The sequence below is a fragment of the Aethalodelphis obliquidens genome, unplaced genomic scaffold, assembly GCF_003676395.1.
Source record: "Aethalodelphis obliquidens isolate GAN/ISIS:26980383/991018 unplaced genomic scaffold, ASM367639v1 scaffold22, whole genome shotgun sequence".
Taxonomy (NCBI): domain Eukaryota; kingdom Metazoa; phylum Chordata; class Mammalia; order Artiodactyla; family Delphinidae; genus Aethalodelphis; species Aethalodelphis obliquidens.
In genome coordinates this window covers 25,455,568-25,599,746 of record NW_020837966.1, presented here as the reverse complement: position 1 = coordinate 25,599,746, position 144,179 = coordinate 25,455,568, and positions in this window count along the sequence as shown.

Genomic DNA, 144,179 nt, shown 5'->3' with positions numbered 1-144,179 from the left:
CAATCTGATATAATGTTTCACTTAAGGCCAGTGTTTCCTCATTGATTTTCTGTCTGGATGATCTATCCATTGATGAAAGTAGGGAATAAAATTTCCCTCCTATTATTGCATTGCTGTCATTTTATCCCTTTAGTTGTTTTAATATTTGCTTTATATATTTAGGTGCTCCTGTGTTGGGTGCATAAATATTTACAAATATTATATCTTGTTGTATTCATTCATTTATCATTATGTAATGCCCATCTTCATCTTTTATTAGAGTCTTTGTTTTAAAGTCTATTTTGTCTGATATATGTATAACTACCCCAGCTTTCTTTTGGCTTAGGTTGGTATGAAATATCTTTTTCCATTCCTTCACTTTTGGTCTGTGTGTGTCCTTACATCTGAGGTGAGTCTCTTATAGGCAGCATATACATGGGTTTTGTTTTTATCCATTTAGCTACTCTATGCCTTTTGATTGGTGACTTTAATGCATTTATATTTAAAGTAGTTATTTATAAGTATGTACTAATTGCCATTTTTATCATTGTTTTCTGGCTGTTTGTAGTCCTTCTCTCTTTCTTTCTTCTTCTCTTGCTTTCTTCTCTTGAGATTTGATGAATTTCTGTACTGTTATGCTTAGATTCCTTTCTCATTATCTTTTGTGTATCTATTATAGGTTTTTGCTTTGTAGTTACCATGAGGTGTATGCTATATATATATATATATATATATATATATATCAGTGTATTTTAAATTGATAGCAAGTTAAGTTTGAAAGCATTCTAAAACTCTGAATTTTTACTCCTGCCACCCCATGTTTTGTGTTTTTGATGTTATATTACATTTTACAGTTTTTTATCTTGCGTATCCCTTAACTAATTCTTGTAGTTGTAGTTATTTGAATTACTTTTGTCTTTTACCTTCATATTAGCCATATAAATGATTAATCCACTACCTTTACTATATATTTACCTTTACAGTGAGATTTTTACTTTCATATGTTTTCTTATTACTGATCAGTGACCTTTCTTTACAGCTTAAAGAAGTCCTTTAACATTTCTTGTAAGGCTGGTTTTGTGCTGATGAACTTCTTTAGATTTTGTTTGCCTGGATAAATATTTTTCTCTCCTTCAATTCTGAATGGTAACATTGCCAGGTAGAGTATACTTGGTTAGAAGGTTTTTCCTTTCAGCACTTTGAGTAGATCATGCTATTCCCTTTTGGCCTGCAAAGTTTCTGGTGAAAAATCTGATAGTCTTATGGGGGTTCCCTGGTATATAACAAGGGTTTGTTTTTATCTTGCTGCTTCTTAAAGATTCTTTCTTTATCTCTAATTTTGAAATTTTAATTATAACGCGTCTTACTGTGAATCTTTTTGGTGTTCATCTTGTTTGGAACTCTCTGGAGTTCAGGAATCTGGATGTCTGTTCTCTTCCCCAGGTTACCAGGTTAGGATAGTTTTCAGCCATTATTTCTTCAAATAAGTCTTCCCCATGCCACCCTCCCACCCCCACCCCGCCGTCCCCCTCTGGATCTCTTTAGTGCATATATTATTCTGCTTGGTGTTGTCCCATAAGTCCCTTAAGCTACTTATTTTCTTTCATTCTTTTTCCTTTTTGCTGCTCTGTTGGGGTGAGTTCCAGTGCCCTCTCTTTCAGATCACTGATTCTTTCTTCTGCTTTATCTGGTCTGCTGTTGAATCCCTCTAGTGTATTTTTCAGTTTGGTAATTGTATTCTTTAGCTCTGTGCATCTTTATATCCATTAGTTTGAACTCTATCACATAAATTACCTATCTCTTTTTTATTTAGGTTTTTTTTTTTTTTTGTGGTACGTGGGCCTCTCACTGTTGTGGCTTCTCCCGTGCGGAGCTCAGGTTCTGGCTGCGCAGGCTCAGCGACCATAGCTCATGGGCCCAGCTGCTCCGCGGCATGTGAGATCTTCCTGGACTGGGGCACGAACCCGTGTCTCCTGCATCGGCAGGCAGACTCTCAACCACTGCGCCACCAGGGAAACCCTTTATTTAGGTTTTATTCTGGGGTTTTATCTTGTTCTTTTGTTTGGCATGTATTCCCATGTCTCCTCATTTCGGTTGTCTCTTGAACTGTCTCTCCAATTATTCAGACCTGTGGTACCCAGAAACACAATCCTCCTGTGCACAAGAGCCTGGGACTCAAGGGGTGTCCCCTATGTAGGCTGTGAATGCCCACTGATTTTGTTGGGGCTGGGGGAATGGCGCAGCGGGCAGGGCATTCACTTGCCCATACTGGCAGGTTAGAGTAAGAATGTAAAAGTGGCACCCACCAGCTCTAGTGCTAGCAAGGTAGAGGGAGAATGTAAAAATGGTGCCTGCCAGAGCCTCTATCCCTGGAAGGAGTTCCAACAGGCTTCTGCTCCTCTGGAAGATGCTTTAAGGTTGGCAAATGAATCTCTTTCACATATGGTGTAGGCTCTTTGCAAATGGGTGCTTTTGAGCTGGGTTTTGGGCTGTGTCTGTGCACGAGCCCTTTAAGAGCAGAATCTGCATTCCCTATAGCCCTTTGGTTCTTTTGAATGTAGGTCCTGTTGGTTTTCAAAGCCAGTTTTTTAGGGGGCTTGTCTTTCCAGTGCATGTCCCAAGGATTGGGGTGCCTGATGTGAGGCACAAACATCTTGCACCTCAGAGAGATGCTTAGTATTTATGAGATCCCTCCTGCTTGCATGTTGCAGTGCAGTGGGTGAGCTTTTAGGTGAAACTGTGTCTCTGCCTTCCCTAGCTATCTCAATGTGTCACTTTTATTTTTTGTTGTTCAGCTAGCTCTCAGGTTCTTTTCAGAGGGAATTTTTCCATGTGTAGCTGTGGACTTACTGTGTCTGTAGGAGGAGGTGAGCTCAGGATCTTCCCATGACACCATCTTGAACTGCCTCCTCCTATGTGTGTTTTCTTTTCAAAGCCTCTGACAATCAATTCTCTGTTTCCCTATTGTTCTCCCTTTTTCCATACATACTTTTATTGGAAACAAAATAGGTCCTAATGGGAGGCAGCAAAAAGACCTAAAGGGGTGAACATAGTCCAGTGCACATTTAAGGTAAGAATAGAAACCTCCTGATCAATGAGAGGTCTTAGGCAGTGAAAGTCTCCTTGCTTGATACATTTACAAGGAGAGCAAGTAAAGCACTAGAAAATACCTGCCAAGCAAGACTGCCATTTTTGGCAGGAATATGGGTTAGATTCTTCTGTAGAGTTTCTCCATCTTGAAGTTCTTATAATTTGTAATACAAGACATTGGTTCATCATACCATGTGCTGAGAAAACTTTTGCTTATGTACAATGGCTAGATTTGAGTGACTGAAAAATGCAGCCAACAAACAGCTGCAAGACAATTGCTTATGCACAAAACCTCCTAACCTTGGCTGTACACACAGTGAGCCCCTTGCAAATGCAAGGCTTAGTTTTCTTCCATGTGGGATATTACCTGTGAATCTATTGAAATATGGATACACTCATCGCTTTCCTCGAAGAGTTGGGTTACACTGTAGAGAAGACACATGCAAGATTTGTCACCTGAACAATTCTTTGTCATTCACTCTCTACCATCTCCATTTCCTTTGCATGTAAAATACAAGTTGACCCTTCTCTGCAAAACTTATTTTTTTCTACTTGAGGAAAGGAATAATTATTAGAAGTGATTCAATGCATGCTTATGCACCATCCTCCCACAAAAGGATTGAAACCACTGAGTATCATGGAAAACACATTTTTTAAACCCTTTCAAATGTTTTGACTTGTAACACTATGTTTTCACCTCCTGCTTGATTATCCATTATCGTGTTGATGGGGAAAATGCGTTCTCTTTTGTGATCTTTGCTCTTAAAATGCATATGAAAAGTAAAGACCACCTGTTGCCATGTAGAAGTATAGTTTTTCTCTAAATCCACTTGACATTTCAAGGCTTCACATCTGCTACTTCGTGATAACATTTTCCTTTGTAGATCATGTGGTTTCTAAAATGCTGTCATGTGTGTCAAAATCTAGCCAGGAGGGCTTCCCTGGTGGCGCAGTGGTTGGGAGTCTGCCTGCCGATGCAGGGGACATGGGTTCGTGCCCTGGTCCGGGAAGATCCCACATGCCGCGGAGCGGCTAGGCCCGTGAGCCATGGCCGCTGGGCCTGCGCGTCTGGAGCCTGTGCTCCGCAGCGGGAGAGGCCACAGCGGTGAGAGGCCTGCGTACCGCAAAAAAAAAAAAAAAAAAATCTAGCCAGGAATGGTTTTTAAAATTACTAATCTTAAGGGTGTTTTAGGATTTCATGTCCTATAGGGGAAGGGGTTCATGGTGATTATACCACACTCTTATCTAAAATATATGAAACACATTTCTTCTCTTGTGCCCATTCTGATCAGTTGGATGTGAGTATGTGAACTACTGGGTTGAAATTGGGTATTTATGGTTGCCCAAGTAAAACAGTCCTCACTGATTTGGGTTGCCTGTTGTAGGTGACAGATTGGGCAGTGTCCTGTACTGGCCATCCCTTCTTTAGAACCTTCTTACAGGTGAGAGAAGGATGTCATTTCTGTCCCAGGTACACTTACATTCTGGCTGAGACAGCAGGGTGGCCAAGGGCATATGGCAACAAACTTCTACCTACCTGTCCTTCCCTTGCCCCTCCTCATTTAGCTTGACCAATATTCAATCCCTGTGAGTTTTCCTAACAAAGAGGAACAAGTCCTGGCCTTCCTTAAAAAGCCCAGGTGGTGTGATTTGTGCTCATCAAGATAAACATTTATCCTCAACCCTCCTCTCTGGGCCTCAGGGGGTTCTTAATCACCAGAGAGGTTCAGGTTGCAGCGGTATTTGCTCTTGATGCATTTTCAGAGGCTGGGGTAATTCCACAGCCTGCAAATGAAGATAAGAGGCGGGCTGCAGGCTGGGCAGCAGTTGCCGGTAGATAAGGGCATGTTATTCCATGCCAGAGGTTAATGGGAATTGTCAGTGTGGTGGTGATTTTCCCAATCCTTTGTCCCTACTATGACAGAGGACATGGCCTGAGACAAACACAGGATCCTATTTCCAAGGACACCTGTCGCTTCATGGATCAAGCATAAGAGATACCTTTTGGGAGATCCTTATATCCCATTACACCATGTCTCTCTGTCATATTCTGTCTACATTCCTGGCCTAAGCTTTCCCCCAGCTGCCTTCATTTGCCAAATGGCTAATCTTCTCTTTGCTGCATGTTGTTTTCTTTCAAAGGTTTAAAATTGTTTCTGTATTTTTTCTTTCTCTTCTGTTTCTGAGAAGGGTATATAAATAACAAAAATATATTTCAAGTGAACACTTAAATATCCCTGTCAGCTTTAGTAGAGGGCTCTGGGTAATAATAATCCACGAAGGAATCAAAGTTAAAGTTTATTTTTATATTTGTTTTTAGGATGCAATCAGTCAGACACATATAAATGTACCTGCTCAGTACCCAGGGCTCCTCTCTCTCCATGGCTGGTGTCTGCATGTGAGTCCAAATCTAGGGAAGTCCAGTCCCTGCAATTGTAAATGATTCAGACCCAGTGACTGAATGAATAGCGTTAGTTTTCAGTGAATTTTTTAACTTATGCTTATCTGAATAGCTGCAAATGTGTTCTATTCTTTAAAAAATAAAAATATTTGTGGACCAGTCCATAACATGACAAGTACCATTCACCAGCCTAAAGAAAGCAATTTACCGTAATCAGGTTATTTCACCTGAAAAAAGAAGGGGCATCTTGAGAAAACAAAAGGCCTTGTTGGCTCTGTTTTGAAGGCATTGTTGTGTTATTTGTTATCTATTATAATTAATAACATATTCCACTTATTGAGTGCTTACCATGAGCCAAGCATTGAGCTAATTTTGCATGCTTGCTCCCAGTTAATCCTTATGGAAACTTCCTGAGGTAGGTGTATATCTCTATCTGATGGATGAGGATACTGACCTAGAGTGATGGAGCAGCTCGCCTGGGGTCACACAGCTGAGAAGAGATTGAACTGGGTCTTTCTGCTTCCAATGCTCCTGTTCTTTCCTGCCTTTCAATAAAGCAACAGACTTGGTCTTCAAACCGACAGTGCCAAAGGATCTCTTTCCAGTTTCTGAATTTCTCAGGCCTCCTCATTTTTTCCACACTTGACTAAGGTGTTGAATGTAAGTGTCCATAACTAAAATGAACCTTTGTTGAGAGAGTAGTAACTGGAGTCCATGTCTCCTGGCTCCTAACCCAGAGCTCTTTCACAGTTTCACCACTCCCTTTCTTGAGGCTAGTGACCGGAAGTAAAGCAACGGCAAACCATTTTTATAAGCCCTTCCCTCACTGAACCCCACTTCTCCCTCCACTCCACAGCCCCTACTCTTTTGTTGCTCTACTCATTTTCAGAGACTGTGTCCCTCCTTGACATTTTATTAAATGTTTATTTGCTCTCTGTTTATCATGTGTCCCCATAATAGAACACCTGCCCTAGGAGAAGAGGGACTTTGCTTCATTCTCTGATGTCCTCAGGACGTAGAAGACTATCTGGCCCTAGTAAGCCCTAAATATATATCTGTGGGTTAAATAAAATGAAGACACAGGCTTAGCTAGATGATGTTATTTCCTTGAACTCACTGGTGTTTGAAATTGATCAAAACCCCCTCTCCTTCATGTGCTATATATGAAGAGCTGTGGACACTTTTTTAATGTACTCTAGAAGCAGTGTTTTTTTGTTTTATAAAAATGATTTAATACATCATTAATATAGTAATGTTTCATATTCAGGACACATCTATCCACAAGCTCTGGCCTTTTGAAAACTTAAGCCAATTTGAAATTATATACACTTCAGAAATATTGCTCTTATTTATCATGCCACATCATAGCACTCGAAAACATTTGATGTTTCTTTCTCCTTCACTCTCTCAATATACAACCCCCCTAAACAAACCCCAAACAAACAAAAACTGTTCTACTGCACTGCTTCAGCTTTGTGTAAAGCCTTTCAAATGTTCATTAAATTTAGGAAGAATGTGTACATGCTATCTCATGTTAATAGGTCCAGATTTTCCAACTCAGAAAGATGTAGAGAAAACTTAAGCTAACATGTTGCATTTTGGGAGAGAAAAGAAAACAAGTCCCAGGGTTCCACAACACATTTCTGGCTTTGGTTGTTCCCCATGCATTGTAGAGTGTTCAAGGATTGGAATACAGGCTACATAACAAACTTTCCTAGGAATTAATATTTACAAAGGTGTGAGTGTCAAAGTGTTAAGAAAGGCCATGGGAGCTGGGAGATGGAGGAAAACCTGGGAAGAAAATATTTTTACACTTCTAATGTTAATCTAAGGAATGATCTTTCTTGCACTTGGATAAGTGGGAAAAGCTTTCTCCTTATTTCATATGCAACTGCATAAGCAGTGATCTTCCTTGCATATGGAAATAACTCAGTCTCAAAGAGTTTTCTCAGCCAAGGTTATCAGCTTTTCTTGCTTTTCCTTCAGCACTACTAAAGACTCCTTTGCTTTCTCTTTTCTCACCTCCCCACAGTGAGCTTTTGCCACATAATTTCTTCTGAAAGATCCAAATTTCCATTGACTCTTTTTACTTTAAAGTGTTTACTTAACAGTGAATGATCAATGTTGAGCTAAATAGGGAAGAAATCATCTGTATAGTTACATTTCTTTATATCTCTCAGCAAATGTTCTCCTATTTTAAATGCTAACATGGCAAACTCTGTTGGATAAGCATTCTGGGGTGTCCATGTGTTCATTATTTTGCAACACAAAGTGCAGATACTCAATCCTTGAAAATTGCTTTCTGAGTTTGAATGCTGTACCGTACCTCCTAACTCACATTTGTCCTTAATAAAAGGTATTACGGGAGGAATATGTTTGTTCTTACTGGATCAACTCTTTACTATAAAAGTGGGTTAAGAAATAGTGACATTTATTCTTTTGGGAAAAGCTGCTCTGGCGTGTGTGTATGTGAGTGTGAGTGTGTGTGTGTGTGTGTGTTTAGTATGCAGCTATTTACCACGTAGATTAACTTTTTCAAAAAGGTAAGTCTCCTTTTTAAAAAAGTCAAGGGTTAAGGGTGTGGAACTCTAGAAGGGCAGATCTGGATTTGGGTTTTGACTTTAGTTTTCCAGCTTTGGGCAAGTATTTAATTCTTCTATGACTCAGCTTGATTCCTCATCTACTCAATGGAGGTAAGAGTATCAATCTTAAAATGGAATTAAGGGTTAAATAGTTGATCTGTGTAAAGCACTCACCACAAGCTGAGCACATGATACATCCTTAGTTTATGTTAACTACTGTTATCATTTATTCATTTGGCAAGTGAACATACAGTGAAGCAGACCAGGGTTTGGAAAGGGATGGTCAATGGCCTATGGGCCTTAATTAAGTAATGTATTGTCCTCAGGGAAATTTGCTTTGATTCCCTAAATTAGGGTAGGCAATCCCTGGTATAAACTTTTATAACATCCTTTACAACATTTAGCACAGTTTTATTTGCATGATTATCCATTTAGGGTCCAATAGGTGATGGAAGGGATCCTACTTATTTTGTTTACTGCTATCTACCCTATGTATATTCCATAGCCTAGAGCAAAGTGGGCACTCAAAACCACTTGGTGTGGGCTTCCCTGGTGGCGCAGTGGTTGGGGGTCCGCCTGCCGATGCGGGGGGCGCGGGTTCGTGCCCCGGTGCGGGAGGATCCCACGTGCAGCGGAGCGGCTGGGCCCGTGAGCCGTGGCCGCTGGGCCTGCGCGTCCGGAGCCTGTGCTCCGCAACGGGAGAGGCCACAACAGTGAGAGGCCCGCGTACAGCAAAAAAAAAAAAAAAAAAAAAAAAACCACTTGGTGAATGAATGATGAATTCAGGAAAGAGTTATAAGGTTCTCACGTACCTGGCAGAGCTCCTTTGTAAATGAATGAATGAATGGATAGATGAATGGATGGAAGAACTCTTCGAGTTTCATTTGACTACTTTGGCCGCTCTTTTTTGGGGTCCTTTGCTGGCTTTTTCCCATTTTCTCAGTGTCTAACTGTGTGTGTGTGTGTGTGTGTGTGTGTGTGTGTGTGTGTGTGTGTGTGTAATCTGCATATCCAATTCCATGTTAGGGGAACTTATTGCTTGGTTACATCACCATTCTAGAATCTGCAGCTTAGAACTGGGAAACGTGGTCCTTGAGGTCTTGAAATAAGTTCCATCTCTACATTGTGCCTGGTAATAACAAAATTCCCCTTTGATGATGGATTCTACATGCCTGCAGAGACTTGAAGGTCTTTGTGCAGTTGGTTGCAGTACATCAAGTCTGCTATGGAAATAGCACCTTGTATGCACCCAGGGGCAAATTGGACATGAGTGCCCCTTGCAGGTGTAGCCCTCACTATGTTCCTATTGATTTTTGTCACGTGAGAGCCCATCATTGCCAGATCTGCCATTTTTTTCAAGAGAAGCTAGAAATCTACATTTCTCTGAGACGTTCTTTTATTTTAAAATATTATCAACTAATTATTTCATTTTTAATAATATATTATGTGGTCCAAATCAATAGTTCTAATGACTTTTTTTTTTTTTTTTGCGGCACGCGGGCCTCTCACTGTTACGGCCTCTCCCGTTGCGGAGCACAGGCTCCGGATGCGCAGGCCCAGCGGCCATGGCTCACGGGCCCAGCCGCTCTTCGGCATGTGGGATCTTCCCGGACCGGGGCACGAACCCGTGTCCCCTGCATCGGCAGGCGGACTCTCAACCACTGCTCCACCAGGGAAGCCCTAAAGGTTTTTTTTTTTTTTTAGTTCTAATGACATTTAATTCAGCCCATGAGGAGGCTGTTTGGACAGTTGTGTCTGTACAAATCAAAATCATTTACTGTTAGGTAAAAAAAAAATTCCCTAGATAATATGAGAAAAGCCACTCCAAAAAATGTCTACAAAGGGTTGGTGGTGCAGTAGATACAAACACAGCCTTTAGATTCATACAGATCTAGGTTTGCAGTGTGACCTTGGACAAATTAACCTCTCTGAGATTGTTTCTCTTGCTACGTTTTTTTTATTTCCTGGGGGCTGATTTAACAGAGAGGAACATAAAGTTCTGTCTTTACTTTGTAAAATGCTCAATTTATTAAATGTGCATACCTAATGGACAAAACTTGACACATCAACTTGATCATTTAAAATTTATTACACATGCAATTAATTAAACTCTCATAGGAAGTGCAAATTACAATTAAAATTTTAGTGTGACTGAAACTTTTGGACACTATAAATACCTTAAAGGGTAGACAATTATAATTATAATGGTTACTAAACTTATTTCTGTAATTACACTTAAACTATTCAAAATCATCAATCTTCTGTTGTATTTCCTTGTTATTTCTCTATATATTCTTATATACCTTTGTAGGGTTACAACAGTACTTGTTTTAAGTTAATTTAGAAATTATAGTAGAGTCTATATTGACTTGTTTCCAAGATTACAAGGTCTTTACTGGTTCCCCCCCAGAAAATCCAAAACAAAACAACCCAAATACAAGCTGATTTTTGATCTGTGAGTGAGGCTGATTTCTGGTCCCAAATTAGCCACTGATTGTTTGGCATGGTCCTTTATAAAACTATACTTTATTTGTTATATTAATGGCATGGTTTTAGTCCTGTGTCTTCCCCAGAGGTGTAGATATTTGCAACTTGTGTCTTTTCCCCAGAGTGAGGTGTTCTTTAAGTTTTGCATGGCCAACACCGTATCATCGATTATCCTGCCAATAATAATACATTGCCCTGTCCCATATGTGTTATTAGCAGCTTATCTAAGCCTCATTAGTATTTTATTATAATTAGTAGGGCCATCTAACTCTCTGAGGACATCTGGCTAACCAATTCTCTGTTCAAAATTCTCTTTTGAACCCTCTATTTGGTCATTGAGTGTGACCATTGACTGAACCTCATTCTACCTGTACCTGCGGCCATAATCCATCTTTCCTATTTAGGGGTTTAGTTCCAAAATTCCTTGGCTGATTCATAATTCCTATGTCTACCCTTGTCTACATATATAGCAAGTACATATCTATACCTTATGAGCAGATGTACAGAAGAATAAATAGAAGAAACAACACACCTAAATATAGTTTCTCTTTTAATTATTATAACCAATTAAAAAGCAAGTATATACATTTATAGCCATTCTTATTTTTGCATTAGAACTACCCTGTAGTTCACTTTGTGTTAACTTTCCCATTTGTTATCAGGATGGAATCAGCCTTTCACAGACTGAAATTTCTTCCATTTAGCCGAAATTATTTTTCTCTTTTTGATGCTCGGATTGCCTTAACTTGGTTGGTAAGAGTCTCTTTAAGCTGGCCATTTGTCCTGATGGCCTCAAGAGCACCAACATTCTTTAGCGAATTCGGATGTTCCAGGCTCTCCTGATATTATTACTGAGTTCCAAGGCAGGGGATCAGTTACCCTCTGAGAATCCCAGGTTCCTTTTTAGGAGAAACTTACTAGAAACTAACATCTGGGCCCTAGAGATCCACATAAAGAGATGATGGGATCTAAGGGCTGCTGACGCTGTTGTGTCATTTTTAGAGAAAAAACAAACAGAGTTCATATTATTTTTTCCAATTTAGCTATTATGTCTATCAATCTTCCCTAAAATATTATTTTCTAAGTAATTCTCCATATTAAAAAAAAATCTATCTCCTCAACCGTACTGTAATTGTATAATCTCTGTTAACATTCCTTATATACTCCTACATTTCACTGATCAATAGTCAGTTTAGGAGTTCTTTCTCTCCTGAAATAATAAGATATATTTTTTGATCTCTTCCCCCTGTACCCGACAGAGTTTCTAAATCCCTTGGAATTTCCTAGGTGATAGGAGCATCTTTTACTGTAGTGAGGTGACTCTTGGTGGTCTCCTGTTGAGGGCTGGTCACCAGAAGGACTAAGCCATGATTAGAAGCGTGGAACTTTCAGTTTCATTTCCCATTCTACAGAGAGGTGAGAGGGGCTAGAAATAAATGGAGTTAATAACTGATGATACCTATGTGATGAAGTCTCCATAAAAATCCCCAAAGTATGGGGTCTGGAGAGCTTCGAGATTGGTGAACACATTCACATATAGGGATGGTGGTGGTGCGCCCCAATTCCACAGAGACAGAAGCTCTGCACTCGGGATCCTTCCAGACCTTGTTCTGTGTACTTCTTCATCTGACTGTTCATTTGTATCCTCTAAAATATCCTTTGTAATAAGTCAGCAGTAGTCAATAAACTTCTCCTGGATTCTGTGAACCACTCTGGCAGATGACTGAACTCGAGGGTAGGGGTTGTGGGAGCCTCTCATTTGTAGCCAAGTGGGACAGAATGTGAGTAACCTGGGGCCCCACTACTTAAGATTGGCCCCTGAAGTGGGGGCAGTCTTGTGGGAATGAGCCCATAACCTGTGGGATCTGCCTTAAGTCCAGGCAGTTAGTGTCAGAATTGCTTGGTACGGAAAGCCCACACACCTCCTCAGTAGGAGTCTAATAACATGGAGCTCTCAAGGTTATTGTGAGGAGTAAAGAAGTTCCCTCACAGTGCATAACACAGAGCTCACATTTGACACGTGGAAGCTGTCATGATTAAGCATGCATAACCCAGAGACACACTTACCCATGATGCAAGATACTGCTTGCTTAGAAAGTAGAATTCATGTGTAAGCTGTAGAAGCTCTATTTAAAATGTACAAGTGATACACAGAAAAAAAATTACTTTTCAAAAATAAATGCCTTCTATCTCTTTTGTATTGCCAATCCTCTATGTGAGATTCTGTAGCTCTTTTAAATAGTTTTGCATTAACATTGAAATTATCCATCTGGGTGCTTTCTGCATCTGCTTGGGTATTAACAGTTTGTTCTGATCCGTTTCCATTTATGGAGGAGCTGTTACATCATAAAGGATTGGATGGCTTGGCCTGAGACCATTAGGAGAAAACAGATCTAAAGGTTAGGTGACTCAGATGTATTTAGAGCAACCACAGCCATAACCACAGGCAATTTTTTTTGTAGTTGTTTTTTAAATTCGAAAATTATCCTGGATGGCATTATAAAAGATGAATCGCCACCCCACTTCTCTTGCATTACCGATAAAGCTGATTTTGAAAGAGGCCTCCCTTATTTTATTCATTAATCAGAAATCCATCAGTCTTTCCATAAATACCCACTAAATACCTACTATGTGATCAAAGCTATCTGAAACACATAGAGGCATATATATCAAGGGTCCTAGGTTTATTATGCTGTTATTAGAAACAGCACTAGTCTTAGAGTCAAAAGGCCTCATTTTAAACTCAGCTGTATCTTATTAACTGTGCAACCTCAGATGAATTGACTCCCTTTTCTGGGCCTCTGGGTCCACCTCTATACACAGGTGAAGAAAATACTAAGCTAATTGGATTATAGTGAGGCTTACATGTAATGAGGTAGGTTTGTCAAAATGCTTTATATACTGTAAATGTACACTCAAATGTGTTACTGATGAAAAGCAGACTGTAAGGCACATTGCTCTTATGACTTAGACAGACATACCTAATAAAATTGCTATCTGCAAAGTAATAAATTATCACTGTCAAAAAAGTATCATATTCATAAGTTGCCCTACCAGTTCTGAGGGGAAAGAGAGCATACTATAGATGTTGGGGTGATCAGGCAATGCTATATATAAGAGATAAGACTTAAATTAGGCTTTGAAGAATAGCTAATATGGGAAGAAAACAAAGGAGCCCCCAAACAGTTCAGGACACAGTGAATAGACCCATCTGGCTGTAACTGAAGGTTCCTGAGAAGGGGCAGAGATGTATAAATTCGGAAAAGTAAGATGGAGCTAAGTTTTGGAGAGTCTTGAATGCCTGGGTAAGGATTTCAGACTATCTGGTCAGCATTAGGGAAGCATTAATGGTCCACGTAGTGATCTTAAACTATAAGCCTCCTGCAAGAGATTTTGTCTGTTCTACCATTCACACATGGGTAACAGCTTTATTTGATGATGGAATAAGATTTACCTTGATGCTTTTTTCAGTAATTTTCAAATGATTCTTTCTGTGGCCCCTAAAGATGATTCTGGGAAATATTTTTCTTTTCCTTGTTACAAAGGCAAAATTTCTGGTTGAAATTCGAGGCCCATGTGCTGTTTCTCTAAGCTCATATCTTCATTTCCTCTTTCTTTTTTTTAGACAAGTATGTTGATCTGTTTCTCAAACCTGTTTGTTGACATCCGCATGCTGCCCCACATGCTGTCCTGTGTCTGGTAGCATTCCAGTGCTCCATGAGTGTAGAGACCTCTCTGTGTTAACTGCTCCATCCCCAGCCCCTGCCCCAGTACTAGGCACAGATGAAACTCTCAGGAGAAGTTTGTTGAACAGACGAGGAAGGAGGGAAGGATAAAAATGAAGAAAATGAAGGACAGCAAGCCTACCTAGAAAATGACAGGCAGCATCATTTGAACACAGTAAATTGAAACCTCATGCATTCGACCATTTATAAGCTCAGTTCTTTGTGATTGGGGTGCTAAAGACTGAAATCAATAAGAAAGATTTATCTCGCAAAATAACAGAATGTTTTGAGAAACATTTTGTAATAGAAGGCCAATAGGGAATTTCTAATGGACCGTATATTCCCGGCCATTTTTCCGAGCCATCGACTTGGTATGATGCGATTTAAAAGGGCTTGGCGAGCTTATAGCAGATTTAAAGGAACTCTGAGTGGTGACATGAAAAATAGGAGTGTCAGGTAATAGTTGCTGCATTGGTTGGTTGTGTTGCAGCTACATATCGACAAAACAAAGTCACAAGACTATTCTGTTCTCTACTGCCTTCCAACTTTTTTCTTCCATCAAAGAAGAGGCCTTAAATGTCTAAAATGTGGTGATATTTTTAGAAGAAAATGAGTACACAAGCACAAGTAATAAATAACACTAATCTATTATTTAGAGACATTAATAAGTTCTCCTGTGTATACGTGGCTTTGAATAGGGAAAAAACGGGGCGGAGGGCAGAAAATAGCATTGAGGACTAAATTGCAATGACCTTTGAAATGCCTTCAGTGTATTACCACTCTCCTATGGGACTAAGTTTATTTGGGGGCAGGTGTTTCATTTAGCCATAAAAAGGGGGAAGTCACCACTTTTTATTCTACCACTAATATCTTCTAGAACTGTAACATCTATTATGGTAGCCAAAGTCATGTGTGGCTATTTAAATTTAATTTAAATGAATTAAAATTACATAAAATTCAGTGCCTCAGTCACATTACACATTTCAAGAGCTCAAGAGACACACGTGGCTAGTGACAACAATGCTACACAGAGAAAATACAGAACTTTCCATTGTCTCAGAGCATTCTATTGCACAGTGCTGCTTTAGAACCAGCTTCATCTGTTTTCTTGAAAACAGCCAGGCTGTGGACATAACCATCAACAGTCTGGATCTCACAGTGTCTCTAAGTCTTTCAATTCAGATGGTTTTTTTTAAGCTGTTTTTATTTTTAACATATGCTAAACAGTGGAGATTGTACTGAGCCTTTGGAGAAAGTTTAAGATGGTTTGGTAGGGAGTAGCAAAGTAGAAGCTTCTACTAATCATGCTTAAGAATTTGTTCCTTGCTTCCTGAGAAGTTGAAAAATAAGGTTAACTAATTACATGTGTCTTTAAACTCCCAGTATAACATTTTCCAAAATGCACTGTTAAGGGTACTCCAGAGGAAGATCCTGAGACAAAGCAGGGCTCCCTGTCAACTAAGTGTGGGAAATGCTTCAGGCCATTTTCCACACAGCAGTCAAAATGAGCTTGTAAAATTGATAAGGATATTTCAGTTCCTCCTTAAACAAAACAAAAATGATCTTCAAATGCTTTCTTTTGCCTTTTAATATCGAAACTCCCTACTAGGGTGTCCAAGGCCATGCACGTAGAGCCCACTTACCATTGCAACTTTGTCTCCTGTCATTCTTCCCTAAACAGTGGCTTTTTTAGTCCTCTAAATAACCATATTCTTTGCAGACTTATGTTTTTGCACATGCTGTTCCTCTCCCCCGGAATGCTTTTCGCTTCCCTTGTCCTCTGACAAGCTTCTGCTAATAACTTAGTTCTGAACATCCCTTATTTGGGGAGGACTCATGTGACCACCTCCCCAGTTTCTAGTGCTTCTTTGTCTCACAGGTCTCTGTGTTTTCCCTTGGCCATCCCCTTTACAATTCAGCCTTACATATTGGTTTACTAACTTGTTTATTTTCTGTTGCCTCCATTAAACTGTAAGTTCTGCAAATGTAGATACTATGGCTGTTTTATTCATCACTGGTTAACACCCAGTCTGCTGAAGCCAGTTTGAACTGGCTGGAAAGGGCTGACTGTGTGCATTTGGTTCCTACTCTGAGTTCAGTGATGTCACATTGATAGCTTGAAATCAGCCATGTGGGAATCTATACATTAAAGAAATTGGAAAACACTTCAAGTTGGGGTGTTTGGTTTCTTTTTCCTTAGAGAGCTGGCTTTTAAACATCTGCCAGCACACCTCTGTTAGCATGTTGCCTGGCATATGTTAAATTCTTAATATTTGTTAAACAAATGACTTATTGTCTCTTGGACAATCAAAATACCCAGCAATAGGTTAATGCTCTGAGAAGTTCTGCAAATTGAATTCATACATAACCTGATATTCTGAAACATATCAGGGCAAGAGACACCTTTTCAACTAACTTTTTTGGATATCACTCAGAAGTAGTGTGGAACACATTTTGGAAAATGCTGCCCTAAAACATTAGGGAAGAGGAAATACACATGCCCTAATCTGGCTTTCCCACTGTATAAAGACTCCTAACACAGAAGATTCCATAGCATCTCTTCTAAGGAAACTGAATCTCATAATCGCCGGGCATTACTTTTGTGCCTACCACACAGAGCACAGTGTAGGCAGAAGCAGTAATCTTATTCAGTAGGGAGCTCTTAGAGGTGACTACTTATACAATCTATAAACATGAATTAGCTACTTATTGTGTGTAGAAATTGTATAGAAGCTAAGTAGCACTCAAAAGAAGTAACAACAAAAAACAAACAACAAAAAAAGAAGTAACAAAAATGTTTCCTGCCACTGAGAAATGACAGTCTCACTGAGAAGACAGAGTCATTGTCTGAAAAGATGTTGAGTGGCCATGCATTTGACCACATAACCATTTTAAAGACCATAACTGAGGCTGGAATGGAGAGGTAGCATGGTCTAGGTGAAAGTAGAAAGGTGGGAAATTGTACCACTTGATTGGTTGTTTCTGCAAGAGCACAGGGCTCACATCAAGAATTAATCGGAGACACATTTGAAAAGGAAAATCAAATTTTGAGGACCTTGTATGGCAAGCTGAAGGGTTTGGATTTGACTAATGGGAGAAAGGGCTATGAAAATTTGGGGATATAAGGGTAAAATTCATAATAGGGGAGTCTGCATCAGAAAGATTCTTTGTGGGCTATTAAAATACAGCCAAATCATCAGTCCAGCCTACAAAGACTTTACAGGGTCTGGCCCTGCCTATGTCAGTAGCATCACTACATGATGATTCTCCTGCGACTATCACTCTGTATTCCAGACACCCTGGCATTGGTTCAGATCCCTGAACCATGCTATGCGTCCTTCTCCTCCAGGACTTTTTCTCTGTTTGGAGTGCTTTTCCCCACCCCTACACCTTCATCTTACTAACCTCTACTTTTCCTTTTGGTCTCAGCTTGACCATCACTTCTCTAGGGAAGCCTTTCCTTACCACTTCCCTGCCTATATCCACATTAGATTACTTGGTTTTAATCACAAATACAATTGCATTTAAAAAATTTCAGGACAGTTATATCGGTTTGTAATTACACGTGTATTAATATGATCAGCTATAATCTGTTATTCCCACTACACCTTATGTTTCCTAAGAATAGAGACTTACGTCTGCTATGTATCCCCAGAGCCTGGCCCAGACACCATAATTGACACTTAATACATATTGGTTGAATGAATGAATGAGTGAATGAATGAAATAAAGGCAATTGATAAAAATCACAAATACCATAAAACAGGGTAGGAGAGCTGATACTTTGGATAGTAGATACAGTTTTCAAAGTTACCTTTACAGATTAATACTACAGGCCTAAATGTAACAGGATGAAATTTAAGATGGAAAATATGACGAAGAAGTGAGGAGGCACAGTACAGCAGATGGGAAAGGAGTGAGTTTTAATTAACTGTAGATTTAATGTGGTGTCAGAGTAGTGTGGTGGAAAAGCTGATGCAGCCTCCAACGGCAATAATTGGAAAGTACACACTCCACACGAGAGAAAATCGTTTCCCTCTCCACTACATTCATCTGATTACTCATGGAAGATTGTGCCCAAGTCTGAAGAAAAAATATTTAAAAAAGGAGCATGTCCAGAGGATGGCCAGAATAATGTGAGAGACTCAAAGTGATGTTGTAAGAACAAACTTCAAGTGTTAGCAGTGCTTGTCTAGGAGAGAGAAAAGTCTGTGAGGGGTCATATTGGTTGTCTGTGTCTATGATTGTTATGAATATTTTAAGAAAATAAATTGCAAAAGTGGATGAAAAAATAATAAAACAATTCTGTTTTTTTCCTTTAAACAATAGAAAAAATACTGAGATTTTTGATTAAAAAATACATTTGGAAATATACATGGATAGGAATGAGGACTATTTTGAGAGATGCAGAAAAGTCAGGCATTAGGAAGAACTGTTTAATAATAATTAGAGACATCCTGTAATGAAATGGTCTGCCGTACGAAAATGGCGAGTTACTTTTTATAGGAAGCAAGCAAAGTCAATCTGGTAGCCTTGTGGGTTTGTCTTTGAGGGGAATTCATGCATATGTTAAGAGTTTGGCTGGGTTGCCTCAGAAATTCAATGAGAAAATAAAGACAGCAATTGATCTCAGATAGCTACACTTTAAAATTGGAGATTAAAAATGAAATGTTGAATTTGGAGACAACCAAGATGTCCTTCAATGGATGAATGAATAAATAAACTGTGGTACCTCCAGATGATGGAATACTATTCAGCACTAAAAAGGAATGAGCTATCAAGTCATGAAAAGACGTGGAGTAAACTTAGATGCCTATTGCTAAGTGAAAGAAGTCAATGTGAAAAGGCTACATATTGTATGATTCCAACCATATGACATCCTGGAAAAGGCGAAACTATAAGAAGTAAAAAGATCATTAGTTGTCTGAGGGATGAAGGGTGGGAGGGATGAATAGGCAGAGCACAGAAGATTTTTAGTGCAGTGAAAATATTCTGTATGACACTATAATGGTGGATACATTTGTCAAAACCCATAGGATGTATGACACCAAGAGCGAATTCAAATGTAAACTTTGGGTGATAATCATGTGTCAGTGTAGGTTCATTGATTGTAACACATGTGGCACTCTGGTGGGGAATCAGTGAGGAAGACTATGCATGTGGCAGGGTTTGGAGTACCTGTGAACTCTGTACTTCCTGCTCAGTTTTGATGTGAACCTAAAACTGCTCTAAAAAATAAAGTCTTAAAAAAAATAAGTTGTTACACCAACTCATAGAATTGTGGATCTGGCATCTTTTGTTTTTCAATGTAAGGCTTAAAACTTTTATTTTCAAACTTTAACCATGTCTCCATTTTTACCAGAACAGTTTGTTGTAGTTTTACTGAAAGTGTAGGAATACTTTTCTTGAGTACTCTTACCAAAATCACTTAAAACTTTATCCTGAAGTGTCAGTTATACAAAAATCTAAACTTAGTCACAAAAATGTTTTAGATTTATCTGACAGTATATGCAAAATCTATTGTCCTGAATAATATAGTACTTTGCTATTCAGACAATGAAAAGGGGGGATAAATAGGAGAGTCTAAGCCTTCAACATGTTTTTCTCCCTTCTTTAATAAACTGAAATTGAAAATCAAATCCACAAGGAAAATGTTAGGACTTTGAGCAATGAAGACAGATGTTTGCTTCTCCCTGGTTACCAATATAATTCCAATTTGAGAACAGTGATTTGGAAACTCCAAAAGGATATTTGCTTTTGATTTTCATTGATTCTGAAATCCCTATTATCCTAAGTAACCTGTGGTCTGCATGTAGCAAATGGGACTGTTGGGTTCCAGAGGTGTGCCTTGACACGAGAACAGTGCATGTAGTCTGGCACATGGAACAAAACACTGCTTTGATTTTTATCAACTAAAGGATTTTAAAACCTAAGATATACATTTTTTTTTCTTAGAAACAGTAGTGAGAATTCTGAGGTCTTTACTATCAGATTTGAATTGAAGTCTTCCCTAGGTCAGCATTTTCATTTTCTATGCTTGTTTGATGTTGAGCAGGTGGCTGTTCATATAGGAAAGGAAAAATGATATCAAGAAGTTCCTCCCTTAGAGGCAGCATCTTGACTCAAACTCTAGAGAGCACCCCACACCCCACAGCCAAAGGAAAATTACTCAGGTGTTCACACTGGCCTACAGAGAAATGATGCCTGAATTTCCTAACATTTGGTAAGAAAATGGGATCATAAGTGAACGTTTTTATTAAATAGAACTGGGAAGTGAAATGTCCCAAGAATGGAAAGTCTTGAGTTGAGAGCGCCTGAAGGCACTGAGCTGAGGCTTGGGGATCAGGCCTGCTGGATGCCAAGTAAATCAACCCAGGACACCCAGCATCTGTACGCAGCTTGGTCCTTTGGAGCTGATGGAGTAGGTATTCCTCCTGGGCCCTTTCAGCACAGTACCTTTTGGTCAAATATTTCTGCCTCTCAGACGCCTATGAAGGACTCATGTTTGTTTTTTTTGCGGGGGAGCGGTTCGCGGGCCTCTCACTGTTGTGGCCTCTCCCGTTACGGAGCACAGGCTCCGGACGCGCAGGCTCAGTGGCCATGGCTCACGGGCCTAGCCGCTCCGCGGCATGTGGGATCTTCCTGGGCCGGGGCACGAACCCGCGTCCCCTGCATCGGCAGGCAGACTCTCAACCACTGCGCCACCAGGGAAGCCCCTGTTGTGATTTTTAATGGTTGCTTCCATTGAGGAGGTGAAACGTTCCTTGCTTTTTCTTTTTAGCCCTCTTCTTTCCTGTTTCTCCCTGCATACTCCATGGAATACAAGTAAACTATGGATTAAAGAATTCTTAGGTTCCATGGAAGTGTCATTTGGAGGTTCCCTAGGATGGATGAAAGGGGCCAGGCAAAGCCAGGGAAGGCAAACACAGGTGGCCCTACTCATGCACAAACTCTCCACGACCCAGCTCTTCAGCTTCATCTGTCCCATTTCTCTCTTTATATGTATGTTCTGTGGTCCCAACACACCAAGTTTTTCTCACATGTGCTCGTGTTTTGGACTTGTCCCCAAATCTTGACCCCATCACTGGCTTGCTAGCTCTCCTTTCTTTCCTTCAATAAACCGTCCCTGGCTCCCTCTCAGCCGGTTTGGCACTGCCATAATATTCTGTGCAGAATTCTCCTTGCATTTCCCACAGTTTTTAAGAATGACCTGTTGAAACATGTCTCTCATTCCAGACACTGAGCTCCTTCAGTGTAGAAACTGTGTGTGATTCCTGTTTTCATCCCTAGTGCTTAGAATTGCCTGGAATATAGTTGATGATAAGGAAATCATTCATTCTGAATGAATGAAATACTTCTTTTCCTGCTATGTCTTTCCAAGAGCTTGGGTCCCTTCTGGAATGTAATCATTTATACATATCTTTATTGAGTATGTGTTAAACTCTGGGGTTAGTGGAGGCATCAGACACTGATGCTTTCTTTCCCCTTCTATTATATCCATAAACTCTCTTCATGAAACAGGTGAAATACCTCCTCTAAGGTCCACTTAAACATTACTTACAATAAATGGTTGGGTGGATTGTAGGGCTTAGACTGGTAAAGCTCTAGCATTACTGATTAATTTCCAATTGAGTGCACTGAGAAGGCATCTACATTTCTTTATAGAGTACACAGCATTGATTTCCAAACTTGCCTGCTGGAGACCTAGGCATCTTCAGAGGGCTCAGGGGTAGGCCCAGAGAACAAGGAGGAAAGACCCAGACTGGGAGGTTTAGTCCCCGTCCATCCAGTACTCCATTTTCAGTTTCATTTTTTTTTACAATCATTTTCCCATAAAACTTCCTTTGAAGAATGAATTTGCTAACTAAAAAAATTTGCACGCCATTGGTATTGTTTGTGAGAAGTGAGGTCAAAGAAAGAAAATCGTGTGCCTATATTCTTTTTATTTTTTATTACTGTGGTAAAAAACACATAACAAAAAAATTTACCATCTTTACCATTTTTAAGTGCACAATAGAGTGGTGTTTATTGTATGTATGTTGTTGTGTAAAGATTTCTAGAACTTTTTCATCTTGCAAAGCTATATTCTTTTAAATACAGTAACATTGGAATAGTATAAGATTTTGCTATTAATTGCTCATTTCATCCTGTTTTTAAATCAATTTCCCTCCCTTTGGCCAATTTACTCTGCTAGCATTATAAAAGATACCTATTTCCCCTCTCCTATTTTTTGCATAAAGAGGACATTACTAAGCTATGACCCTTTGTTCTTAAGTACCATGTCTTGGCTTTATTTATGTAATGAAAGCTTCTAAGGACTGGGATGTAATATTGATCATCTAGTTCAACCCCCTCTTATTTGACAGATGAGAAAATAGGTTCAAAGAAGCTAAGTGACTTGCTCACAATCACAGAACTAGATAATAGCAGCACTTGGACCAGTTTTCTTATCACCTGACCAATGTCATCTATCTACTTAATTTAGCTTCATTTCAAAATAAAATGTTAGTGGATTATCTGCAGTCTTTTACCCTGAATCCCTTGCTATGTGCACACCCCAATTCTTTTTACAAGGATTGTTGGTAGGAAGGAAGGAGAGTATTAATGATGGGATGTGTCTATTGCTACCAGCTATATGCCAGATAGTAATTAGGGGCTTTACTTAGGACTTCTAACTTTTTTATAACTTTTGAAAATTTATTTTTAAAACTTATTTTAAAGATTGTAGTAAAATACACATAGCATAAAAATTACCATCTTAACTACTTTTTTAGTGTACCATTCAGTGGCATTAAGTATATTCACATTTTTGTGTAGTCATCATCACCATCCATCTCCAGAACTCTTTTCATCTTGAACAACTGGGACTGCGTTCCTATTAAACAATAACTCCCCAACCCCCTCTCCCCCAGCCCCTGGCAACCACCATTCTACTTCCTATCTTTATGAATTTGATTATTCATGTAGTATAATATAAGTGGAATCATACAGTATTTGTCTTTTTGTGACTGGCTTATCTCACTTAACACAACCTCCTCAAGTTTTATCCATGCTGTAGCACGTGTCAGAATGTCCTTCTTTTTTTAAAATTATTTATTTATTATTTATTTTTGGCTGTGTTGGGTCTTCGTTTCTGTGCGAGGGCTTTCTCTAGTTGTGGCAAGCAGGGGCCACTCTTCATCGCGGTGTGCGGGCCTCTCACTATCACGGCCTCTCTTGCTGGGAGCACAGGCTCCAGACACGTAGGCTCAGTAGTTGTGGCTCATGGGCCCAGTTGCTCTGCAGCATGTGGGATCCTCCCTGACCAGGGCTTGAACCCGTGTCCCCTGCATTGGCAGGCAGATTCTCAACCACTGCGCCACCAGGGAAGCCCTGTCCTTCTTTTTAAAGGCTGAATAATATTCCATTATACACATATACCACATTTTGTTTACCTTTTATCCGTCAATGGTTAGGCTATCTTACTTTTGAAGGAGCATCATTATCCTCATTTCATGGATGACGAAACCGAGAATGAAAAATGTTCAGTAACTTCCCCTTGGTCCCAGAGCCATAAGCAGTAGCATTACAAGCTAAGCCCAGATATACTTGAATCTAAAAGTTATGCTCTTTTCAGGATTGTGAGGTCATCTCCCAATATCTGCAATATATTTTACCTGTATCAGCATTGTTAGGGGGATGGAAGTCCTTAATTTTACATTTTAGAGCCTTTATTTCTCATATGTTAGCGATAATCTAGAAGATTTACTAACCTTTTTAAAATTGATTAGGGTTTTAACCTTTCAGGTTTATTTACTTGCTGGGAGTAAGGTAGTTATTCAAAGTGATTTTATCATAGTATGAATAGATGGCAATATTCAAATAAAAAGTAGATTTTTTCAAACACACAGTTCTTTCGTAAAATACAAGAAGTAAAAATCAACTCATACCGTTATGAAAAATCATTATGCCCTTAAGAGTTGGAGGAAAATATTATCAGCATGGGCTTCTCCTCTGTAAAGCAAAGTAAAGCAAACTGAGCTTTACGGATTTATATCCCCACGTTCACGATAATAATAGCTAGCATTTCCTGCCTTCCTGCTATATGCCAGGCATTATGCTAAACACTTTACGTACATTATCTTATTTCATCCTCTCAGCAGCCCTGTGAGGTCAGTACTCCTTGTATCCTCATTCTGTAAAGGGGAAGTGAGGGTAGGAGGGAGGTTTGGTAACTGTTATGGGTTGAAATATGTCCCCTTCCACCTCCACCAAAGATATGTTAAGATTAGTGGCTCAAAATGTGACCTTATTTGGAAATAGGGTCTTTGCAGAGGTAATCAAGTTAAAATGAGGTCATTAGGGAGGGCCCTAATCCAATACGACTAGTGTCCCTATAAAAAGGTGAAATTTGGACACAGATATCAACAAACACAGAACGAAGATGCCCACATGACTGGAGTGATGCATCTATAAACCACAGAATCCCAAGGATTACCAGCAAACACTAGCAGCTAGGAGAGGGCAGAAAGGATTCTCACCTAGAGCAGCAGGGGGATCATGGCCCTGAAGACACCTTGATTTCAGACTTCTAGCCTCTAGGACTGCAGACACTAAATTTCTATTTAAGCCACACAGTTTTGGTACTTTGTTAAAGCAGCTCTGGAAACTCATATAGTAACTTTTCTGGGTCAAACCAACAGCAAGTGATGGAGCTGGTATTTGGACATAGGGCCTACTAAGAGCTTAATAAATATTATCTGCTATTACTAGTTATAACATTAGCAATAATATTTAATGTTATTATTAATACTAAAACTTGGGGCTGTTGTTTCCCTTCTCCTAAGACTATACCGTTATCCATCCACTATGCTACAACTGGGGCTTGCTTGTCACAGATTCAGAAACCCATCAATCTCACTCAAAACTCAATATGAAATCAGTTATCTATACGCGAGCAGCTGGCCAAGTTCAGATACCAGTTAGTCCCCACTTAAAGGAAATGTGCCCTTAACAGTCTATGTGAGACACATGTGAAACTCTGTGAGAGAAAATTCATGAAAAGATCACTAACTATAGGCCTTGTACGTAATACCCACCCATACCTGAAACCCTACACCCTGAGCAAGTGAAGACAACAGATTGTTAAAGTCCTGTGTTTTGATGAGGATTTATCTGGAGAGGATTATTATAGCTCTCAACTCTGCACTAATGTCTAGCAACTGAACGTGCATCCACGGAAACACAATTCAACTTCTTAATTTTCCAGCCCTGCAGATAATTGGTTCCATAGAGACACAAAGACTCACGCTCTCAACATATGCGTCAGAGATGCTGCTTACCAGTAATCAGAGGATCAGCTTCCTCTGAAGTTCAAAAATGTGTGTGTGGAAGGCGTTTGGGGTAGGCAGAGAATCATTTCTGGGTTCTTTATCATAATTAAGGTGGATTATGATTTTTTTTTTTAGGGTGAAACAAATTTAGCAGAACCAGACCCAAATTTTTCATCCTCTCTGTGCTCTATCTCAGCTGAAGTCTCATGTGGTTTGCCATGCTAAAGAATACACTGGAATTTAGTGGAAAACAAAGCATGCAGTTTCTCTAGTTTCATAAATTATCCTCACCCTCATCTTTGGGGGAATTATGAATAGCTAAGTGGAGGCAGAGCTGGTTTTGTGGATAAAGTCATAGGCTGGACATTTGGAGATATGGTTTCTAATTTAGGTTCTGCTTCTGGCTTGCTTTGACCCTCTGGGAAGTCACATTGTTCCCATGACTTTGCTTGGGTTACTTGTGAATTCCAGAAAAACGTAGTCCAGAGTTGCAGCGCAAAGTTGCTGGGAGGCTTATTCTGATTGATTGGAAATATGGTGGTCTTCAAAAATGAAGGCCACTGTTATGGAACCCTGCCTCTATGTAGAATTTGTTTGCGTGACACAGTGAATTAAATTCTTAGAAAAGTCGGAGAGGAGTATCATGGCTAATAGCAGGCAATGATTTTTACCTCCTTTCTCACCTAGGCTTTTATCATAGCTTTGAAGTCAAAATAATCCCCAAAATTTTCATCACATTCCAGTTATGCTAAGTGACACTGGCTGTCTCCAAGGGTGAAAGAGACAGGGCCAGGAACTTAGAAGCAACCAGCCACAATCAGCTCAGACATGGGCTGTGTCTTTTAGAGTTGTGAGAGCCATTCCTTTAGTCTGACCTAAACTCCAGCTGTTTTCCCCTATAGTTCAGTTACTATGAATTTTAGATTATTTTGTTTTGCTCCCTCTTTGTTATTTTGTTTTGCTCCCTCTTGTTTTGGCATTTGATAATAGTTCCATTGCTCTATTATCTTGGAATTCCACCTCTAACATTTGCTCCTTCCTTGAGAAATTTAGATCCAAAAAAGCAGATCTCACAGTAGCTGTGAACAGTAGCTCTAGACGGCAGATCTATAATATAAACAAGGTTTCCAGTCTGTGGCCCATCTTGGTCTCAGCACTAGAGAAATTCAGAGAAGGCAGAGCAAAGGATTGATTTACTTGTTCCTGTTAGAGAACAGCTAAAACAATTTCCTTCTAAATCATGCACACTATATCCAGATTAAGCTTAAAGCCTCAGTTATACCCCCTTCCCACCTCCAAAAACCTTCAATGACTTCCCAATTATATCAGGTAGCTTTCACTGCAAGCCATTCCAAAACTTACTGGACTCAAACAATAAATATTTATACTTGTAGCAATTCGGTCGGTTGTTTTTCTGGTCTGGGTTGGCTCTGTTGGGCTGGAATGTCCAGGATGGCCTCATTCATATATCTGGAGGTGAGTAGACTGGTGGGTCTAGGAATCTTATCTGGCACGGCTTGTATGAAGTGCAGCTGTCTCTCATCCTTCAGTAGGTTAGCTTTGGCCTCTTCACATGTGATCTCAGGGTTCCTAAGAGCAGTAAGAAAGGGCAAACCCCAATGTCCCAGTGCTTCTTAAGACTTCGCTTGCACCACACTTGCTAATGTCCAACTGGTCAAGCCCAGAATCCAAACAGGGATCTAGGAAGCTGTGATTGTTGCAGGGGATCACTGCTACGACACCATTTAATAAGGTCCACACCCCTTATCAAGGTATTAATTCATTCTGAATGCAATCTAGCATCCCAACACTATGCCACACTGTACACCATTAGCACTTAGGCTCCAGCCAAACTGAAATTGCTGTTTCTAGTAGCTGCCACACTTTCTGGTCCCCATGTCATTATTCTTGCACTTGTCTCTATTAGAATGCCTTTCCTCCACTTGCCACACAGCCAAATTCATCAGAGAATAAAGTTTTTAAGCCCCTACACTGTGTAAGCAGTCTGCTAGGCTGGAGAAACAACCTTGAAGAAGCTCAGAGCTACCTATCCTGTATAGTTTTCTATAGTTTTCTGTAACAAAGTACCGTAGACTGGGTGGCATAAACAACAGAAATACTTTTTCTCACAGTTTTGGAAGCTAGAAGTCTGAGTTCAAAGTGCCAGCAGGATTGGTTCCTTCTGAAGTCCATGAGGGATGAATCTGTTCCGGGCCTCTCTCCTCGGCTTGTAGATGGCTGTCTTTTCCCTGTGTCTTCACGTGGTCTTATCTTCTGTAACTGTCTGTGTTTTAATTTCCTCTCTTTCTAAGGACTTCAGTCATAATAGATTAGAGCCCATTCTTACAGCCTCATTTTAACTTAATCACCTCTTTAAAGACCCTGTCAGTAAATACAGTCACACTCTGAGGTACTAGGCATTAGGACTTCACCATATGAATTTCTTGGGGGACACAATTCCGCCCATAACATATCCTTAAATACCCCCACTCAATTGCTATCTCTTCTTTAAAACCTTGATAATAACTCCTGGATAAAAATAAATTTTATCTCCTTTTAACCTCCCTTGCTAATTTAATTGCCTCTTTTATGATTCTGATCGCTTACTATCTTGTGTTATAGTTATCAATATCTGTGTCTCTTTTTCCTATTCATTCATTCAGTAGGTACTGGGCACCACCCAAGTATCAGGCATTGTACCAAAGGCCAGGAAACAGAGGTTTAGCAGACACTGCCAGTGCCCTGCCCACTTCCCTGCTGGCATCCACTGTTGCAGTACGTGCTGATGGCGTCTTGTGCAACCTCCACAACTCTCTGCCCCAGGGTTTTCTACCTGGAGCCCAGAGCAGGTGGCAGTGCCCGGGAGTTAATGCCCCTGGGAGCAGCCCAAAGGTTGTTGGTGGTTAAGCACCCCTGATTCCCACCCCCACATGGGACACAGAAGCATGATTTCCCAGAGGTTTCTAATAGGATGGAGCTTCATCTGCCCATGGAGGTCCTGGCTACATAATGCACATCCTCATGATTGGCTCCATCCTCCATTCTTGCCTTATTTTCCTACTTCCCTACCCATGCTTCATGGGATCAGCTTTAAATGGACTTCTTGCTCTCAAATACCTGTCTAGGGGATGACTTTCAGGACAAGTCAGCCTAAGTCAAGTGGTGAGCAGAGAGGTTGTGGTTTCTATTCTCACATAACTGATTTACTCACAGGGATGCAGACAAGAGAATAGGGAATCCCATTACAGTATGCTAACAGCTAACGTTTATTGTGTAGTCTCAAAAGCAGTTCTAATACAAATAAGAAATATTATTTTTCTCATTTTACATATAAGGAAACCAAGGCTTAGAGAGGTTGAGAAGTGTCCCAGGGGCAACAGAAACTGAGAGGTACTAGGGATTTAAACCCAGATTTGTAAGATTTCAGGCACAGAACTCTGCCGTTTAGTTAGCTGCCTCTCATTTAGTTGTTTCTTCTCCATTTGCAGATGGTTTCAGAAGGGTTTGATTTATTAAAAACAAACAAACAAACAAACAAAACAAACATGAAACCTAACAGGGATTGAGGTCATGGGCCATAAACATCGCCCAGGTGTCTAATTAATGGCTACAATCCATCACGTGGAAACCTGGCATGGAGTAGTGAGTCACAGGGGCCCAGACCTGCCCCAGGCCCTGAGACATGTTATGCCTCCAAGCCAGCTGGTTCCTTACAGCAAATCCACTCCCTGTATATGCCAGCAAGCCCTGGGAACACATGGATTTCTTCTTATAGCAGAGCTGATGGACCTGTCATCTTGGGTAGCAGCAGCTGCTAGGCTTGTCAGCTTCCAGGTGGTAAAGACCTCCTCTGGGCCCAGCCTCCCTCATGAGTGCTGTAGTATCAGGATGGGGGCAGGGCTGTTTGGCCTTCACTTACCAGGTCACTGATGACAGCATTTCATCCGGGGCAGCTAACTGCTCCATTCTCCAAGAGACCCTTTTGTCTGTTCCAGGTCACCGGGGCACCCTTTCCCACGGGAAGTCAGAGAGGCTGCTTCTTGCTTCGAGCTGGCCTGCTCGGGAGAGCGGCACCGGGTGCCTGGGGGGAGCCAGGGAGGCCGGCTCAGTGCTAATGAGCCACAGGGCTCTTCCATTTAGCAGGGATATCACAGCCAGGATACAGCACCTAGAAGGCCAGCAGCCTGTTTCGTTTTTCTTCTCCTGTTTCTCGGATTAAGAACGAGCAAACGATAACAAAAAGCAAAACAACGACAACCATAACTATAGTTGCTTATTCTATTCTGTGTTACCAATTGTTGTAATAGAAAACCTAGATTTGAACTTCTGTTCTACCCGTCCCTGGCCATGTGTCTCTGGGCAAGTGGCCTCCCCTCTCCCAGCCTCTGCTGCTCCTGCGGTCAAGCAGGGTAAGTACTTTATCTAAGGCCACATGGCTCATGTGGCATGGCTGGAATTCTATCCTGTGCCTCTGTTGGTATCAAAACACAGTGCTTCCTCTTAGAAAGGTGTTGGCACATAACATAGTAAAGGCTCAAAAGGTTCAGCCTCGGACACTGCACTGACACCAAGGCAGAGTTGTGCAGGAGACACAGTACGTGCTGATTGTTCTCAGTTTTACCCTTTCTGTCTTCCTAAATTTCAGGCACCCAGAATTCTTGACATCTCTGCCTATACCCACATTTCCCTTGCTTCTTAGAAAGAGTCTGGAATTTGGATTTTTCTGAAACCCTTAGACTTGGGTTCCAGCTCTGCCACTTACTGGCTGCATGACGGTGGACACGTTAATTCTATATTTTCATGTCTCAATTTCTCATTTTTAAAAAGGAAGGGGCTGGTCTGAATAACCTGCTAATTTAGTTTAAAATGATAGGTTTGGAGGCAGATGGTCGGGTTAAGGATCTCCAGGTGTGTGAACTTGGACAAGCCCTCACCTTCCCCAATTCTGAAGTTCCTCATTTTTAAAATGGGAAGAAGGGAAGCCCCTACCTCACAGGTAGTGGTGCAGAAGGGTCAGTGCAAACGAGGCATTTCTTAGGATAGTACCTGGCACGTACTGTTCGTAGTAGCAGCAGTAGCAGCCATATTCCTAATGTAAAATTCTCTGGTCTAGGATCAAGGTGGTCATTTCCACTGTAGCCTTTATTTCAATCACGGTGTTTCCTTTCTCTGGAGACAGTTGCTTTATAAAGACATGGTTAGCTGTTAAAGGGATTTCAGTCAAAAGGGAGTATTTGAGGGGCTTTCCAAGCTCCTTGGAAAGCATGCCACTTGGGCAGCGGCATACTCCGACAGTCTATACAACGTGTTTAATGTGGAACAACCAGGTAGGTGAGCTAGGAGGTCGGATTTTTTTCTTCAGAGGCTCTCCCCGGAATGGTAGAGCAAGTCTTCAGTTTGAGTGCATGTGGGTCTTACCGGAGGAAGGTGGAAGAGTGTGGCTGAAGATGCCAACCCAGCCCTGGTCTGACATATCATTGTTAGAATTTAAAGAGGCTTCCTTCCGCCTGTGCTCTCTCTTGGCCCTGCCGGCTGGCATTCTTATTCAAATCAGACCCCAATCAGAGGGGAGTACACATCAGTCAGTCAGACAGGCTTGCAAGCGTGGGCTTTAATTACCCTATGCCTTCTCATAGTTCACACCCAAAGGAAATCACTGCAGCAGAGGATCTGGACTTTATTCTCAAAGGAAGCATTCAGTGAATAGAAAGTGCAGAGCCTGTGAAATGTGATGGAAATTGGCATGCAAAAAGAGATGGAGACAGGCCACAGAAACTTCGTCAGGAAACTTCTCAGGACTCCTGAGACCTTTTCCCAGGAGTCTCTTGTTAAGTATTTTTGCTTGTGATCTGTAGGCTTCCACAGCAGAAGTCCTTCTAATCACAGAAGCATAGCTTCATGTGGTTCAAAAGGAGCTTAATGGGCATGTGGTCTAATTACCCATCTGACATCTGAATCCCCGCTACGCCATTTCTGCAAACAGGTCTGCTAATCTCTGCTGCAATGTCTGCAATGGTGGGATACTTATCTGGTCCAGTCCATTTTTGTTCAGGTATCTTAGAAAGTTCTTCCAGAGTGAAGTGTTCTCCCAGAAGCTTCCATCTTTTGCTTCTGGAACCTCTTTGGGCCACTCAGCACATATAATCTCAATGTTTCCCAAATTCTGTCATTCGTGCATCACCTTTACAATTGTTCTGTATCTGTGCTCTATCTGTAATACTATCAACTGGATGTTTTCCTTTTAACGGATTTTTTAAACTTAAATGCTTTAATTTTGTCCTAAACAAAATATCTGTGAAACTATGGGTTTAAAGGGGAAGTATTGTTTTTACGTTATGTATAAAAATAAATATACATACCAGGTAAAACCATCTGTGTACCATCAAGGGTGGCACACCATATGTCTGCTCTCTAAATAACAATGTTTTATCATATTTAAGTAAATGAAATAAGTTGGGGGGATGTTTATTTGTTTTTGTGGTACCCGGGCCTCTCACTGTTGCGGCCTCTCCCGTTGCGGAGCACAGGCTCCGGACGCGCAGGCTCAGCGGCCATGGCTCACGGGCTCAGCCGCACCGCGGCGTGTGGGATCTTCGCGGACCGGGGCACAAACCCGCGTCCCCTGCATCGGCAGGCGGACTCTCAACCACTGCGCCACCAGGGAAGCCCCGGGGGGATGTTTATTGAGTCGTTATTATATGCAGTTACACAGTAGGTGCTTCATATATGTTATCTCAGTGAATAGGTTAATGCTCACAGTAACGCTCTGAACTCAGTGTTATTTTTATACTTGTTTTACAGATAAAAAAGTAGAAGCTCAGAGAGGGGGAAATACTGACCTCAGGTTATACAATTAATGAATGAAGAGGTTAGGACTTGAATTCATGTCTTCTGGTTTCAAATGCCAAGCTTTGTCCACTGGTCCACAGAATGACCAGGAGTTCTATTGGCCCCAGAAAAAAGGTACTTCCAGTGGCTTGGTGCCTTTGCTTTATTTTTTCAGCCAGGGTGGAAGAAGATATCCTTGTCTCCAAACAGCTCACTGCTGATGAGAACAGTTGTTCATTCTTCAGTGAGTGCTCTTATGGGCTCTAAATAGACAGCTAAGTTGACAGACATAAGTGTGGCAGGTGTATCCTAGCCATAATTCCTTTCTTTTGAGAAATGTCTTGGTCTGTAATCAAGCCCAAGGCACACTAGACACAAATAACAGATAATGTAAAAGTGGGGTGGAGTGGAGGAAGGGACAAGAATAGTTCCTCCCCAGCATCTCCAGTCTAATCCTTTCAGCCCTTCATGTGCTACTTTGAATGTGTGCTGTGTACCATGTGGTGGGCTAGGAAGGTGGGAATGTAAGAAAAGTTAAGGACAAGTTACAAGAAAGCTGTTGGAGCTATTTGCTCACACAGGAATGAGGAATAACTCTGAAAACCAGCCAGATCCTCAGGCTAGGGGAATGATGTCCTCCACCCTTTCCTTCCTTTAGCACCAGGAGCTTAAAGTGCTCATGTGCAGGTTCCCTAAGCAGCTCTATACTGATGTTTTATAATATCTTAAAAAGAATTACATGAAAAAGGGCCTCATGAGCGAATACATTTGGGAAATGGTCCTTACTATGTTCTCTTCTTGTTAATTCTAAATGTATGTTACCCATTAAAGGCTCTGAGAAAAGATACCTGATAACTTTAACTCAGGGCAACTCAAGCTTATTTGATCACTGTCAGGAAAAGTTGAAAGGCTTTGAAATGGCCACAGGATTTCTGGGTGTCCTTTCAATTGAATGTGAGGCATTAACTACCTTAGCCTTTTGGATTATTTGATTTTATAGGGTCTTCGTCTCTTACTGTCTTTGACCAAACTATTTTATAGATCTGTAAATTGTAGACAACTAATAGTAATGTAAATGATTCTTGTTCTTGAAGTGCAAATGCATTTTTTTTTCTGGCGGAGTTGCATAGATGCATCTGCTAGCAATTTTATTTCTGCATTCCTGATTGCCTATATATGTGTCTGTTCTTTGAATTCTCCTTTGAACTCATTTTTTTACATCTTACTTGTTCCCTCATTATTTATGATAAATTTTAAATTTATCATAAATAAATTTTTGACCCATTTTTATTTTATATTTGTAGGAGAAGCATGATTTTTCTCTTTTCTAAAAATTACCCTTTTATACTCAGAACCTCATTTTGTTTCAAGTCTGTTATGAATTTGATCTCTTCGTATACCTGTGTATCTACCCCTGTGGGCTGCTGATTCTGGCCCCTGGCTTCTCTTTCTCTCCCAGCTCAGCAGCTTTAGTCTAAATCTTGCAGTAACCTATTACTTTCTGGTCTCGAACTCCCTCTTCTGCCATGCCTATGGGCCAAGTAGCTTAGGGAAGCACAGCATCTGACATGCTTTCTCTAATGGTCCTTCCGAGAACACACTTTTGAGAAGAAATTTTCCTGTCTTCACTTCTGGCATGACTCTCTGAGCTGCCATCCCGCAATTTTCACTTAACCAAATCCTTCTTATCTTCTCAGGCCCAACCTCTTCCTCCATGTATCCATTCTTGGTTATTCCAGCCTGAATTACTTTCTTCCTGCCCTGAAGTCCCTTAACATTTTGTATCACTCTTATGGCCTTCTTCACATACTTCCTGATGGCATTTATGAACATTTAAAAAATCTCAACAAATTCCAGAAGACGGCATAATTCTTTATACTTCTTGGTGGAAGAATCATGTGGTTGGTCCTGGTGCATGAATTTGTTCTCTTAGACTCAGTCAAATTATGAAAAGTAACATTTTGTGTGTATGTGTGTGTGTATGTGCATGTGTGTGTGTGTGTGTGTGTGTGTCTATGTGCATAAGTGATTTTTTATGACAAGGACCCAGGGTATGGGAGGAAGCCAGGCAAAAGTGAGATCTCATGCAGCATCTTTCAGAGGCTATGTGCAGCCTGACCACGTTGGGAACTCTGGGGCATGAACTGTGCCTTAGAGTTACCCTCACCAGGGAGTACCTGTGATTTGGATAAGGGCCACCCACTCACTCCCTGGGCAGCTGTGGGGAAAGAGTGGCTCAAATAGCCTGAGGGAAGTTCTCCAAGGATAAGCTATGGGTGCTGCTTTTTAGAATCAAAATTATACAGGAAAAGGGTGCACAAATATGTTAAACAGGGATCAAATGGGATCTAGGTGCACCACCAACATTGTCTATGACCTTGCTTCATAAGAAAGTTTTAAAAATTGTGATACCATACACATAACGTAAAGTTGACCATCTTATCCATTTATAAATGTACAGTTCAGTGGCCTTAAGTACAGTCACATTGTTGTGCATCACCACCACCCATCCACAGAACCCTTTTCATCTTGCAAAACTGAAACTCTGTACCTATGCAACAATAGCTCTCCATTCTTCCCTTTCCCTAGCTCTTGGCAACCACCTTTCTACTTTCTTTCTCTATGAATTTGGACTATTTTAGGTACCGAATAAAAGTGGAATCATACAGTATCTTTCCTTTTGGGGAACTGTAAAGTTTTTCAACAAGTGCCAATAATCCTTTAAGAAATAGTGCCCTGAAATGTTTACGTCACAGAAATGGCCTCCCCAGCCCTCTCTTATTCTTACAGGGTACTAGAGACCCCTCTCACTCTTGCCAATAATTTCAAATAATAGATCAAGACTAGGTCCATGAGGACTTTGATTTACCTGGAGCTGTATGACCCCTACTGCTGGTGATGAAATCAAGTCACTGTGGTACTTCTTAACATACAGATTCCAAGGTTCCTCCTCAGACCTATGACTCAGAATCTCCCACAATGGAATATATGTCCTGTTTATGAAAATTCTTTTCCACATGAATTTTGTGTAGCCAGAAAAGCATTTTCAGAACCACCAATCTCGAGCAATGGTTTTCAATCTTGTTTTTAAGCCACTGAATCCTTTCTTGAAATAACATTTCTCACCAGGCACCGTTTTCCAAGAGAAGAGCAGAGCTGTTCAATCTGATGGAGGAAAGAGGGGCTCAAGATCTGGTCACAGCTCACCTCCCTCTGCCATGCCAGCTATTCCATCTCAGGGCCACAAGGCTTCCTAGAAAAAGCTTGAAAATTAATGATCTAAAAAATTGTGTTGAGGGCTTCCCTGGTGGTGCAGTGGTTGAGAGCCCGCCTGCTGATGCAGGGGACACGGGTTTGTGCCCTGGTCCGGGAAGATCCCACATGCCGCGGAGCAGCTGAGCCCGTGAGCCATGGCCGCTGAGCCTGTGCGTCCGGAGCCTGTGCTCTGCAACGGGAGGAGAGGCCCGCGTACCGCAAAAAAAAAAAAAAAATTGTGTTGAAAGCTTCTTTTCTCTACTCATGTGTGATACATGAAAAGTGGGCCCTCCCCAACCAGAATATATCCACATCAAGTCCCTGGAACCGGTGAATGTTATCTTATTTGGAAAAAAGTGTCTTTGCAGGTGTGATTAAGTTAGGGATTTTGAGATGAGGACATTACAATAAATTCCTCCTGTTGGCCCTGAATGCCATCACAAGTGTCCTTACAAGAGGGAGGAGAGTGAGATTTTAGACAGAAGAGGAGAAGAAACAGTCACAGGATAAGGCAATACGAAGACAGAGGCAGAGATTGGAGTGATGTTATCACAAACCCCAGAAAGCTGGAGCACACACCAAGAGGTGGACGAGGCAAGGAACTGATCCTTGTCTAAAGCCCCCAGAGAGACCGCTGTCCTGTTAGATTTTGGACTTGTAGCCTTCAGAATTGTGAGAGAATTAATTTCTGTTATTTAAGCTAGTGGCAACTTGTTACAGCAGCCACAGGGAACTAATCTGCTGTGCAATTAAAAACCAGTTTTCAAAGGTGTAAAAAGATTTCTATAGCTACTCTACGAAAACAGTTGTTGATTATTGTTGTTACTTCCGTGGGCAGTAGATGGGCCCAATAGTAACATCTTGGATAAGCACCCGGATAGAATCAGAAAGCTTCCCGTGTCTTTCCTCCTTAGGGGAAATAATAAATCTCTGTCATGTCAGTTAGTTCGATTTTCAAGTGTCCCTCTATTTACTTAGGCGTTGGAGAAACTCTTGTGGATGAAAAGATTCAAACAGTTTCAGAGTACAAGCCCTTTTCCCAGTCAACTTTTCCCCTGCGAAGACTATATTTTGTTTCTGTGCTACTAATCCATTTACATAAGTTCTGTCTAGGGGAGAGGGAAATGTAAATGGCTTGGAAAAAAAGGACTCTGTCTGCAGTAAGAGATAATGCACCTTATTATTTTGTGGAAATTAAGCTCTTACTGAGTCCACATATTATAAATATTTAAGCCATTAAGTGGCATTTTATGCAAATCAATAAATGAGAAGGAAACACCACTTGCAGAAAAATAAATTCACTTTTATGGGTGTAGCATGGCCACTTCTTGACTGTTGTTATTATACAGAATAATCAGTAGGATGGCCGTGTGCTGTAAGTCTCAAAAAACAAACTCCATCAAGTATTTTAAGTCCTAATAATTCCTTGTGTTTGTGTAGTACTTTACAGTTCGCAAAATGCTTTTATATTCAATCTCTCTCACATCAACTTTGCAAGTAGGTAAAACAGGGATTACCAGTTGGTATGGGTTGAATTATGTCTCCCCTGCCCCTTCCCCAGCCTCACCCAATTCACATACTGAAGCCCTAACCTGCAGTACCTCAGAAGGTGACCTTATTTAGAAATAGTCACTGCAGATGTAATTAGTTAAGATGAGGTCATATTAGAGTAGGATGGGTCCCTAATCCAATATGACTGGTGTCTTTATAAAAAGGGAAAATTTTAACACGAACACACATAGAGGGAAGAGACACAGGGAGAAGATGGTCATCTACAAGCTAAGGAACATCTGAGGCCCTCAGAAACTAGAGAGACAACTGGAACAGATCTTTCCCTTATGACCCTCAGAAGAAACCAATCCTGCTGACACCTTAATCTTGGACTTGTAGCCTCTAGAACTGTAAGACAAGGAATTTGCATTTTTAAGCCACCCAAGTTGTGGCACTTTGTTAGGAGCCCTAGTGAACTAATACATCAGTGGAGTTTAGGAAGTGACTTCGAGATCCTATAAGAATGGATCCAGGACTAAAACCTGGATTTTCTGATTCCTAGTGCCGTGATGTGAAAATTTCAGATTCTACTGATTATAGGTGCCAGGGCTGCATAAGAGGACATGAACCATTCTCTGCAGCTGATGAGTATCAAGAGCAGGAGTTAAGTAGAATATCATCCTCTTCTCCAGTTGAGATGAGAGATGTGGAGGAACCTGGAGAGGTAGCATAGGCTCAGACACAGTGGAGAACTCTGAATCACAGCAAGCAGCTGGGTTGTGGGGTTTGCAGGCATGTGCTAAGAATAACACATAGCACTTGGTTCAAGGGTCAGATAGCTGTGGTTAATGACTGAAGAAGTCAAAGAACTGGTGAGTTGAAGTCAAGCCCACCCTTCCAGCTGCCCAAGAATTCACCGAGGATAGGGCAGGCGAGCCCTGCCGTCAAGGTCCAGGGATCTCTGTAGACCGAGGCAGCTTAGGTGATGATTCTCCCTGGGAACTGTTCCTTGGGACTAGAGGGAACACATTTCCAGAAGCACGGGTTCCACCAAGGATTGTATGACTCTTTCGCACTTAGTTCTTGTTTTCATATGGAGGCATGATAGGGAAATAGTGGTTTCAAGGAGGGTTGTATGCCACCTGACATCCTCTGCTGGAGCTCTGATTGGAGCCAGGTGTGTGCTCATAACTGAAGATGACTGCATGGTTCCCAGCTACCTTGCGAGGAAGAAGCGCAGGTACAGCCCACTGTTGCTTCCTGAAGGTCAGTTGTGTGAGTAAAGAGGACAAAATGCCCAGTGTGATGGGAAGCATGTGAGGTAGGTTCTTTTGGTAGTAGAGACACTCAGGTACCTTAAGGATCCAGAGGTTTATCATACTGATTCATGGATGGAGAGAGGAGACAAGAATATTGGCCATCCACTGGATCCTCTCAGAGGTTTGGATATGGTTTGAACACTGGAGGAATCCAGCACCTTTCTGTTGTCACACTGCCCATCAGCAGAGCAGATTCCTTGATTCTGACTCCTAACCTCTGCTCCTTCTTCTATGATTCCTGCCAGGAGAGGCTTCAGGAAGCAGAAAATCCAATATATGACAAAGATAGGCCCAGTGAAAGGTCTGAGGCAGGATAAAGAGCATCTCCCCATGGAATGGTATTGAGGGGTACACAGCCAGACAGTTGATTCTGAACAGTAGCCAGAAGATTTTGCACCAAGAATTTGAGGAAACAAAAGTGGACAAGCTATGGCAGCTTCAGATTCAGTTCACGTTTGCTAAGAACTTAACATAGTCTACACACTGTGCTCGATGCTTTTACCTATATTATTTCATTGTAAAGCCGAAAGTAGAATTCCTCTTAAGGAGAGGATTGTTTCTGTTTAGGGAAGTGCTTGGATTGGTAGCTTTTCTGGATGTATGTGAAGAAGTCTTCCCTGCATCTCATTTTTTTATGGGCAAAAGCAGGATATGGAAAGATCTTAAAGCTATTTGTGATGAAGCTGGAGAATGTCCAATTTCCAAAGTTGGCCCAGGAAGGAGGGGTTATAGAATCATATACTTTATTCTTCACAGTGAGTGTATGAGAGAGATACCATTGTTATCCTCATATAAAATAGAAGACAGTGCACAGTAAGGTTTAGTAACCTCCCCAGGGCCACACAGCTAACTACTGACAGAGGTGAGTTTGAATGCATTGTATTTGATGGCAAAACTTACACTTTTAACTGTTAGGCTATATCCTTAGAAACATTTGCCCTTTAGTAAGTACCTAATGCAATAAGATAAAATAAATCTTTAATATCTCCAGTTAAATTTCCACTTGGCTTAAAGAATCCAACTCCCTTTTGTATTTGTAAGTGGTTAGCGTGGTTTGTAGCAATATGACGAGCACAGTGAGCTAGCGGACGGTCATCGTGAGGGAGGCTAGAGCATCATCTCTACCTCCTTCAAGAGTGGATGTAACAGCGACAACAACAAAAATAGCATCTCAGCAGAGCTGCTTTCAGACAGGCTTATGTTTATGGCTTAGACTTGACATCGTAATATCTTATGACTGAGAGAAAGAGGCTGAAACTTATGCTGTTCTTGAGATAATGCGGTAACCTAGAATGCTTAAGTGATTTGCAGGAAAACTACCAACAAAAAGTAGGAATTAGATTCTGTTTAGAAAGCTTAAGCAAATATATCTTAAATTTGGACTGGATAGTCCATTGCTCATGTGGACTTGTTAGCTAATTTTAAGCTTCTTGACACATTTACATTCCTCAGGTCGGTGGTGGGGATGGATTGAGTGTCAAATTCGATTTGTGAAGGAGACCATGTGCTGGGCTCAGAAACTCGCAAAAATAGCTTTTAATTTGCTTCCCCTGTAAGCGGATTATATAGAGTGTGATTTTCATGTTTTTGGGATCTTACCTCTATTCCAGCCACTATTGCAAGAGCTGTCAGAGGAAGGGCTCGTGTTCTGCAAAGCCGAATAACCATGTTTCCTTTGAATTTTACAGCGGCACTTTCTCTAGATTTACTTTGCTTTAAATCCTGAAAAACCTAGAGATATTACACACCTACCTGACTCTGAAAGCAGAGGATTCCTGTGGGGTGTGTATTTCTATCATAATCACAAGATGAACTGATAGTGCCTGAGCTGGGATAGAGGAAACAAATAGACCATTTCCAAATGCTTTTGCAATGAATATAGCTGAACTGTCTTTAAAAAACAAAACTAGTCAAAATATGTGCGATTATTCTAAAAAGTAAGTCATCTTTATAGGCGAAGCAGTCTGGAAATGTAAGCTGTAGAAAGCAGAGTGTGTGTGTGTGTGTGTGTGTGTGCGCGTGCGTGCACGCGTGTGGTTGTTGTTTTTAGGTGTCTGTCTTCAAAGGCTGCAATCATCTGACAGTGCTTGCTCAAATTCTTCAGAGGATTTTTGACTGTAGTGTATATCAAATGAAGGAGGAGGATAAATCTAGCCAGCCATTGCACAGTTCAGGATGCAGTCTGTACACTGTGCCCAGGCTTCTTATGATGAAAAACATTAATTTCCCTTAGTTCCTAGAAGGGTTTTGGAATATAGGTGTTTATTCCTAGCCCTGTGGGAATGCATTTTTATTTATTTATTGTATTATTAAAAGCCACTTGGTCCCATTTAACCTCAGGATACCCTAATATCATTTAAAAATATCCAGAATTAATAACCATTTAAAAATCCCTTAGAAACCTAAGTTTTTCACTGTCTTTGTATCCTTCAAAAGGAAACATAGCCAGGAAGGCAGGATGGAAAGGAAGAAAGAGAAAATGAAGAACAGATCAAACTTAACTGGCCAGTACAGTAGCTTGAATGCCAAGTCTCTCTTCCCTTACTTCAGAAGTGACCTGTGTTGTGAGGCAATGTTTTTGAAACACAGTGGCTGGTCATTAAATATTTGACTTTCTTTGGAAATGTTGGAAGAAGAAACTTACAAATTTAGCAATAATGACCATAACATTAACTATTATTTATATATAGTACTTTAGAGATTTACAAGGCAAATATTATACAGTTACACCCTAGTGCCTGTGGGATTTGTTAGATAAGATGTGACCAGAGATTGGGGTGGGATGAAAAGACAGGGAGAGGAGAAGTGTGGTCCTTCACTTATAATAACTGCTTGTTTATTCCTTGGTTTCAATCATGGTTCTTTTACTATTGGTTGTTAACTTATAAAGTTAAGAATTTGAGAAATGAATAAAAGCTGTGAACCCATTCCTTAGAAAAGTAAATACACAAATAACCAAAACTCTATCTTTATTTTCAGGAGGTTAATGGATGCCTTGTAGGCCAGTTGTGGACCTGCCTTCGAGAATTTGGCTTCTTAGTACAAGCTTGACAAGGCAGAGCGGACAGCTAAGAGATCGTGGGCAGGGATCTTGCACTCATATCTACCACTGTATGCCTAATGCACAGCACTTTGGAAGGTATGTAGTAGGTGTTTAATAGATACATATTTAATGAATGAGGAAAATTAGACTTGGAATTTCTATAATGTGCCTTTCAACCAAGTATCTCAAAATATTAACTTGGTCATCTCTTGACTATTCAAGTTTATTTTTGGTTTGAGAACTATCAGTAGGAAATATTAATTTGGGGTCAGTTTTTTTTTTCTTCTGCTGTGCTGTCTTATTTCTAACCAAATGAGTACTTATGGAAAACAATTGGTTCTAACATCTATAAGTAGCTGTGTGAATTTGAGTGAATATTGTCTTTGCTAAAGTTGAGATTCTAATTTAATAACTTCTCTCCCGGTCACGCTGGGTTGTTAGAGAAAGAAAGTGACATGATATATGTATGAATTTTCTTTAAGAAGGACCAAGTATTTTCCAAAGCATTTAACTTATGGTTGATGTGCTTCCAGGGATAAGGGTCCCTTCTGTTGACCATAGTGAGAGAGATGTACCATATGCTATTAGGTACTTAGTGACCGAGGTTTGGCCTGCCACAAAAGGGATGTTTTAGGGCAATATTTTGTAATGAGATTTTCTCAGAGGGAACAATAAAAATATTAATAAATTGGAAGGGCTATCTTCTGCCTGATATTGAACACCCCCCACCCCTATACACACACTTCCTTCTCTTCTTATATCTTTATCCCCCACTATGTCATCATCATCATCCCAAACAGATTAGTCCAGATTTCCTCACCAGGAAAGTGATGTTGACCACTGTCTTTCCCAAGATACTCTAAAGACTTTTTGCATCATCCGTATTGCTGATTTGGAAGTTTAAGCTTCTTCCTGCCTTCAAGGATGCCATGTAAATAATTACAACTGTTGTTCTTAAAGTCACAACATGCTCCTGTAAATCACCACACCCATGAACACTCCCCTTCTCTCTTCCTTGTTTTGTCATGTGATTAAAGACCTTTGTCCCATTGTTAAGTCAGATTTGGGTTTAAATTCGAGTTCTTCTATTTACCAGCTGTATGTTCATAAGTTTTAAATCTCCTGATCCTCAGTGCTTTTGCTTGTGAGAGGGGGCAAATATAAGAGGATGCTGTATAGGGTTACTGTATGAAAATGTATGTACAGCGCTTAGTGTTGTAACTGATCATAGGAAAGAGCCTTATAGCTGTGTTAGTTGCCGCTGCTCTCGTCATTGATGTTGGTGATGTTTGTTTGTTGAAGAAGCTGTCCTGAGAGAGCTAGTCTGGCTCTGAGTTGAGAGCGAGCTGTGTGGCCTAATGCAAGGGGGTTTCCTCTTGGGGACTCTTGCTGGAGCTACAATCAAGAGGGAGGGAGGCTTCGCCATCTGCCAGTGCTCACAGTCTGATACTCAGGATGATTCAGGGCTTTCTTTCTCCCTGGGTCAGGATCGACAGAAGCTTCATTGGTGGGCTGAATATCTCAATATTGAAGGAGCTGTTGAAATAAACTGTTTCTTAAAGTAGAACTTACAAAGAGCTCCAGAGCTTTCTGCCTAACCTCTGATAGCAGATCCCAGGGCTGCAGCTCTACAACACGCCGCCTTTTGGTCCATTCCGATTCTGCTGGCCCCAGGGTGTCTCTTTGCTGAGAGCCTAGTGCTTCTCTGTTAGACAAAGTGATGCATCAGAAACTCTTAACCAATCTCCTTCTACCCATTCGATCAACCAGAGCTTTCTATCCCTTATAAAACATATTGCCTAAGGCCTGAAGAATGCGGGTTGCTCCCACCTAGTGGGCTGCTCTGTTTCATCCTGGTTCTTCTGTTCCCATCAGTGCAGTTGCACACTTGCCAAGAGTCAGCTGTGTTGCTGCCCATATCTGTTTATGCCAGTTCCGTTTGTTATGTAATTACATATTTCAATTAAATGTTTCACAACTGATTTAATGTAAGTGCAGAAAGAGAGTTGTCCACTCAGTGAATGTTTTGGAAACAGTAAGGTTGAGTTGCTAAAAGTGCTGTTGAATTAGATGTGGATGAGACAACTCTAAAAACTTGGGGGGTGGAGGGAATCATAAAAACCAGAAGAGTCTGCACTCAGATGGTTTCACAAAGGTCTTTGCTTTCTCAGTCTGCTTTATAGAAAGCAAACCTGGAAATCCTAGCAGATGATGTTTGAGTTATTTATGAAAGAGAGATGGTGTGAACTCTGATCACTGTACTGTACTGTCTTAAAGTCAACCACGACAACAAAACTTGTCCTACATCCAAAGCTTAGGAGTGAATCTATTTTATACATTTTAAGTTACAATGTAAATCTAAGGTACGTATGCATCATTTGTAAGGATTTCCCAGTTTAACCAATATTTTTTATGAATTGACACATTACCTGTCTGTTCGCAGTAGATGACAATAGAGGGTTTCTACTGTCCAAGGTACCCACCGTGATACCTGATACATCTGCTATCCACAGCGCAAGCTATTTCGGGAACAGCCAGTGATGGTGGTGGGTTGAGCAGGTGTTTTTGAGCTCACACTATGAAGCAGGCACCTAGGGCTGACATTGTATTCCATGGCCAAAGAAATTTGTGTGACTGCTTACCCATATGAACTAGCATTTGTTGGATAATTTTTCATACACTGCTTTATTCAACCTCCAAATAGCCCTTGGGAGGTAGGAATTATCCCTGTTTTCTAGTTGGGGCTGCTGAGGTTTAGAGAAGTTAGATGATTTGGGCCTAATCACACACCAAGTAGACGTGCCTAAGACAAGTCACAGGGTCTAAAACCCATTATTAACCCATTAAGACTGGTTTGCCTGTTGATCTGAGTGGCAGCATTAACTGATCCACTCAGTACTGAGATCCAGGTCCTGAACTTTAACCAGTTCCACCTAAATATGCTTCTCACATTCTTCAGAGTCTGGTCAGTTGGAGTAGTTTCAGGCAGTGAACTTGGTGCCGACCGTGCTCTGAGCTTCTAAGTCAGGGCTTTGTTGAAGCAACATGATTTCTGATGAGCCCCCAATAGCCCTCCATTCTCGTGCTGGCTATGCTGCACGTGTTCTGTGAGTGAGAGGACACACTACAACATTTGAAATGAGCCACCAGGACGAGAAGGGAAGGCTTTTGGCAACACAAGTTATTTGCATTGTTGCAACACCTGCTCCCTTTGGTGCAAGATAAGGGTCTGTCAGAATTTCCGTTATTCCCCCTATTCAATGGGAGGGTCATTTAGCTAACTCTTTTCCCTCTGGTCTACAATTTGGGACATGGTACGTCGGTTCAGCTAACATTGCTTTATTATTAAAATCGTTGTTGACCTTTTTGAGTTAGTATAGAACCAAATACATGTGTTTGTTTTTTGTTCTCCAGAATACTTGTGAAAAAGCACAGGAGAAAAAGCCTGGCTTTTGATAAAAGTCAGGCAAAAAAAAAACCATCTTAGATGTTTAAATCAATGTTCTGTAAAATTTTCTCTGTAATCCACAATTACTGGAATTACCAGAGGAATTTATTAATCACACACATTTCTGGACTTTGCTCCAGATCTACTCAATCAGATGCTGTAGAAGTATAACCTGGGATCAAAACTCCGAGAGCCACTGGTTTACATGAATTACATGGAGCAATAAACATCTGTATCAGTTTCTTAGGCTGCTGTAACAAAGTACCTCAAACTTGGTGGTGTTAAACAATAAAAATTTATTCTCATACAGTTCTGGAGGCCAGAAGATTGTGTCAGCAGGGCTGTACTCTCTCTACAGGCTCCAGGGGAGACTGTTCCATGCCTTTATCTTAGTTTCTGGTGTTGTAAGTAACACTTGAAGTTCTTGGACTTGTAAATGAATCACTCCAAGCTGCCTCCATCTTATCATGGCATTCTTTCTGTGTCTCTGTGTGTCCTCTCTTTTTGTAAGGATGCCAGTCATATTGCATTAGAGCCCACCCTATCGAGTGTGACCCCATCTTAATTTGATTACATCTGTAAAGACCCTATTTCCAAATAAGGTTACCTTCACAGGCACTGGGGGTTTGGGCTATATGTATCTTTTTAAGAGAAACCATTCAGTCCACGGCAACATCCTACACATTTGCTGACAGGACCGTTTTATTAATGGAAACAATACATGTTTTACATCCTAATGTGAAAAATGTAGCAGGACTTATGATTATGAGAAATAAGCATTCAACTCAAATTTTTTCTTCATGTTTCCTGAAGATATTTATTACCATCTAAACATATTTTCAACATGGAAAGACATGATTCCTAATTTCCCCAGGATCCATGTTTTCAAAGTCTCCCAGGGAACCCATCTTTCATGGAACCCTCTGAGGACTTGATCTCTGCAAAGAATAAACTAATTCAGACTCCGGTTTCCTCTTCCAGTTCCTGGGTTGACCTACAAACTCCATCTTACTATTTCCCTTAGGTCTCTGTTTCTTTTTGTTTGAGGTGACAGTTACATGCATGACCTGCCAATGAGCCCTACTGTCAGGCTATTGAGGGCTCTGTGGTTGCTGGCCGGGATTGCTTGTGGCTTCCCAGTCAGGCCTTCAGAAGAGCTGCAACTCACCACCAGTCTTTCGGTGCCTCCAGCTGGTTTCCCAGGAGACCTGGCCCCTCTTCTTTGGTCTCAAGGGCCTCTGGAGCCCAGAAGCTCCTGATGAATGTCCCAAGTGAGGAAGCAATAACAGGAAGTCCATGGATTCCCAAAGTTGTTGGGATAGACACTGGACACAGTAAGGCACCCAAGTCTCAAGTTCGCTAAATATGCTGAGGGGGGTAGGTGTGCCCTGAGACTGAAAGAACTTCAGAGAGGATTCCATCCTGAGAGTGTCACTTCAAACACTTGCCATCCTCAGTAGCTCAAATTTTTTATTTCATGACAGCTATTTGAAATTCTGAAAACTTACTTAATATGTGCCTTCAGTCATGAAACCTCCTTCCTGTAAAGAACTCTTGACTTTCTTATTTTTCTTTTAAATAATGATTTTTCTGCTAGCTGGAATATAGTAATGAATTTCTCTTTTTTGTAACTTATTCTAAAGAAAGATATTATTTTATTATCAGTTTTATCCACTTATTCATCCAAAAGTATGTTTAACACTATCTCCTATATTCCAGGTGCTGCTTTAGGCCCTGAACATACAGAAGCAAATGATACTTAAGCTTTTGTATTATAACATAAAAATATTATTTTTTCTTGTTAGAAATTTTATTTTTTCTCCATTGCCACTATGCATTTATTAATGTCAGATTTTCTGTTCACATGTTTTTTTTCTAGCTTTATCGATTGTAAGTTGAAGGTATACAAAGTATTGATTTGATACATATTGCAAAACGATTACCACCAGAGTATTAACCAACACCTCCATCATGTCACATAATTACCATTTCTTTTTTTGTTGAGAACATTTAACATCTACCCTCTTGGTAATTTCAAGTGTATAATACATTATTATTAACTATAATCAACATGCTGTACATCCGATTCTCAAAACTTATTCATCTTATAGCTGGAAGTTTGTAACCTTTGACCACCATCTCTTCATTTCTTCCACGCCCCAGCCTTCTGGAAACTACCACTCTGCTCTCTGTTCCTGTCAGTTTGCTTAAGCCTTCATCATTGAGGGCTTTGCATTCTACTGGTAGAGAGTGATAAGTGAATTAGACATTACATACAGAGTGGCATTACTATGGTCAAAGTAAAGAAAATTATGCGGCATGTGGCAGGTAGGAGAGGTAAGAAGATGGGCAAGGAAGGCTTCCTGGAGGAGCTAACTTTTGAGTAGATGTTTGAAGGAAGAGTAGAAATTTGTCTAGCAAAAAGGGTGGGAAGGGCAAAACAAAAGATGAATAAATCTGAAAAACCTACAGGAGTTTGTTAAGTGGACCAAAAGGAATGGTGAGCTGGTGCTGGGAGATAGAAAGGTTGATGGCATCAGCCCATTAAGAGCCTGCGTGTGACAGGGAGATCAGCTCAGTACTTTGTGACCACCTAGAGGGGTGGGATAAGGAGGATGGGAGGGAGACGCAAGAGGGAGGAGATATGGGGACATATGTATATGTATAACTGGCTCACTTTGTTATAAAGCAGAAACTAACACACCATTGTAAAGCAATTATACTCCAATAAAGATGTTTTATATATATATATATATGTATATATTTAAAAAAAAAAAAAGAACCTGCGTGTTTTGGGCACTTTACCTAAGTTTTTCTCTGGAACAGAGTTTGCTAAAGGTTGAACATTGTTTGACCTGAAAACCTATTTTTAAAAAAGAATGGTTTCTTTTTGGTAAAGTGCTTTCTAAAAACTACACATTACTGCATTATTCCTTTCTTATAGATTTACAACAATCTTTCACTAATAAAGGTTCTAAAATCCTGTAGAAAGGAAATCCATTTTACTTTAACTTAGCATTTCCCAAACTTCCTGATAATGAAACTTCATTACAGAACTGCGAATCTCAGTGTTTCCTGGGTCTGCATTGAAAGAGCCTAAGGGGATAGGGCTGGAGCAGTCCAAAGGAAGAGGTGTTAGTGATAACCTCGGGAGTAACTCTCCTAGAGTGGCTAAAAAGCAATCTCCTAATAGACTTGAGTGGGAAGCTTTATAAGGCTGCTTCTCCATGTTAAGAAACCAGACAGAAGCAAGAGAAATAACAAAGAAAATTGTATGAAGGGATGTAAAAGAACTTCAGGTTAAAGATGCTTTTATTTTTTTTGATAATGAAATTTTTAACTTAAAAACAAGTCATTATAAGGGTAATACATAGTCATTGATGAAAATGTTTAGAACAATACAGGAGCATATAAAGTAAAACATGAACATTTTAATTTATATATGATATATTTATTTAAAAGTTTAATTATGCTCTACTCTCTGTTTTCGAAGTTGCTTTTTCACTTAACCATGTACTGTAACTGTGTACACAGAGCATTATCACATTGTGTTGGCAAACCATAATAAATTTATCCAGATACTTAAAGATTTTAGAATTATTTCTTATATTGGATGTTTCAAATAGTGCTGTACTAACTATCTTTCATATCTTGACTTGGGCACTTAATAGCTTTGTGACTGTGACCCTGAGCTAGACTATATAACCTTTTAGAACCTCAGTTTCCTACTTTACAAAATGGGGTCAACAACAGTACCTCTGTGGGTTATTATAAGGAGTAAGTAAGATCATCTATGTAAAATACTTAGCACTGAACTTGGTATAAGACACTCAAAACTAATATTATTATTCAATAAGCAAATTGGGTGTCTGCTTTTATGAGCTATCATATGGGATACAAGTGTGGATGACCCAGTACATATAACCAAGTAGCTCAATAGACTAGTTGTGGGGAAAAGACATGGTTACACACACTGTAACCACCACAGTGAAGACAGCAGGAATCCCAAAAAAGAAAAGTCATAGGAATTAACGGATGGGAGAATTCCTTCTGTTAGGGGCATGTTGTGAAGAGAAGCATCTCAAGGCTTTGAACGGTGGGGGAAATTCCAACTGGCAGAAATATTAGAGGACTTCATTCTAAACCAACCAGGATGGCAGCAGAAAAATATTGGGACAGAAAGGCATGGGTTAGCTAGAGAGCCAGGTGGCTGAGGTACAAAGAACTTGCAAGGTAAACACAGAGAATTGTAGCAGAAAGATAAAGCCAGAGCCTAAAGGGCTCTCACTGAACCATTTGAATGGGTCCTTAAAGCACTGGGGAGTCATTGCAGGGCTTTAGAAGATAAGAGATGTGCTCTCTGAAAGTTAACTTGGCACTGGTGTGCAACATGGATTGGACAGACGTAAGACAGGTGGTGGGGTGTGGTAACTACAGCCCAGTGTTGTGTTGTCATAATGGGAATGAACAAGGATATATCCCTGCGTGGAACATCCATCTTTATATTTTTTTCTAATTACCATTTGGGGAAACCAAGAGGCAGAGCAGCCCTGTGTCTTCCAAAGTTGGTAAATGAGTTAGTAATGAATCCATTAGCCAGCTGCCTTTGATTCCTGCTTCTTATCCACAGAGCAAGTTTGTCTCTTAGCAACACATTTTGAACTTGGCAACACTCAAAGCTCTCTGTGAATGAATAAAGCAAAATGGAGGCAAATGTGAAAGTTACTTTGATGTGAGCAAGTGTGTCTGCTGGGCATGTGTGGGATCCCCAAATCAAGGGGAGCCAGTGAAAAGTACAGCAGGAGAGTCAGTGTTCGGTGAACAGAAATTTCCTTTCTGGCTGCGGTTGGAAATTGGACATGGTTTTAAAATACATAAATTAGGCACTTATGGAGGATCGCCTACTGTTTGTTACTAAAGAAAAGGGCATTCAGGTATTAAAGATAATTTTTCAAAGGATGCGAAGAATAGCTGTAAAGCTAAAATGAAAGCAGAATAACCACTACCACGGCCTCAGCTCACTTTCTGTACCTTGAGAGCCTGAACTGTGTCTTTTTAAGTAGATTGGTTTGTTGCGTATATACAGGATTGTATCATATACAAGTAACTTCTTAGGACTTTTTATATGCATTTAACATATTTATTGAAAACCTTTGTTTTTAGGCCTTCTAAGTGTTCTAAGCATGGGTTTGACATGGTGAGGTGGTGAGGTTTATTTTTCAGTTACCCTGCTGGCAGCGTCAGGCAGGATAAAGAGAGGAGAAAGAGTATGGACTGAAAGGCAATGAGGAGAGTCTTCTTGTACCTGCCCAGCTAAGACTGTTAGAACAGGTGTAGCTTTCTACAGTGCATAACAAATTATCATAGACTTAGTGGCTTACACTAACACATATCAATATCCCACAGTTTCTGTGTATTATCTCACTTTCCTGAGTCCAGGAATGGCTTAGCTGGATTCTCTCTCAGTTGGGTCACTCACAAATGATTGTATTGGTCAAGTTGTATTCTCTTCTGGAGGATTGACTGGAGAAGAATCTGCTTCTAAGCTCTCTCAGGTTATTGGCAGAATTTATGCATTTATTTATCTTTGCAGATGTAGTTCTGAGAGCCTCAGTATTTTGTCAGCTGTCAGCGAGAGGCTGCCCTTAGCTCCTAGAGGCCGCCCTCATTTCTGGGCCACACGGCCTTCTCCATATGCAGTTTACATCCTCTCGGTTCACTTCTCCAAGACCAGTAGTGCAGAGGGAGACTCCAGAGTGACCCCGCTAGGAGTCCAGAATGTGAAGTAATCACAGGGTGACCTATTTGCTGTAGCGTATTGGTTAGAAGCAAGTCACAGATCGACCCCTGCCCTCCAAAGCAAGGGGAGGAGATTAGAGAAAGGTGTGAAGAGCAAAAGGTCGGATTCAGGGGGGCCACCTTAGAGTCTGTCCTCCAGAGAGGGTTTTGGAAGACATATATTCAAGGGAGGCCCAGAATATGTCTTATTTAACTCTATCCTTATTGCCCGGTTCACAGTGACTAATGAAGGAAGTAAACTTGATTGGGCTTCTTTACCGATTGGATGTGAGGAGCGGTGGAGTAACTAAGGAGTAAGCTTCAAGGATGACCCCAAGGTTTCTAGCAAGGGTTATCTGAATGCGGCTGCTATTATATTAACCAAGACAGGGAAACAAGTGGAGGAAATGTTGAAGGTTAAGGGGACAATAGGTTACCTTGGAGACCCTACTTAGGTGAAGGAATCTTGTAGAGCAGATCTTAAACTTTAGTGGGGTGTGGATCATTTGGGAATCTTAGTAAAATGATTCTGATTCTTCAGGTCTGAGGTTGCGGCCTGCCATCTCTAGTTCTAATAAGGTCCCAGGTGATGCTGATGGAGTCCACGGGTCACACTTCCAGGAGCAGGGTTTAAGAGCAAAGGACTGCACATGTCTTTTTTTCTGAACCATCTAAAGCATTTTGAAAACCTACCTAGAGGAGTGGGATAGGGAGGGTGGGAGGGAGACACAAGAGGGAGGATATATGGGAATATATGTGTATGTATAGCTGATTCACTTTGTTATAAAGCAGAAACTAACACACCATTGTAAGGCAATTATACGCCAATAAAGATGTTAAAAACAACAACAAAAAAGAAAACCTACCTTCTAGCACATTTGTAATTTGACATCTAACATTTTTCATTGTGTTTAAAGAGTTAAAAAGGGTATGATTTCCAGTGTGTTGTCACTTCATACCTTAAAGTAAAATATTACATCTCTCTTTTAAATGTATCCCCAGGTCTATAAACCGTAGGGATCTGATCATCATCTATTTAACAATATACTTGAACAAGCTTTTCTTACATAGTCAAAAAATTATACGCTGTTCCTTTTTCTCATTGAACTCACGTTTCCATTCTACTTCCCCACAGAATTTTATCCTAAAGTGACACAATTTTCTGTTGGAATCTTTTATTGATCACTCTACTTAGCTACCACAAAAATGCATATAAATTGAAATATTTTAAAAATTAAAATTTCTTATGTCCATAAGGTTTGAATGTTTAAAATTTCTTCTGGAGTAAATTATTTGTTACATTTAGTTGACTACTGATCAAAATAACAAATAATACAAATTTCAGTAAACACTAAGTAGAATTGTACTGGAAATGCATCTTTTGATGAAATAAATGGGGCCAGTTTTCTTTTATACTTAGCTCCTGTGTTAAGGATAAAAATTACTTTTTGTTAGGATGAGACACTATACAACATCAATTCTCTGTCACTTCTCTGTTTATTTTTTTAAATAGCCATGTTACTCAATGCTATGAACACTTTTAAAGATATTTGCAAAAAAGTCACATAATAATCTATCATCAACTTATTTTTAATGATGTGTTAATGGATATGTTCATTTAATTCTCCTTCAGATGTGCTGAAAGCAAAGGATTGGAAACCATCCAATGTATCTTATGATAGTAAACATCAAGATAGGTGAGAGCTATTCCTTCTTTGTAAAAGAGAGAAAATGGGGGTGGGGGAGATGGATAGGAAATTGGCATAATGCTGACTAGAAACACTTTCTCAGTCAGGTAAGTTTTAGGGAAAAGGATACATGGAAACTGAAGGTCTGCAAATGTATTTCCATGAAACTATTCTTGCCCCCATAACCTTTGGAAAGTCTGTACACAGGAGGGCACAAGAATCCCAGTTTGAAGACTGCTACAGTGGAGAACTGGAAGTGTATGGAGTTCAGGAGAGAGGATGGGCTGAAGGTAAAATTAGGGACATACAGACAGAAATTCGTGCACATTAAAATCTGCATTGCACAGACCCCATAATTCACAATTTTAGGGGTAGAGTCTGGATTAAATGAGATTGTGTCTTGTATGTGGAAAGACAAAAAGTGGTTAGCAAACTCAGAGCTGAATAGGCTTATAGGGAGACTGACAAACACAGTACCTTCAAGGCCTTTAGGAAATCTTAAATCTGTGTGTACAGAAGTAATTGATACATGATTATCAACCACCCTTACCTGTGTTACAGCTGGTTTTCTGCTCAGCAACACATTGTCAGCTTAATTCTAGTTACTCAAGTGTATACAGTGTGCCTGAGCTAATGAAACCTTAATTAAAAAAAAAAGTAGGAAGGGAAGGAGAGAGGGAGGGAGGAAGGAAGGAAATCTGATGCTGTCCTTTTCCTCAATTTGCCTATTCTTCTTCTGCTACATCTGAAGTGGCTAAATCTAGGTGACTTTAGAAATTCCTTTCAACACCAAGAGGTTTTGATGCTATGAATCAGTTACATTTTTAAGATATATAAAATAGAATGAGTCACACTTTTCATTTTTACTATTATTTTGAATAGATCCTCGCAAAAGCTAGTTTAGAAATACTGAATTTATTTCCATAGGGAGGCCAGGTGAAAGAGAGTGAAAACTTCTACTACCAAGCCATTGCTGGGAATTTCTTATTCTCAGCTTTATCAAATAAGTGATAAGGAACTACTATAATCTAAGGCTGGGGAATGGCTACCTTAGCTGAACAAGCGAAAAGAAGACAACTAGAGGTTTGCAAGCCACATCCTAATGCTAAATCACCACTCCCAGAAAGAATGTATTATCTGTCTCTGTCATCCCCAGACCTATTTTGTGCCCACCTCTGTCATTTCTTTGTGCCCTTCTCTTTCTGGGCTGTATGTAGGCTTTTGCCTTCCCTGTTTGCATCTATGATCAAATACCTCGTGACATTTAAGCTTAAGCAGCAAGGTATTCCTGAGAACGACTGTAGTTCAGTATTTTCGTTAGAACTACTAATAATCTGCTGTCTAATAACTATGGAGAGCATCTGAGCCTTATTGAAAATGTGGAGGAGATTGAATTTTCTCAGTAGTGAATCACAGGACTAGAAGAGACCTTCCTTTGCTCCTATAAAACATCCAGGGGTTTTGTTTTGTTTTGTTTTGTTTCCCCCTATCAAGTGAGAAAGTTGAAGGAGAGGCATAATAAAAAGTTCTAGATTCTTAGCTACACATTTGCTACGTCTCCTCCCCTTACTTCTGTCCTGTTTCTCCACTTCTGACCTAATATACATTTATACACTTAGCAGTTCAATAGGTTAGAGGAGATGCTAATGCTCCAAAGCAGCAAATCAGCCGGGAGAATAATCTAGAATCAAAACTCCGCTTTGCTGCAAATCTTAAATGCAGAAAGGCAAAGCTGTTTTCACCTAATGCATCTTATATCTTTTCTTCATCTGTCAAAGCATGCTTGGCATCTAGTAGGGGCTTAATTCTTATCATTGGATGCAATATTTTGCATGTTAGTGACTTTTTCTCCATAGCTTTCATCAGAGCCTTGAAAAGATAAATTTCTCCCTAAAGGTAAAGAATCACCAGCATGATGAGCTGGTTTTTCTCCATGGCATTGAGTGACTCCTAATGTTGCCCTAGTGAAGTGTAGAATTCATGGTACCTCCCACCCTCAAATGTTTTGAAACTTGGACCCTTTAGCTAAATAAAGACCAAAGTTTGCCCTCTGGTGTGTGTTCTCTTAGAACAACTCTCTACTCTAGGCCCAAGCTCAGTTGCATTTTTCATCAAAAATTTAGCCGTGATCATGAGAATACTTTTTTAGTGTCTGCTATGTGAGTGGGAATTGCTGTTGATGTTGATAATAATTCACTAGTACTTAACTACCACCACCTACCCTAACATTTATTGGGTCCTCACGATGTGTCAGGCACCATGCTAAGCACTTCATGAGCATTATTTTATTTCATTTTTTGTCATAACCCGTTTAGGTAGGCATTATTGTTATTCCCATTTTGGATATTGCCATTATGGATAAGGAAACTATAGCACAGAGTGATAAGGACCTTGCTAATAGTCAAAAAGCTAATGAGTGAAATTCAAACACATACCGAGACAATGTGTTTATGGAACGTGACCTAGTTTATCAAACTGTTTCTGTCAATTAGGTGACATTAGGTAATGGTATGATCAATCTTTTAAACAAATGGGAAAACACAGAGAAGTAATCAGAAGGCTGGTATAGCAGAGGAAGCATTGGGTTGGGATTCTGGGAATCTATTTCTTTTTTTTTTGTTATCAACACCTTTTATTTTCTTTATTGTTTAACATCAAGCTTTAACTTTTCTTTTTCAACATCTTTATTGGAGTATAATTGCTTTACAATGGTGTGTTAGTTTCTGCTGTATAACAAAATGAATCAGCCACACATACACATACATCCCCATATCTCCTCCCTCCTGCATCTCTCTCCCTCCCACCATCCCTATCCCACCCCTCCAGGTGGCCACAAAGCACCGAGCTGATCTCCCTGTGCTATGTGGCTGCTTGGGAATCTATTTCTTAATATCTCCTTGGTCATCAGCTTCTGAAGTAATATTAAGACAGTTATTTAATATTTCTGTGCTGTTTCTTCTGAAAAATAGAAAATTATTTTTTTTAAATTTCATTATTGAAGTTAAAATAATAATAGATATCAAGGGTTTTAATAAAGGAAATAATTATGATGATAATAATAATAATGCATCTGTAGATTCAGATTAGAAGCCTGAAGGCACGAAGACCTCAGGTTTCCTTTGTGGAAAAGATCCCTTTGTTAGTATTATCTTGAACATGGTTCTTATTGTCAAGAAGTGAATTCTAATCTTTTCTCCAGGTTTCTCCCATTTCTCCCTCTCAGTCTTTCCCCCTTTCTTCCTTTCATTTCCCCTCATCCCTCTTCCTACACTGTCCTTCTCCCCTCTCTTCTCCTCTCCTGCTTCCCTGTCTTGGATTACAAAGACGGCACTGTGCCTGGGAGAGTGCTGAGGGTGCCGTGGGCGATGTGAACGAGGCCGAATCAGTTCTAACAAACTGTCTCTCTTTGCAGCTGCTGTTTGGAAAGCAGGCTTCCTGCCATTCTGGGCCTGAACCTGCCAAATGCCTTATCCTGGGCTGAGCCCCAGGGCCTCAGCCACAGACCACTGTCTATGGCATTTCCAAATGCAGTCCCTCAGCTGTGCTGCGGGCAATAAATATCTCTTTCTGTAACGGGGAAATGGGCCCATGAAATCTATCCGTTCATCCTTCAGAGCCTCTGCTTGGCTGCCTATTTATTTTCACCCAGATTGCGTTATTGCTCTTTAAGATAGAATCTGGAGACATTTATCAAGTGCTGGTGTGCCAAAGTTCTCACTATTAGAATAATTCTCAAATTCTCCAAGGGAGAGATCAATAGAAAATTGTAGCAGAGGACTGATTAGCAAGATAGTATGGAAGATATTTTTCTTTCCTAGAGACTATAGCCAGCTTAACTTACATCATTTAAATTTCTTAGCCCCCTGTTATTAAAGATAGTAACTCAAGGTTTTAAGATTAGAAATGTTATATTTATTTCCTTAACATTAAAGAATAGAACTAGGACTGCTACATAGAGCTACTTAAATGTGGCAGATGAACCAAATGATGATAATAATATCAATTATTATTATGTATTTATACATACGTTGTTGGCCAGACAATGCATGGGGTTTCTCTTTAAATATCATCTCATTTAATGTCCAAAACAACCTTGCAAAATAGATATTGCTAGCTGATGTTTAAAAATAAGGAAAGCAAAGCTGAGTGAGTTTGGCTGTAGGTCTTTCTTCTTAATATTATATGTCTTAAATTTACATCCTGAAAAATAGACATGCTCATACACTGTTGGTAAGAATGTAAATGTTGTAGTAGATAATTTTGCAAAGGAATCAAAATTAAATGCAAGCATAACATAACCTTTTTAAAAAATGAGAATGTCTATCCATCCATCTATCTATCTATACACACACACATTCACACACAATTATATTTATATCAATTTTTTTATTTGGGTAAAAGTTATGGAAGTATATACATGGTTATCTCTGTGGAATACCAGAGGATTGTGGAGTGAAAGAGAGCTTTTATTTATAACTTTATGCTCATCTGAACGTTTGATTTATTTATTTTTTTGCCAAGACCATATATTACCTTTATATTATAAAAAACTAGTTTAAAATGAAATGAAAATGAGCCTGGTCTTTGACTCTGAAATTATATTTTTAGTAATTTATCCTAAGGAAATAATTAAAGCAATTGTACACAAATATGTAAAGAAAGGTATGCATTATAGTGCCGTTAGAAACACCTAAATATCTATCAGTAGATCTTCAGTTAAATAAATTATGGTAAATTCATACAGTAGAATGCCATAAAATGATTTTTGAAAATAAATATATAGATATATGCATATTGACATCGAATTTCCTCCAGCTAATGCTCACCTGGAATACACATGTAGTTGAACAAGTTGGGATTTATTCCTTGTTACAAGGAGGGAGAACCACACCACAGAGAATGGTGGGTCATCTCAGAGGTGTTAGAAGGGACTTATAGGGGACTTGTCCTTGTGTCAGGTGGTTTGGGGGAGGGTTTAAGGAAGCAGGGCTTTGCTGTGGATTGGTTGCTGTCAAGCAGTGGATGTATATCTTAATCAATCTTTTCTGGAAGGAAGACAGAGTAGCGCAAAGCTAAAGCTGTAATTGGTAAAGAAGCAGCAATCACTGATATTAGTCAGGAAAGGCAAATGTCTGGTTATTTTTGTGGTGGCTTGGACAATGTTCACGTTTTGTCCATGTTCAGACCTGGTACAGGTTGTCTTGTTTTTGTCTTGATCCATCGTGGTCACAGAGTGGCCTTGTCTATTGTTGATGCTCTGTGAAGTTGTTTACGTTTAACAGAAGAACATCAAGTTCTAGCTGTAGTACTAGTCCAGATGTCAGATATCAGAGGCTGCTTCTCTCTTTCTCTGAAGACACCATGGTATATTCAGTAAAAAATAAAAGCAAGTCACAGAACATTACTTATGACCTAATCTCATTTCAAAAATAGCAACATATGTTTCGTTCAAACATAGAGAAAAGGTTGGAAGACTAGATTCCTCATTATCAACAATGACTCCATTAAAGAAGGTTAGATTGTGGGATATTTTTTTAACTTTCCACTTTTTGCTTCTCTGTTTTGTTTGAAAATTTTTAAAACAATAAGCACACATTATTTTTACAAGCAAAACAAGAAATTAAAATAATTCTAAATGGAAAATAGAAACTGGGATATCTGTCCAAGTAACCATGTGTTTGTTTCTCTCCATGCAGTGTCTACATGGTGAATGTATTCTCTTTTCCATACTGATTCTCTCCTATGGTAGAATTGGGAGATAAAGCCACATCTTTGATTTTTTAAACACATGGTGGCCACAATTTGAGTTGTACTTAATCGTTAGAGCAATAGGTATGGGAGAGGTGATTTGAGTTTCAATAAGCAAGATAGTTTTTAATGCTCTCCTCCACCCTTACTTTTTCATCCCTTAAGATAGAGAGCTGTATACCTGTATGAGCTATTATGAACACATTTCATGTGAGGGTCCCAGCCAGTGATCCAACTTAATTTTTGATAGCACTCTAGCTCTCAAAAGTATCCTGGTTTGGATATCAGGTTACATAGTCACTTCAGGAAAGTCTTCCCAGAGGAAAGATGATTGGGATGAGTGACTTGACAAATGTGGAGGGAGTGGTCTGGGAAGAAAGACAGACGGATGGGGCAGTGTGTGCAAAGGCCCATAGTGGGGGTCAGTAGGGAACACTTGAGGAACTGAAAGGCCCATGTGGCTGGAGCTCAGAAGGGGTTAGGGGGAACATGGTAAAAGATGAAGCTGGAAAGGGGACTTGGGAGCTGAGTATGAGGGGCTTGTTCATCTTGTTAAGGAGTCTGGACTTTAAGAACCATGGGCAGCCACTGAGTTTTTTTCAGCAAAGTATGGCATGACCAGGTCAATATTTTGAAATGAATCTTTTGTTGGTAGTGAGGAGAGGCACTGTAGGGCTAAGAAGAGTTGGTTCATGCAGGCTGTTTAGAAAGTTGTTGCCAAAAGCCAAGTGAGAAGTGATGGTGCCTTGCACTATAGTGATGTCAGTGAAGATGGTGATAAAGGGACTAGTTGGATAGATATATAGGAGTTAACACAGCATTCTTTGAAATATTTTAAACTGCATCCATTACTCCAAGTCCTAGACAGGAAATGAATACATAAGAGAGCCCAGGGGTAAATAATAAAAATGGCTTATGGTAAGCCCAACCTTAGTATCAGCAGAAGTTGACCGAGACTGATTGCACCGTCATCTTATCCAGCATATTATGCCATCCCCTAAACTGCCTCCTGCTGCCCCGCCTTTCTGCACCTATGGAAGACATGACTAATTTATCACAGCACTCTCCTTCTGAGCCCTGGCAGGGTCAAAGAACCATTTTCAAATCAACATTCGTAAATGAACTTTCCAAACAGTGTCTAAGAATTGTTCACGATTATTATGCTTGAAAAGGCCTATCTACCATCTTGCTTATTTAGGAGAGAACTTACTGCACGAATGCACTTGCTGATTAAGCAAGTCTTCTACCACTTTATCTTTCTCTCCTGTACCAGGCCATCTGAGCATCTGGAATGCAAAGCTGGAAGAGGTTAAAAAAAAGCTCTGTGGATACTCCACATTATTTGGATCCAGAAGGATCTACACATACATTATGAGATGAAAATGAGATAAGCCAAGGGAGAAATGAAGTATGTTCATTTGGATTGAGGACATGTTTGCCATTATAATGTATCTTCAGGTCTGGCATTGCTGTGCAGGGGTATTTGGTGGGCTTTTTTTTTTTTTTTCTCTTCCTCTCTGATTAAAAAGATATATTGACTAGGAGAAGAGAGGAATAGATGAAGCACCCTTACATTTGCAGTGTGCTGGTAAATGTCTTATATGCTAATTGGCAAAGTCGGTGGAATGGAATTGCTCTTAAATAAGTAAAAAACTTAAACAAGCCATTCAATTACCTTAAAAAATGGGCTTAATTTGGAGAGTTTCATTTAACATATTGTGGATAAAATCTCATTTTGTTTTTTTAAACTTTATTTTGCTAATGCAAGGCAAAAGAGTTCTATGCACTAAATAAATAGACTAAGGTCTTACTGGGGAGGGTCAGAGATCTGAGATTCTCATATTTTGGGGAAAGTGATTTAAGTTTCCTAGAATCTTTTTTTTTTTTTTTTTAATAGTAGGAGTGTCAGCCAGCCACAGCCATGGGGATGACCCAGTAGGGGTTCACAGAATTTTGCAAATGCTCAACTCTGCCCAAGAGGAAAAAAGACCCTTTCCTACCTGCCATACCCACCCAAAGAGACAACTATCTTAAGAGTCTTGCTTCTTTCAGAAATGGCTTTAAACCTTCCTTTTTTTTCAGACTCTCCATCTTTCCTTTGCTGTTTTATTTCTTCTGATTGTACCACTGCAGGGGAAACCCTTTGTGCAGTGGAGGGGCTAAGAGAAAGGACTCTGAAGTCCTTTGCTGGCCTCCCAGCAAATCTAGACACTACAATTTATGAACGGTATGATATTGACTACTTCACTGAATCCCTTTGAGTTTCCATTTTTTTCATGTAGAAAATGGGGATAGGAATAGTTCCTACTTAGAGTTGAGGATTAAATGAAATTGTGCAGGTGAAGTGGTAAGCACTAAATGGGTATTAGCAATTGTAGTTATTGTTGCTGTTACTATTATTTTAACCCGTAGGGGTTTGATTCAAGTTCAGGCTGTCATAATTTGCCAGGTTGTGTAGCTGTGCCAATAGTCCCACTGGGTTCTGAGGCAACGGTGTGTGGTGGTGGTGGAGGAGATGGTGGCGACTGAGAGGGAGAGAAGAGGGTTTGGGGGAAGCAGGCATGGTGCAGAGGAGGAGGCTGGATGAACACGTAGAATCAGGAAGCATCACACAGTCGAAACTATGAGTACCGAATCCACAAATCAGAAGGGTTTCTTATCCAAAATGCAATGTAAGTTTTGAGTAAAAAATAATAATGTGAAACTCTCTTGTAACGCCTAATCATGCTTGAAACGTAGTCTGACAAGGAGCTTCTGCCCTTGGCATTTATAATAGTTAAACGGTTTAATATCAAGAGCAACCATTTTGAATAATAGTGCTTGTACCACTTGAAAAGAAATGCTGCAAATAGCCTGTCCAGTCAGAATGAAAGAAGTGATTTCACTTAACCATTGAGAATGGTACCTCCCTGACCTGCCCATACAGCTGCTGGCATAGAACTTACCTCTATATGCCTGATTAGACAATTGTAGTTATTTGGTTTTTGTCAAATACACCTGGATTCTTAGTAAACACCCTGATTTATGTATATTGGGACTCAAAATAGAACCAACTGAAAATCAGGATAGAGCTCTTTAGGATCCTATGTGTATATAGAAAAATGGATCAATTTATTTAGGCCTGGAATCATCACAAAAAAACCCACTTTAAGTTCCTGTTTATCATGGGTTTACATGGAGTTATGTTTAATAGGCACAACGTCTAATTTCAAAGAAGTTATCATCTTCTTGCCAGTTGGAGTAGTTATTAGGAACCAGACAGCCAGCATTTAAGTCCTGGCTCTGCCATTTACTAACTTTGTTAGCTTGAGAAAATCACTTATCTCTCTGTGCCTCTCTGGCAATAATAAAGGTATCTACCTCTCAGGGATGTTTTGAAGATTAAATGAGTTAATATGTGTATATTGGTTTGCCCTAGATGCAGGCAAGAAGAAGAGGGATGCATTGTCCATGGAGAGTTTAGCAAGAATAAGGAAACCAACTGGAAGTCTGGAAGCTTTTTGCTATCCTCATGTGGTTGCACTTTCTAAACAATATCAGTCCTGGAGTGGACGGTTCCTTCCACCCTGACCCTTGATTACACCACTGGGACACAGTGTTGAGAGCAGTGCTTGGTACAGAAAGTTCTGAGTGTATTGTCACTCAGTGCATTGTCATTGTATTTATCTTTGAAGTTCCAGCTCTCATTACCTGCTCAAAATCTTTCAGTGGTTCCCTACTGCCTACAGAAAGGTGGTTCAGAGTCAGCCTGCCATTCAAGGCCCTCTCTATCTGATTTCAGCATATTGTTTTCCTAGTCACATACTCATTAGACGCTTTCTTTTAACTTACAGGAAAACCAAGAGAATTGTTTTCCCCTGAAACACCCGAGGCATATGCATATTGTGTATCCTTTCTCCTATCTCTTCTTGACCAAAGAGCCTGTGTTCTTTAAGACTTAACTCAAACCTATACAGAATTCCTCCATCAAAACTGTTGCTCTTGCTTAGAACTCTCCTAGCATTTCATCTCTTCTTTAAAGGACTCTCCTTTCCTTCTTTCCACCCAGTTATATCAGTACTTTCTCTCTCCCGCTGCACTCTAAGTTCCTTGGGACAGAATATAAGTCAGATTGGTCTTTGATTTCTCACAGTGCTTCGTATAGCACTTTACTTCTAGTGAATATTGATAAAGGCATGTTGAATGAATGAATTCCAGGAACTACTATGGAGTGAAATGCAAAGCCTGTCTTCTAAGGGAGGAGACTTACCTTGCCACCGTGATCATCACTCAGCAGAAACACAGTTAGTAGGCAATTAGCCACACCATATATTTTATTGAGCTCTTCCTAGAGATATAGAAATTGGCTAACATGACAGACCTAACTGATTGTATAATTTGATATATGAAAACTTAGTTAAAGATGATCATTAAAGTTACAAATATCGAGTGCCTGTTGTATGTATAGCAAAAATACACTAGAGATAGCTCTAGAAGTAGAAGACATTATTCTTGCCCCTAGGGAGATTACAGTTTCATTGGTGAGAAAAGAAAAAAGTTATGCTAGAAACTAAGCAACGCCTATTAAGCAATGTGTAAACATGTGTACAGGTCTCAACTTATGATGGGGTTATGTCCTGACAAACTCATCGTAAGTTGAAAATATCGTAAGTTGAAAATGCATTAATACACCTAACCTACAGAACATCATAGCTGAGCCTAGCCTACCTTACACGTGCTCAGAACACCTACATTAGCCTACAGTTGGGCGAAATTATCTAACACAAAGCCCATTTTATAATAAAGTATTGAATATCTCCTGTAATGTATTGAATACTGTGCTGAAAATGAAAAACAGAATGGTTGTATGGGTACAGAATGGTTGTAAGTGTATCAGTTGTTTATCCTGGGCTGACTTGGAGATACAACTCACTGCAGCTGCCCAGCATCATGAGAGAGGATGGTACCATTTATTGTTAGCCTAGGAAAAAGTCAAAATTCAAAATTCGAAGTTAGGTTTTTACTGAATGTGTGTGGCTTTCGTACCATCATTAAGTTGAAAAATTATAAGTCAAACCATTGTAGGTCAGGGAGTGTGTGCATATAGTATGTACATATTTGATGAAGAAACGTCCATATATTTGTGGAGAAAAGAAATTACCTGAAAGAACACAGTCATTCAAGGTCATTTTGAAAGGAGGAGGCAGTGATGCAGGGAACAAGTGTGCTGGTTGTTCTCTGTTCGCCCCACAGGATCTGCTCTCCACCCTTGTCACCCCACTCTGTGCCCCAGGGGCTCACCTTGGTGAAGAGCTTAGATCCTCCACCATGCTCTCACCTTCCTGTTGTGTTCAGCCAATAGAGGCACTGGCAGGAGCTTGAGGGACTTGACGGGCAGGGGAGAGTGAGGTTAGGGCCCCCATTTCCTTCCCTACTAGGATGCAGGTTGGCTGCTTCATTCTAAGGAGGGTCCCAGCTCCTATCAGGCAGGCCTCTTTCAATATCTATGGCTTCAGCAACTTTCTTAGGGCTTCTGCAACAGCCTTCTTCCCTTACCCCTTCAGGACTAGAAGGGGTAGTAACTCTTTGCTATTGTACCCGAGGGTGCTTCACCATCCAGTCATGGTGAACTTACCCTCACTCTGCCTAGACCTTGTAAGTAGCCCCTTTAGTCAAGTCTCCTCAATTATTCAGGGTGAGTGGGCCATCTGTTTCTAGCTGAGATCCTGACTAATACACATTTGGAGGTTAGTGTGGTAATTCAGTTCCAAAACACTTACTGAACGTCTTTACATGTCAGGCGTGGTTCTAAGTTCTGGGGATAAGACAAGATTAAAACAAAATATCTTCCATTGAAGAACTTCTAGTCTAGCAGGGAAGACAAACATGTAAGTTGGTTTAAATTGAGAATGGATGTTGGAAGAATGTCTTGTAACAGGGTGAGAAGGAGAGGGGAACTTATGAGCAAGATGAATAAAGCTAAAACCAAACCGTCTGACATTTTATCATAAAAATATGTTGAGGACTTTTAGAACCAGAAGGCATAATAGCTGTTTATCTGGATCAGTGCCTTCATTTTACAGAGGAGGAATTGCAGGGTCTGTTGAATTAAAATTTCCTGTCCCCACTACTGACTAGTGGAAAAATGGGTGTGAGACCTGAGTCTTCTCCCTTTTAGTCCACTGTCCTCTCTCCCTTTCCCTTTAGACTGTAGTCATTGCCAGTTCTAACTTCACCTATGTCCTCCCTGCCTCTGCCTTGGCTTCTTCCTCCTGAACCATTTTTCATTTCAAAGCACTTGCGTATTTGGAGCAAGGAGGGTGAACTTATTGATTTCAATATTCTCATTGTCATAGTCAGAGGGAAAGGTGAAGAGGGCTGAGAAAAATGGAGGTGAAGTGTGTGGTTAAGGACAGACCACCAATACTAATCCACCCGCCTCAGGAAGCAGTCTGGGTGTCTGCAGGCTTTGAAGTGTTTCCAAGCCTCCTCCCTGTGCTTGTGAGTTTTCTGGATGCTCCAGCCCTACTGGAGCCCTAATAAACATCCTGTGTGGGGCTGATTCATCCCTCCTTCCACCAGCGCCAGAGAGAGGCTGAAGTGCGGGGTAAATTTTCCCACATGGTACTTTAGGTGATACGAAAAGAAGTTTCTTTGTATAAAATGACTTTGAATGTTACAACTTAATTTGTTTAGGTCCTGAAAGACTAGGGTTATTCATACAAGTAACTGGATGACTTGGAGTTATATTAAATTTTAGGGTTTTAATAATCATAATAACTTCCATTTGTGGAGTGATTACTATGTGGCAGACACTGTCCTGAGGGCATCACATGCGTTGACTAATTTAATCCTATGAAGTAGACACTATTATGATTCTTATGATGATTAATATGAATATTTCCACATTATAGATGAGGAAACAGGGGCCTAGAGCAGAGGTAACTTGACCCAGTTCACATATCGTGTCAGTGGCAGAGCAGAGATACAACCCAGGTACCTGGCCCCAGAGCCAGTCTTGCACATGATACTAGGGTGTTTTTTACAGATCGTCATCCAAAAGCTAGTGTGCTCTTTTATTTACTTTTCTTTGATTCCCTTTTATTTTCTGGAGTTCTTCTATTTCCAAGCATGAGGGTAAGGGAATTTGGGGTAGGTAGGTAGACTCTGGGAGCAGTACCTCAACCCAGCATGTCATGAGGTTTTAAACTTCAGATCTTACCTCAACAAAAATTATAGAGCTGACTTAAGAAAGAAGTAACATGAGCTGTGTGTGGGGAATAGAATGTTGGTGTAATATGGAGTCTACAGGGATGCACAGAATTGATGTGATGATTCTTAGGTCTTCCATGAGCTACCTGGTTCAACAGAACTTCCCTTTATGTTAGGGTGGCTGACTGTCCCAGGACTGGTTTTCTGGGACATGGGACTGTCCATGCTAAAATGGGGAAGTTCTAGGTATACTGGGATGAGTTGATCACTCTGCTTTACTCATTGTTGGGGTCAGTTGAAACTCACTTCTTTCCCAGATCCTGGAATCAACCTTACCTTAATACAGAGGGGTTTTTGTCTTGTTTTTTATCACATAGAGCCCAGATCACCTGCATTTGAGTCACTTGGGACCCTTGTTAAAAATGCTGATTCCTCCGTTTCCCTACAAATTTACGGAAGTGTGATAGGTAAGCAGGGTACAGTTAGAACTTAGGGAATCTGAATATTTAAAAGAAGCCTGCCAAATGATTCTTCTATGCTCATAAATGTTTCCAAACTACTGACTTGGTCTAGAAGGAAATACAGAAATCATACTTTTATAGCTTAGGTGCTCTGGCTATCACTGTTGCTACTATTCTTGCTCTGACTTGGTGTCTCAGTTCTAGTCAGTAGGATCCTGCTTTGTTTCTCTGTCTCTATTTGGAGCACAATTTCAAGAACTGTGTTTCTGGTCTCTACCTCATACTCTACATTCTAGTACCTGCCATGAAAACTGATCCAGTTCCCCATTTTCTATGAGGCCAAGTTCCCACCCCGCCCTCTTCTGTTCTCCTGGAACTTACTCTCTCTACCTACAGAACTCCAGGGAGTCACACTCTAGTCTGTCTGCTTCCAGCTTCCTGATTCCACCCTCACATCTTCTGATCAAATCCAAGATTGAGAAGTAAAGCAGTTGTTTCTGTAATTCTCACAAGAAACTGCCTGTTACATGGTCAATAGCTCAAGATATCTACATTGGCTTTGAAAACTGGCTCCACTGGTGCCTGTATCTACCTAAGCCAAAGCACATGTGTATTTATCTCAGCAGTGAATTTGACCCTGGCTACTGCATAGGTGGGACTCCATGCTCCCTGGCCTCTCTGTAATCCGGTATTCCACTATATTTATTTGCGAGTAAGTAGCAGCCCTCCACATCACTCCACTACATTTTCCCAGAGAACACCTACTCAGCTTAGGCATCTGCTGTCGTTGAAGTCTTCCCTGATTCACCAGATAGGACTAATATTTTCCTCTTCTGGGTCCCTACTCCACAATGATAGATTTCTACAGCATCATGTGCAGCAGAGACTGCTAGTACTATACATTCCATACCCTCTGGGCTACTTCAGAGCCTACCTGCATCTGTGATGAATACTTTCCCCTGCATGGCAATGGCTTCCCACCTCAAGAAACTGCATTTTCTGCTTCTCTGTCTAAGGGTGTTTTCTAGCTGACAGCCTAGAAGTTCCAAAGACAAGCTTCAACCAATGAGGAAGTGTATAATGGAAAACTCAGTCTCTCTAACCCTCACTGGGTTGATTCTGAGGTATGCTGCACAGGGTTCCTCACAAGGACCCATGGAATTGAACCTCAGTTGCCCACATGGTAACCTGCTTATTTGTGATCCAAGGATCGTCTTCCAAATAAACTACATGTAGCCATGTATTTGTAACAGAGTCTGCTTTTGGGGAAATCCAAATTAAAACACCATATTTAACTTATCACTAGATATATACATTTTTGTCTGTCTCCTCCTATCAGACTAGAATCTTCTTTACAGAAGGGAACATGGATTAAATGTCTTTGTATTCCAACATGTAACCTGCCACCTAATAAGCAATCAATATTTGTTGTGTGAAAGAATGAGTTTATCTACATTTTAATGACATAATAATGTTTCTGAGGCACTGTAAAGTCTTAAAGTATGTCCTAAAGCAGCCATTGTACTTCCATAGGAATTTTAATGTAGTAAGTTCTTTAAAAAATCAAAACTCTACTAGGATTCTACAGGTTTCTTAATATTACATCTCTTATTTGATTAGCCAGAATTTTCTTAATATTACATCTCTTATTTGATTAGCCAGAATAACCCATTCCATTTATTGAACCACATAAGAGAGAATGTTTTATACTTTTTGAATTGTTTTATTACCTTTTCCCTAAACAAGGATAAAATCTGTGTCTCTTCTTCTGGGTCTATAATAAATATTAAGACTATATTGAAAATAAGTTTTTCATCTGGAAATGATGACAGTATGATAAGTGATAGGGAGAAATTGTTAATAAATTGAGGACTTCCTTTTTATTGCTTTACTTAAATGTCTTTTTTAAATAAATGTATTAGACTTTCAGAAGAATTCAAATTAGTTTATCCTCAAGGGACTACAATCTTTAAATACCTTCAACTGGAGAGAAAACTCACTGTGACAATTATATGTCATTTTCCAGAAGGCTGGCAGTTCTTAAGCAGTATTATTAAACAAATAATTTATTTTAATTTTCATCCAGAATCAGTAAGACATTTGTCATCAGTGAACTCTCCGTGTATCATTTAATTTTTTTCCTTCAAAGTTATGCACAGTCAGTAGCTTCACCAGTGAGAAAACACAAATCCTGCAGAATTATGACTAGGCCATTTGGCTTCTAGCAGAAGGACTAGAAAGAATTGAAAGGAAACAATAGGAGCTAAAATAAAGAAAGATGCACAGATTGACCAGGAACAAGTTCTAAGGAATATTTATAGTTAAAAATGTATTAATTTTCTATTTATCATCCTTGCTATACACCAAAATAAGCGATATTATATTCAAAGAGCAATGAGAAGGCTGAGTTTATAAGAGGGTTTTAAAATAGTTCATATCAGAAGCATTGTTGTCATGAGATATTATTTTTAATAAATCACTCTAATAATCACATATTATTGAGATTTTGGGCACCCTGCTTTTCATTAAAATATACGATGAGTCAAATATAGAAAAACTTGATAGGCTTACTACAGCTAAGAATCTAATCACAAAAGACTGTTTAAGGAAGAACATAAACGTTGATATGGGACTTTTCAACCAACACTAAAAAATAGCAAGAGAGCTTCCCCGGTGGCGCAGTGGTTGAGAGTCCTCCTGCCGATGCAGGGGACACGGGTTCGTGCCCCGGTCCGGGAGGATCCCACATGCCGCGGAGCGGCTGGGCCCGTGAGCCATGGCCGCTGAGCCTGCGCATCCGGAGCCTGTGCAGCGGGAGAGGCCACAACAGTGAGAGGCCCGCGTACGGCAAAAAAAAAAAAAAAAAAATAGCAAGAAACTCATTATTTCATATTACAAGGTCCAAAAAAAAAAGAGAAGGCTAGCATCACAGTAACATAACCAGTTAGATAAAATAAATAAATAAATTAGCTATTAAAATAAATAAATAAATTAGCTATTAAAGAATGTGATTGACCTTAATGTTGATCCTTATTGTATTTTAAGCTCCTCCAGAGTAAGATCTTTACACTGGTGAATGCACATGATAGAATTTCAATTATCCATTGAATGGATATTTTCCCTTTATTAAAAAATATATCTTAATAGGGACTGTGGAAATCCTTGTGAAAGGACAAAATAGAAACAGGACATTGTGATTTATTCCAACAACTCAAACAAACCATTTTCTTTCTTTCTTTCTTTCTTTCTTTCTTTCTTTCTTTCTTCCTTTCTTTCTTTCTTCCTTTCTTTCTTTCTTTCTTTCTTTCTTTCTTTCTTTCTTTCTTCCTTCCTTCCTTCCTTCCTTCCTTCCTTCCTTCCTTCCTTTCTTTCTTTCTTTCTTTCACAGAAAGTCATAAAAATTATAATCATCCTCATCAGGTCACTCGGTCCCCTGTAATTAATTTTTTTTTCTTGATTTTTTGTTAGCACTTTTATGAGTTCATCAGTTTTCCATTAGAGTTCTGAAAATGCTTTTTCATTCACTTCAGCAGTATAGTCAGTTACCAGAAATCTATACTCGTCAGAGTCTTTTCCATGAATTCCTTGAAGATGAAACCCTTTTATCGGAACATTTTTGCAAAAGCATCAGAGTACACCCAGAACTGTCTGTAAATGACAAAAGACTTAAAAATGACCACAGTTAAAGATTGATCAAAGTTCATAATAATGCAGTTGACAAGGAAATTTAGTTATTTCTGAGATATACATTTTAAAGTAATAACTAGAATTATGACTTATAACATTATGCCAGAACATATAAGATTTTTAGAAATTTCATGTAATGTCTGAAACATTTATATTAACATATTTCCATACAAATAACCCAAAGAAAGTTTATTAGTTGTTTTTTGTTTGTTTGTTTGTTTGTTTATACTGCAGGTTCTTATTAGTCACCAATTTTATACACATCAGTGTATACATGTCAATCCCAATCGCCCAGTTCAGCACACCACCATCCCCACCCCACTGCGGTTTCCTCCCTTGGTGTCCATACGTTTGTTCTCTACATCTGTCTCTCAACTTCTGCCTGCAAACCATTTCATCTGTACCATTTTTCTAGGTTCCACATACATGCGTTAATATACGATATTTGTTTTTCTCTTTCTGACTTACTTCACTCTGTATGACAGTCTCTAGGTCCATCCACGTCTCAACAAATGGCTTAATTTTATTCCTTTTTATGGCTGAGTAACATTCTGTTGTATATATGTACCACAACTTCTTTATCCATTCGTCTGTCGATGGGCATCTAGGTTGCTTCCATGACCTGCCTATTGTAAATAGTGCTGCAACGAACATTGGAGTACATGTGTCTTTTTGAATTATGGTTTTCTCTGGGTATATGCCCAGTAGTGGGATTGCTGGGTCATATGGTAGTTCTATTTTTAGTTTTTTAAGGAACCTCTATCTTGTTCTCCATAGTGGCTGTATCAATTTACATTCCCACCAACAGTGCAAGAGGGTTCCCTTTTCTCCACACCCTCTCCAGCATTTGTGGTTTGTAGATTTTCTGATGACGGCAATTCTAACTGTTGTGAGGTGATACCTCATTGTAGTTTTGATTTGCATTTCTCTAATAATTAGTGATGTTGAGCAGCTTTTCATGTGCTTCTTAGCCATCTGTATGTCTTCTTTGGAGAAATGTCTATTTAACTCTTCTGCCCATTTTTGGATTGGGTTGTTTGTTTCCTTAATATTGAGCTGCATGAGCTGTTTATATATTTTGGAGATTAATCCTTTGTCCATTAATTCCTTTGCAAATATTCTCTCCCATTCTGAGGGCTGTCTTTCATCTTGTTTGTAGTTTCCTTTACTGTGCAAAAGCTTTTAAGTTTCATTAGGTCCCATTTGTTTATTTTTGTTTTTATTTCCATTACTCTAGGAGGTGGATCAAAAAAGATCTTGCTGTGATTTATGTCAAAAAGTGTTCTTCCTATGTTTTCATCTAAGAGTTTGATAGTGTCCAGTCTTACATTTAGGTCTCAAATCCATTTTGAGTTTATTTTTGTGTATGGTGTTAGGGAGTGTTCTAATTTCATTCTTTTACATGTAGCTGTCCAGTTTTCCCAGCACCACTTATTGAAGAGACTGTCTTTTCTCCATTGTATACCTTTGCCTCCTTTGTCATACATTAGTTGACCATAGGTGCGTGGGTTTGTCTCTGGGCTTTCTATCTTGTCCCATTGATCTGTGTTTCTGTTTTTGTGTCAGTACCATATTGTCTTGATTACTGTAGCTTCGTAGTATAGTCTGAAGTCAGGCAGTCTGATTCTTCCAGCTCCGTTTTTTTCCCTCAAGACTGCTTTGGCTATTCGGGGTCTTTTGTGTCTCCACACAAATTTTGAGATGATTTGTTCTAGTTCCATAAAAAATGCCATTGGTAATTGATAGGGATTGCATTGAATCTGTAGATTGCTTTGGGTAATATAGTCATTTTCACAATATTGATTCTTCCAATCCAAGAACATGGTATATCTCTCCATCTGTTGTTATCCTCTTTAATTTCTTTCATCAGTGTCTTATAGTTTTCTGCATACAATCTTTTGTCTCCCTAGGTAGGTTTATTCATAGGTATTTTATTCTTTTTGTTGCAGTGGTAAATGGGAGTGTTTCTATAACTTCTCTTTCAGATTTTTCATCATTAGTGTATAGGAATGCAAGAGATTTCTGTGCATTAATTTTTTATACTGCAATTTTACCAAATTCATTGATTAGCTCTAGTAGTTTTCTGGTGGCATTTTTAGGATTCTCTATGTATAGTATCATGTCATCTGCAAACAGTGACAGTTTCACTTCTTCTTTTCCAATTTGGATTCCTTTTATTTCTTTTTCTTCTTTGATTGCCATGGCTCGGACTTCCAAAACTATGTTGCATAATAGTGGTGAGCGTGGACATCCTTATCTCGTTCCTGATCTCAGAGGAAATGCTTTCAGTTTTTCACCATTGAGAATGATGTTTACTGTGGGTTTGTCATATATGGCCTTTATTATGTTGAGGTAGGTTCCCTCTATGCCCACTTTCTGGAAAGTATTTTATCATAAATGGCTGTTGAATTTTGTCAAAAGCTTTTTCTGCATCTATTGAGATGATCATATGTTTTTTATTCTTCAATTTGTTAATATGGTGTATCACATTGATTTACATATATTGAAGAATCCTTGCATCCCTGGGATAAATCCCATTTGATCATGGTGTATCATCCTTTTAATGTGTTGTTGGATTCTGTTTGCTAGTATTTTTCTGAGGATTTTTGCATCTATATTCATCAGTGATATTGGTCTGTAATTTTTTTTTTTGTAGTATCTTTGTGTGGTTTTGGTATCAGGGTGATGGTGGCCTCATAGAATGAGTTTGGGAGTGTTCCTTCCTCTGCAATTTTTTGGAAGAGTTTGAGAAGGATGGGTGTTAGCTCTTCTCTAAATGTTTGATAGAATTCACCTGTGAAGCCATCTGGTCCTGGACTTTTGTTTGTTGGAAGATTTTTTTTAATTTATTTATTTTTATTACTTTTAAAATAAATTTACTTATTTATTTATTTTTGGCTGCGTGGCTGCATGTGAGCTTTCTCTTGTTGTGGTGAGTGGGGGCTACTTTTCGTTGTGATGCATGGGCTTCACGTTGCAATGGCTTCTCTTATTGCGGAGTATGGGCTCTAGGTGTGCGGGCTTCAGTAGTTGTGGCACACGGGCTCAGTAGTTTTGGCTCGTGGCTGTAGAGCGCAGGCTCAGTAGTTGTGGCACACGGACTTAATTGCTCCGTGGTATGTGGGATCTTCCTGGACCAGGGCTTGAACCCGTGTCTCCTGCATTGGCAGTTGGATTCTTAACCACTGTGCCACTAGGGAAGCCAAATATAAAAGGTTTTGATGTGCCATTAGTCCAAGTTGAAAACTATTTTTTTTTTACATCTTTATTGCTGTATAATTGCTTTACAATGGTGTGTTTGTTTCTGCTCTATAACAAAGTGAATCAGTTATACATATATATATGTTCCCATATCTCTTGTTGGAAGATTTTTAATCACAGTTTCAATTTCATTACTTGTGATTGGTCTGTTCATGTTTTCTATTCTTCCTGGTTCAGTCTTGGAAGGTTATACCTTTCTAAGAATTTGTCCATTTCTTCCAGGTTGTCCATTTCATTGGCATAGAGTTGCTTGTAGTAGTCCTTTAGGATGCTTTGTATTTCTGCGATGTCTGTTGTAACCTCTCCTTTTTGATTTCTAATTTTATTGATTTGAGTCCTCTCCCTCTTTTTCTTTTTCTTTTTTTTTTTAATTTATTTAGACTAGGGTCTTCGTTTGGGGTCTTCGTTTCTGTGCGAGGGCTTTCTCTAGTTGCGGCAAGTGGGGGCCACTCTTCATCACGGTGCGCGGGCCTCTCACTATCGCGGCCTCTCTTGTTGCGGAGCACAGGCTCCAGACGCGCAGGCTCAGTAGTTGTGGCTCATGGGACTCGTTGCTCTGCGGCATGTGGGATCTTCCCAGACCAGGCCTCGAACCCGTGTCCCTTGCATTGGCAGGCAGATTCTCAACCACTGCGCCACCAGGGAAGCCCTCTCCCTCTTTTTCTTGATGAGTCTGGCTAATGGTTTATCAGTTTTGTTTATCTTCTCAAAGAACCAGCTTTTAGTTTTATTGATCTTTGCTATTGTTTTCTTTGTTTCTATTTCATTTATTTCTGCTCTGATCTTTATGATTTCTTTCCTTCTGCTAACTTGGGGTTTTGTTTGTTCTTCTTTCTCTAGTTCCCTTAGGTTTAAGGTTAGATTGTTTACTTGAGATGTTTCCTGTTTCTTGAGGTAGGCTTGTATAGCTATAAACTTCCCTCTTAGAACTGCTTTTGCTACATCCCATAGGTTTTGGATCATCGTGTTTTCATTGTCATTTGTCTCTAGGTACTTTTTGATTTCCTCTTTGATTTCTTCAGTGATGTCTTGGTTATTTAGTAACATATTGTTTAGCATCCATGTGTTTGTATTTTTTACATTTTTTTCCCTGTAATTCATTTCTAATCTCATAGCATTGTGGTCAGAAAAGATGCTTGATATGCTTTCAATTTTCTTAAATTTACTGAGGCTTGATTTGTGACCCAAGGTGTGATCTATCATGGAGAATGTTCTGTGCGCACTTGAGAAGAAAGTGTAATCTGCTGTTTTTGGATGGAATGTCCTATAAATATCAGTTAAATCTATCTAGTCTATTGTGTCATTTAAAGCTTGTGTTTCCTTATTAATTTTCTGTTTGGGTGATCTGTCCATTGGTGTAAGTGAGGTGTCAAAGTCCCCCACTATTACTGTGTTACTGTCGATTTCCTCCTTTATAGCTGTTAGCGCTTGCCTTATGTATTGAGATACTCCTATGTTGGGTGCATATATATTTATAATTGTTATATCTTCTTCATGGATTGATCCCTTGATCATTATGTAGTGTCCTTCCCTGTCTCTTGTAACATTCTTTATTTTAAAGTCTATTTTATCTGATATGAGTATAGCTATTCCAGCTTTCTTTTGATTTCCATTTGCATGGAATATCTTTTTCCATCCCCTCACTTTCAGTCTATATGTGTCCCTAGGTCTGAAGTGGGTCTCTTGTAGACATCATATATATGGGTCTTGTTTTTGTATCCATTCAGCAAGCCTGTGTCTTTTGGTTGGAGCATTTAATCCATTCACGTTTAAGGTAATTATCGATATGTATGTTCCTATGACCACTTTCTTAATTGTTTTGGGTTTGTTTTTGTGGATCCTTTTCTTCTCTCGTGTTTCCCACTTAGAGAAGTTCCTTTAGCATTTGTATTAGAGCTGGTTTGGTGGTGTTGAATTCTCTTAGCTTTTGCTTGTCTGTAAAGCTTTTGATTTCTCCATCGAATCTGAATGAGATCCTTGCCGGGTAGAGTAATCTTATTTGTAGGTTCTCTCCCTTTCATCACTTGAACTATATCATGCCACTCCCTTGTGGCTTGTAGAGTTTCTGCTGAGAAATCAGCTGTTAACCTTATGGGAGTTCCCTTGTATGTTATTTGTCCTTTTTCCCTTGCTGCTTTCAATAATTCTTCTTTGTCTTAAATTTTTGCCAGTTTGATTACTGTGTGTCTCGGCCTGTTTCTCCTTGGGTTTATCCTGTATGGGACTCTCTGTGCTTCGTGGACCTGGGTGGCTATTTCCTTTTCCATGTTAGGGAAGTTTTCGACTATAATCTCTTCAAATATTTTCTCTGGTCCTTTCTCTCTCTCTTCTCCTTCTGGGACCCCTATAATGTGCACGTTGTTGCGTTTAATGTTGTCCCAGAGATCTCTGAGGCTGTCTTCATTTCTTTTCATTCTTTTTTCTTTATTCTGTTCCACAGCAGTGAATTCCACCATTCTGTCTTCCAGGGCACTTATCCGTTCTTCTGCCTCAGTTATTCTGCTATTGATTCCTTTTAGTGTAGTTTTCATTTCAGTTATTGTATTGTTCATCTCTGTTTGTTTGTTCTTTAATTCTTCTAGGTCTTTGGTAAACACTTCTTGCATCTTCTCGATCTTTGCCTCCATTGTTTTTCCGAGGTCCTGAATCATCTTCACTATCATTATTCTGAATTCTTTTTCTGGAAGGTTGCCTATCTCCACTTCAGTTAGTTGTTTTTCTGGGGTTTTATCTTGTTCCTTCATCTGGTACATAGTCCTCTGCCTTTTCATCTTGTCTATCTTTCTGTGAATGTGGTTTTTGTTCCACAGGCTGCAGGATTGTAGTTCTTCCTGCTTCTGCTCTCTGGTGGATGAGGCTATCTAAGAGGGTTGTGTAAGTTTCCTGTTGGGAGGGACTGGTGGTGGGTAGAGCTGACTGTTGCTCTGATGGGCAGAGCTCAGTATAACTTTAATCTGCCTGACTGTTGATGGGTGGGGCTGGGTTCCCTCCCTGTTGGTTGTTTTGCCTGAGGCAACCCAACACTGGAGCCTACCTGGGCTCTTTGGTGGGGCTAATGACAGACTTTGGTAGGGCTCATGTCAAGGAGTACTTCCCAGAACTTCTGCTGTCAGTGTCCTTGTCCCCATGGTGAGCCACAGCCCCCCACACCCCCCACCCCCGCCTCTGCAGGAGACCCTCCAACACTAGCAGGTAGGTCTGGTTCAGTCTCCCCGGGGGTCACTGCTCCTTCCCCTGGGTCCCGACGTGTACACTACTTTGTGTGTGCCCTCCAAGTGTGGAGTCTCTGTTTTCCCCAGTCCTGTTGAAGTCCTGCAATCAAATCCCACTAGGCTTCAAAGTCTGATTCTCTAGGAATTCCTCCTCCCGTTGCTGGACCCCCAGGTTGGGAAGCATGACGTGGGGCTCAGAACCTTCACTCCAGTGGGTGGACTTCTGTGGTATAAGTGTTCTCCAGTCTGTGAGTTACCCACCCAGCATTTACGGGATTTGATTTTACTGTGATTGCACCCCTCCTGACATCTCATTGTGGCTTCTCCTTTGTCTTTGGATATGGGGTATTTTTTTTGGTGAGTTCCAGTGTCTTCCTGATGATGATTTTCCAGCAGCTAGTTGTGATTCTGGTGTTCTCGCAAGAGGGAGTGAGAGCACGTCCTTCTACTCTGCCATCTTGATTGCTCCTCAAAATATCTTAGAGGCTGAGATTATGAGCCCAGGAATTTATGCTGCTGCCACCATCTCTATAGCTACCACTACAGCATCATTTCCATGGAGTTGAAAACTTGACACTGGAAAGTGGGGCCTGGTGTACTCACTTCAGGAGACAGTCATGTCTATCAGTTTTGCTTGCCATCTGTCGTATCTATAGAAGAATCCAAACCATCTCTAAAGCAAACATATGTCATAGATGTTTGGTTTCCCCCGAAGAAAAATAGATTATTCTATACTAGCAGATGGTAAAGCCTGAACAACTAAGGACAGCATATTCTAAATGTCTAGGTTTGTCAATTGTTCTAAAGGCCAAATAATAAAAATAATAAATTTTTCTTTATAAAAACCTATATTCGGGCTTCCCTGGTGGCGCCGATGCAGGGGACATGGGTTCGTGCCCCAGTCCAGGAAGATCCCACATGCCGCGGAGCGGCTAGGCCTGTGAGCCATGGCCGCTGGGCCTGCGCATCCGGAGCCTGTGCTCCGCAACGGGAGAGGCCACAACAGTGAGAGGCCCACGTACGGCAAAAAAAAAAAAAATGAAAAAAAAAAAAAATCTCCAAAAACCTATACTCTTCCTTTTGGTAAAGTTCCTGAAAAGTTTATTTCATGTAAAGTTTAATCTCCATGTTAATCTTCAATCAGTGTGCAATACCAAGAATTGCCCCTCTCATGATTATTCAATTACTCTACTCATAGGTGGATAGAAAGTCATCATGTACATTCAGTCCATGCCTTGAGATTCCTGCATCAGGAAGAAAAGTTAACCAGCTGTGAGGGAGACTGGTTTCTAAACCTATATAGCTAGGTAATATTTTGATAGTATTTTGAGGTTTTTAACTAGAGTTCCCTTAAAATGGGCCCTTTCATTGTCCATTCTCTTAAACAAATTGTTCTTGTCTTATTTACTAATAAGCATTCATTGCCCCAAGTAAGGGGGAGATATGGCAGAAAAGCAGAGAAATTACTTTTAAGTACCAAAAACTAAGGCATTTCCATCTCAAGAACCTGTGCTTAGCTTCAAAATTTGAAGTCCTGAAGGACTCAGGGTTTTATATTTATGCAATAAACAATAGATTAGATAAACTGAAATACAGGATACCCCCCAGCATACTGAGATTTAGGTTGGAATTACTATTGTTTGAGCTAGGCTCTCTGGGGTAACTGAATTTGAGTATAGTATTTGATAAAGTTTACATAATGCCCTTGAGAAAAATGTCTGCCAGATGGTAGTGATTTGAGGGGATTCATAAGTTGAATGGTATTATCAGCATCAACTTTGAGCCAGGTTACCAGTGGCATTCTGTGGGGCTCTGCTTTGTTCAACATTTTAATAGTTTAGATAACAAATAAAAAGTTTGCCAGTCAGAGTTTTGAGAGGTTTGAAATTAGGAGAGAGTAGACATTATGTTAGAAACCACATGAGAGATTTAAATAAAACCAGTCAGATAGGCAAATTGGGCCAGATTTAACAAGATAAAAAATATACAAGGATAAATGTAAAGACCTGGGTTTAGAATTTAAAAGAGTAAAACAAAACAAATGAGGGGCTGGGCAAGGCCTGCCTGAAAAAATATTTCTGTGAGCATGACCTGGGCATCTGAGTTAATTTCATACTCAAGCTGAATAGATGAGGTTTTTGCCAAAAAGATAATGTTTCATTGGGTTGTATTGTACTTTGGAGTGGTCAAACTGTACCTGGAAGAGTGTGCTCAATTCTGATTTTTAGCTTCTGGGTTGGATATCAATGAACTGTAGGATATCTAAGGTATGTTGCTAGGATTTTATATTCAGAAAAAAAATGTTTCTGAATTCCTCTTATCTGCTAGACAATGTCCTAGATACTAGGGATATAGTGGCAAACAGGAGTTAAACATGGTGAATCTGGAAAGGGGATGATTAATCTGGAGATGATATCAGGGTCCTTGGTAGCTGACATCCATTGAACAGCTGACATATGCAAAAAGAATTAGCCTGATACTGTGTGGCTCCAGGGAGACTAGGCAGAAGTTATAGGGGTGCAGATTTTGGTTACAGCATCTGTTCACAAGTGGAGAGTATGGCCTTGGGTTGAAGAATCCCTTGTCATTTTCCAGCAGAGGCAGAAGTGCATCTGTCAGGGTAAATGATATAATGCAGAAAACATTTAGCACAGTACATGGGGATGTCACAGGTGCTTAGTCAATGGAGCATAATAATTGTACAGGGTTTTCTTGTATCTTTTGGGAGTAATGATAGATGATTCTAGAATTCTAGAGAACAGAGACTCTTACCATATTTTTTCTCATGTGCCTACTACAGAATTTGGCATATGGTTGGTGGTCTAAGTGTCAAATAAATAAATGAGGGATCTGTATCATCTCTAAGACTGTACATTAATAATTGTGATGTTAAAGAAGTAGCAGAGTTCAGAAATCATTGTTTCCAGTTCCATTTTCAGTGACAATGTGATTCGACATTACATTTTTTCAGCATCCTTTTTTTTTGCATATTACTTAAAGAAAATCTCAGTCATTCTCAGGAGCACGTGGATCTTTTTGTCATTTCATAGAACATTCAGTGACTTGTAGATCTACTGAGAATTTACAGAGGATCAATAATTTCATTCTCCAAATCAAGTAGGGTCCTTTTAAAGCCCAGCTCATCCTGTTATAACCTGCATTATTCTGATCTGCACGATACATCCTTCTCCTCATTTATGAAATCCTCTTGCTTCCAGAAGATTCTCATTGTATGAATATATTCCCTTTATTCTCAAAATGAACATTATTAATTTTGACATTCTTTCTAATCACTCCTCTTCCCCTGAACTCACCTGGAAATAATTATTCCTAGTCCTCTCATGAGCTGGATAAATGTGTCCATGTTAACTATCCTAAGACTCTCTAACGTCTCTTGAGTGATTACCGTGTGCAGGGGGCCTGACGTATCTTATTTCCCTTAAAGGTCCTACCAAATTTATGGTGTTGGTGTTGTTATTCCCAGTTTACAGATTAGGAAGTGGAGGAGCTCTAGGATTTGAACTCAGTTCTTTGTCTTAACCTCTTAGTCCCTATGGACGCTTCATGTCAGTTAGAATTTTGGATTGAAACTGTAAACATGCTAAAAAGAGAAATGGAAAGTTGGGCTTTGTTTTGAATGGGGTTTATCTTTGTCAAATAAATTGCAAATCTCCTTAGTACAACTGACCATAAACAATGAGAGATTCAAAGGCTGATGATATCGCGCCAAGTGTCCCCATATTTCAGGGTTAGGTGAGTCCCTATCAATCAGACTAGAAAGTTTCTTCCAGAAGTTTCAGGCCAGCGTCCTGGTCTTAAGACAAGGAGTGAGGTGCTGACTTGCTCAAGGTCACCAAGCTGGTTAACAGTACAAAAAGGACCAAAGGCCGGGCTTCTAGGTTTCCAGATGATTTCCAAACTAGACTGCCAAAGTTCCTGGGGAACTTTGAGTGAAATCATGGACATTTTCCCCTGAAGAGAGACTACTCAAACATTAGACACAACAGAAGAATTTTGATAGATTCAAGCTAAAAAAAAAATCTTGATTTATGATCAAGCAAGTGTTTATAAAGCATTTCTGAACCCCTTAGACAAAGGTACTTTCTAAATGAAAGTTTCATTTGATCCTTTTGAAATGTTTATTTTAGGCAAGCATTCTTTTTTTTGTTTGTTTTGCGGTTCGCGGGCCTCTCACTGTTGTGGCCTCTCCCGCTGCGGAGCACAGGCTCCGGACGCGCAGGCTCAGCGGCCATGGCTCACGGGCCCAGCCGCTCCGCGGCATGTGGGATCCTCCCGGACCAGGGCACGAACCCGTGTCCCCTGCATCGGCAGGTGGACTCTCAACCACTGCGCCACCAGGGAAGCCCAGGCAAGCATTCTTTTCATAAAATATTTACACATGCTCTAAGAGCAAACATTCACATTAGTATGTGCTAAAGATCTGAAATTTACTTAACCAAAATTGTTTGCTTTTCTGGGTCCAACCAGCAGGATTTCCAGCAATCCAAAAGAGATAAAGGGATTTCCTTACAAAGCCTGTTAAAGAATCAGATAGGAATTTGGAAAGGGCAGTTCGAAAATAAGGCTCATTTAGAATAAGAACTTCCTTAAGATCTTGACTTGAAGAGTCTACACTAGCTCAAACCCCTGCAAAATGAGCAAATAAGGCATAATTTTCCCAAGACTTTAAGCCAAAAGCCAAAATCTTGCTAAATTCTTTTCACTGCCAAGGACTCAGTTAATGTTGCAAAGAATGAAGCACATAGGTTTTAGCAGTTTTTTCGGATTTCTAGAAGAGAGAATAAATTTGGGACTTGCCTGATTTATCAAAAGAAAATAATAGAGTAAACTTCTGCCTCTATTAGAGATAATTCTAAGATGTCAAAATATTCCTAATGTTGGTAGCAAGACTGGTGGTAGGTGTATTTTGAATGGAAAAGGACCCCACCTGTTTCTTTGAGCTTATTTTTGAATAAATCTCCTGGGAAATCACAAAGAACAAGCTCTTTCTGATAACAAAATCTCACTGCTAGAAGCTCCATGATGTAGCAGAAAGAGCATTGGGACAGGGTAGCAGAGTTTCTAGGTTCTTCTTCCAGCTTTGCTGCCTATCAGATATTGCCCTTAGGTAAATCACTTACCCTACCTGTGCCTCAGTTTCTCCCTCTGTAGAAGGAGGGCAACGGACCATTTCTAAGGCTTCACTAGTGTTTTTTCGTGTATGTCCTTTTCTGGTGAGTTAGCTATGGTTCTTTCCCAGGCTTCTCATGAATCCACCTCCCAGAGGCACTGTATCCTTATGAGGTACAGCTTCTCTCTACCCTTGAAATGATAATTATAAGGTAAGAGGCACACGTATCAATTCTTCATCTTTTAAATCACTTTTCCTACATGTAGAAAACTTGTAAAACTTTCTCTGTTGTAACCTTATCATAGTTTTTCTTTGTTCTCTTTCAGAAAAGAAAGTGGCAGTCACTTAAAACTATGCAAATCAGGTTTGTAAGGGGAATGTTTGATTTCCTTAAGAAAATTATCTCTTTAAGCGTTGCAGCCAGTTGTTCTCATGATGCGATAATGACACAATTAAATGGAGTAGGTTTTGGCAAGGGCTCACAGTCTGTTAGCCTTAGCTGGATTTATAAAACATGATTGAAAGTAATGAGGCCCATTTCTTTCAGAGGGGTTTTATGGTAGAGGCTTTTTACTCTGTTTGTGGCTATACACATAGAACTAATTAGGCCTTTGGATCCAAATTGGCCTATCAAATTGAGTAAGGGGGAAAAAACAATTAGTTACCTTTGGAAAAGTATAGTCTTCCAAAAAAGTTAATCTAGTTGTACATCTAAAATACCTTTCAGTCTGTGGATCAAGACAGATTGGCAGGTTTTGAGATCCGTGTATTTGCTCAGGGGCAGCCTTAAAAAAATAATACAGACTAGAAGATATCAGAGTATATCATAATAATGATTAGTATTGATTTGCGAAAATTAATTTTATTTATATACAGGGAACACATGTATATGCATATATGTTCCTGGTCACAATGTAAATTTTATTTCTCACTCTAGGTCTGGTTACAAAAAGGTCAAGTTCCTGGGGATAGATATTCTGAGGTGGAGATTTGTGTGCATTGGGTTTACTGGGAAGTGCAGTGCAGGAACAACATCTGAGAGAAGGAGAAGGAGGCAGGATTGGGGAGAAGAAGAAACTGAACAGAGATGCAGTCACAACAGAGGTCTCAGCTGATCCCTATGGGGAGCCTGGGGGCTTGGAAGACCTGCAGTTGTACTCAACCAAGGAAAGGGGCAGGGCCTTTTTACCCCCGCAGCTTGATACCGGTTGTAGGCTGCTCCCAGGGGAGGGGCGTTACCACGGGTGAGGTAGCTCCCTTCGTTGGCCAAGGGCAGTTCCAGCAGAGGAGCTCTGCTGTGAGCAGTCAGCAGCCTAGGCAGCTGGAAAAGTGAGGGCCTGGGTGCTGAAGGGGGCCATCTTGGAGGCACCCACAGCATCCACTCAGCCACTACCTAGATGGAGCCTGAGTCAGACCACCCCAGCTCCAGTGCAGGGGCTCTTAAAACCTCAGCATTACTGGAATTCAAGCCTGAAAAACCTTTTGTGTGGGGGCTGTCCTGTGTATTGCAGGATGTGATAAAGAAACTGACTCCATTTTTGATGATCACTGACAACTTTCAAACCCTGCCACTTCCCATTGCCTTTTTGCCCCACAGCTGAATAGTCCTAAGAAAGCTAGGATATTCCTTTCCTTGGCTCTAGCAGGGAAGTTCAAATCAGGCAACCCCGGGCCTGTGGGTGGGAACCCTTACCCTAGAATTACTTCCTAACCACAGTAAAAACCCAAGCCATTTTCAGGCTGGCTTGGGCACCTGCACTCTCCAGGAAGGCTTATTATGTGAGCGATAAACCTTTTCATACCCCCTTGGTGTTTGTGTGTGCATGTGATCATCAGTCTTGATATCTGAACCAAATTTCAGACACAGGACACTCCACCTCATCCCTGTCCTCTACCCAGCAGATGCCAGTAGTACCCAACATTCTCCAAGATGGGACAAACCAAATGTCCCCAAACATTGCTAGGTGCCTTTGGGGGGACAAAATCACCCTTGACTGAGAACTGCCGCTCCAGAGCATAAATGAACCTTTGCTAAGTAGGCAACTGGTAGCACATTTAAGTCCAGTGTGCTGTGTTCCAAGAATTTTTATATGATATCTGGAAAAGACCTGTGGTCATTCTAAATTCTTATGACTCAACGATATGGTTGAGTTGAAACCTATAGTTTCATAGGTTCTGTGTGATTAGATAGGATGTCTGGTTTCCTACAGTCTGGCTGTGAAGTCAGAGTGGGTGGTCTGGTGAGAAAGCAGGCTGGAGGCTTTACACTTTGATTGTTTTATTTATGGGCCATAATAACTCCTTCTTTGGAAGGCACATAAAATCATTTAGGCCCAGTAAAATGAGATAATGTGGTGGTTTGCATTTGCCTGCCATTTTAAAAGTCCATTTTATGAAGTGGGAGTGAAGCAGAATGGTATAGTTGGATTTTAATCACTAGAGTTTTGACTTCCCGTCTTGCGTGCTATTAAGCTGTTTCCCCGTCTTGCGTGCTATTAAGCTGTTTCAAAGATTAGAAACTGCAGAGAGGAGAAGAATAGAGGAGTTTAAACAAAAATCAACTCATTTGTATAGTACTTCAATATTGACACACACTGATGTAAGTTTCACTTTTGCATATTCTGGTTTGGTCAATTCAAGGCTAATTTTATTGAAGAGAAAGAAAGTGGTTTTTAATGGGTAATTACTGACTCATCTGTGAGGAAGTCATTGTCTCATTGCTGGGCTTGAGTGCCAAAGGCATGCTGGGCAGTGCCATCAAGTCTAAAGAAAGCATAAGAGCTGGGAAACACCATAGAAATCTGTGCAATGACTTCTTTTCTAGACAGGATTCTTTTGATTGCTAGGAACAAGGCCACTCAAGTTAGAGCAAGAAAATTGGACATTATTATAAGGATTCAGCAGGCTTCCTGGAATCCACGAATATGACACAGAGCATTGCTTGATCTCATGGGAACCAGGAAGCTGGCGGAAACTAGGTCCGCCTTTGCCACCGTTTCTCAACATTGTTTGCCTCTGCTTCAGGTTTGCTTCATTTTCTTGCCTTCGCTATGGGTTGTTTTCCTCTGGCATTCCTCAAATTATCAGCAATCCAACTACTGGACTAAGGGCAGGAGTTGACATGACTTCCCCTTAACTTCACACATTTACTGGCCCAGAGGCCCAAAACCAAATTTCTAGAAGAATCTGATTGGCTTAGCCTGAGTTATGCGTCCATTCTTCATCCTATCAGCTCTGGCTACCTGGGCCAACTCCTTCTCCCGTGTTGTGGATGGGCAAGTGTGGCACACCAGGTCTGGTAGACTTTCATTTTAAAGATAAGAGAACTGAACACCTGCGGGGGGGAAGTGATTTGTCCTTGGTTATGTAGCCAGTTATTGACTGATGGATAGTAATAGAACCCAGGGTTCCTTATTCCTCTACAGTCCACACCACATTGCTCGCTCCACATTTTTTTAATCATCAAAGGTGTATTATGTCTGTCACACCTTTCTAGCCTTTCTTCCTAGTTAGAGGGAAGAAGACCACTCTTGGGTTGGGCAACTGGGGCAAAAGGGTGACTGGCAAGTTGGAGATGCATCCAGGTTTTCTGCGTAACTATTCCATAATTAGTAGGTTGTCTTTTAATTGCTTTGTAAATTCATTTGCTTTATTGAGGTATAATTTACATATTATAAAATTCATTCATTTTAAGTGTACAAGTTAATAAACTGTAGTATGTTCATAGTTATACAACCATCACCACAATCTAGTTTCAGAAGATTTCCATCACCTAATGCCCATGTACAATCATACATTACATTAATGAATTTGTTGCATACACAACAACAAGCTAATTCAATATGTTATATATATATATATATTTCAGCTCTACTATAAACCAGGCATTGTGCTAAAAAAGTTACAAAATATTATCTTTGTTCTGTGTGTCTCGTACTTGAGCTGTGATGTATATCTAAATAATACATGAAAATTGCTGTAATAGATGTATGGACAAAGTGTGATGGTGATGCAGAGGAAAAACCAATTAATTCGTCAGTACATAATATAAAATAATCATTTATAATAATAATTTATAACTATAATGACATTAAAATGGTTGTCAATTATGAAACTTACTGTGAGACTGACACTGTGGTACATATTTTATAATTTAATACTAGTTTTACAGAAAATCTATCTCTCCCTTTTTTACATTCAAAGATTATGATATTTGAAATTACATTTAACTTTAAACCAATTTGAGAAATATATATTAGCTATCTACGTACCAATCACCATTGATAACACTAAAAAAGGAATGTTGTCCTGGCCTTTACAAGTCTAGCAGTGGAAGGATATATTCACAAATTACTATTTTATAAAGGTAGAATATTATCATATCCCTTCAAATAGCTACGAAGTCATAGAAAAGGGAGAGATTATAACTTACGAAATTAGGGAGTTCTCCTTGTAAGAGGTAGTAATTATGCTCTACCTTGAAGAAAGGGGAAAATCTTAAAGCTAAAAATGGACCTTGGTAAGATGACAATTTATTGTTCATAGTTGGACAATAAGAGAGATAATTGCACTGATTACACTGATGCAATAGGAATAAACTGGGATTTTCCTGGGAAAACTGGGATGTGTGATCACCCCAGTCATTGGAGGGAAGCTATGACAGGTGGAGAAGACGTGAGCAAGAGCTCACAGTTGGGGAAGGGGAAGGCCATTTATGGAGACAGCATATGAAATGATGTTGCCGTGCTTACCAGTATTCTCCTTTATAGGAGCCATATCTAATGGATTCTGTCCTCTCCAGTTGTGGTGGGTCATGAGTTCAATTTCCCACTAATTCCCCACCCTCTGTTTGGGAACAACAAGGGATGAGGATCCTGGGATTCATGGGAAGATGGAGACTTTGGATATTCAGTGGCCAGCAGGTTGGACTGTGGAGTTCATCACTCAGCTCCCAATCCATTTTCTTTCTCCAGGTAGAACCTTTTTTTCCTCACTCTCGCTTCAGGTACACTGGTTTCTCTACGCCTACAGTCTGAGTTATATTTCTAATCTCATATTTCTAATCTCACCTCCCTGTTTCTAGCCCCGTTTTATCTATTTTTATAGAAAATCAATTTCTTCAAACTTTTCTGTCTCTAATTCTGTCAGCTAATTATTTAAGTTTTTGTTTCTGGTTGCGTGTAGGCTAAGGGAAAATGGTGAGTTATAACACTGCCATACAATTAATCTATTATGGTTGTTACCCAGTTGTAACTAGGGCAGTGGTGGTGGGAATGGAAAAATTCATGAATGAGGGACACATTTGTTTTGAGTGCAATTCCTCTGGTCCAGTTTCAAAATGCAGAACCTCACGGAAGTAGAGAGACTAATTTTCAACATGGAACATAAATGATGTCATGTATAGCAAAGGAATTGGATATTTATTAGGGAGATTGAATTAAGACTCTGGAATGAGAGGACAACCAGAAGGATTGGTGATGGATAAAAAATGATACTGAAAAAATTTTAATACAGTTTTGTTTAGAAAAGGTCCTATGAACAAATGATCAGTACTAAAAACTTGGGCCTAATTTAAAGAGTATTTAATTTGGGAGATCTTGAACTGTATCTTTCATAGAAGCTGCCCATGTACCTACCTAGATATCTACTACTTGACCTTAAACTTGAGAAGAGTCATATTTCATTAGCTCTTTTGCTGTAAGGATTACATAGGCCCTTCCCATGAAGCATCAAGAGAAAAACTCTATGTGAGACACTAGCATGGGATATGTATGTGTGGGATTTGTTTCAAGATATTGCCTGGAACTTAAAAGTCTCCCAAAATAAAGACCTAAAGGACCTTCAGCTAGTTTACTATCTGTAAACATTTCACTGTGCATAATAAAATATAATATTCTAGGAGTTCCAGAGCCTATATAACTCTCTAATTTCCATATAAAATATTAACATTAAGTAGCTTTAAAGTAAAATAGGACCCTGGTTTCTTGTGCTTCTAGAGCAGTTCAATAAAGACGCCATTGTAATAAACTGGTAACATTTCAACCACTGAAGAGCTGCAAGATGAAAGGAACTGGTCTTTATGTACACTAGGCTAATTAGAAAAGAACTTAGTAGTTTAGGATTTTCATTTTCATTGTTAAGTCAGAAAGTAATCAAGATAGTTAAAACAATATAATGAGATACTGATATTTTTATTCCAATGATGCTCCTGTGAAGTGGGGATCAACCCATTGGAACCATTATTCTGTTAAAAATGAGTCGGCATTGAGTGTCTCTGAAAATTTGTCATGGCCCAATTATGAAACCACATTAGCTATAGTTTATTTAAGCTGCCAGCACACAAATAAGCTCTAGAGAGATTATTATTAAGAGCATAAATCCAGGAAGAAATGAATAAATCCATAGCATTACCTCAATAAACAGAGAAAGCTTTTTCTTTGTCTCTGAAAGACTGTAGAATTTTACCCAAATGAAGAGTACTGGATTTCATCTTGTCCAACCTAATACTTTATAAATGAAGAAACTGAGAATCAGTAAGCTAAGTGATTTATCCAAAATCACACAGCTAATCAGCAATTGATCTAGAACTAGAATCCACGTGATTCTAGAATAAAAGTAAGCTATATTAACAGGAAGTAGTGTTTTTCACAGAGTACTGCTATGCTTACTTGCTGGTAAAACCTCTTTCGATAAAGATGTTTGTTTTAATTAGGGATGAATGGACAAATCTCTGTCTCTGCCACCTTGAAGCTATGGCCAAGTCACTTAATCTCAGTGTCATGATTTAGTTGTTGGCTAGTGGAAATAATCTCTGCCATGCTTCCTTCTTAGGTTTGTTGTGAAAAACAAAGAACAAACTCCTTTATTTATATTTTAGTGGACACTTGCATGTTTTTACTGTCATGTTGGGTATTAGCTCAAAAGTGAATCAGATTGGAAACTGCATTTGAAGGCTTGCAGGATAGTCAAGGAGCTAAGGCTTGTCTGTCTCCTCCACCAGATTGCAAAATTGTGTCCAGTGCTATTTCCCTAGGATCTAGAATAATGTATGGCATGCAGTCAATGTTCAATAACTACTAATTGAATAAATGAATAAAGGACCAATTGAGTATATAGAAATAACTCTAACATAAGGTAAGAAGTAGTAAGAGCCATAGGGAACAGCAGATTGAATGTTCCGGGTGTTTATAGATCTTTGTTAGATTCCAAAGAACCGGTGAAACTGATGTCAACACTCTTAGCTCAAACTTCAGAAGTCTAGGGTCCTAGAGCCAGTCCTAACATGGTAACTATTTCTGTGATCTTGATCCAACGACACAGACTTTCTAGGTTTGATTTGTAAAATGAAAAGATGTCGGAGACCATGGAGACCAGGCTGACAGTATAAATGAATGAAGTAGAATGAGGGCAAGATAATGGGAGCCAGTAGGGATGGTATAATCTAGAAAGCTTCCCAATCTGGAAGAGGTTACCTCTTCTCAATCCAGCAGATTATTTCCATTCAGGAATAAAAACCTAATGTTGCAGATCTTTCACATTTTCAAGAGAAATCCAGATTTTTCAACTTTAATAAGAGTTTTCTGGTTTTTAAATGTTAGCTACTAATTCAAAAAAAAAAAAAAAAGCAAGTCAAGCAAATCTGTCTCTGGACCAAATCGGGCCCACAGGTCACTAGCATTTTACTTCTAGACTAGATGATCTTCAATATTTTAATAATCTCCAATTCTTTGTTTTGCTGAATGCCTTAAACTTATATTGCTAAGATTAGGAAACTGTGGTTAATTTTGGAGTGATCTGATCTTTCCCAAAATATCTCTCAGTCAACTTTTACTTATGAAGTTTGTGCTGCCAATTTTCCATGCAGGTATGGTCTATGACATCAAACATAAAGATTGCTTCCTGGGATTTTTGAAGGATAATTAATATTTGAAAATCATGCAAACATCTGTAATTGCTGCTAACCACATATAGAAGGACAAAAGCAAAGAGTTTATCATTATTAGGATTTCTCTATTCAGTTTATCATGCAATCTTTTTGCAAACTCTTTTTCCAGAGATATGCTCTTAATTGAATGTTGACAGCTTAGAACTAACTGGAAGAGGTTCTTGGCTTTCCCATCATACATTTCTCTCTCTGGTCTGGGTATCCATTTACAATGAGCTGACTGTTATAGAACAGTAGATGCCTTTTATTATTGCTGACACAGATCTTGGGTTTTTTTCCCCCACATTTGCACCATGTAGATTGATTTCTTTTATGTTTATTCAGCTAAAACTTGCATGCCTGAGAGAAAATGAAATGGTAAGCTATTTGTCATTTTACCTGGCCATGTCTTTAAATATCACCTGTTTTTTTAATTAAATCTTTGCAAAATAATTTATTTCTAGAATTTATGTGAAAGCAGCCTGGTAACATATTACAATATCTTCTATCTGTAGACCTTATACTGTACTTCTCCCTGTTTCCTTTTGTAAGATGCAGTTTTTAGTAGGGGGAGTTCATAGGCCTCCTTTTACCTTCCTGTGACACAGTTGTGCTTTCAGTCATTTATCTCCATGGCAGGTTTCCCCTAATACTTTTTGAACTAAAAATTAAAATAAAAATTAGCATGGAATAGCATGGCTCTGAGTTAGATTATCTGGGGGTGACTTTCATCTATTTCTGCCACTTACTGTGTGATTTTGGTCAAGTTACTTAACCATGCTGAACCTCAGTTTCATCATCTGTAAAATGGAGATAATAATAGTACCACCTCATACAACTGTTTTAAAATTTAACTATGAAAATTAATAGTACCTGGTACATAATAGTTATTATGCGATCGATAATTATTAGCTATTATTTTCATTATTATTATTTTAAACTTTCTCTTGGGAAGTATAGCATTAGGCTACAGGTAGCCTTAGACTACAGTTCAGGGAGTAGCATTTACACTGCCCTGTCCCCTTTTCTAAAAATCTCACCTTTCTGCCTTCCTTTCTTTCTGTATTCCATTGTCCTCTCTCCCTGTTTCCTTACCTCTCTCAACTCGTTCTTAAATATTTGAGTACCCAGTAAGTGCATGACATGGGCAAAAACTCATGAAGACAAAAGAGATTCAAAAGTGATCAAAAGAGACTCTGTCCCAGCTCTCAGGGAATTTACAGGATGTCAGAGGTAGGAGGCAGGAGGCAGTCATTAATCCAACAATGGCATGAATATACAATTGCAACTGTGACAGCTAACCAAAATTAGTGCACACACTCTATTTACCCTTGCTCAAGGAACTGTGAAGCATAACAACATTAGCAAGTAATATTTTTACCTCTTGCAAAGCCCTTGTACTTATTTGTTTTATTGGAACCTTATAACGGTGGTGTGATACAGATATTACTAATTCCCACTTCAGAGATCAAGAAACTGAAAAGTTAAATGACTTGCTTAGGGTCACACAGTAATGTTGTTAAAAGACTTAAGGCAGGATCTTCTGTCTCCAGACTCTGCATGCTTTCTAATAACCTGCAGAATAAGAATTTTTAAATTACCAACCTCGCCTAGCAGCTTCCAGAAATAGATGTGTCTCTCAAAGGACTTGTATACAAATGGTATTTTGGAGCCCAAGCTCTAGGCTTTAATTCCTGGATAGACCAGGTGACCAGCGTACCTCTAGGCTGTGGTTCTAATTGCAGCCAGTTCCTCCCAAAGCAGATTGTAAATACCAAGGGAAGCCATTGAGATTTTAGCCCTGCTTTATTAGGACCCAACACTGCTTTTGGGAAAGCCCATTTAAGGTCCAGGTAAATATGGAGGTTCTTTCCCACCCACCTTGGTTGCCAGGCTCCGTACCACAGTTCTTGTTGTTGCCACCCTCCCCAGTCTGATTTTTCTCTCAGTTTATAAAGACAAAGAGACAATAGTAGAAAATATCAACATCTTTCCAGCTGAGTTAGAATTCTTAGAATATGTAAGAACTGAGTTGTAAAGCCACCAACCATGGCTTGACCAAATGGGAATTCCACTCTTCCAGGTATGTGTGCTTTCCCGGGCACAGTGAAGCCTGTGATGGCCTCACATTTCAGGAAATGACATGATACCAGGTCACCACACCTGGGATACACGCTCAGAGGACTCTCTGGGGAAGCTTTGCCCATATTTTCTTTGTAGCTGCACCTTTAAACAGTCCATCACATTGACTTGCACGCTTGCTAGTAAAATCTGGCTCCAACAGGTGATTCTATTTTAGTAGGTTCAGAAGGGTCACAAGCAGTCATGGAACACAGGGCGGCCTCAAAAACTAGTTTAAGGAATCAACCCTGAGCATGCTCCCCACTCCATCTTTGAGGCTGCCCAGTGGTTATAGCCACAACACCAAAACTTACTCTCTATCAATGCTCCTAGATGAGCACCCTCTTCAAACTTTTTCATGAGTTGTTATGGAAAGGAAACATGAATTCTAGTTTGGCCAAAATATGTTTCTCATCAGTGCCTTCATTTACCGAAAAGGGAACTGGGGCATTATGGTTGGCAAAATAACGGCTCCTCACAGATGCACATGTCCTAATCCTCAGAATCAGTGAAAATGTTACCCTGCATGGCAAAGGGACTTTGCGGATGTGATTAAGGTTGAGGCCCTTGAGAGATTATCCTGGATTATCCTGGTGGGCCAATCTAATCATGAGTCCCTACAAATACAAGAGGAAAGCAAAAGAGTAGATCAGAGAGATGCAGTGTGAGAAGGACTCTACCAGTGGTTGCTGGCTTTGAAGATGTAGGAGAGGGACCTCCAGCCAAAGAATGTAAGTCCCGTAGGAGCTGGAAGTGACCCTCCCCTTACAGATAGCAGGGCAGCAGGGGCCTTGGTCCCACAACTGCAAGGAACTAAATTTTGCCACCAACCTGGAAGAGCACAAAATGAATTCTCTCCTAGAGCCTCCAGAAGGAAACACAGCCCTGCCTACATTTTGATTTTAACCCAACGAGAGCCGTATTGGATTCCTGACCTAAATGTAAATAATAGGTTTATACTGTATTAAGCTGCTAAATTCATGGCAGTGTGTTCTGGCAGCAATAGGAAATGGACACAGAGGGAAAGAGATTTGGCTGATGTCACATACCTAGTTTATAGCCCAGCTGGGAGCTGTGCCCAGGACCTTTGACCGCCTGTTGCTCTAGCCTTCGCAATCTTCTCAGCTTCATTTACTCTCTAACACGTAACCTGGGTTCTGTCGCTTATCCTGGTGATACTCCCTCAAACAAGTCTGATATTATCTTGCTTCCATATTTGGTTTTGTATCATCTGTCTCACTGTCCCGAATGGAAGCTCCGTGAGGACAGGGACTTTGTTTTCATTGCTCACTTCTTTACACTTAGTTATCAGCACAATGCTTAGTTACACATGACGTAGATAGAGCTCAATAAAATCTGTTAAATGAATAAAAAAAATATAAATGAATGCATGAATGAATAGCCACTATGTCAAAATCAGTGAAAACGGAACTATCAAGCTGAAAGAAATTTCATCAATTTATGCTCAGATCTTTCATTTTACATATGAGGAAACATGAGGCTGAGGAGGTCACAGGTTCAGTTCTTAGCAGACCCAGAGCAGAGCCTAGGCCTCCTGACCACCTGGACAGCACATTCCTGTTTTTCATTTGTTGTGTACCAAAATGTCACATTTAAAAGCAGTGTGGTTGTTGATGGGTGCTGTGCAACCAAAGTGTAGTATTTGGAACTGATACTACCTGGGTGTATATATTTCTGAAAATACCCAGGGGCGATACTTGTCCTGAAATTGCCTTTTAAATTTTTCTCTATTAGTTCGGATAGACCACAGACAACTCAAGCAAGCACTTCCATTCATTCCTGAAAAAAGACTGTAAAGGTCTTTAGAAGGAACAGGCATGGCAGTTCCGTCCCGATTGTACTCTGGCCTAAAAGGAATTGACTGCCTGTCTGGGTGACAATATAAGTTTGGCTTTTAAAATCCATTTCTAAGTGGCTCATATGTTCCTACTTCTTTTTTGATGTTTACACACCCAGTGTCCAATGTTTTAATTACCATCTCCATGTGTTTTAGTCAAATCTTTTTGGTTTGTGTTTTTTTGTGCAAGGAAAAAATTTGGAATCAAGCAATTTCTTATCTCATCTATCAGTTTCATCTATTCAGAATACTCCAGGATCAAGAGCAGAGATGCCAGCTTTGAGAGGACTTTTAGATCTAAACCAAGGGCATCCCTGCTGTGACCGTCAAGGACAGATGCTTGGAGGGGTCTCCCTGAGAGGGTCACAGGAAGGCCACTCACTCATTGTAGAGCCAGGCCACAGGCCAAATTGTAGTTTGCACTCTTGTATATACTTGGCGCTATAGACTAAATGTTTGTGTCTCCCCACCATTCATATGTTGAGACCTAATCCCCAACATGAGGGTGTTTGGAGGTGAGGCCTTTGGGAGGTAATTAGGTCATGAAGGTGGATCCCTCAAGATCTCTTATGAAAGAGACCCAGAGAGCTCCCTCTCCCCTTCCTCTATGTGAGGACATAGTGATAAAATGGCCTGCAACCCAGAAGAGGTTCCTCACCGGAATCGGATCACACTGACACCCTGAACTTGGACTTCCGGCCTCCAGAACTGTGAGAAACACATTTATATTGTTATGTAAGCCATGCAGTCCATAGCTCTTTGTTATAACAGACTGGACAGATTAAGATACTTGATTTTTCTGTTGTAACATTTTCCTTTGATTTACAAATCCTTCCTCACTCTTCTCACACTGGCTTCATCTTCTTCTTTTCCCTGAAAAAAAAACAACGCTTTATCCGTCTGGGCCAAGAATGCAAAAACCAGGACACTTTAAAAATGGAAAATAAAGGGAAAGACAGGTAAAACATCAATATGTAGCTGTGAGTGACCTGAATCGTATTGGATTTCTCTCCTTTCTTGTCTTGTACTGCCATTTCCACTTCTGCCAGGCAGTATCTTCTGCTGGGCCGGGTGGCCAAGTCAGATATGTCTTCTGGGCTGTATGGAAGCACAGCCTGTGCCCAGGCTGGTTGCGTCCATCAACGCGGCTGCCTCTGCGCTTTACTTCAGTGTCCCTGGGCCTCCTGCCTGCAAAGAGGAAACAGCAGACACAGCTGGGCTCCCACGGGTGAGTGCCACAAATCAAACTGTCATTCCTTTTATAAACTGACCCAGGCAGTCACTCCCGTGAGACACCCATTTTCTAGGAGAGCTTTTTCTATTCTGACAAAACCCAGGAGGCAGCTGTTTTGTGAAGAGATTGAATCTAGCTTTCCCATCAGGAAGAAAACTTTAAAAATTATACTCTAGGCAGTGCTGATGCCAGAGCCAATTCACAGGAGACTCGCAGGGAGTCTAGTCACATTTCTTTGGCTGACCAGCTGGGCCCCCTTGGAAAAACATTTTGACCTCTCTGGGCCTTGGCTTTCTCATCTGTAAAGTGAGAGTTGATCTCGTATCAGATATGACGACATGGAGGCCTGGGGTCTGAATTCTGTCTACACGTGTATTTTATTTATTCTGAACAGTTTTTCTTTCTTTTTGTTAAAGCAAGATTTTTAATGCCTTCATTTGAGACAGTTGCCTATGAGTCTCTCACAGTCTCCCAACCCATCTTGGCTTAAATTCAGTTTTACTCATTAACCTTACCTATCTGGTCCCTGGAGGCATTAAAGTGTGCAACCCCTGGACTAGATGACCTTAAGTTTATTCCTGGTTTTAATAGTTTATGACTCCCCAATGCTAAGTCATCTGCAAATGAATGAAACAAAGAGAGGTGAATTAGACATGTTATGCATTTGATTCTAGAGAACTAATGACTATTCCCATTTCACATGCCCTCACATTTCCATGCATGGTGAATATTTTCAGCAATAACCCTGTCTTTGGTAAATGTGTGTGACTCGATGCCCTGTGAAAGAGGAGAACATGAGGGCTGGTGGCTGAGTTAGGCAAGTGAGTGTTTTCAATAGTTTTGGACTTGCAGAAAGGAGAGACTCTGCGGTAGATGGCAGAGCGGCCAGAACTCCACATCCACCCCTTTGTGCAGAGCTTTGGTAACGTGTCTTTGCAGCTTGTCCCACTGAGGTAGGGTTCATTTTCCCACCCCTTGAATCTAGGCTGCCTTGTGACTTTCTTTGGGCAATAGAATGTGGCAGAAGTGACCTTATGTCAATTCCAAGTCTAGACCTCAAGGGCCCTGGTGTACTTCCATTCATTGTCTCAGAAGCCTAGCCTGACAGCTGTTGTATGAACAAGGCCCGGTTAGCTTCATGGAAAATGAGAGATGTGTTGCCCACATTACCCCAGCCAACAGCCTGCCAACCCTACAGGCAGAGTTGCCTACCTGACCAGCAGGTGACTGCACTTGCACGAGGGGGCTGGCAGACGCTAGAAGAACCTCTCCAGCTGAGGAGAAATGGGGGCTGTGTTAACCACTAAGTTTTGGGGTGGTTTGTCATGCAGCAGAAGCTGGCACAGACTCATGTGCTCAATTCAATGCATCAAACTCTGGACGAGTAGCACGTGAGAATACATATGAGTAAGATATATTGCTATCCCCAAGGAATGTACAGTTTAGCTGAAAACAAGAAAACTGGACAGGTATTGAGAGGTGAAATGAGATATGACAGATGTCATAGTGAAGGTGCAATCGAAACTTTGGAGTCTAAATTGGAAGAACGGAGAAGACCTAGTAAAGAAGGACCATTTGAAGTGGATATTAGATAACCTACACAGGTGAAGATACGAGATGGACTTGTCATTTATGGGGAGAGGTAGCTGAATAATGGCAATAATAAAGATTCACAGAAATGAGAAGCAAGAGCAGTTTCAACAAGTATTTACTGCATTCTTGTTTTCCTATGTGTGAAACCACAAAGACATACATGACATAAATCTGGACCTTAAATGGCTCACGATCCAATTGGAAAGACAAGACACAACTACATGAAACAAATTATGAAGTAAGACATGAGACTTCTCCCAGAGCTATCACACGGGAGGGTGGCTGTGATGGTAAATGAGTTCTCAAGGCTCAGGTTGTCCAGTCTGATGACAGTATGATCTTTGGGAAGATTACCTGCAAGGAAATTCCAGGCGAAATCATTTTTGAGGGTGACTGCTATCTTGCTTTGCATGATATTTCCTCTCAGGCACCAACACATTTTCTGGTGATACCTAAGAAACATATTTCTTAAATTTCTGTAGCAGAAGGTGATGACAGAAATTTTCTTGGCTATTTAATGATTGTTGGCAAGAAATGTGCTGCTGATCTGGGTCTGAAGAAGGATTACAGAACGGTGGTGAAGGAAGGCTCAGATGTGGGACAGTCTGTCTATCATTTTCATGCCCACATTCCTGGAGGTCAGCAGATGAATTGGCCTCCTGGCTTAACATGGCTTAGGGATAATTTCTCCTTCTCTAGGCAATAATCAGGTTTGCAAGTTCCAATATGTTAAACAGTATACTTATTTTTTGCTTGTATTTGTAGAGGTTGAAGAAATAATTTAAAAAACCCATTCATGATAAAATATATTGCTGCATGGTTTATAGTAACCCCCCCAAAACATGAATTAAATGACAACACAAAAGTAGCTGATCCCTCTATCAAGGTTATGAGACACCCTAGAAATAGGGTTCAGTATTTTCCAGAGAGTTTTCTGTAGGACCTCAATCATGTAAGATGCTTCATTGTCCAAGAAGTTTAGGAAATGTCACATACTCTAAACTGCTCTAGATTAATCTTTCATTTTAACATATGAAAGTTCTGAGAAAGTTCTGAGAAGTTCCTGCTTTAAAAAGACCAGTGTTTCTTGAGGGACAACTAAAACAACTCAGCAAAACTTTGATCTAATCTGGTCTTTTCCTTTCTCAGGAGAAGGAACCAGTTAGTGGCTAAGTGATTTACTCCAAGTCTCAACCCAGTTATTTCTAAAGGTGAATAGGACCCAGTTCTCCCCATGAGATTCTCAGTCAGGGGTGTTCTTTCTTGGACTTCTTTTTTGCCTCACACAAGGTAATCAGAGTACAGTGAATCCACAAGCAGGAGCAAAACAGAACCTTGCAAGCAAGAACCATGGGGAAGCTCCCTGAGTGTGGTGGAACTTGGGATGGGTATTGAGCGACAGGGAGCATTCAGACAGGCTGAAAGAAGCAGAGGGCATTCCAGGGAGTGCAGAGAACATTCCTGATAGGACTCACTCTCACCACTGCACCTCCCTCCCCCTGCCTTTTTTTCCCTTTTTGTTTTAATAGACTTTATTTTTTAAAGGTTTAGGTTCCAGGCAAAATTGAGTGGAAGGTACAGAGATTTCCTGTAAGTCTCCTGACCCCACACACACACCTCTTCCCCTACTGTCAACATCCAGCCCCACAGTGGTACCTTGGTTACAACTGATGAACCTACACTGACACATCGTAATCACCCAGAGTCCATAGTTTACTTTTGGTGTCATACATTCTGTGGGTTTACACAAATTTATGATGACATATATCCACCATTATAGTATCATACAGAATGCATCCCTCTTTGTATTTGCCCTAAAGGATAAAATCAAAATAAAAAGCAGAATACCTCCATTCTATATATAAAGCAAAATCCAATTGGGGAAAGCCAAATTGCATTAGAAATGCAGTTTTATAAGTCATTTGAGTTCATGGTCTTTTGTAGCAGTGCATTCGTGCTGTGATATTATGAATCATATCCAATAACATGATAGGTTAGGGTTCCCTCCTTTCTGTTCTCATTTTTTTAAAGTTAGTATTTTTTTAAAATTAATTAATTAATTAATTAATTATTTGGCTGTGTTGGGTTTTTGTGGCTGGGCGCAGGCTTGCTCTAGTTGCAGAGAGTGGGGGCTACTCTTCGTTGCGGTGCGTGGGCTTCTCATTGTGGTGGCTTCTCTTGTTGTGGAGCACAAGCTCTAGGCATGCAGGCTCAGTAGTTGTGGCACACGGGCTTAGTTGCTCGGTGGTATGTGGGATCTTCCCGGACCAGGGCTCGAACCCGTATCCCCTGCATTGGCAGGCGGATTTTAACCACTGCGCCACCAGGGAAGTCCCTGTTCTCTCTCGTTCTTGAGTATGCTATGAGTAATTATTCTTGTCCTCTGCATATGACTTTGCTTTCACAGTGTATTAATTCAGCCAAGATTGAGGAATAAGGCAGAAGCTTTTTAGGAAATTACTAGGGCATAGTAGTGAAGAAAGATTTGTTTAAAAGTTTTAATTACACAATGTTGTGAAGATGCAGTGTAGGGGTCATGTAGATTAGAAGTAGAAGAATTGCACAGAACATCAGGATAAAGTGATTAGATGTCAGAACAAATGATGGAGTTGCCCAGGCTGGAATCCCATTAGACCTGATGTGTTCTCAGTCCCCAGCATGACAAATGGGCCTTTTGTTCCTCCCTGAGTATTCACACAAACCCAGGAGAACTCATTTAGGAATGAAGGAGGAAAGAGGAGTAATGAAAGAAGAAAAGTTAGCTTAGGTTTGAGGGCAAAAGGCCCTTCTACAAAACATTTTATTGTTTTTTAACACATTTATTAGAATATAATTGCTTTACAATGGTGTGTTAGTTTCTGCTTTATAACATAGTGAATCAGCTATACATATACATATATCCCCATATCCCCTCCCTCTTGCGTCTCCCTCCCAACTTCCCTATCCCACCTGTCTAGGTGGTCACAAAGCACCGAGCTGATCTCCCTGTGCTATGCAGCTGCTTCCCACTAGCTATCTATTTTACATTTGGTAGTGTATATATGTCAGTGCCACTCTCTCAATTTGTCCCAGCTTACCCTTCCCCCTCCCCATGTCCCCAAGTCCATTCTCAACGTCTGAGTCTTTATTCCTGTCCTGCCCCTAGGTTCCTCAGAACCATTTTTGTTTTCTTTAGATTCCATATATATGTGTTAGCATACAGTATTTGTTTTTCTCTTTCTGACTTACTTCACTCTGTAGGACAGACTCTAGGTCCATCCACCTCACTACAAATAACTCAATTTCATTTCCTTTTATTGTATATATGTGCCACATCTTCTTTATCCATTCATCTGTCCATGGACACTTAGGTTACTTCCATATCTTGGCTATTGTAAATAGAGCTGCAATGAACATTGTGGTACATGACACTGTTTTGAATGATGGTTTTCTCAGGGTATATGCCCAGTAGTGGGATTACTGGGTCGCATGGTAATTCTATTTTTAGTTTTTTAAGTAACCTCTATACTGTTCTCCATAGTGGCTGTATCAATTTACATTCCCACCAACAGTGCAAGAGGTTTCGATTTTCTCCACACCCTCTCCAGCATTTATTGTTTCTAGATTTTTTGATGATGGCCATTCTGACTGGTGTGAGGTGATACCTCATTGTAGTTTTGATATGCATTTCTCTAATGATTAGTGATGTTGAGCATCCTTTCATGTGTTTGTTGGCAATCTGTATATCTTCTTTGGAGAAATGTCTATTTAGGTCTTCTGCCCATTTTTGGATTGGGCTGTTTGTTTTTTTGATATTAAGCTGCATGAGCTGCTTGTAAATTTTGGAGATTAATCCTTTGTCAGTTGCTTCGTTTTCAAATATTTTCTCCCAATTTGAGGGTTGTCTTTTCATCTTGTTTATGGTTTCCTTTGCTGTGCAAAAGCTTTGAAGTTTCATTAGGTCCCATTTGTTTATTTTTGTTTTTATTTCCATTTCTCTGGGAGGTGGGTCAAAAAGGATCTTGCTGTGATTTATGTCATAGAGTGTTCTGCCTATATTTTCCTCTAAAAGTTTGATAGTGTCTGGCCTTACATTTAGGCCTTTAATCCATTTTGAGCTTATTTTTGTGTATGGTGTTAGGGAGTATTCTAATTTCATTCTTTTACATGTAGCTGTCCAGTTTTCCCAGGACCACTGATTGAAGAGGCTGTCTTTTCTCCATTGTATATTCTTGCCTCCTTTATCAAAGATAAGGTGACAATATGTGTGTGGGTTTATCTCTGGGCTTTCTATCCTGTTCCATTGGTCTATATTTCTCTTTTTGTGCCAGTACCATACTGTCTTGATTATTGTAGCTTTGTAGTATAGTCTGAAGTCCAGAAGTCTGATTCCTCTAGCTCCATTTTTCTTTCTCAGGATTGCTTTGGCTATTTGGGGTCTTCTGTGTTTCCATACAAATTGTGAAATTTTTTGTTCTAGTTCTGTGAAAAATGCCACTGGTAGTTTGATAGGGATTTCATTGAATCTGTAGATTGCTTTGGGTAGTAGAGTCATTATCACAATGTTGATTCTGCCAATCCAAGAACATGATATATCTCTCCATCTGTTTGTATCATGTTTCATTTCTTTCATCAGTGTCTTACAGTTTTCTGCATACAGGTCTTTCGTCTCCTTAGGTAGGTTTATTCCTAGGTATTTTATTCTTTTTGTTGCAACGGTAAATGGGATTGTTTCCTTGATTTCTCTTTCAGATTTTTCATCATTAGTGAATAGGAATGCAAGAGATTTCTGTGCATTAATTTTGTATCCTGCTACTTTACCAAATTCATTGATTAGCTCTAGTAGATTTCTGGTAGAGTCTTTAGGATTCTCTATGTATAGTATCATGTCATCTGCAAACAGTGACAGCTTGACTTCTTTTCCGATTTGGATTCCTTTTAGTTCTTCTTCTTCTCTGATTGCTGTGGCTAAAACTTCCAAAACTATGTTGAATAATAGTGGTGAGAGTGGGCAACCTTGTCTTGTTCCTGATCTTAGAGGAAATGGTTTCATTTTCTCACCATTGAGAATGATGTTGACTGTGGGTTTTGTCATACATGGCCTTTATTATGTTGAGGTGAGTTCCCTCTTTGCCTACTCTCTGCAGAGTTTTTATCATAAATGGGTATTGAATTTTGTCAAAAGCTTTTTCTGCATCTACTGAGATGATCATATGGTTTTTCTCCTTCATTTGTTAATATGGTGTATCACATTGATTGATTTGCATATATTGAAGAATCCTTGCATTCCTAGAATGAACCCCACTTGATCATGGTGTATGATCCTTTTAATGTGCTGTTGGATTCTGTTTGCTAGTATTTTGTTGAGGATTTCTGCATCTATGTTCATCAGTGATATTGGCCTGTAGTTTTCTTTCTTTGTGACATCTTTTTCTGGTTTTGGTATCAGGATGATGGTGACCTCGTAGAATGAGTTTGGAAGTATTCCTCCCTCTGCTGTATTTTGGAATAGTTTGAGAAGGATAGGTGTTAGCTCTTTTCTAAATGTTCGAAGGAATTCGTCTGTGAAGCCCTCTGGTCCTGGGCTTTTGTTTGTTGGAAGATTTTTAATCACAGTCTCAATTTCAGTGCTTGTGATTGGTCAGTTTATATTTTCTATTTCTTCCTGGTTCAGTCTCGGAAGGTTGTGCTTCTCTAAGAATTTGTCCATTTCTTCCAGGTTGTCCATTTTATTGGCATAGAGTTGCTTGTAGTAATCTCTCGTGATCCTTTGTATTTCTGCAGTGTCAGTTGTTACTTCTCCTTTTTCATTTCTAATTCTATTGATTTGAGTCTTCTCCCTTTTTTTCTTGATGAGTCTGGCTAATGTTTTATCAATTTTGTTTATCTTCCCAAAGAACCAACTTTTAGTTTTATTTATCTCTGCTATTGTTTCCTCCATTTCTTTTTCTTTTATTTCTGATCTGATTTTTATGTTTTCTTTCCTTCTGCTAACTTTGGGGGTTTTTTTGTTCTTCTTTCTCTAATTGCATTAGGTATAAGGTTAGGTTGTTTATTTGAGATGTTTCTTGTTTCTTGAGGTAGGATTGTATTGCTATAAACTTCCCTCTTAGAACTCCTTTGCTGCACCCCATAGGTTTTGAGTCGTCATGTTTTCATTGTGATGTGTTTCTAGGTATTTTTGATTTCCTCTTTGATTTCTTCAGTGATCACTTGGATATTAAGTAGTGCATTGTTTTTTTGTGTTTGTATTTTTTACAGATTTTTTCCTGTAATTGATATCTAGTCTCATAGCGTTGTGCTCAGAAATGATACTTGATACAATTTCAGTTTTCTTAAATTTACCAAGGCTTGATTTGTGACCCAAGATATGATTTATCCTGGAGAATGTTCCATGAGCACTTGAGAAGGAAGTGTCTTCTGTTGTTTTTGCATGGAATGTCCTATAAATATCAGTAAAGTCCATATTGTTTAATGTATCATTTAAAGCCTGTGTTTCCTTACCTATTTTCATTTTGGATGATCTGTCCATTGGTGAAAGTGGGGTGTTAAAGTCCCCTACTATGATTGTGTTACTGTCGATTTCCCCATTTATGGCTGTTAGCATTTGCCTTATGTATTGAGGTGCTCCTATGTTGGGTGCATAAATATTTATAATTGTTATATCTTCTTCTTGGATTGATCCCTTGATCATTATGTAGTGTCCTTCTTCGTCTCTTGTAATAGTCTTTATTTTAAAGTCTATTTTGTCTGATATGAGAGTTGCTACTCCAGATTTCTTTTGATTTCCATTTGCATGAAATATCTTTTTCCATCCCCTCTGTTTCAGTGTGTATGTGTCCCTAGGTCTGAAGTGGGTCTCTTGTAGACAGCATATATATGGGTCTTGTTTTTGTATCCATTCAGCCAGTCTATGTCTTTTGGTTGGAGCATTTAATCCATTTACATTTAAGGTAGTTTTCGATACGTATTTTTCTATTACCATTTCCTTAATTGTTTTGGGTTTGTTATTGTAGGTCTTTTCCTTCTCTTGTGTTTCCTCCCTAGAGAAGTTCCTTTAGCATTTGTTGTAAAGGTGCTTTTGTGGTGCTGAATTCTCTTAGTTTTTGCTTGTCTGTAAAGGTTTTAATTTCTCCTTCAAATCTGAATGAGATGCTTGCTGGGTAGAGTAATCTTGATTGTAGTTTTCTCCCTTTCATCACTTTAAATATGTCCTGCCACTGCCTTCTGGCTTGCAGAGTTTCTGCTGAGAGATCAACTGTTAACCTTATGGGGGTTCCCTTGGATGTTATTTGTTGTTTTTCCCTAGCTGCTTTTAATATTTTTTCTTTGTATTTAATTTTTGATAGTTTGATTAATATATGTCTTGGCATGTTTCTCCTTGGATTTATCCTGTATGGGACTCTCTGCACTTCCTGAACTTGGTTAACTATCTCCTTTCCCATATTGGGGAAGTTTTCAACTATAAGCTCTTCAAATATTTTCTCAGTCCCTTTCTTTCTCTCTCCTTCTTGTGCGACCCCTATAATTCAAATGTTGGTGCATTTAGTGTTGTCCTAGAGGTCTCTAAGACTGTCCTCAATTCTTTTCATTCTTTGTTTCTTTAGTCTGCTCTGCAGTAGTTATTTCCACTATTTTATCTTCCAGGTCACTTATCCATTCTTCTGCCTCAGTTATTCTACTATCAATTCCTTCTAGAGAATTTTAAATTTCATTTATCATGTTGTTCATCATTGTTTGTTTGCTCTTTAGTTCTCCTAGGTCCTTTTTAAATGTTTCTTGTGTTGTCTCCATTCTATTTCCAAGATTTTGGATCATCTTTACTATCATTACTCTGAATTCTTTTTCAGGTAGACTGCCTATTTCCTCTTCATTTGTCTGGTCTGGTGGGTTTTTACCTTGCTTCTTCATCTGCTGTGTGTTTCTCTGTCTTCTCATTTTGCTTAACTTACTGTGTTTGGTGTCTCCTTTTCGCAGGCTGCAGGTTTGTAGTTCCCGTTGTTTTTGGTGTCTGCCCTCAGTGGCTAAGGTTTGTTCAGTGGGTTGTGTAGGCTTCCTGGTGGAGGGGACTGGTGCCTGTGTTCTGGTGGATGAGGCTGCATCTTGTCTTTCTGGTGGGCAGGACTATGTCTGATGGTGTGTTTTGGGGTGTCTCTGACCTTATTATGATTTTTTGCAGGCTTTCCGCTAATGGATGGTGTTGTGTTCCTGTCTTGCTAGTTGTTTGGCATAGGGTGTCCAGCACTGTAGCTTGCTGGTCGTTGAGTGGAGCTGGGTCTTAGTGTTGAGATGGAGATCTTTGGGAGAGCTTTCACCATTTGATATTACGTAGAGCTGGGAGGTCTCTGGTGGACCAATATCCTGAACTTGGCTCTCCCACCTCAGAGGCTCAGGCCTGACACCCGGCCGGAGCACCAAGACCCTCTTAAGGCGTCTTCTCTTCATAAACCAGGAATCTGAGCTCCTTCTCCACTTGGAAAAATCCTACTTATTCTTCAAAAGTTTTACAGCCTCTGAGCAACCTCCCATGACTTTCCCTCCATGAAAAGGCACCACACCTGCTCTGTCTTGGTTCCAGTACAATGGTTACAAAGCATTTTGAGTATGATTTCCTGGCTGCTTCATTTATTCCCAATAAATAGATGTGAATTCAGTGCTGGCTCGACTACTCTGGAAGAGAGATTTTTCCCCTTGGCTTCTGAACAGGCATAGTGCAGAGTTTCTCAGAGATCTTCTCTCTCCATAGCACTCTTTCATTCTCTTCTAACTTCAGATTCAAGAGCTGTAGTTTCTCTGCCTTGGCCTTCCTTCCCTGTGATTTGACAGATGCACATTTTTAGAGGCAAGATTATCTTCCTCTCTGATTTAAATGTGTCAGCCCTGCTTCTAGACCTCTGCCTACCCGTGGGAGAGACGCTTTGGTGTAGCAGGTATAAGCAATGTCCTTTTATGGCCAATATTTCTTCTCTCTAAATTTTGTATGTGATCATAAAAAACAGATGTTTTCAAAGGTCTCTGAGACTTCAGTTCCATCTTCTGAAGCCTCAAGTTTAACTTGCAGAACTTTGTTAGTCTAAGTCTTACAATTGGCATCTACCTAAACATGGTAGTGTATTTCTCCAACCAGATTTCATCTCGCCTCTAAAAACACCTGCTGCTCTGTCTCTGGGCTACATCCTGTTCCTTCCCCTCCCCACTTAAAAAAGCAAACTGCTTCTTGCTTCTGGGCACCACAGAAACATAAGTGAACTGCAGCGGGGTTGGTGTTCAACCTCCACGCCACACAGCTCGGGCTGACTGATTTACAGAGACTCTGCTCACAATGGCTGTCCTGGGGCCAATAAAGACTTTTAAAGGAGGGGATTATGGAGAAGGAATGGCCCAGCCATTTCCATGAGAATTTCTCTGTACTCCAGAGAGGGTCTGAGTTTCACAGGATGGCAGGATCAGCTGCAAACTGCAGCTTGCTGGATTATGGAGTGTAAGGTTCCCCAGGCAGGGCTGGAAGGGGCTGGGTGGGGGCAGTTTGACAGAGAGGTTATAAGGCACTGGGGGAGGCCCTCAAACATATGCCTCTCTTCCAGGAACAGAGTCTATTCGAGATAAGCAGTTAGGACACAAGAGAGGGGGTAGAAAGAACTTCAAGTCACTAAAATGGTATATGATAAATGAGTGTCGTGAGCAACAATTGTGAACGAATTTAGAGAGGAAAAATTATTTCTTTCCAGCAGGTTCTGGAAAGGTTTCCAAAGGAAAGTGGAATGTGATTTGGAGTCCAAAAAAATCGGCATCACATCAACTTAAAAATTATAATAAGCATAATTTTTAATGTAAAAATCCCCCAATAAAACAAAACTATCACCCTATCATGGAACCAGAATAACTACTCTTATGTTCCCTTTCAATCTGGGATTATGTATTTTAGAGTTATACTATAGTGTGCAAACAATTATCTGTTGTGCTTTTTCTCACATTTTTTCCTGTACATATTTTGAACAAAGTTTGTAGACATTGAAGTAGGTGTCCCAAGAACAGCAGTGTATAACAGAATGATTCTGTTGTCCTGTTTTAGTTTCTGTGACTTTCCCAGTTTTAGCACTGAAATTCCCGCATCCAGCAACCCCCTACTCCATCCATCCAGCCTCATCAAACCAGGACTGTTGGTCATCCTATAAAAAGACCCTGACTTCATGGAAATTACAGCGTCATGGAGACAGGACTGTAAGCCTGTAATTTTATGTGCACTGAATGTTACAAGGGAAGGGCAGCGACTAATATAATGACTGGGGCCTGGTTAGGCACCCTGAGGAAGTTATATTTCATGAAGTCCAAAGACGAGTTAGTTAGGGGAAGAACCCCCTTAAATAATGCTGCACCTGGAGTCACACCCACTGTGGGAAGTGAAATTACGTTATCAAAGTTGCTTTTGACCCTTAAAGCAAAATCCTAGGAAAGCACGGGGGGTGATCATAGTGTTTAGATATGCTAGGGGAGGTCTGTCCACACATGCTTCTGCATATTAGTAGAACTGCATACAGTATTAGTTTTATTCTTCTGTGATGATAAGGTTTGTTCATTTGTTTGTCTTCCATGTGGGTAACAAATTTTGCAATTTTTCAATTATTGAACTTCAGATAAAATGATGACTTATGATCACAGTTTATTCAGATAGTTTTATACATTTCTGATCTTTTTCTCATGTTCTTTATAGTGACACATACTATTTATTTCCTCTCTGAAAAATTTGAAGCACATGACCTCTATCTTCCCTTTGCTTTGCCATGCTTAAGAAATGATGGCAGTCTTAAAGAATGCCCCTCCTGGCCTTAAAATGACTCTCTAAGGGCCGACTGGTGGAGGTCACTGCATCTCCACAGGCCTGAATGAATACTTTTTTTAATATTCCATGCAGACCGCCCCTATTTATATAGATGTGCTCTTTCTTCAGATATGCTAATACTGTTGATTAAGCTACTGCTTTCTTTTATACTCAAACTTTGATTAGATTTTTCCAGTTTTTTGTTTTGTTTTTGCTTTGGGCCTGGGAAATATTCTACAAGGAAGGTTGCTTCCTGAAACAGTCGAAAGTCAGCCAGTACAATATTACTGGTGAAGCCGTCAGAGATTGTGGGGCCTCTTACTGGTTCCCCTGTGTTTTAAACATATTTCTCTGTTGATATTCCCGTCGCCTACCTTGCTCCTCAAAGAGAATTTTATGTGGTCAGTGCCTCCCTAGGCTTCCAGTAAGGTGCAAACCCCTGCACAGGAATAATGCGATCAGCCCCAATGGGAAGCTTAGAAGTAGAGGTCACCCCTGACCCCAGGAACGGTCATAATGCACTGTTTATTTCCAGATGAAGAATAAAAAGAAAATAGACTTTTTAGTTCAGGGGAGAGAAAAATTTTTGTGTAGGCCAAGAATGCTCAATGGAGGAAGAGACTTGATCTGGGTTTTGAAAACTAGGGAGAGTGGAGCTCCCACTAGAAACTGCTGTTTCCCTCATCAGCATATCCTCATGAATAATGATAAAGTGCGGTGGTATTTTATTTTGCTAATGCGTTTCATATACTGCTTGGGGCTTCACATCAAGCCCACTGACGCTTTAAAAGAAGCCTTCAGAATTTCTTCAAACAAGGAACTCCTAACCTGGATAATAGTAACCTGGGGTGAAAGGTTTGCGTCTTCATTTCTGTACAAGCTCAAAAGTCTGTGGTCAGCCTGGCCACTGTGCCATTCACACATCTGCCTCTTCTAAGGAGGGGAAGATATACAATGTCCTCTCAGGCAGGCAAATGTTGGGGCATGGGACTGTAGCAGGGAGCTGAGGAACAGGAAGAAGTCTCCTCATGATGGAGAATACCTGATCAGGTTACAGATCTCCTTGCAGAATACCCAGTCAAGAACAAATACAGCTTCACTACTGCATAAAATATTACATCATAAAGAAGAATGTGCTAATTTTCCCCCAAATTAAATTTTCATCAATGCCCATAGCTTCTGAAGAATAAAGTACAGCTAAGACAGGCATTTAGTTTGTAAAGGCTTAAAATAAAATTTCAACTGAGGAAAAATAGTAATAATAAAAAAAATGCAAGTTTAATGTCTAACAAGACATACAGGATGTAATTAAACTCAGCTTTATCAGCTCCGGCATTCATTAATGGATCCTAAGCCTGAGGAGCTATGAAGTTCTTTAAGAGGCAATCAATAATCCATTACAATTGTGACACAAACTCTGAACCTAATTACCAGCAACAGGATGGTTGTGGCCCATTTGAAAAGACTGTCGTATTAGGAGAGGTGAGCAAAGTTATGTGGAGGTTAATTGACATTGGCTTATATTTCACCAAACCTATACCTCAATTTTTCCTTTAGAATACTATTGAGGAAAAATTATAATTAGAGCTGTTCATTAGTTTTTCCTATTCTTTCTAACTTTGAACTCCACATTTGTTCTTTCTGAAAACTTTACTTTTCAAGTGCTCTGAGGAATGGATCATTTAATTTTATGGTATCTTACAAGATTTCCACGGAATGTTTCTCGTTCTCAGCAGCCTTGTGAATTGCCTTCACCATTCTCTCTTTTAATGCTCTTTAATTTACTCTGATGGAAACCCATTCTTCCACAGCCATTTTCACTTGGATCTTTGGAGTGTCATTGTCATTGAACACTATGCTGACTCTTCTATGTGCCTGCTCCGCTAGAACAGATTTGAAAGAACCGAATGATGTACACACTACCAATGTATGTCACTAATGTTACCTACTTTCTTACTATGAGTTCCACTGAAACAAACCCTGAGATAGGATTTGATGTAAGTAATTTATTTGGATGATAAAGAGAACGCCAGTAAGGACTGGGGAGGACAGTGAAAGAAAGGCAGCCCATAAAGAATGGCATTCATCAAGCCAGATTTACTATGGGCGATGGAGTTTAATCCTACTGAGGAAATTCTGGAGGCCAGGAAAGAATACACATCCCAGAATTCTCTACCCAACAGGCTGAGGAGCTGGGTATTTACACACCAACTCTTGCCAGTCATTGTTTGAGGACTGCTCCAAGGGTGCATTAATTCCCTGGTCTGCCACTGGGACGGCAAAGGGTGCTCAAGAGGTAGGAGAATGCCCTCGGTGCTGGCAGGTGGAAGTCAGGCAGTGTGCACTGACACGGAGAGGGCAGAGGATGTGGAGAAGGTACCCAAAGCTTCTGCTTCCTCCACCACTGTGGGGCTTCTGCCCATACCTCCTTAAGTACTTGAGGTCTGGAGGGCCTTGATTAGACTCTTATATTCCTAGCAATCCTTCTTGTCCCAGCAGACATTTTAGATTTACACTGAGAGTTAGGGGCTGGAGAAGTGGGCTTGGGGGTCTAGCTATAGAAATACAACAGCAAAGATCTTGCCATGAGAGGAAGCTAAATGTCTCAAGATGAGAAAGAGAGGGAAGAAGAAACACAGTGGCTGTAACTGAAGATTTTCCAGACAGTTATCACCAGACACAGAAAGAATCACATGAACAGATCATTTGCCAACTTCTTGTAGCCCCCAAAGGGTCAAAATTAGGTAATAGCCTAGGATCAGACTGGGTGAGATATGCAGAATTCTGTGTGTGTGAGTGTGCGTGTGTGCGCATGTATGAGCCAGGGAGTGTGTGATACATGTACATATGCTGGGAGATGCACCCACAAGACTGCAAATCAGGGATACTTTGTCTTGTTTAGGTTTTGCATTAGGCTCAACACCCTAATGCAACCCATGGATCCCCACTTGTCCCTTGTCTTAAAACACTTTTCTTCAGACTTATTTTCAAAACCACGACTTGTCTCTGAAGACCAAAAGACTGAGTAAATAGTATTAATTTAATGAAGAAGCAGGACATCTTACAGAATTCAGCTGTTTATCTTGAACATAACCCACAAGGCTTTTCTGCGATCTCAGTTTTCTCTTGAAGAATGTTATTTTGGGGAGCAAAATCAGCATGTGTGACGTTATACTTCCAGACTGAGTAAGAGTGAGGCAAATCAGACTTAGCTCTTCAGCAAGGGTTGTTCAGGTATCTGTCAGTGCTTATGGTGGCAAAGGCTGCAATTATGTATGTTCACTGGTGTGACCCAGATATGGCCATCTGCAGATTACATTCTGCATATGCATACAAATGGAATCCCATGAACAGTTTAGAATCTGAAAGTTTCTTTTGCTTTGATTGAACTCTTCATCCAAAGCAGTTTTCTATTTATTCTGTACTTCTCAAGGACCATTAGTATACCTTAAAGCGATTTTTTGTACAGTAGTCCTGTGGATGCTAATTAGAAAATCATCGGCCCTTGTAGTCTTTTGGAATCGCCCAGAAAATTAACATAATTGGCTATTTCTTGCATCCTGAAGTTTCACATACTTGATGAAGGACACATTCATCTTGCATTGATCCTTCCTCAATTCCCCATCCCCCTGTTCTTTGCACCTGATGGGTATTCAGTAAATCTTGGTTGAAATAAATGTGTCTTCTAAATCTTTCAAAGTCAGTCCTTAAGTTCTCTGTCCAGTTAACACTCTAGAATATTTCAAAACAGTTGAGCTGTGTGTTCACCAGTCCCTTTCAACTGCAATGCCCTATGAGTCCCACTGTAAACTCAGATTACTGAGTCCCTATGGGAGTAGGTAGAATATTGACCCAAGCCAAGAGTGGGCTTTGCGATTAGATTTGTTGCTTTGACTTTGGAATCTGTTGTACCTGAGGGTACATGTCTACTAAGCCTTAGCATGCTCCTTTTGTGGGCACCTAGGATGTATGGTTGTGACTCTGCCTTGATTTTCTTCCCTAATTAGCACTTATTTCTTCACTAGAACTGCAACTTGTTTAGGATTCAACTTAGCTGGGGTCTTGGTACCTTGCTTAAATCATGCTACTTCCTTCTCCAAGGCGCTGAATCATATGCAAAAAATTTAAGCCACTGTCTGTATTTCTCCTGTGAATGTATTTAGGACCAAGACTATTCTTCCACCACACACTTGACCTAAGGAATTTGATGTCACTTACATCTATGACATTGAATCATGCTGACTGAATTTGCTCACCTCAGTTTTCTATTTTCCTTAGCCATTCAAACATCTAACTATCCAGTTATTTATTCATTGATCCTCTTACCCTTCTATGAGGACTACTCTGCCCCAGGCACAATTTCAAAAGAGATTCTGTCTTTTGGACCTGCATTTTGGATTGTCAACTACTATACCAAGATCTGGTTCTACACCTGGTCACTTTCCCTCATCCCTTGATTTTCACCCATACCCAGCTTCTCCTCCTTATCAGCCCAGGCACAGAAGTGCTTACTTGTCCCGTATCCAAGCCTACCCTTTTCACAAGGGCTCAACTAACTTTAGTCTTTATATAGTCCATCTACTCTTGCCAAGTACATCCTATTGTTTATTTACAGTTTATATGGCAGTTAGGGTTAAGAATTGATTTTATAACCTTAAAGGAAGAATCAAATCATATAAGTTAATTAATTGGACACATATTTATTGATTACCTAGCATGTTTCAGGCACAGTGGGATACAGCAAACAAGACAGACAAGATCCCTACCAGGAAGGTTATGATCTAGCAAGGGAAGCATTCATTTTTCTAGGACAGTCAATCCCTCATTATTCCCAGATTCCATATTTGCAAATTCACTGACTCACTAAAATTTATTGTGACCCCCAAATCAGCACTTTCATGGTCATCTGCAGACAGGCACTGAACAGCAAAGAATCTGAGTTGCCCAACCCCTGTGATCCCAGTAGAGATTAAACAAAAAAAACACTGCCTTCTTATTTCAGTTTACATGCTGTAAACAAGTATCCTTTTCGTGGCAGATTGAGTGCAAGGTGTTTTGTATTTTTGTTGGTGAGTTTGCTGTTTAAAATGCCCCGCCCCCAATTTACTGCTGTCTAGTGTTTCTAAGCACAGGAAGGCTGTGCTGTGCCTTACAGAGAAAATCCCTGTGTTAGATCAGCGTCATTCAGCCATAATTATAGTGCTGCTGGCTCTGATTTCAATGCTAATGAATCAACTGTATATATTTTAAAAGGTGCTTTAAACAGATATAAACAATGTTTTGGATTGAATAGTTGACAAAAATGTAATGGCCAAAGATTCACAGGAACATAACCCTGTTATAGCATTTCCCCAGGAGCAATGCTTCAGTATTCACTAATTTAGTTTTCATGATGACTTTATAGAACATAAGTACTTGAATAATCCCCTATAAATTAATGAAAACCTCTTTAATTGCTTTTATGATAAGTATTACAAATTAATGGTACTCCATACCATGAGAGTATATAATAGAGGAACTTCATCAGAGAGGGTAGGAAAGGCTTTCCTGAAGAAGTTATATTTCAGCTGTGACATGAAAGAGATGTGGGGATTAGCTGAGTCCAGAGTGTGAGGAAGAGCCCTTCAGATAGAAGGGACAGCCTGGGCAAGCCCATGAGGCAGGAAGGAGTGTGCTTTGTTTGAGGAATAAAAGAAGGCCACTGTGAGAGGATGATTTTGTATATGGGGGAGAGAGTGATGAAAAGTAAAGTTGTGAACATGGACAGGGCCTTGTGGGCTAGGTTAAGGATTTGAAATTTACTGAACAGCAAGAAAAAGATGCTGATTTACTTTCATTGGAGGACTGATTAGTCTTTCTGCTCTAGGAAGAATGGATTAAAGACAAAGTGGCAATGGGGTGACCATTAAGAGTCTGTTTCAGGAGCCCAGACGGGGGATGATGATGGTTTGAACTAAGTTGTAAGACTGGGTATAGGGAGAAGATATATAGAAGGACACATAGAGATAGATTTATAAGAAATATCAGAGGTAAAAATGACAACATTCAGTGACTGAGGGGACATGGAGGATGAAGTTAAAGGAGGGTCATCATGGGAGGATCATCTCGGTAGAGCATTTCTGAAAGGGGGGAACCCTGCAGGAAGAACACAGAGACAATGTCGTAAATTTTGTTTCCAATAATGGCTACAGTGAGATCTCCCATCTTGTCTGCTTTCCTGCAGTCTGACCTTACCACTACTGAAGAGGTAGGATTTATTTCCCCAATCCTTGAATCTGGGCTGCTTTCATGACCCTCTTTGTCTAGTAGAATTAAATGAAAGTGATGCTGTATTGCTTCTGAGACTAGACCTTAAGAGAATTCCAGCTTCTGCCTTCATCTCTTGGAATACTTCTTCTTGGAATCCAGTTGCCATCTGTGAAGAAGCCCAAGCAGCTACACGGAGAAGCTTACACGAAGGAGAAATAGGACCATGGCTGATCACCCCAGCTGACTTATAGCAAGTGGCCAGCATCAGCTGCTAGCCATGTGAGTTTTAGACCTTCCAGCAGTTGCCCCACATGGAGCAGAATAATATCCAGATAAGCTTCAGAATCATGAGAGAAAAAATTTGATCTTCTAAACCTTTCAATTTTGGAGTGATTCTTTATACAGCATAGGTATCCAAAACAGAGATAGATAGGGATTCAGTTTGGGGAATGTCTATGAAATGCTGTGGAACATTCAGGTAAAGATGGCTCTCAGGCAGCTGGTTATAAAGCCTGGAGCTGAGAAGTGACATCTGGGTTAGAGATATAACTTTGGGAGTTGCTAGCATATAAATCGTGTTTTTAGCCCTAGAAGTTGATAAAACAAACAAACAAAAAAACTAGTGAGAATGTAGAGTGGAAAAAAAAAAAAGCACGAAATGGAATTAGGACTAGGCTTTGAAGAAATCTCACATTTAATGGTCATGAATGGAGAATGTGCCCTCAATGGAGATTAAGAAAGAGAAGCAAGAGAGTTTTCTTGGTATCACAGAAGCCAAGACAAGAAAGAGACAATTTCCAAAAAGAGAGTGTGCTCAATAGTAGTTTCAAAAGCTAATGAGAAGTTACATTAAATGAGTTCAAAAAGTATCCTTTATTGATTTGGAAGCAAGGTGGTCATTGCTGAGTCATCTAAGTAAATTTCCAGAGCCCTATGATTGACTTTTCACACTGCTGATATTTTTATTTTAACCATTTTAGGTAGAATAGCTGACACTGCACCATTAAGTGTATGCAAGGCATTGTATTGGGTTCTTCATATATTATGTCACCTCTAATTTAACCATTATAACAACGATATTTATTTTTGAAGCAACTAAAGCTTAAGGAAAGTGAATGAGCTCCCCAAATTATTCAGCTAGTAGGTAGGCTACATGGCCTCTGTTCACTTCTCCATGACCCCCATCTCTATCCCCACGCCCAGCCCCATCATATTTACTGCTCTGAGAGTCTATTGAAGAAAAGAAAGCCACATATGCAAGTCTGATACAATTGTGTCCATAATGAGTAGAAAAGTACCTAATACTGAGATATTATTGTTAATTATCTTAGGTATAATAATGGTCATTTTCATGGGTTTTTTAGAGCCTCTATCTTTTAGAGGTAAAAAATAAAGTACTTACGGATGAAAGTTTGTATCTTGCATGTGCCTCAAAATAATCTGGTTGAGAGGGGAAGTAGATAGGTGTAGATGAAATTAGATTGGCCATGGGTTGATACTTGTTGAGGCTGTGTGATGAGTAAAAAGGGAGCCATTATACCATACTCTCTGTTTTTCTGTACTTTGAACATTTTTAACAGTAAGTTGAAAAAATAAGTGTCTCAGTGAGATTCTGAGGTCTTCACAGTGAATAAAAGCGCATGGGCTTTATAATAGCTATTTTGGTACTTAGAGTTTTATTTCTGGTGTTTTTCTCTGGTGTCATGGGTAGCTAGAGGTGCTGGATAGATGGCCCTGGACATAGAAAGAACTATTTATTAAGAACTCTATAAAATCTGCAAAAAGAAAAAATGAACCCCAAATTTTAAGTTACTGAATAAATGCTAAATGTGACATTCATTATGACTCTATAAGCGTAGTAGCATTTGAGAGCTGACAATTAATTAGCCAGATAGCTTTATAAAATGCACGTTGCTTTTAATTGCTATGGCCCATTTTCCTTGTTTAATACGAAATTGGAAGCTCTTAAATGCATCAGAAATCTTTCTGGATTTGCTGTTGCATGGTTCCACAGGAATTTCCCCCCTGGAGACATGGTAATTTTGCAACTTTTAAATATTCAACACAACTCTAATTATAAATAGTTCTTTTTCAAAAGCGACAGGCAGACTCTTGGCACAAACCACCTCTTATTATATGGGTAAGGATGACAGCATGATGACTGATGATATGTGTTAGATTCCCTCATTTCTCTTAATTAGAATTTTCTCTGCATTATCATGCTTTGTAACTAATCAGCTCATTCCTGACAATGGTTAATATGATGGGGAATGGTTTATTGGGAATAACTTTGTATTTCATCGGGAGAAACAAGCCCAGACAGTCTGTGTGGTAACCTTTGTGGGCAGAGGAAGAAACCTCGCCCAACTCCTTCTAATTTTTCTGTTCTACTTGGGCTGGTCAGGATATGAGGACAGATAGGGAAAGAGTTCATTGCTCTTAGAATTGGAGGAACAGATACAGAGGGAAAAGGATGCAGCCTTGGGATAGAAGGCAATGAGAAGGGTAGAGAAGGTGACCATATGGGGCCATAAATCAGTAGCTACCCGGGCAACAAAGCTGACCCTGGACATCTGGTTCATGACACACCAGTTATTTCTTGAGCACCTGCTGTGAGCACGGTCCTGCCGTGGCCACTGTGGGGAAACACAAAAGACTCCAGAGACCTTTTCCTTGCCTTCAATTCTAGTTAGAGGCAGGCCATCTACAATTTGATATCCTCCTTGAAGGCAAAGACTCGGGTCTCTTTGGTTCGCCCCTATATCCCATTGCCTAGTACCAGGTATAGCTCACAGTCATTAACTTTAATAAATGATTTGCTAAGAAATGGATGGATGAATTAATGAATAGTTATGGGACCACTTACACAATGTCAAAATAACCCACTTCAAACTAAATATGTAAACACTGGCAGCGTGGTAACAGAATATAGGAATGATCAGAGCAGGATGAGGTTCTGTAAGAAGATGTCAGACTTCTGGAAAGCCTCCCTTGGAGCCCATTCCTCCTGCATCCCAAGACAGGATCAAGTAAGATAAAGACTATGGGGATTAAACTGCCCAGACCCACCCCCACCAAACACTCATGGAACATTTGTGACAGCAGGACTCCTAGGAACTGTCCTTCAGGTAGGTGAGAGACTGTCTGGTGGTTATAAGGTGAGAGACTTTCAGCTCTCAAAGCTTGTGCAGAAACTCATGGGAGAAGAGACCATGTAGCTTTATCAGAGTCCCAGGTGAGCTGGATGCAGGATGCTGGTGGATCTCAAGATTTTTTTGACTTTGTGTTGTGGCCAGTCCTGTGTCCCTTGAAGCATAAGGAGACAATGTCACAGAGGTCAGTTTTTATGGTGCTGTGCAAAAAGGGATTTCTGAGCCTTATACACATGACCTGATGGGAGACCCATGGCACTGTTACTGCAACATTCCAGAAGACTCAAAAAAGATACTCTACTTTGCCTTCAACCCATAGATTGCTCCCTGCCAACAAAATGAGGACTATGTGATAGGTTTGAAAATGTAATTTTTGTTTGTGAATCCTCCTGTGGATTCAGCAAAATACCTGATCTGAAACAAGTATTTGGATCATTTTGTGGAGTTGCTTTATCTATAAATTCGCATCATATTTGTCCTTCAAAGTAGGGCCATATATGAAATAAAGTAATTCAACTAGAGAATTTATGATGAACACTCTCCCATCACCCTTCCCACATGCAGACATTCGGGAACTTCTTTTTTCTTTTTCTTCCAGTGAACCTGTGAAGGTTTTGCTAAGTGGAACTTATTGATTAATTATCATCGCATGACCAGACCTCTGCTTAGGAGAAAATATCATTGTTATAGATAGAATTATGTCCCCCAAAATTCATATGGTGAAGCCCTAATCCCCAATGTGTCTGTTTTTGGAAATAAGGCTTTTATGGAGATAATTACATTAAATGAGATCATAAGGGTGGAAACAGAATCCAAAAGAACTGGTGTCTTTATAAGAAGAGGAAGTGATACCAGGGATGCACATGAAATGAAGAAAGACCATGTGAAGATACATCAAGATGGCAGCCATCTGCAGTCCAAAGAGAAAAGTTTCACCAGAAACTGACCCTTCTGGCACCTAGATCTTGGACTTTCAGCCTCCAGCAATGTGAGAAAATATATTTCTGTTGTATAAGCCACTCAGTCTGTGGTATTATGTAATGGCAACCCTAGCAGACTAATACAATCATCTAAAAGTAAATAACTAAAACATGGCTTCAGTTCTCAATGAAGCTAAGTTCAGTTGGGGAGAAAAGACTAATGTACATGAAATAGAGAAGATACACTGCTATATTGAGTAATTCTGCCCATAATATAATAAAAATAATAGCCTATGTTCATGGTCAACTTTCTGTGTGATCATGTCAACTTTATGTTTGATCCTTGTTATGGGTTCAATTGTGTCCCCTCCCCAAAAAAGGATATGTTAAATTCTTAACTCCTAGTACCTCAGAATGTGACCTCATTTGGAAATAGGGTCTTACAGAGGTAACTGTGTTCAAATGAGGTCATTAGGGTGGGCCCTAATCCCTTGTAACTTATGTCCTTATAAAAAAGGGAAATTTGGACATAAACACAGATATGCACAGAGGGAAGACGATGTGAAGACAGACATGCACAGAGGGAAAACAACGTGAAGACACATAGGAAGAAGGAGCCATGTAGCTGGAGTGATGCATCTACAAGCCCAAGAAGACCAAGCGTTGGAGGCACACAGCAGAAGCTGGAAGAGGCAAGGAAGGATTCTCTTTCACAGCCAGCAGAGAAAGCATGGTTCTATTGACACATGGATTTCAGATGTCTATCCTCCAGAACTGTGAGACAATACATTGCTGCCAGTTTTTGGTTCTGGCAGCCCTAGGAAGCCAACACCGCCCTGTTCTCAGAGCTGGAGAGAGGGCAGTTTAACAGGACAGCTTCTCAGTCGCTACTCCATAGGTGGTTTTAAACTATGACTGGAATCATTTAGAAATTATAGGACCAGCTACCTCAGGTTTCCTCACATGAGGTGAAATGACCCTGCTGGAGTCGTAAGGTGTCACTAGTGGAAAGAAGAAAATAATAATAATTTAAAACATCACTTACTATCACCCAAGTAATGCTGTTGAGTATTTTTGTGATGTACACACGATTTCCATGGTGACTTCCTATAAAACAGATACTGTTATTATCTCATTTTACAGCTGAGGAAATGAGAGTCAGAGAAATTAAATGATTTGCTTCACTTGTCCTTAGTCACACAGCTGGTAAATCACAGAGCTGGCATTCAAACGAAGGTTTCCTAGAGCTAGATATTGAAAGGTGAAAGGATTTGGTAAATAAAGAAGAGAGTAGGAAGTGCTTCTGAGCTGGGAGAGTAAACACGGTTATTTGCACTAGAGATATTTTCAGGCATACATAAAGGAGAGAGGGGAAAGTGTGACTGGGGAATTAGGAGCCTAACATAACAGGATTGGAGTGGGCAAAAATTCAAGGTGGCTATTCAGTTCCATATAAGGTCAAATTTTCCCCATCCTTAGGGTTTCCCCATCCTTAGAATAGATTAAGAAAAGCTAAATGAACAATAGAACTTGACCTAAATTCATTTAGTGTATCCTCTTAACGTGAAATTCTCTGTCCTCTTCTTGCTTCTTCTCTACCTCCTTATCTCCTGAGATTCTACCTGGTGTGGAGAACTATAGAGATCGTTGATCATATCGATCACATGGAAAATCCACATGTCCCTTCTGAGATTTACATAGAAGAATCTAAGCAAATAATGGGCATTTTCTCCAGAGTTACATTGTAGTTTACAAACAAGTAGTAATATCCATTATCCTTCATTCTCCATTCATGAATCAATGTGCTGTAGTAAAAATAGTAACAGAACATGGTAAAACAAAACAATAACTGCAAACTTAATGCAGATGTTTGGATGGAAAGACCATCTGCTTTCCTGAAATTCCAAATTGTAGAGTAGTTAACAAGAAACAGCTTTGTAGGAAAAGTCGGCAGCCAGATATGGCCAAATACAAACATAAGGATTTACTTAAGAGATAAGAGCAAGTCGTCATTAATAAAACAGGGAGAGGGTGCAGCACTGTGCAGAAAAAACTCTCATTTGTGACTGGAAGATCTGATTTTGGTTTGCTGCTGTGTGTCTTTGGGGTGTCTCTTCACCTCCCAGGGCCTCACTGTTCTCATCTGCAAAATGAGTAGCTTTCATTAAAAATCACAAATTCCTCTTAAGCTCTCGGTCCTGCCTTGTTATGTATAGAACTCAGTGCTTCTCACTATAGAACTTAGTGCCTAAATGTACTTCCAATTATCTTTAATATTTGAACCTCATTAAGATGGGGAATATCTTCTAGAAGCATTATGCTCTGGCTGGGAAATCTCTATCCTGATACAATTAGAATGACAATAAATGCAAATCATTGGTGTCTAAATGAGGAAGATGTTATCATAGTTGAGCATATAAGCAGGCCCAGGTGGTTACACTAACAATCTTTCTCTCCTCAGGACCTTTTTGTGCCATATTGATAATTTATTCCCTGACAAATGACTCTGTATCTTAGATTCTGAACCTAGCTGCTTATAGTTGTACCAATATACAAGCAATAGCCAATTGCTTGAATTATCACCCCAAATATAGAATAGTTATTAAAGTCACTGCAATCTTCTGGATTTCACGTATTGTTTACATGGAGTTCCTTCAGTATATCATTTAGGTATAAAGCAGATAATGACACCATGCATAATTTTTTGGGAAAAGTGTAGTGTTTCTCTCTCCTAATTAATCTATTTAGAAGTTCTGTCCCCATGCTTTCCCTCCTTATTATTCTTCCCCAGATTAAAAGGAATAACTTGATGGATCAAAACTGGGGACATTCGTTGAGCCACATTTTCTAGGGGACAGGATGACCAATTTAAAAAGGCAACCCGGACCTTCTGTTGTGGTGTTGTGTGCTGCATCCTGCTGGTGACGATGTTTGGGGCAGGCCCTTGCCTTCCATTCCTCTGGCTGGGTGGGAGAATACATCCCTTCTGCAGATCTAGCTATCCTCACCCAGGCTGACCCCAGGATTCAGCTTTTTGAAGGAAATGAGAGGTGCTTACCTCAAATCCAAGCTACATTCACCAAAACCACTTACCAGAGCCCCCGCATTTGAGAGTCATTGGGTGCTTGCCCAGCCATGGGTAAAGCTGATGGGTTTTATCAGTTTCTTGCATCCATTAGTTAGGACCCAGGTTAGGGGGGGGGGAGTCTTGGCCCCCTCCCAACTTCCAGCGTTGTTGTATGTCAGCGTTGTCGACAAGAGCTTGCAAACTCCTGACTTTTCATCTGATTCAATCTGCCTCTTCAGAAATCCTCTCTATCCCAGTTTTCAAGACACATCTGTGTGTACATATATGCTTGTATTTTAAAGTAATCCTGTTTTAACTAGCATAGCTGTTACTTTTATGTGTTATTATAAAACAGTGCTTCAGATGTCAGCATGTCTCCCTCCATATGTTTTCCCTGTGTCTTCTGACACTGCCTTTCCCAGAGCCCAGAGGAAGCAGAGGGAGTCTGTGGCTTGCCTGGAGGGCTGCCTCTGGGTCATAATACAATTCTGAAGGGCTATGTCTTCTCACTTAGTGCTTCTCAACTCCCTTTTGCTGAGTCAGGAAGATCCTCCCTTATCTCCAGCACCCTGTGCTTTTGGGCATGGAGCCTAGTTCTTAAACCCCAGTCTAACCCAATGCTGAAATTGCTGTTGCTGCCATTTTATTGTGGCAGATGGGAACTTAGACAGTGTTTTGGATTTTATATCTTCTAATGGCAAAAACTAACATGTTCCTTTGGGCTTGTAAAAATCCCTTGCATTTATACATGCTTTATGGTTCACAAGGTATTTTCATATCTATTTTCTCCATTGAGGTTTACAACATTAAATACTTGCACAATACTTATTATACATACACAAATTAGAATGGTGACAAATCAGCCAGGTGTTATTTTAATGCTTACTGTCTGCTGGGCATTAGGAATTTGAAGGTGAGCTTATTATTATTGCTATGAATATTGATATTTATTTGTCTATTTATTTATTACTTTGTTCCATTTTATAGAAGAAGTTACAGTCTAAGAGAAATTAAGTGAATTATCTTAGCTCACCCAGATAGTAAACATTGGTGTGAAATTCTCAAACCTAGACTTCTTCTTTTCAATTTTAGTATGGTCCTTTTATACACCATTATAACTTATCCCTCAGTTAGGTTCTTCTAACTTAGCACTTTTCTTTGGAAAGATTTTTTTTTTTTCTGTTTTAGCTCAAAGGCTAACAGAATAAGCAACTATTTACTGAATGTCTGATGGCCCCTCAGTATTAATCATTAATGCTAAGCTAATGTCAGAAGTGAGAAGGAATGTCCTGAAAAATATAGATTTAGAGAATTCAGGGTAAAGAGATACAAAAAACAGGAAGGTAGCCCTTGCCGTGAAAACATAGATATTAAAATGACCTTTTTTATACTTTCTTCACTGATAGGTAGATTGTCTAATGTTTTTCTGGACTGGCAGTTTCACTTCTTGGGCGCATTGAGAGTTGGACTTCATTTTTTAAAAAAATATGTTTTATATCATAATATAGGTTTTAACTTATATAAATGTTAACTAGAAACTAGAAAATTATTGTGAATGATTAGAAAGGAACTTAACTGAAAAGCTGTTAGAGATACCAACAAAACTCCAAAATTAAGTGAGGCATGAAATAAATATTTTAAAAATTACTTTGCCTCTGTACCAGTAATATGCTAGACAACTTATTAAAATAAGAGATGATATTCAAAATAGCAAGAAAAATACTAAAGACTTTGGAATAAACTTAGAAAGTAATATATTGTTCCTAGAGAAAAAATTTAATCAAGGGATCAAATATTGCACTTTAACACATGGATAGAAAAACTGAATATTAGAATTAATTAATACTCATAACACTAATTTCTCATAAAAATATACAAGTTAAATGCAATTTCCGTTAAAATCTTTGAAGGACATTCTCTAGATTTTGCCATAGTTATTCAGAAGTTAACATTAAAAAATGTTGCAATAAACCAAGAAAATTTTGAGCAAGAAGAGTAGGGAAGGGCACATTTGACTTCTGAGATATTAAAATATACTAGAAGGTTCCTAAAATCAAAATATGATGTTATGGTTCAGGATTGGACAGATAGCACAGAAGTAGGTTTTGGTGCAAGTAAGCAATACACATACAAATGGCAAATAAATATATAAAAGAGTTCAATTTCTAATAAAATATCTTAATAAAATATATTATTTTTCATCTATGAGGGTGAAAATTATTTGGCAGAACTTTTAAAATGATAATGTTTAGTGGCATCATGTTCAAGACATGATCACAAAAGTAGGCATGGGAATTGTGGGTGGAAAAACAGGATAAGCTATTACACTTTTTTACTGCTACACAAGAAGGAGTATGAGTTAATATGACCATTCTAGAGGGAGTCAAGAGCAATCAAAAGTCTTAAAAATATCCATGACCTTTGGCCCAATCACTTGATTTCTAGAAGTGCAAGGAAATAGAGATGTGTAGAAATCATAACCTATAGGTATATTTATTGCATTATTATTTATTTTTAACAAAAATCAGAAACCTTCTAATGTTTAATAATGACTAATTAAACTGTGATATATATGTACATATATATACATATATACACATATATGCAAATGATCAACTGCTTTGTAACCATCAATGCATTTTCAAAGAATATTACATAAAGTGGGGAAGTGATCAAAATATGTTAGATGAGAAAAAAACAGAATCCATGATCATATATATGAATGAAATATGGAGTTAAAAAACCTACCACACTGTTAATAATGACTATGTGTGGGAGATAGAACTTAAGGTCATTTCAATGTTACTATTTATATTTTTTCATATTTTCAAAATTGCCTACAAAGATCATGTCTCATAGTTACACTTTTAAAAATGAATGATATTTATTATTTTTAATAATATTTCATTATTTAATTAAAAGTAATATTTTATGTATCCAAATCCAGAAGCTAGTTAATTACAAAGTCAGCTAGTCAATAATTTCATTTCCCTGAGTGCTTTCCTTGGTTAATAATATAATTTTACAAATTTCTTCTTAAGATATGCCATTTGATAGTTGTAAGTAGTATTTTTGATGTTTTAATTGGTATTTCTTTAATATTAATAACATTAAACATAGTTTCTGACATTTATTGGTCATTAATATTTGTACTAATGTTTTTGTATACTAAACTATGATTGTTACACATCCTATTCCATTTGTTTATTTGGTGGCTGTTCTTGTGCCACTACCATGTATTAATTACTTAATTTTATAATATGTCTTAATATCTGGTAGGGTAGGTCAATTTTTAAAATTGAAGTATAACTCAATAACTAACACAATATTATCAGTAGTTTCAGGTATACAGCATGATTTGATACTTGTATACATTGTGAAATGATCACAGTAAATCTAGTTATCATCTGTCATCTTACATAGTTACAAAAAATTTTTTCTCATGATGAGAAAGTTAAGATTTACTCTCTTAAAAACTTTCAAATATGCAACACGTTATTAACTATAGTCACCATGCTGTAGCTCACATCCTCATAAGTTACTTATTTTATAACTGGAAGTTTGTACCTTTTGATCCCTGTCAGCTATTTTACCCATCCTCCACCTCCGCCTCTGGCAACTACATACAAATGTGTTCTCTATATCTATGAGCTTGGGTTTTTTTGTGGATTTCGTATGTAAGTGAGATCATATGGTATTTGTCTGTTTCTGACTTCTTTCACTTAGCATAATGCCCTGAAGGTCCATCCCTATTGTCACAAATGATAAGATTTCATTCATTTTTTACGGCTGAATAACATTCCATTGTATATGTATACCACAGTTTCTTTATCCATTCATCCATTGATGAATTCTTGGGTTGTTTCCAGATCTTGGCTATTGTAAATAACAATGCAATGAACATGGGGGTTGCTTATATGTTTTCTAAATAGTGTTTTCATTCTCTTCAAATAAATACCCAGAACTGAAGTGGCTGGATCATGTGGTAGTTCTGTTTTTAATTTTTTTGAGGAAACTCCATGCTGTTTCATATAGTAGCTGCACCATTTTACATTCCCACCAATAGTGCACAAGCTTTCCCTTTCACCAGCACTTGTTATTTCTAGTCTTTTTATTTATAGCTACTCTAACAGGTATGAGGTTGTATCTCCTGTGGGTTTGATTTGCATTTCCCTGATGATTAGTGATGTTGAGCATATTTTCCTGTGCCTATTTGTTATCTCTATGTCTTCTTTGGAAAAAATGTCTATTCAGATCCTCTTCCCATTGTTTAGTTGGTTTGCTTTTTTGCTGTTGAATTGTACAAGTTCTTTGTATATCTTGGATATTAAAGTGTTATCAGATATATGACTTGCAAATATTTTCTCCCCTTTTATAGGTTAACTTTTCATTTTGATGATGGTTTCCTTTGCTGAGCAGAATCCTTTTAGTTTAATGCAATCCTACTTGTTTATTTTGCCAAGACCAAGGCCAATGGCAAGGAGCTTATTGTCTGTTTTCTTCTAGGAGCTTTATGGTTTCAGGTCTTAGGTTCAAGTTTTTAATCCATTTTGAGTTAATATTTGTGTATGATGTAACAGAGTGGTCCAGTTTCATTCTTTTGCATATGGCTATCTAGTTTTCCAAACATCATGTATCAAAGAGACTGACCTTGCCCCATTGTATATTCTTGGTTCCTTTGTTGTAATTTAATTGACCATGTAGGCACAGGTTTGTTTCTGAGATTTCTGTTCTTTTCCATGTGATCTATGATCTATGTGTCTGTTTTTATGCCAATACTATACTGTTTTGATTTCTATAGCTTTGTAATAGACTTTGAAATCAGGGAGCATGACTCCTCCAGCTTTGTTCTTCTTTCTCAAGACTTTTTTTGGCTATTCAGGGTATTTTTGTTGTTCCATACAAATTTTAGGATTGTTTGTTCTATTTCTGTAAAAAATGCCATTTAAATTTTGGTAGAGATTGCATTGAATCTGTAGATTGCCTTGAGTAGTATGTACATTGTAATTATCTTAATTCTTCTAATCCATAAGCACGGAATATATTTTCATTTACTTGTTTCTCCTTCAGTTTCTTTCATCAACATATTATAGTTTTGCATACAGGTCTCTCACATCCTTGGTTAAACTTATTCCTAGGTATTTTATTCTTTTTGATGCAATTGTAAATCAGGTTTTTCCAGATTTCTCTTTCTGATAGTTCGTTATTAGTGTATAGAAACACAGCAGAGTTTTGTATAGTGCTATTGTATCGTACAATTTACTGAATTTATTAGTTCTAACAGTTTATGTTGAAGTCTTTAGGGTTTCCTACTTCTTATATCATGCCATCTGCAAATGGTGACAGTTTTACTTCTTCCTTTACAATTTGGATGCCTTTTATTTCTTTTCATTACCTAATTGCTCTGGCTAGGATTCCAATACTTTGTTGAATAAATGTGGCAAGAGTAGGCATCCTTGTCTAAACTTAGAGGAAAAAATTTCAGCTTTTCACCACTGAGTATGATGTTAGCTGTAGGTTTGTCATATATAGCCTTTATTATGTTGAGGTTCACTCCCTCTGTATCAACTTTGTTGAAAGTTTTTATCATAAATTCATGTTAATTTTGTCAAGTGCTTTTTCTGCATCTATTGAGATGATCATGTGATGTTTATCCTTCATTTTGTTAGTGTTGTGTATCACACTGACTGATTTGCAGATGTTGAACAATTCCTGCATTCCTGGAATAAATCCCATTTGATCATGTTTTATGATCCTTTTAATGTATTGTTGATTTGGTTTACTAATATTAATATTTTGTTGAGGAATTTTGCATCTATATTCATCAGTGATATTGGACTGTAATTTTTTTCTAGTGGTGTCCTTTTCTGACTTTGGTATCAGGTAAATGTTGGCCTCATAAAATGAGTTTGGAAGTGTTCCCTCTTCTATTTTTTGGAAGAGTTTGAGAAAGATTTGTATTAATTCCTCTTCAAATGTTAGGTAGAATTTACCAGTGAAGCCATCTGGTCCTGAACTTTTGTTTGTTGGGAGGTTTTTCATTACTGACTCAATCTCCTCACTAGTAATTGGCCTATTCAGATTTTCTGTTTCTTCCTGATTCAGTTTTTAAAGGTTGTATGTTTCTAGGAATGTATCCATTTCTTCTAGGTTGTCCCATTTGTTGGCATATAATTGTTTGTAGTTGTCTCTTATGATCCTTTACATTTCTGTGGAATCTATTGTAATGTGTCCTCTTTCATTTCTGATTTTATTTATTTGAGCCCTGTCTCTTTTCTTCTTGGTGAGTCTAGCTAAAGTTTTGTCAATATTGTTGATTGTTTCAAAGAAGCTTATCTTAGTTTTATTCATCATTCTATTGTCATTTTAATCTCTATGTCATTTGTTTTTGCTCTCATCTTTGTTATTTCCTTCATTCTACTAACTTTGGACGTTTTTAGTTCTTTTTTTTAGTTCATTTAGATGTAAAGTTAGTTTGTTTATTTGAAATTTTATTTGAAATTTATCTCTATGAATGTCCCCCTTAGAACTGCTTTAGTTGCATCCCATAAATTTTGGTTTGTTGTATTTCCATTTTCATTTGTCTCAAGGTATTGCTTGATTTCTCTTTTTAGTTCTTCATTAACTCATTGCTTGTTCAGTAGCATGTTGATTAATCTCCACGTATATGTAAATTTTCCAGTTTTTCTTCTCATAGTGATTTCTAGTTTTATACCTTTGTAGTCAGAAAGGATGCTTGGTATGATTTCAGTTCTCTTAAATTTATTAAGCCCTGTTTTGTGGCCTAACATATAGTCCCTTCAGGAGAATGTTCCATGTGCACTTGAGAAGAAAGTGTATTTAGCTGCTTTTGGATGGAATGTTCTGTATATATACATCTGTTAAGTCCATCTGGTCTAACATGTCATTAGACCAGGCTGATGTTTCCTTATTAATTTTCTGTCTGGATTATCTATCCATTGATGTAAGTGGGATATTAAAGTCCCTTACTATTATTGTGTTGCTGTCTGTTTCTCCATTTTGGTCCGTTAATATTTGTTTTATATATTTAAGTGCTTCTGTGTTGGGTGCATAAATATTTACAAACGTTATATTCTCTTCTTGGATTGACTCCTTTATCATTATGTAATGACCTTCTTTGTGTCTTAGTACAATCTTTGTTTTAAAGTATATTTTGTCTAATGTATAGCTACTTCAGCTTTTTTTTGTTGTTTCCATTTGAATGGAACATCTGTTTCCTCCGTTTACTTTCAGTCTGTGTCCTTACATCTGTGGTGAGTCTCTTGCAGGCACCATATAGATGTGTCTTGTTCTTATCCATTTGGCCAGTCTGTCTTTTGCTTGGAGAATTTAGTCCCTTTACATTTAAAGTAATTATCGATAGGTATATACTTATGGCCACTTTGTTCATCATTTTCTGCCTTCCTTTATGATTTGATGACTTCCTTTAGTGGTATGCTTATACTCTTTCTCATTCATTTTGTCTATCCAGTATACGTTTTGCTTTGTGGTTACCAAGAGGCTTACAAATAAAAACATATATTTATAACATTCTCTCTCTCTCTCTCTCTCTCTCTCTCTCTCTCTCTTTTTTGGTCAAAGCTGTTTGGGTAGCAATGATTTTCTATGAGTGAAGCCAAAAGTGAAGTGCCAGCACACAGTGGGTCCTCAGTGAAGGAGCAGGAAATGAACATCTCATGCATATGGGAGTTATCTACTCCTCAGTGAGAACAAAACTGTCTTCCCAATGTTCAGTTCATTTGATGAAAAATGCAGTTGAAATCAGGTATTATTTACAGCTCATGTTTTTTTATTAAGTGTTATGAGTCCATAAAGTCTTGAGAAGCAGCTGACAGGAAGTAGCTTGTTGAGTTTTGCTGTGTTTTAATGCTCCTGTCCACATTCTCTTTTAAGTTGAATGCAAGTTAAGTTTGAATGCAATCTAAAGCTCTACATTTTTTCTCCCCCTCATGTTTTATGTTCCTGATGTCACATTTTACATCTTTTTATCTTGTGTATCCCTTAATTAATTATTGTAATTATTTTTACTATTTTGTTTTTTTCTTTATATTAGCTTTATAAGTAATTAATCCACTACCCTTCCGATATATTTACCTTTACCAGTGAGATTTATATTTTCATATGTTCACTTGTTACTAGTTAGCACCCTTAATGTGTCTTATAAGTCTGGTTTAGTGGTAATGAAGTTCTTTATCTTTTTCTTGTCTGGAAAAATCTTTATCCCTCCTTCTATTCTGAATGATAACTTTGTAAGGTATAGTTTTCTGGGTTGGAATTTTTTTTTCTTTTATTACTTCGAATGTATCAGGACACTCACTTCTGCTCTGCAAATTTTCTGCTAAAAAAATCTGCTGATAGTTTCATGGGAGTTCCCTTGTATGTAACAAGATGTTTTTCTGTTGCTGCTTTTTGTATTCTATCTATATCTTTACCTTTGAACTTTTAATTATAATGTATCTTGGTCTGGGCCTCTTTGAGACTCTCTGGACTTTCTGGATCTGGATGTCTGTTTTCTTCCCAAGGTTAGGAATGTTTTCAGCCATTATTCATTCAGATAAATTTTTTTAGCCCTTTCTCTCTTCTCTTCCTGGGACCCCTATAATATGAATGTTAGTCCACTTGATGTTGTCCTGTACATAGTGTAAGTCATTCTTGCAAGGGCAAATTATTCTCTCTTTCCTCTATAGCTTTGCCTTTCTCTTCTTTTTAAAATATTCTCAGTTGCTGATTCTTTAAAACGGTGAATTGTTTTACAATAGAACTTATTTTCTGAGATAAACACACTATGATACTTAGGGTTAAGAACTTGGTGCCACAATTTTATTTTTTTAAATTTTTTAATAGATCTTTATTAGAGTATAATTTCTTCACAATACTGTGTTAGTTTCTGTTGCACAACAAAGCGAATCATCCGTATGCATACACATATCTCCATATCCCTTCCCTTTTGAGCCTCCCTTCCATCCTCCAAATGGATTAAAGACTTAAATGTAAGACCAGACAGTATAAAACTTTTAGAGGAAAACATAGGAAAAACACTCTTTGACATAAACCACAGCAAGATCTTTTTGGACCCACCTTCTAGAGTAACAGAAATAAAAACAAAAATAAACAAATGGGACTTAATTAAACTTAAAACTTTTGCACAGCAAAGGAAACCATAAACAAGACAAAAAGAAAACCCTCAGAATGAGAGAAAATATTTGCAAATGGAACAACAGACAAAGGGTTAATCTCTAAAATATACAAACAGCTCATGGAGCTCAATATCAAAAAATCAAACAATCCAGTTAAAAAATGGGCAGAAGACCTAAATAGACATTTCACCAAGGAAGACATACAGATGGTCAAGAGGAACATGAAAAGATGCTCAACATCAGTAATTATTAGAGAAATGCAAATCAAAACTACAATGAGGGGCTTCCCTGGTGGCACAGTGGTTGAGAGTCTGCCTGCCAATGCAGGGGACACGGGTTCATGCCCTGGTCTGGGAAGATCCCACATGCCGCGGAGTGGCTGGGCCCGTGAGCCATGGCCTCTGGGCCTGTGCGTCCAGAGCCTGTGCTCCGCAACGGGAGAGGCCACAACATTGAGAGGCCCCAACATTGAGAGGCCCGCGTACCACACACACACACACACACACACAAAACTGCAGTGAGGTATCACCTCACACCAGTCAGAATGGCAGTTATCAAAAAAGCTAGAAATAATAAATGCTGGAAAGGGTGAGGTGAAAAGGGAACCCTCCTACACTGTTGGTGGGAATGTAAATTGATACAGCCACTATGGAAAACAGTATGCAGGTTCATTAAAAAACTAAAAATAGAACTACCATATGACCCAGCAATCCCACTACTGGGCATATACCCTGAGAAAATCATAATTCAAAGAGAGACATGTACCACAATGTTCGTTGCAGCACTATTTACAATAGCCAGGGCATGGAAGCAACCTAAGTGTCCATCAACAGATGAATGGATAAAGAAGATGTGGCACATATGTACAATGGAATATTACTCAGCCATAAAAAGAAACGAAGTTGAGTTATTTGTAGTGAGATGGATGGACCTAGGGTCTGTCATACAGAGTGAAGTCAGAAAGAGAAAAACAAATACCGTATGCTAACACATATATATGGAATCTTAAAAAAAAAAAAATGGTTCTGATGAACCTAGTCGCAGGGCAAGAATAAAGAGCTGGACATAGAGAATGATGGACTTAAGGACATGGGGTGGGAGGGCAAAGCTGGGGTGAAGTGAGAGTAGCATCGACATATATACACTACCGAATGTAAAATAGTTGACTGATGGGAAGCAGTGGCATAGCACAGGGAGATCTGCTCGGTGCTTTGCAATGACCTAGCTGATATAAGCCTCACTGCTAAGTGATTTTCAATAAAAAATTCAAATTATCTTTTGTTAATGAGTCAAAATTAGTATCACAAATTCAAGAGTGGTAGGCACTCAAGAAATGAACAGATCCAAAAGGCCATTATTTCTCATTTTGTAAGTGAGGCAACTGGGCATGTAGATGTTAAGTATTTGATTATGAAGCCACTTGCTCCATTTGGTGGTTATTAGAGAAGAATGAGTAGAATACTGTACCTAAGTTGAGATATAAATATGCTGGTTAGGTTGGTTTATAAGAGTATACACTAATAATATATACTTTTTAAAGACTTGCAGGCCTTTCCTCTTTTGACTTAGAATAGTGATTCCTAATCAGCGGTGGTTTTGGGTGTGAGGGGTCATTTAGCAATTTAGGTCATTTAGGTCATTTACCTGGATGTTGGGGGTTGTCACAACTAGAGGGGAAAGGGCGGTGTCCTATTGACATCTAGTAGGTAGAAGCCAAGGATTCTGATAAACATTCTACAATGCACAGGACAATTCCCAAAAGAAAAGAATTATCCAGCCCTAAATGTCAATAGTGCTGAGCTTGAGAAATCTTGGCCTAGAATGCCAATATAATTCTTTCCACAAAAATGTTCATATATGAAATAATTTCTCCTATTTGGAGACATTATTCATCTGCCATCGTAGCTGTAAGCTTCCAACTGTCCTGGCCATTAAAAAAATTTCTCCATCTGAAAACCAGTTCTCAGAAAAATGAGTGCTAGTACTTATTGAGTTATTGAGTCCTACTAGGATTCCAGAGACTAGTATTCTTACCTGTTTCGCCATGTGATGTGAAATAAGTTACCTCATCTCTCTGGGCATCTTTGTATTCTAATCTGTAATATGGTGTGAAGATAGAAATACACAATTCATATGAAAGTGATTGAACTGTGAAGAGCTCTGTAGAAAAATGAAATGTTGTTGACTATAAGATGGTTTTATATTCAGTATGACCAACTGTATGACCACCTTTCTTTAGTTCTGACCACAAAATCATCTTCATGAAGGGTCTTAGCCTTTCCACTAATTTACACTTTTTTTTGCAGTGGATACGAAAGAATAGGTAATTGAACAAAACAAGCTTAAAAAAAATCTGCTAAATTTGAAGAATAACCTTCCATCCAGAATATTCCAGAACCACTTCCCTTACCTAAGAGGTGGTGGAAATTTTTATTTTTGCTAGAGAGCTATAATTTCTGTACTGGACATGTTATGGCCCGAGTTGTGTCCCCCCACCCCAAAGTCATAATGAAGACCTAACCCCTAGTACTTCAGGATGTGACTATATTTGAGGTAAGGCATTTGAAGAGGTAATCAAGTTAAGATGAGGTCATTAGAGCTGCCCCAATCCAGTATGACTGGTGTCCTTATAAGCAGAGATTAGGATACAGGTACAGTGGGAAAACCATGTGAAGATGCAGTTTCTTGCCACTACCTGCTAGGCAAGACAAGAACCCTCAGAAGAAACCAACCCTGTTGAAACCTTGATTTCAACTTTCTGGCCTCCCAAATTGTGGGAAAATAAATTTCAGTTGTTTAAATCACCAGTCTGTGGTACTTTGTTATGGCAAAGTACTAAGAAACTAATGTAGATGGGTCATTCTAAATGTTTCTCTTGGGAAAGCCATAGCACATAAAATGCACATCTGGTCTTCTGACTCCAAGATCCTAGAGTATTTTCAGCAAATAAAACTTGGCTCTAGAAAAAGCTTTGTGCTTTCATTACCTGTCACACTAGGGCTTTTCATGGAGAGCAGGGATAAGGGCCGAACCCACATAAACTCAGGTGAAATCAGTTCAAGGGGACTGTTATAAATCCATCACTCTGGGTTCCAGAGGAATTCTTAATCACTCCATCTCTCTGGCAGCCTTGGAGAGGAAGGGCGTTTGTGGGCAGCATCTGTCACTCCTGTGTGTGCTCAGCCTCAAGGCAGTGTGCCCTGTTTGTTTTTAAGTGTCTAGCTAAGACCAAGTGTGTTGGTCTATTAACGATGGCACTGCAAAACGATGTCTCTAGGTCGCAAATATTTTTTATCCATCTTGCCCAAGTTAGCAGATGAGACCTGAAAGCATTTTGTTACTCTCCTGGGATAATGGGTAATTTGACTCTGGGGCATCTTGAGAGCAAGATGTTTCTTCCTCTACTTCTGCTTTCCCTTCCAAGATAGTCCTGGGAAGTTCTCAAACACACTCTGTTTTTTGTCCTTGTTTGTGTAAGAATGTGAGTCTAGCACAGGGCTCAGGCTGGGGCTGGGTTGCATGAGTTCAAGTACTGATCTATCATCTCCTGACTTTATGACTTTGGACAATTTATTTAACCTGTGCTTTAATTTCCTTACCTGTGAAAAAGGATAGTCCTATTACCTACCTCCCATGATAGTTGTAAGGATTAAATGAGTTAATGCATGTAAAGCTGTTAGACTAGTACTTGGCACATAGTAAGCATTAAACAAATGTTACCAATGGGGGTGAAATATATCAGCTGTTGAATACAAGAGTTCATTTTTTTTCCCAGTACAGTAGAATGAGAATGAACCTCACAAAATTTTTGCTGTGTAAATGCTGCAACATATCTGCTCCTTTAGGCAGAATAAAAACAGTACTATTGAGGCTTCCGATGTTTCAGGCCCCAGAATGAACACTGTATGAGCTTCATCTCATTTAAACCTCTCAACAGTCCCTTGAGGTCAACACTATGTATCTTTCAGAATAGGGTAGGTCATACTGTAATAGCAAATAACACCAATGTCTTAATGGAACAAAGATTTCTTTCTTGTTCACAGTATCTTTCCAATGCAGATAGATAGGAAGGTTTGCTAATCACTGTCATTCAGGAAGATAGGTTGATGGAGGATGATGCTGTCCCTCAACACAAAACTGTAGAAGCAGCCATGGCAGGGGAGAGAGCCAGGAGAATGGAGTGCTAACTCTTCAGTACTTCTACACCAGAGTGACACACGCCATTTCTGCTTGAATTAGCCATAGTCAAATGACCATGTATAACACCAAGGAGTAGTATGCCTGAAAGAAGAGGAGAGACAGAAATCTGGATGAGCACACACTGATGTTGTTCCTATTTCACACACAGGATAAGACTTCGAGAGGAAAAGTAACTTGTTCAGTGTCATGTAGTAAGTGGAAAACCATAGTTCCAATATTAGACTCTCTGACTCTAAAAGCATTGCTTCTCCTATTGTGCTTATTGCCTGCCTAGGCCAGTGACATTCTTGTTGAAGCCTATTGTGGGATGAATTGTGTGCACCAAAAAGTCTAACCCCCAGGACCTCAGAATGTGATCTGATTTGGAAATAGAGTCTTTGCAGATGTAATCATATTAAGATGAGGTCATACTCCTTTAGGGTGCATCCTATTCCAATATGACTGGTATCCTCATAAGAATAGAAAACAGAGACACAGACTAACACACAGGGAGAATACCACGGGATGATGGCGGCATAGTTAAAAACGTCAAGGACTGCCAACAACACCAGAAGCTAGGAGGAAGCGAGGACAGATACTTTCCTAGAGCCTTCAGAGGAGGCCGTTGACACCTTGATTTTGGACTTCTAGCCTCCAGAATTGTGAAAGAGTAAATTTCCGTTGTTTAAAGCTACTCAGTGCCTGGTACTTTGTTACAGCGGCCCTAGGAAACAAATACAGAGCCCATTCTATAATCGTGTGATTTGGATCTTCATTTTCACATTGTTTGGCTCATGTGTCCTTTGTAACCAACCTGGGTCATCTCAGGGGCTATCTCCAAGAAGCCTTCCAAGTGAGCCCTGTGTCATGTCTCACTGTGTCTCCAATGTCTCAGATAGTATCTGACACTGAATAGGCATTCAGTAAATGCCTATTGAATGAATACAATAGAGGTGATTATTTTCCTTACTTTGTTTTCCCAGGATATTTATTTCAGACTTGAGAGATATTGAGAGTTTATCAGAGGACAGTTCATACATTGGTTCCCCTTTTGAAACTCTTAAGCACAGGGACCAGCCTTAGCTTCATATACAAAGCCTCTTGTGGTTTGATCCACACTGGCCTCTAAGACTGTTCTCCAGGAAGCAGACGTGAGATGGAATTTGGGGCTCAAGATATTTAGTGGAGAGCAATGTCCGTGAAAAAAAGGAGGGGGAGCAGTATTTAACTAAAGAAGTGAAAGGTCAGTGCAGGCCTTGACAGATCTTCAGCCAGCCTACCTATCAGGGGTGTCTGGAGGAGTCCTGCCAATCAGAGTATCTCCTGTCAGGCCAGAGTGACTGGACCTTTAGACCCTGCAGGCTGCCTCCGGAATAAAACCTCAGACAAAGCAACTCTCTGCAGCTAGGCTGACCCTGGAGTGCTGACAGTCGGAGGCCGGCTACAGACTACACTCCTGCCGCTGAAGAGCAAGTCCTTTCTTACAAAGGGAACCCTCTTGCACTGCTGGTTGGAATGTGAATTGGTACAGCCACTATGGAGAACAGTATGGAGGTTCCTTAAAACACTACAAATAGAACTACCATACGACCCAGCAATCCCACTACTGGGCATATAGCCGGAGAAAACCATAATTCAAAAAGAGTCATGTACCACAATGTTCACTGCAGCTCTATTTACAATAGCCAGGACACGGAAGCAACCTACATGTCCATCAACAGATGAATGGATAAAGAAGATGTGGCACATATATACAGTGGAATATTACTCAGCCATAAAAAGAAACGAAATTGAGTTATTTGTGGTGAGGTGGATGGACCTAGAGTCTGTTATACAGAGCAAAGTAAGTCAGAAAGAGAAAGACAAATACCGTATGCTAACACATATATATGGAATCTAAGAAAAAAAAATGTCATGAAGAACCTAGGGGTAAGACGGGAATAAAGACACAGACCTACTAGAGAATGGACTTGAGGATATGGGGAGGGGGAAGGGTAAGCTGTGACAAAGTGAGAGAGTGGCATGGACATATATACACTACCAAACGTAAAATAGATAGCTAGTGGGAAGCAGTGGCATAGCACAGGGAGATCAGCTAGGTGCTTTGTGACCACCTAGAGGGGTGGGATAGGGAGGGTGGGAGGGAGGGAGACGCAAGAGGGAAGAGATATGGGAACATATGTATATGTATAGGTGATTCACTTTGTTATACAGCAAAAACTAACACACCATTGTAAAGCAATTATACTCCAATAAAGATGTTTAAAAAAAAAAGCAATCTGAGCGGCCCATCTCCTACATCCACCTCTCTGGCTTCATCTCACACCACTTCTCTTTTCCCACCATCACCTCCAAACCACGTCTCTTCTCCCAACTCCCCCACCTCAGAGTAACCACTTGCAGATTTTAAAAAACTCCTGTTTTCCACCTCCATGCCTTCACATCACCTTCCCCTCACCCTGGATTGCCACTCCTGCATCTCTCTTCCAGCAAACTCTATCTTAGTCCCCAACACTCCAGATCCTATCTTTTTTAGGAAGGCTTTGCTGACCTCACCTCTTTTTCTTCTTTATACTCCTTAATATTTTGTAACCCCATCATAACAGTGCTTATGACATACCAGCACATCAGCTACTCACTGAACAGTAAACTATCCCCAAAGAAGGACTTTGAATGCCAATTCCAATGTGCTTGCGCCTAGTCTGGTGCCTGGCATATATAGGCAATTAATAAATATTAATTGGTGATGGACTGACTGAAGCATACAGGATGAAACACAAGTGTCCTTGTGATATCAAGAGAGGGATCATTTGGCTTTACTGTAATAGAACTCAAACTAAAATGAAGTATTTATTATCCTCTTCTACTTGGCTTCAGACCAGCCAGTGCCAGCCTCCTATGAAATCCAGTTTTAACAGATCAGCTCCTCACAGACCTGAGAACCCACACAAGAATACTATGAGACGAACAGGGAAGATGTGTAACGTATAGAGGATCAACTTACCCAAAGGATGTGTAGTGGAAACCAGAATCTTACTGCAGAGGGGAATGTGCCCAAATGACTCTTCACTGGAATAGACTGGCTCTTTAAGCTGCTAAAAGGCTCCAAATGTAGCTGCATATCGAAAGTCAGGGTTTAGAGAGACTTCGTTGGTCTTAGACATCTTCTGCCTTTGTCTATATAGTGCCAATTTATCCTCTATCTGAAACAGCCCGGTTCTCCTTTTTCTTTCTTTCTTCCTTCCTTCCTTCCTTCCTTCCTTCCTTCCTTCCTTCCTTCCTTCCTTCCTTCCTTCCTTCCTTCCTTCCTTCCTTCCTTTCCTCCCTCCCTCCCTCCCTCCCTCCCTCCCTTCCTCCCTCCCTTTCTTTCTTTCTTTCTTTCTTTCTTTTTTTCTTTCTTTCTTTCTTTCTCTCTCTCTCTTTCTCTTTCTTTCATTGAAGTATGGTTGATTTACAATATCATGTTAGTTTCAGGTGTACAGTAAAGTGATTCAATTACACACACACATATACATACAGATTCTTTTCTCATATAGCTTATTACAAAATATTGAGTATAGTTCCCTGTGCTATACAGTAAGTCCTTGTTGATTATCTATTTTATTTTTATATGTAGTAGTACGTATATGTTACTCCTCAATTCCTAATTTATCCCTCCTCCCCACCTTTCCTCTTTGGTAACCATAAGTTTGTTTTCTATGTCTGTGAGTCTATTTCTGTTTTGTAAATAAGTTCATTTGTATCACTTTTTTAGATTTCATGTATAATTGATATCATATGATATTTGTCTTTCTCTGTCTGACTTATTTCACTTAGTATGATAATTGCCAGGTCCATCAATGTTGTGGCAAATGGCATTATTTCATTCCTTTTTATGGCTGAGTAATATTCCATTGAATACATGTACCACATCTTCTTTATCCATCCATCAGTGGACATTTGGGTTGTGTCCATGTCTTGGCTATTGTAAATAGTGTTGCAATGAACACTGGGGTGCATGTATATTTTTGAATTACGGTTTTCTCCATATATATGCCCAGTAGTGGGATTGCTGGGTCGTATGGTAGTTCTATTTTTAGTTTTGTAAGGAACCTCCGTACTGTTCTCCATAGTGGCTGTATCAATTTACATTCGCACCAACAGTGAAAGAGGGTTCCCTTTTCTCCACACCCTCTCCAGCATCTATTATTTGTAGACTTTTTGATGATAGTCATTCTGACTGGTGTGAAGTGATACCTCATTGTAATTTTGAGTTGCATTTCTCTAATGATTAGTGATGTTGAGCATCTTTTCATGTGCCTTTTGGCTATCTGTATGTCTTCTTTGGAGAAATGTCTATTTAGATCTTCTGCCCATTTTTTGATTGGGGTTGTTTGTCTTTTTTGATATTGAGCTGTACAAGTTGTTTGTATGTTTGGAGATTGATCCCTTGTCAGTTGAATCATTTGCAAATATTTTCTCCCGTTCTGTAGGTTGCCTTTTAGGGAACTATTCTTCTTTCATTTGCATCCAATCCTCAGGAGACTACCAACCAAGGACTCTGCCCTCCCCCAAATACAATGAACAGTTTTGCAGAATCTAGTCAAAGCAGTGGGCATCAGTTCTGGGAAGGAGAACTTGTATCCTGCTAGTCGTTAGGAGGATAGAAGGTAAGATGGGGGCTGCTGGAGGTCATCAGGACACCAGGCAAGTAGAGCTGCTTGAGAGGAAGGCAACAGAAAGAGCATCAAAGACAAAGGATGGAAAGAGAGAAGTTCTCAATGACATCATTAAGAGCGTCAGGACTTAGACTTGCTTGAATGTAGCATAATCATCAAATTTTTAATTAGCAAGACAGTAAGTCCCTATTTTTGGTTACAGCCAGTTTGAATCAGGTTCCTGTTCTTGAAGTTGAAAGTTTCCTCATCAGACACAATCTTGTCTTTTCACTTAAATTTTCAGGTGAAGTGAATGGGAATCTAGAGTGAGAATCAGTGTTTGGTCTACTATATCTTTGACTAAGCTCTGTACTTCAGAACGAGAACAAAACAACTATTTTATGTCATATGCAAAGTGAATTTTGTCCCTGAAAGTGACAAAAAAATATATGAGAGGTTTTTTCTGTCCTCAAGCAATTCACAGTTTAGCTGGGGAGATAGGCTTAGAATATGAAATGCGGAAATATGAAAACAGGACAATATAAAGGTTTAAGTCTCAGTAGTCAGGGCAAAAATTCCGACCTCTGGTGATCTTGGCGCTTACCCTTTGATAGGGCTAGCAGCAGACTCAGAAGGTTTGTATTTCTACCAACATGGTTACCATGCAGCTTCATCTGGAGTGATGAGTGGTGACTCCTTCAGCCTGGTAATTAGGTTTTTCCAGCCTGGGGTTTAATGGAAATTAATAAAGAGGTATATTGGGGTGCCTTGCCTTGCCTTGTCAACAGGAGCACAGTTCCTGGGGGATAGATTGCTCAGAACTTCAGGGTTTTCAGGATTGGACTGAATCATTCATTGGTTATATTGTTTAAGAAACAAATAATAAAAACTTAGAAAACATGGGAAATGGTTTAGTTTTTGGAGGATTTTGCAGTACAATCAAGGAACTCTAGGCTTGTTCAATAGATGACATAGCTTTTTACAGCTACCATTTAGTGTACGTTTACAGTATGCTAGACACTGTGCTATGTACCTTACATGGATTATTTCTTTTAATTCTCATAATAACCTTATGAGGTATGCAATTCATCCTCCTTTTGCAGATTTGCAAACTGTGGCTCAGAAAGATAAATTCACCTTCCCAAAGTTACAGAAGTAATGACCATGGGAGTCAGGATCTGAAATCATTTTCACAGCCTGAGTCTTAACACTACCTGTCCTGCCTCCCTAGCTAGAGTAAAGATCCGGGGACCCCAGGGACTGGTGAAGAACATCAGTACACAGAAAGGGGTGCTACACAGTGATGGGACCCTGGATTCCGAGAGACCAGCTCAGAGTTTGCTTCCGCTATCCCAGAACAAAGTAAAGAAGGTCTGGACTGGTGTGGTTGCAAGAGGAGAGACGAGGAGGATGACAGTGAGAGATTTTGCAAAGGAACATTGCAGGATTTTGTTACTGGGTGGAGAAAAAAAAAAAAAGAAAGAACAGGGAGTCAAAATGTATCAGAGTATCAGAGTCCATTTTGAATGCAGGTATAAAATGTCAGCATCCAAAATAGTAGCTGTCAGGAGATTACTTGTAATGTATTCCGGGAATGCGTTTAGCTTTCGTGGTAGAAAGCTGTGTTGAGGACAAAAAGCTATTCACATACACGTTTATTGGAGGCTCATTAGTCCATTTAATGTATTTTAAAATTTTTATAAGACCATTTGCTGCAATTGTGTCTGGGCACATATACAAGGAGGGGGGAAATCAATGGTGAATTTTACAAATAGATGCCCGTCTCGGCCCTCAGTTTATCATTCCCATTAGGCACATGACAAGTCAACATTGTGCAGAGTGGAGTTGTTAACAGGCTTGAAGAAAGTCCCTAAAATCGAGTTCATTTTTTTAATATAATTGCTTTATCCTAGTTTTTCTTCAGTTTTATTTTCATAGTGATTCACACTGTGTTTAGTTTTTTAAGGTTCAAGTTGAGATAGATGAATAGGAAGGATAGCAACTGTGTTTTCTCATACCTGCAGGCTGGGGTCAGGGTATAGCATGGAAATGTCCATTAAATACCAGAGAAGAAATAGCACTCAGGGCCTGAATGGCAATAAACCGGCTATTAGTGACCACAAAGCCAGATTACAAAGCCGGGTTTAATTTGCTTCGTGGTTCAGAAAGCTGGTCAGCCCAACTCAACATCCTCAGCACGTGACACACTGCATACTCCTTACAATGCCATCAGCATTTAATACCAAAAGAAGCATGTCAGCCTTTCCCTTACCTCCTCCCTTACAGTCACGCCTCTGAGCCATTCCACACTGACCAAGGAGCTTGCTAAAAGTAGTAAAAGGAGGTATGCATTTCATCCTCCTTTTGCAGATATGTAAACTGTGGCTCAGAAAGATAAATTCACCTTCCCAGAGTTACAGAAGTAATGACCATGGGAGTCAGGGTCTGAAATCAGTTTCACAGCCTGAGTCTTAACACTACCTGTCCTAGCTCCCTAGCTAGAGTAAAGATCCGGGGACCCCAGGGACTGGTGAAGAACATCAGTACACAGAGAGGGGTGCTACACAGTGATGGGACCCTGGATTCTGACAGACCAGCTCAGAGTTTGCTTATGCTATCCCAGAACAAAGTAAAGAAGGTCTGGACTCGTGTGGTCGCAAGAGGAGAGACGAGGAGGATGACAGTGAGGGATTTTGCACAGGAACATTGCAGGATTTTGTTACTGGGTGGAAGAAAAAAGAACAGGGAGTCAAAACATATCAGAGTATCAGAGTCCGTTTTAAATGCAGGTATAGAATATCAGCATGTATTCCAGGAGGCCAAAAGACTGAGATGGAGTTCTAGCTGTGTGGACTTGGATGTGTCACTTCCCTGGGCCGGGCCTCAGTTACCTCATCTATAAAATGAGCAGATGGGACAGTGTGACTCTGACAGTTCCTTGGAGCTCACACAATCTGATTGTACTCACATGGAACACTTCTAAGACACATGAAGTAAAAGAACATGGAGTTTGGGGGGAAATAATGTAATAAACTTAACTCTTAAAATGAATGAGTATATGGTGACCTGAGTTGATTTTGGGTGATATGCAGATAAACATTTTAAATTTTGAGTCACTCATCTTTCTTAATGTGTATTAGAAAAGGTATGTCTAGCATATCAAACCTGTGATTACATTATGTTATTGCTTATAATAATAGTAAACTTATTTAAGGTCAAAAGTGAGTTGATTTAAAAGTGTTGTATAAATAATTTGACTGGCCTTTGTCCCTGGTTCCTGGGAAGTAACCTCTTAATCCTTGGAATTGTCAAGTGTGATAGAAGTGTTTCCGTTCTTCATATTGGGCTTTTCCTGAGTTTATACTACAAGGTAACTCGTGGTGGACCCCTAGATCATTTCAGGATACAGGCCAGCCATGCTGGAAACACCCACCATGTGATTCAAGGGTTGGGGCTTTGAGCCAAGGGACATCAACCCGACCTCTGGGGAGATTAGAGATTGAGTGTAATCAAGTACTGAAACTGCAAGAAAAATACTGAGCTCTGATTGAGTTTCCTGGTTGGTGATCAACATTAACATGCTGGGTGGGTAATGCATCCTGAGAACGTGGAAATTTTGTGTTTGGGACCCTCTCAGATCTCACCCTATGTGTCTCTGCATTTGGCTAGTCCTGACTGTATCCTTTATAATGGAACTATAATCATAAATATAGAAATCTCCTGAGTTCTGTGAGTTATTCCAGGAAATTATTCAACCTGAGGAGGTAGTGGGAACCCCTGAATTGTCTGAGAGTCCTGGAACTTGGTTCTGGTGTCTGAAGTGAGGTTAATCTTGTGGAGAATTGTTCCCTTCACATTTGAACTTCGACCTAACTCCAGGCAGTAAGTGTCAGAATTGCACTGCACAAAGGCAATATTAAGTAAATAGCAGTATTAATTATTTAATACTAAACTGGTACACAGGTATATAGCCCAAGTCCTATACAAGGTATAAAAATGACCAGAGTTTGAGAAACTCTAGTATCATGTTCTCTGTAGTGAGATTAACTATTGTAAGCCTGTTATATATAGCTTATAATTGATTTCTCACAAAATGCTATGAGGTAGGTAACTACTAATATTCCCAATTTACAGATTAAGAAACTGAGCCCTGGAGTGATTAAATAACTTGCTCAAGGTCCTGTCACAAGCAAGTGGCAGTGTTGGGGTACAGACTCAGGCAGTCTGTCTCTAGAATGCCTTGTTTTTAGTGTGTTCATCATCATACTATTAAAATTTCTACCTTGTGAGATCACTGGGAAGATTAAAGGGAGTATGATACATAAAGTTTATTGAAAAACTCAGTGAATATTAGCTTTTACTATTCTTGTTGTAATTAGAAATGTGTTTCTGTATTAAGTAATATCAGTCCTTAAAATAAATTAGAGGACTTTTAATTTCATCATACCCTATAACATTGTCTAGAATCAACTGAAAGTCATATGCTTTGTTATATATGAAAAAGAGAAGTTTTATGATTGTAAGATAGAGAAAGTACAAGACTTGCATCATACACTTTTCTAGGCATGAAGCAATCCCTTTTCCGGTAAAGGAATATCATTAAGTCCAAAGGTAGAGTCAGCATGATAATAAACCTGGCTTTTACAACTTTTTCTTGGTGTAATGTAATTCTTAGTCACATAGTAGAAGACAATGAGAAATTTTCGCTAACACAGCAAAATGTGGGTTTTGAGATTCATTTAAGTGACTACAGTGGCTTAGTTAGTTAGAATGCTCTAGACTGGTAATTTATCTTTATTTGTCAGCTCCCAAGGGTTAAGTTCTTATCAAGGGCAAAAAGTGAGTAGAAAACAAAAATAACTGCTGGTTTCTGACTAGTGAGTGTCCTCAGATATGAGGTTGATACATCTAAAACGCTTTTGTTGGAAGAAAACTTAAATCCTCCCTTCATATGTTAAATGTATAACTTGTCAGGAATTGGGAAACATATTAGTAGTTTGCATATTTTCTTTCACATAAACACTTGATGATAATAATATTGGCTGGGAATATAATACCTAGATATATTAATTTAAGAAAAAACACAATTTGTTAGAATGAAGGGGCTTTGGCATTATGTAGGAAACATTTTGACATGAGCATTTTTTCTGGCTGTGTCACTCAGTGAGACAGTTATGAGCTTTATGAGAAGTGATTCTGTGAGTTTCCGTGAAGGGAAAAAGCTTTGTCTTTTACCCTAAGGGAACAACAAAGGGAGGGAGATCCCATCTCCTTTGCAAATTTGTTAATTCCCCACAAGAAAGAAACAGTGAAGGACACTGTTTTAGCACAGTTGGGGGAAAATAAACAAATTCATCTCCAGAACTCAAAGGAAAGTGTAAGTGGGTTTCTAACAGCCAGCTCTACCCTGCATGGTCCATTTCCAGTGGACATAAATTACATGTGTTTTTCTTGCTTTCTATATAGGCCTGATCAGTTGGGTACTTAACGATTCCGTTAAGGCAGCTGTAATGCTGATCAGTGTATTAGAAATTCTGTTTTCTCATGTGTCCAGGAAGGGGCTACACTCTTTTGGTTAGCTAAATATTCTGATTAATAGAGGTTATCATATATGTTGTGGCAGCTGTGGTCCTCATTCATTCACTCACCCACCCAGGAAATGTTTACCTAGTGTTTTCCGTGTACTCGATACCATTTTAGATACTGTGGATATAAGATGCTTGTGAATACGACAGATGAGATCCCTGCTGTTTTGGGATCTCATAGTGGGAGAAGACAACCTGTACATTCATAAATGAATATTATGATTTCAAATAGTGAAAAGTCCCAGGGTCCTGGGATTAGAAAGTGGCTGTGGGAGGGTAGGCCTGATTTAGACTGGGTGGTCAGGGCAGTCTTCTCTGAGGAAGTGTCATTAGAGTTGAGATCGAAACAAGAAAGAACCAATATTGTAAAGTTCTAAGAGATCTTCAACATACAGAGAACATCACATGTAAAGGCCCTGAAGTCGAAGCAGGGTAAATGGGTTTAATGAGCAGAAAGAAGGCCCGTGTGAGGTGGAGTGAATGCTGTGAGCCAGGAAAGTAGGGTGGAGCGGTCGCAGTGGTTGGCCGGAGCCAGATAATGCAGAGCCTTGAAGCTTTGAGGTTTAAAAAGCCTGGGATTTTACTTC